Source organism: Excalfactoria chinensis, chromosome 1 (assembly GCF_039878825.1).
Source record: "Excalfactoria chinensis isolate bCotChi1 chromosome 1, bCotChi1.hap2, whole genome shotgun sequence".
Classification (NCBI taxonomy): domain Eukaryota; kingdom Metazoa; phylum Chordata; class Aves; order Galliformes; family Phasianidae; genus Excalfactoria; species Excalfactoria chinensis.
This window is the reverse complement of record NC_092825.1, coordinates 19,820,075-19,964,253: the sequence shown is the minus strand read 5'-3', so window position 1 is coordinate 19,964,253 and position 144,179 is coordinate 19,820,075. Positions and strand designations below refer to the sequence as shown.

General features: G+C 38.0%; 2 protein-coding genes across 3 annotated transcripts; both read right to left on the bottom strand.

Moving 5' to 3' along the window:
- Nucleotides 1–4,210: 4,210 nt before the first annotated feature.
- On the bottom strand, nt 4,211–18,595 carry GPR37 (G protein-coupled receptor 37). The gene is made up of 2 exons (XM_072345003.1): nt 17,589–18,595; nt 4,211–7,254 (listed from the first exon to the last, which is right to left on the bottom strand). The coding sequence occupies exons 1-2, from the start codon at nt 18,207–18,209 to the stop codon at nt 6,436–6,438; spliced, it is 1,440 nt and encodes a 479-aa protein (XP_072201104.1). The 5' UTR covers nt 18,210–18,595; the 3' UTR covers nt 4,211–6,435.
- A 37,103-nt stretch (nt 18,596–55,698) lies between these two features.
- POT1 (protection of telomeres 1) lies at nt 55,699–118,508 on the bottom strand. Of its 2 annotated transcripts, XM_072340940.1 has the most exons (21): nt 118,405–118,508; nt 117,568–117,643; nt 112,089–112,220; nt 107,997–108,069; nt 106,213–106,298; nt 102,432–102,542; nt 101,605–101,652; nt 100,312–100,426; nt 91,774–91,904; nt 85,912–86,202; nt 82,807–82,962; nt 74,391–74,554; nt 73,665–73,753; nt 72,625–72,669; nt 72,044–72,200; nt 67,658–67,863; nt 63,987–64,122; nt 61,522–61,616; nt 60,993–61,084; nt 58,392–58,497; nt 55,699–57,394 (listed from the first exon to the last, which is right to left on the bottom strand). In XM_072340940.1, exons 3-21 carry the CDS (start codon nt 112,209–112,211, stop codon nt 57,282–57,284), a joined length of 2,337 nt encoding a protein of 778 aa, XP_072197041.1. In that variant the 5' UTR covers nt 112,212–112,220; nt 117,568–117,643; nt 118,405–118,508; the 3' UTR covers nt 55,699–57,281. The 2 variants fall into 2 exon arrangements, with proteins under 2 accessions (XP_072197041.1, XP_072197047.1); XM_072340946.1 differs by lacking the exons at nt 106,213–106,298; nt 107,997–108,069.
- Between the last annotated feature and the right edge of the window lie 25,671 nt (nt 118,509–144,179).

The window sequence follows — 144,179 nt, the reverse complement described above, 5'->3', positions numbered from 1 at the left end:
ATTCACCTTCAAGTTTCCCAGTGGATAAGTTAAGTTGTGCAAAATGAATGAGACTTACAAGCTCAGTTTTAAAGAACTGATCATAAGGAAAACAAAAGACGATTTTCCTTTGCTCAAGGGAGAGTTAGTGAATGGAATAAGACATTGAGAGGAAAGATAAGAACAGTCAGCAGAAATTGTTTCAAAATAGGAAGGAAAGAGTTTAGGAGAAAAAATGTGGAGTGTATAAGCCAGCTACAGTTACAGATGGCTATCTATCTTCTTTCTTGTGTTATTGTGTCCCCTGTACTACATTTAAAATACCAAATATATTTTTCCTAGAGCACATATGCATATTAAATCAAATTGGATTTATGTCTCAGGAAAGAATGTAGTCCTCTAGTGTAATAGTTAACAGGCTAAAATCTATTTCTTTCTTCACATAAATAGTTGTACTGTCTTCAGTAAGGATTACCACAGATCCAGCTGCTATTAGATCATTTTATTCAGGCTATACACATTCTGGAATCCCTCATAGTTGTTATGAAAATTAGCCATAAACTGTTGTTGATATATACAAACCTTGCATCTCTTTAAAAAGATTGGGATGGCAAGCCTGCTTTACATCCCAGCCTTCGAAGATCATTTATATTAATTGTTTCAAGATTAAGTTAGTCATCAACATGATTATAATCTAAGTGTTTATTTCCTCTCTCAGAGGACAATGGGCTAAGTTCAATGGGGACATATAGGAAGATGTTTGACATAAGTCATGAAGGGAATTTCTTGAACCAGATAGAAGTTCTCATGGGTTTCTTGTATTTTGCTTCACACACAGATACACACACACACACACACACACATAAAGTTTACTTTTCTAATCCCAAAAATTAAAGATGAAAAATAAAAAGTTGAGAAGCAGAATAAAAGCCTTCCTTACAGCTATCTTAATTAATAAGGTTTACACTAGTGCTTTTGTTAAACACTCTAATTGAGAGCTCTGTCACTCTGACAGGCCAGATATCTGTAATAATACCTTCTACTTTTCAATAAAAATCTGAATTGGAACAAAAGTACACAAGGGCAGAAATCTGGCCTCAGCCTTGGAAGAGGCTGGGATAACTCCAAGCTAAAGGTGTGGATATTGGCATTCTACATGAGACAGTGTTGAGAGTGTATCACAAGCAGGAGACATGACACAGGCTCTCAGTATTGCTATGGACAATCATGATACTGCCACATTGAAAATGCCAGGGAGCCTTTCTTCTCATTTTGTGACAGCCGAACACTGATAATACTAAAATTTTTTCAGTGTAAGTAAATTGCCTGGATTGCAGGGGTTCAACATAAGACATGGTTCTATTTCTCTGCCTCATATGTTGGTGAACTTCTAGTCCTCTACATGGGTCAGTATTTCCATATATATATTGGAGCATCTCAGTCCATGTGTTTTTCATCCTTTCTTATTCACTACAAAATATACTAAGCTTTTGAAAGTTTGACATTTAGCACCTGCTAAACATAGGTGTTAAATGACTCCATCAAAACAGTAGTGAGATACTAAAGTTCCCGAAGCATGATAAAGTGCATGTAGGAGACAGTTTTAATTCACATCATCTGCTCATTGACTTTGGCTGAACTGAACTTCACAGGGAAAGAAAATGGTTGGAAATAAGAAAAGAAAAAATGAAAGAAAAGAGGTACTGTCACAGAAAATGCCTGTTAAAGCTTTCTTTCTTATCACTTTTTTCAAAGCTATTAAGGAAAATGGTCATTACTCATCACTTACTGGGTTTCCAGCCTGCAAAAGAAGGATATTCTCAAGGTGAAGACTTAAGCTTGTATTTAAAGGGAGTTCATAAGAATAAGGGAAATCAACTTTTTACATGGGTGATAAGACAAGAGGAAATACTTATAATTTAAAGGAGGGAAGACTTAGATTAGGTGTTAAGGGGAGGTTCTTCACAGAGAGAGTGGTGAGGTGCTGGAACAGGCTGCACGGAGAGTTTGTGGATGCCCCCCATTCTTGGAAGTGTTAAAGGCCAGGTTAGAAGGGGTCCTGAGAAACCTGATCTAGTACTTGATTTAGCAGCTGGCAGTCTTGCCTGTAGCATGGAGTTGGAACCTGATGATCTTTGAGGTGCCTTCCAGCCCAAGCTATTCTACAGTTCTGTGACATGGAAGTTCTACTGTAAGGTCCCAGTTTCCCTTTGTAATTTGGGCAGATCATTAGGTCTAGGTTCATAATGATCTGAGGTGAGCCAGCTTCCTACAGGCAGCTGGCCTCATAGCTTAATCCTCCAGAATAAAGGTAATACACAAACTCATCCATATTTGCTATAGTCTCTCCAAAACAGAATTGTAACCTAGAGCCTCAGAGACATGTATGCAGGCTTCTGGTCAGCACTGACTGACTTAACCTTCAAGCATGTTGCCACACAACCTAGAAAATACTCTTTTCTGATAAAAGGTCCCTTAGACATCAGTAAGTGGACAAAAAGAGCTGGGCAAGAGAGAAATGCATATGGCAAGTTACTGGACTTCCTTTTGCTAAGATAACCCATGGTGATTACTCCTACTAGTCCTGAAATGGACAATTCCATCACAGAGTCTAGTTTGCCTCTCAGGTCTATAAGATTAGTACGACAGTTGTACCATTTATCCTAACACTGTGAAGTATCTTATGAAGATATGTACGATAACACCCTTTGAACTTCCATACTGTCCTTTGGAGCCGTTTTCAGAGCTGCTGGCACAGCAACTGTGGAAGCTTACATGTGGGCTCCAGTGACACGACTGAAGCTGAAAAAGTCATACTTTGATGAAGGAGCTATTTCTGGATGGATGCAGGAATTTATCATGGAAGGAGTGAAATACAAGATTTCTTCTAACTGAGCGATATTTTTCAATAATACACGATCTCTATGGTTTTGGCCTGCACACAGATCACATTTTTGATGCATGTCATGAAAACTAAATTCACTGGAGATACTGGAGCTCTTATTAGGGTAGTACATTTCTTTATTTCTTTATGTGATCAGAGATGGGGTGATAGGTATTAACCCATCAATATCTGAGAAGTATAAGACTTTTTTAATCTCACAATCTAATTATTCATTCAATTGTGCTTCTTTTATGCTGGTCACCATCCCCGCATGCTTCTCTGTTTAAAGTAAAATAATCAAATTCTTGCTATAAAAAGTTCCAAACTTCCATTCATCAGTCTACCAGATGCTCCCATGTTAATAGACAAATGCTTTACAGATCTAGATTTGAAACAGACAGAAATGGCTCCTAAGAATATTAAAAGGTAGGAAAAGCAAACACCAGAGAAATGCAAATGTTCAGCACAACAGTGTCTCCAGAAGGAAAAAATAAAATAAAATAAAATAAAATAAAATAAAATAAAATAAAATAAAATAAAATAAAATAAAATAATAAAATAAAATAAAATAAAATAAAATAAAATAAAATAAAATAAAATAAAATAAAATAAAATAAAATAAGAGTGCAGTACTCCATCTTTTAAAAAAGGCCCATCTTTAACAAAAGCAATCTTTTATCATGACATTTAATGCATTAACAAGCCATGCCCCTGTCAGAACCACTGTCTCAGGCTGCAACAATGCAAACCTGCTAATGTGAGATTAGTTTAACAGATTTGGGAAACAAATAGCTGTCAGAAAGGTCTTTCAGAAGCAGAAGAGACAAGATTACACTGGATACAAAGAAGCCCCACTGAATATAAGGCTGCAGAACACTCCGCTACACTACCAGGAGGGTTTATTCCCAACCACAGCATTACTGATCTCCAAGTATTACATTCTGTGGTGACATTTAGAACCACATTTTTTTTTTTTTTCCCCCTGATTTTTCCCCCTCACATTGAGGAAATGTTTAAATGGAGAAGCACTGCAACACTAAGAGATACAGGTGGACAACACCAGTAGATATCACACACTGCAGGCTGGACAGAAGGAGGCAGGCACCTCGTGCCCAAGGTTGCTGGAGACTTCTGCTCCACTGTAGCCTTGCATTAAGCAAAACATTACAATGTAATATTCCAAAGAAATTTCTGTATCTATTTCTGTAGGGAAAAAAAAGGAAAAAAAAAAAAAAAAAAAAGAAAAAAAAAAAAAGTGTTTCTTCATATTTTGCTCTTCTTTTCTGAAATCCTTGAACCACAATGTTCATACTGTGACTGAAAAGAAACAACTGAGCGCAAGCAACATGACAGAGAAACAAAGAGGGAGTTTTATTCCCATTCTTTACAAATACTGGCACCTAAAAAAGAATAGTACAAATCAAATTGCAGAGATGGGAAAATGTATCTGAGGAGACAGGCACCACAGTGAAGAGATTTCAGTTTTTAACTTTTCTCTTTGATACATTTCACAGTGTATTGAATGTAACCAGCAAGGTGAGTCAATGGGAAGTTTAGAAAGAAGGGACTGTTCCCCTGTCCTAAAAAGTGATTGACATCCTTACAAAATAAGTTTGAAAACTTACATATCATAGCAAGTCCTAAACAGAATCATATATGTCAATTTAGGCCTCGCTCAAATCAAACTGCTTCTGCTAAAGCTTAATTCAAAAATGAGATACTCAAGTGCATTTATATTCAGGTTCAGAGGTTCCTGCTTCTTGCTTGAATGTTTTATAGGTTAAAACAGTGACGAAAAAGAGGCAATACTGCTTGCCAAGCAGATACAAAGACTGAACACATAAAATCCAGAATCTACAAAGAAAATAAAAGTAGACTCTTTTCCAAAAGTTACAAGTTCCTTAACAAAGAGGCAGGTGTCACAAAGACTGCATCTCTTTCTGTTAATTTCAGAGTACAAGTGCCTGTGAATTTACTACAACAAGCACTGTTGCAAGTGCATTATTTATTTAGTTAGTACTAAAATATAAGATAACGAATTCTGTTCCTTAGCATGTGCCTACACTTCAGCCCACTACCCAGGGTATATATGAGGCAACTTGCTTGCCCAGAGCAGTCTGCTTACTTCAGCCAAGAAGTGGGGTAAACAAATTATGTTGATATGGATGGGCTCTTTCCTGTCTCCAATCCAGCTTGCTCATAATGACCTCAGATTTTACTACACCATGCTGTTGCTTGCAGTATTGACATATACCCATTTTAATAAGCCTGTGGACAGCAAGATACCATCACAAAACATTCTGTGGATCTCAAGAACAGCTTCAGCACTGTGAGTTGCTGGTGAATGGCAGTCTCTGTGAGAACAACATGATTTATAACCCGTATACACAACCCGGCAATTAAAATTCATGCCCCATATCCCAGAGTAAATAGGAGATGCCACTCTGATCCAAAGCCCTCAGAAATGTTTGGAAAGCTTTGCACTGACTGCAATGGGCTCTGGGTCAATCCCCAAATGCCCAAGTGTGTTTGTATCTCTTTTTTTCCCTTTCTGTCTTTTGTATTCTTTCTTTCGTTTTTTATTTAAAGAAGAAATCCACTCTCCACATTTTTCAGTCCCTCACATTTATTGCCAGCAAACCTCTGGCAAAAGAATGCCTTCCTTCTGCAGCGGGACTCACTGCAACCAGCAGAAGGTATATACACAGGGACTGAGGACATCACCTCAATGTAAAACCAGTAACAAATCAGAAAGAAATTTGATTTTGAAACCACACAAGACAAAATTTAGCAAGAAAGGAGATCTTCCTTCTTATGAAGTACAAAATAACTCAGGTCCAGAAGGAAAGTGTCAATGAGGCACATTGGATCTTTATAATATGTGTTAAAAATCCACTCATGTAAATCTAATGCTGTTATAACCATCTTCCTTAAACACTCTAATTATAGTCTCCAAGCATAAGTACATGAATAGCAAATTAAATAAGACCATTTAAATTATTTTATGCAAAGTAAAGATACTGTACTTATTAAAGGAATTTAATACTAGAAGTGATCCTTGTTGAATGCAGATTGACAAGGAAGTTAAAGAATAAAACCTCATTTATTTTTATGCTACTTTATAAATTTTTCAAAGTCCAAGCTCTCTCACAATAGTGTACAGTAATTAGATTAAAACCACCTTCAAATACTCTCCACCACATCTTTTACATTAAACATCCTGCAAAACCCACAATGTCTATATAATCATTTTACAGTGATTATCAAAACAATTATGAAATTAAATAAAAGTGGACAGACACAGATCCTTCCCCCCAGATAATGAAATCCTAGCACCGTACAAAATATCATGATTTAAAACCAAGTACTAAGCTCTCCTTCACTCCCTTTCTTTCATTTTAATAACGAGACAAATTATATTGCAGAGCATGACTGTTACTATGCAGATTGGTTTCCAGAGTAGTTTTCAATAGTCCCTTCAGATAGAAAAATATGAAGTTTCAGGGAAGAAAAGAAAGAAGAAAGAAAAAAAAAAAAAAAAGATTAAAAAAGAAGTGAAGTCCTAAAGTTGATTAACAGTGAGTCCCCACAGAGGCAAAAGTAGACATTTCGCGGCGGATGGTGCTAAAAGGGGAGAGCTCCAGCTCTGTGGTGTACTCATTGTCGTTGTCATCGCTTGTCACTGTTGAAGATTTCTGAATGCATTCATCACAGCAGCAACAGCAACACTCCATAAAGGCCCGGCTAAAAGGTTTACAGAGACAGAAAAGGAGTACTGGTGTAACACAGGATTTAAAGAACAAGAGGAACTGGCTAATAAGATGGAGAAGATCCATAGTCTGGCGAGAGACCCCTGTGGCCATGTAGGCAGTCACGATGTTGCAGATGTTTTCAGGAATTATGCAAAACCCATATAAAATGGTCAAAGCTACCACTGTGCAGTTCATCTGACTTTCAAGCTGAATTTGTCGCTTGTTCCCTCTTGTGCAAGCCTTTTCTGCCCTCCTGATTTTCCTTGCTGTTACCAGGGAGCAAGTAATAGTGAAAAGAGTTGGCAAACAAAAATAGCAGCCAAAATACCACCAGAGCCTTGCCCCATCGTACGTCAGAGCCAGCACATAGATGGTGTCAGGCAGCGTGGTGGAAATCTTCACCACACAGCGCTCCCCGGGTGGGCTGCCGCTGTACTCGGGGTCCTCCTTGATCAGCTGACGCAACACTACCTCTGGCAGTGCCAGTAGCAGGGCCCCCACCCAAATGACAGCCAGTTTGGCTGTCGTCGAGGTGCAGTTCTCAATCATCTCATAGTACATCTGCACGTTGGTGGCAGCACGGAACCGGTCGATGCAGAGGGCACAAAGTGTGAATGTGGTAACTCCGAGGGAGGCCACCTGCAAAGGAAAAAAGGGAAATGCAGTTAAAACAAGTGCTGCCTGAAAAAGGAATAAAAAGAACAGCTACAAGGCTACAGTCCATCATTCTTTAGAGAGAGGGCAAACTTTGTCTCTTTCAGAATCCACCTGGTCCACTAACAATGACAGTCTTCTTGAAGATGGAAGATGAAGTCCTGAATTTGCTCAGGGGAAAATTGTACATTGTTTTTTTGTTTTTTTTTTTTACCACTTATGAGTGGTAAAAAAAGAGTGTGTATGCTTTCACAGTTAAACAGAGTTCAATATGCAACATGAAGCACCAATTAAGTCTAGTTCTTTGACTGACAAAAGCAAAGCAAAACTTAGTTTTGGGCTACTGATGTAGGAAACAGTTGAGCACTATTAAAAGAAGCACCACAGGTAGACCTTCGAACTTAGCTTCCAGCATTTGCTGAGCTACCATTCCACATGCTTTTCAAAGAGTACATCCTTCTGTTGTTCTGTCTACAGATAATTATTTCAGCTTCTTATTATGCTGTTCTGGAGGTCCATGCCAGCACTCATACAACTCAGTGACATGAACATCGCGGAATTCACCAATATAAAAAAAAAAACAAAACAAAACAAAAAAACAAAACAAAAAAAAAAAACAAGCAAAAAAACAGAAACCTTCCTTCCCCCATTTTCCTGACGAATAGTTTTCTGAAAGATCAGTTCCAATATAAGGATTGGAACTGAAGTCAAAAAGAGAAAGATGGGAGAGTCCTACTTCAGCAGAAATTCAGTTACACCCAGTAACACATTCAATGAGCAGGTGGGGGATCATAATGTCAAAATCTTAAAAATCTTTAAAATTAAGGAACACTGTGGAGTAAGCATCCACTGAATGGAGAAGAGCTCAACAACTGCTGTTGTGGACTTGGTTTTTAAGTGAAATTTTGATGGGATGTGGACTTATAAAGACATCCTGGGCTGCAAGTTCAAAAAGACTACATGGAAATCTTCAGACTTCCAAAGACTGTGAGGGAAAAAAAAAAATAATAATAATAAAAAAAAAAAATCTTGACTATAATAGTTAAGCTTTAATAATCTACATTCAATATTTAATGTAGAAAAAATGTCTCAGAAAAAACTAGGCATAATTTCATAGGAGACATCCTGTGCAACAGTATACTGCAAACCAGGAGAAATGGCACAAGTTCCATTGTGTGTATTATTTAAAGGTGAATTCAACGGAGGTCTCAATTATATAAGGAGCAAGTAGAGAGCAATGAGCATGCTCTAGCTTTAGTAACCATAATTCTATGTATAAATAGAAATTTGAACTATCATGAAATACAATTTCCTATCATTCTATCCTGTTTATAATTAAATTTCCTGAAAACAAATTTGCAAGAAGACTATATACATTTTGGCCTAATCCTGTTTTGAATAAATTCAACTTCAGTTCAAATTCAAAGCAGAACTCCCATTAACTTCAATCAGAGAAGGATTAGGTGCTCTGTTGCATTCTAATTCATTTATTTTCTTGGGTTTGTGTGCTTCTGTTCTGCTGGAAATGTGTTGTAGCAAAAGAAAAGAGACTGTTAAAATAATATTCCTAATAAATTTAAAGAACACTTATCTTTATCATGAGTAAGCCACATGTCTGTGCAATTAACTGGGAAATCTAGGGTAATATTAAGATGTTCACCATAATGTCTGCTTACTCAAATTTGATGTATAATGACATATTTAAATTTCATGTTGGGTTCAAAAGTACACTGACTTCTTGTCAGTGTCTTGTTTGCCATTGCATTCTTATTTATGCATCTCTTGCAAAAAGTTTTGCAGAGATAGGTAGTACAATTACATACAATTATATGAAGGCATTGTTAATTTCTAGAAGTGTAATATTTCTATAATTGAACACCAGTGAAAAATATTAGGAACTTGGGATCTGAACTGCCAAGCATTGCCTTAGTTGCATAATTCTTTGAAGCAGCTTCCTAGAAGATGAAATGAAGATATGATACCTTATTAACTAACCTTCAACATCAGGAATAATGGATAGTGACTAAACAGTACCGTAAATATTTTTAACGAGCAAATCTATTAATATAGGGAGTCAAACTGTTGGACAGTGTTCAAAGAAAGCTTGGTAAATACCAACAAAAATAAATAAATATAAACAGCTATAGAAAAATCACAGCTATAGGGAAATCTTTAAAAACAGTGCTAATGTTAGCTAATGAAAGATGATTTCCACATATCACTTCTGAAAGTCACATTTCCAAATCCGAGACTAGTGACTTTGTTTAGAAAACATTTGGGTGTGTGTGAAGTCTTCAATTTCCATAGAATGATAGCAAAGCCTTTCACCAGTACGTCCTGCTCAAATAACAGAAGGGTCTGGGACTGAGCACTCAACAATTATGGGAGACAGGGAAATATTTGAGACTCAGAAATGGAGATTGAAATAAATCATCAGAACAGAAGAAAAACTGCATTTTTGTACAGTAATGTTTTCCTTCTCCACTCTTGTTTTAATACAGCAATGTGAGCACCTCCCCCTCCCCTCACTCCCTAGCACACACACTTTCATTGTTTCAGCAATCCATTACAAACAGGCAGTTATACAGTAGCTAAGACATTAAACTCTGTAGCTGTTAGGCTGGCCTAATGAAAGAAGACATGTCTACCATGAACAAACATAACCTACGGGGCTCCTGTCACATTAATTGACCAGAAACTTGGAGGCTTAAAACAGAGAAATAGAGCAAGAGAAAACAACTAAGAACACTGGAAGTCAGCTTTGAAAATTCTCCCATGGATTTACTGATCAAGCAAGATTTTAAAAAAAGCTAGTGCATCCCTGGAATAGGCAATGCTTTCCTGTTTTCTGTAGATTAATGGAGTTAGAGATGACATGGGAAAGCCTACAAAAAAACAAACAGCCAAAGAAAAAAGCACTCCCAAGCAGATGAACAGGGATTCACTCCAGCTGACTTGGTTGAAAGGCAGTGCAGCATTGTAAGGGGGCTCTAATTGCTTATCCCCCTTCACTCTCTATGTATTGCAGTGTATGAATAATAGCCAGCAAAATCAATGGCTGCTGCTTTCCTACTATGTGGGCAAAAACTGGGGCACACATTCTACATGTTCATACAGTCTCACTTTATGGGTGTTTCTTCATAGCAGTCATACTAAAAATTATGTCTAAGCTGAAAATGTGAAAGAAGCCACAGAAGCCTCCCTTTTTTATCAGTTACTTTGCCTTGATATAATAGCAGAATAATGGTGATGAGGACAAATTAAAGGGACAAATTAACAAATTCTGAAACAGTGTAAAGTTGCATGGCACTTAATGGTGCTCTTCTTGTAACAGATGAGTGTCTGATACACAGTTGCAGCCTTAATTTCAACAACCTGGCAGGAAATGAAGCAAGGCAAGGTTGAGTAAGGCTCAGCAGCTTTGGATGGCAGATTAGCTGTCTGATTTATTTTCATGCAGTCCCTATGAAGATTCTCCTTCAGCCTCTCAATATTTGGGGTGACATCAGTTTACATTCTTCTCTTAATAGATTGTATCAAAAAGGTCCCCAGATATCTAACCGTGTATTTGCTCTTAGAAGGTGAGTGGGAAATAACCTCCACTGAGGTAGGCAGAGGACAGCTATGTAAGGGACCAGCCACAGCACACACACAAAAGAAGGCACTGTTGTTACAAGAGTCTCTTAATATTCTGGTTCCTTTGACAGTACTGACAGGGATGTTACTGGGCACAGCAGTGCTCTTTTGAGACACTGCATAAACCTTCAGTCATTAGCTCATCAGCTGTTAGTCAACTGTGTCAAAGCTCATTTGGGGAACTGAGGCTACAGAGAGCAACAGTAAACCCATGAAATGCTCATCATAATTGCATCAGTTCTCTCCATCCCTACAATATTCCTCTTTTGTGAGCTTTAACAATTACCAAAATGTTCCCAGGCCTTCCCTGGCCTGTCCTAGTTCTTCTCCTGGCTGTGGTCCCACAGTGTTTGGCCCCAGGAGCAGAGCCTCGGCTGCACAGGGGAGCAGCAAGAGTGTTGTAGGGTGAGCAATGCCAGTGCAAACAAGACTCTGAATTCTCTCTTAATAATACCTGTTTGACAAGATAAAGGTAACAAAAACAAGATCAGAAAAGATCCTGAGTACAAGACTTGAGTGAAAAAGTTGAAGAACCAATTCTGTGAGTTAATTAAAAAAAGGAAAAAAAAAAAAAAAGTCACTCAGTCTAACAAAGTGAAGTCCAAGAAGTGATATTGCTGTTATCTACTAATAAGTCTGCATAGAGATAGAAAAGTTGCTTAAGCTGAAGGACAAATTAATATATAGAAAGGAAATCAACTAATCATGAGCAGCTCAAGGAAATGAGAGTGACCGTGAATCAACCAAAGCATGATAATGTGGAACATGCTTTCTGATGGAGAACTGAGAGGAATAAGTGTGGGCTGAGTTTTACGGATCCACATAGTTATAGCCAGATAGCCACAGAGTTATGAGAAATGGCTGTTTTACCAGCTGAAGCTGAATTTTCTTTGCTACAAGGCAGAATGAGTAACCAAACATTCCCCCATTAAAAATACAGAAGCTAAACTGCAGAAAAGTTTGATAACCATGACGAGCTCAGCCGTTTCTCAGCTCTTGGTGACACTCCCTAAGCTCTTCCCACCTATTCCTGTTATATCACATAAACAATTTTTTTATTTCCTTTTTTTTTAATCTAAGTCACTACTGTCTATAGCCTTATTATGGCTGGTTCTACATCCTAACCAAATGTCACAGCTTTAGAGTACATTAATGCAGTACATCATGATGACTATTGGAAAGTTATCGGCTTTGCTTAAGATAAATAAACAAAGTTCGCACTGACAATATTTTTCTTGTGCTACTGTACACTTGCAGTAGAGAGTCCAATACTAAGACTGGACAGTTACATCATGAGCAAGAAACTGGAAACTGCTACTATGGAGATATTCCACACACATGGAAAAAGGGGTACAATATGGCTGTTTCCAGTACTTTTAACATTCATATCAGAAAGGTATTATATCAGAGTAATATTCAGAATTAACTTCAGTGAGCAGTTCTTGAATTCTGTTGAAAATAAAAGCCAACCAGATTGTCAGGGCACTGGAAATAGCTATTAGACTATGCCATATGCTGATCCAGAGGGCTGGAAAAATCACAGAACACATTGCTTTTGTCCATTTTCCTATTTGAAATCTACCCCGCTACCATACAAGCAAATTAAAATTGCTTTTTATTATTATTATTTTAAGAAAAGAGCACTGTTCTCCACTGAGGATCACATCCTCATCTCTCTACACAAGGGACATCTGTGCTAACTCCTAATATTAACAACATGGAGCTACTGCTAAAAATCTGCCTCCTCTTTGCAGGAAAAATCTGATCATATGGAGAAATGACAGCCCTATGCTCATCCTACAGGCAGTGGCGCTGGGATGGCAGACGCTGTTTTTTTCTCCCCACCCATATGTAACTTAAATATTACTGACCTAATTTAAAACCTAGTCTGACACAAATTCATTTCTATGCTGGAATGCCACATGCAAAATTTAAGACAAAAGCAAAATTTTATGGACAATTTATGACTCCCTAAGGACAAAGTTTGTAGAGGAGAGAAAGGCTGACTGAACAGCAGCTATCACAGTGCTGCTAATGCCTAAGGGGCAAAGATATACTAGCACTTCTGTCTTAAAAAAATATTTATTGTGTGATAAGTGCTGAAGGTATTCTGCTCAGTAAAAGACACATGCAGCCATTGCTCTGGAAAACCTCCAGTATGAAGCTTTGATACTGCAAATTTCCATGCAGATCTTCATCTATGACCTAGATGACTTTCTGGAGGATCAAGTGACTGAGTCCAAGGAAGTCAAAGAAGAGGCAAGGATACAGAACAGATGGCTTAGACCAAACAGATAATACATAGCTTTTCAAAACTCCCATTACAAATTGGAAACTTAAAACAAAGATGTCTTCTGACAGCTTTGGAACAGGCAAAGAATGGCCTCTTCCTCTGCGCTGCTCATTCACCTCTAGCAAATAAAAGAGAAAAAGGGGAAAAAGCCTTACCTCAAAACTGCCCTCAGAGGGTCAGCTCCAGGGAAGGGGGAAAAAAAATAAAAATAAAAATCAAATCAATCCTTAGACTTTCAACCAATTCAGAATACCAACAGTGATAGCTTTTCTGGAATGGAAGTTACCCACCAGAAACCAGAGATGCCACAAATTGATTGCCAGAACTGCACAGAGTTATAAAATACCCTCTGCAAACCTTTATTCTGGATTCTTCCCCTGTCCTAAATCACTACACTTCTATAAGTAGTTTGTCTCAGTCTGACAACACAGAGTGTGATGTCTGCTTCCAACTACTGCCCTCCAACTCACCAGGTTCTTCACAGAACCTCTGAGATCAGAATACACACCATTTGAAAAAGCTTCTTTTTAACACCTGAAAGACAGTTCCTAGTCCCAGTTGACACAATCCATTTGTCATCTTGGCAAGCTGCTTTGGGCTTTAGGAAAATTACTTAACCTCTTAACTATCAGCTTCCAGGATTAAAATAAAAAATAAAAATGCTGCTTTATAGAACTGTTACACTGAATAGATGTGAAATGTACAGAAGCACAGTAAAACTATTAATTTTGTTTACATCCACACTTCTGGGTTAATTTGGAGTCAAGAAAAACGTAAAGCATTAATCTGCATTAGGTAAAAAGAAACTATATTCCATACTTCTATTTTTTTCTACTTCAGTTGCTGAAATGACTGGGTATGCTTAAACAAGGACCAGCAAAGGGTTGCAGATTGGCAGGTGTTCTAGGAAGGGAATTAGCCAAAGTCACTGCTTTTGTATCATTGCTTACCCTATACCTCTTGATTCTGAATAACACTGATTAAAGCATATGGATGACAACTTACAAATAAACACTGTGTGGAAAATCACTTCAGACATGGCTACACAAAGCTAGACTTCAAACTATCTGCAAAGAAGTCACAAAACATGAAGAACTGCTTAAAAAACTAAAATTGTAAAGGAAAAGCACAACTCCACACATCCTTATGAGTAGAGTAGTTGCCAAAATTTAGAATCATAGAATCATTAAAACTGGAAAAAATAACTAAGATCAACTAGTGATCAACTAGTCCAACCATCAACCCATTACCACTGTGCTCACTAAACCATGTCCATCAGTGCCGTTTCTTGAACACATCCAGGGACAGTGACTCGACCACCTCCCTGGGCAGTCCCTGCCAATACCTCACCACTCTTTCAGAGAATAATTTTTTTCCTAATATCCAACCTGAACCTTCCCTGGTGCAACTTGAGGTCGTTACTCCTCGTCCTATCCACAGTTACCTGGGAGAAGAGGCTGACCCCCACCTAGCTGCAACCTCCTTTCAAGAAGTTGTAGAGTGCAATTAGATTTCCTCTCCTCCAGACTAAATAAGCCCACAATATTTGTGTTCCTGACCCTTCACCAGCTTCGCTGTTCTTTGGACACCCACTTGTTCTACCTCTCTTCTCAGTTAGTGCTTTCAAATTTACTCTACCAGAACAGTATCCGCAATCAGAGCCCAGTAAAGTTCTTGGTGGAGATAACTTCATCTACTTCAAACATCTTCGTTACCTAAAGACCACGAACAGAACAACTGACTCATTCAAGTTCCTCCTTGGTCATGTGTACATTATTCCTTATGCAACTAGATCCAGGACACAGTTTTAAAGAACAGTTACAAGTGACTAAACTGTGATAAAATATCATACAATGGCTTGTGTTGGAAGGGATCTCAAGGATACACAAGATCCAATCCCCCCTGCCACATGCAGGGTTGTCAGCCTCCATATCTAGGACTAGACCAGGCTGCCCAGGGCCCCATCTAACCTAGCCTTGAACACCTCCAGGCACAGGACATCCACAAGCTCTCTCGGCTTAAATCATGTGGCTTAAAGGTATTTGGCCACAGCAATTTTTTATTAAGCATGGGAAAACTGCCTTTAAAATTAAATGTTTTGAAGACTTCCACTTCTGGAAGCTCAACATTTATTTATTCAAATGTACTTGAAGGTGTTGTAAAACATTTTCCCCAGAGTTTGTACATATGTGTTATCACTGGCAACAGATGTTTTGTTGAAATTCTGTACGATACCCATTGAACAGCACAAATAAAGGAACAATTGGCCACAGGAGGCTAAGCACTCAAGAAGAACATTTCCTTATTTAATTGAAACTTCTGAGCATAATGCAAAGCAAGCTTGAGTTATGCTAAAATGCAGTGATCACCACACTGCTTCCTCTAAAAAAAAAAAAATCAGCTATCCCCTACTGCCCAGTTCTGTGCAGCTGTTAGAGTACAGGGTAGTACAAGAGGGTTTGGCTCAACAAGGCTCCTTGGTGTTTGAAAGGGAGATGATGCATCTGGATGTACAGCTCTGGGTGAGACGTGAGCATACGAGGAGAGCTGACATACGAAACAAGAGGTGCAGAAAATGAAACAGACACTAAAAAGAACAAAACACTGGGTTAACTAACAAGAAAAAACACTGACAACAGCTTGAAATGTGTCAATCTCAAGGACAATGCTAGTAGTACTTCACAAAGGTCTGGAAAGTTCCCCTGAAGGCAACCATCTACAACTTCCTTCTTGAGAAGCTGAAAATTCATTTCCCTCTCTTTGCTTGAGAACAGGATGAGCGTGCCCATGTATGTTACACTGGGGAAGTTAGTGTCTGACATTTGGCTGCTATGATGGCACTGTTGATGGAGCCAAGGCTGCCCAGAGGACAGGTCTGCTCCACATCTGTAGTGTTACCAGTGGTGTCAGCACTGATGGTAAAACCCATGAGGTCGGAACTGCACTCGGAAAGTGGCAGATATTGGCTCTAATTCCCACCTCTGTCTCTGCAGGGTCAAATCATAGAATCATAGAAATACATTAGTTGGAAGGGACCTTTAAAGGTCATCTAGTCCAACTCCCCTGCATGAGCAGCGTTTTCTTCTACTTACTGCTCCCAGGGTGACAAATATTCTTTACAAGTGTATTATACTTAATGACTAAGGAACAAAATATGTACAGTTCTGGGAGTGACATGGTACCTCAAGGCTCTCTCTATTCAGTTGTGTGCCTCAGATTCAACTTAATTAAATTTCCTCTGAAAAGAGGAGAATGACCCCAGTAATGACCAACCATTGGGCTGGTCCATCATCAGTGGATGGCTGACAGTTCTTGAACAAAAGTTCAGCTGTGGGCATCTGAGGAACTTTAAAGTGAAAACTAAGATGACATTAGAGAATAAAGGAGGGGTCAGCAGCTGCCTGATGCCTTCAGGATTACAGCTACATTTGACAGCTCCACTTCAGCTCAGGTAACTCAGAAGGGGGGAGAAAGGAGGGGAAAGTGCTGAAATACTAAACTTAGACCGCTACTTTAAATAAGTGGTTACACTTTAACTGAAGCAGGAACTACTCATCTACTGGATAACACAGCATCCCTCAAACAGAATTCAGAGCACTCAGAAGCTCCTGCCCAAAGCTCCTATCAGCATTCTCAACAAATGTGTATTTCACCCTTCATTTCTTCCCAAACACAGGTCAATGGAGCGTACCCTGAGCTTTCCAGATCACAGCAGCAGTATACTAACTGGCCTCAGTTCCTCCGAGTACATCACAGCTCCACTCTTTGTCCAGTACTGCAAGTAACAGAGTACATCACACAGAACAGAAGTGATGGCAGTGTAGTGGCTGCACACTCTATCTGAAGACCTCCATAAAAGTATCATTTGGCAGCTGATAGCGGAGACTGATATTCTATGTATTAATAACAGGGTTACTTTTTTTCTTCCCTTTTTCACACCTCTAGTATCGTATTTGTACTACAAGTGAATCAACAGTTTCTTCTCAGCTTCCAGTTTAGAGAATAACACTCAGCAGAAGGATTTGGGCAAAGAGCAGAGGCAGCCAGCATTTCGGGCTCCCATTCCATCTCACCCCTCAGCTCCAGCACAAGAATCCAACTCCCCTCCAAACCATCCCAACTCAATCCCTGAATCATTTCACTTTAAGAGGGGGAAAAAATATAGAAAGAGAGACTAAAACTTGTAATCAAACGTTGCGAGTACTCCTCGCCTTTTCAGCACCACGAGGAGCGATAAAAGTTTGGCAGAACTCGCACTAGAGGAAGCGCTCAGCCGGAGGTACGAGGATCCCGGCGCTGTCACCCTGACTGACCACGGGACGCCCCCCGGAGCACGGGACCCCACGCTACGACACGAGGGCTGCCCGGGATCCGCTCGCCCCGCCGTTACCTCGATGTAGGGGACGATTTTGCAGGAGAAGTCCTCTAGGAGCCACTTCTTGGTAAGCTCCTGGAAGATGACCAGAGGCAGGCAGAAGAAGACAATGAGGAAGTCCCAGAAGGCCAGGTTGGCCAGCAGGGAGTTGGAGATGCTCCGCATGTAGTAGTTGTGGCAGACGATGCACATCACTGCCATGTTGCCCATGATGCCGATGCCGAAGATCACCACGGAGAGGCACATGACGGCGTAGGCGCCGTACGACTCCTCGGTCAGCGGGTAGAAGGGGTTCCGGAGCCGGGCTCGGCGCCCCGTACCGTTGCCGCGGCCCCCGGCGGCGCTCTCGCCGCGGGCAGAGCCGTTCAGCGGCAGCCACCGGGGGCCGCTCCCCGCCGCCGCCCCGGCTCCGCTTTCGCTGCTCCGCGCCCGTCGCCGCCCGGGCTCCGCCTCGGCCCCGCGCCCGGGCACAGCGGCGGCGGCGCGGCGGCCCGGGGGGGCGAGAGGCGTCGGCGCTGAGCTGGAGCGCTGCGGGGAAGCCGGCAGCGCAGAGCCGGCGACGGGGAGCAGGGCGCAGGCGGCCCAGGCGCCCAGCACCGGGCAAAGCAGGGCGAGGGGAGCGCGGAGCGGCCGCATGGCCGGGAGGCGGCGGGGCTCAGCCGCTGCCCTTCGGCTCGACGGGGCTGGCGGCGGAGGACATACCCGCACGCAGAGCGGAGCTTCTCGCCGCCTCCCGGGGCAGTGCCCGAAAGTTGTGCCACCGCCTTCGCCGCGCGGAGTTAATGTAGCGCGTGCGGAGCCGGGAGGACCCCCCCCGGCGCTCCGCCCTTCCGCGGGAGCGCTGCCGCCCCGTCGCCTGCCGCCTATTTACATCCTCCAGCGGGCAGCGGGGCTCTCGGCTGGGAAAGGTCCCCCGGGAACGCCGCCCATACCCGGGTGACCGCGTCCACCGGCTCCTCCCGGAGAGAACAGGTTGTCGCTCAGAGCGCAGCGTGTTTGAGCGCTTTGCCAAACTCCGTCCGGCGGCAAGCAACGCGCTCGGGGTAGATGCAGTCCCGGGACTGACCCCTGCAGGATGCTCCCGCCTCCGGCTGCAGCGAGAGGGCGGTGACCGCAGCTCCGTGCGGGAGCTGAGGGGTGTTGGTCTGCGGGGCGCTCCCGGCTCAGCCCGGTGTCGCTCTCAGCCCGGTGCTGCTCAGTCCAGCTCTGCCCAGCCCGGCTCGGCGCAGCGGCGGCTGGGGGCGCGCCGGAGAGGCGGGCGAGCAGCGCGGCTGCCCCGCAGTGCGCAAGCGCCGCCCGGCGGTGCGGAGGGACCGCTCCGGCTCCGGCTCCGGCTCCGACTCCGGCCGCGGCGCCGCCCGGCGGGTCCGATTTTAGTCGGTGAGGGAAGATGGGGCCGAAAGCACCACCCTTATGACTGGACTGCGCCGAAGGCATCCCCGGATGGTTCTGGGACCCACGAAGGCTGCTCTGCTTTTTTGTTTGTTTGTTTTGTTAGTTTATTTTCCTGTTTTGAGCATTTTTTAATGTTTATGTTGTCCTTGTTCTGTTTGATAAACTTTATAGTTTTTCCTTCTTGCTTCCCTTATTTTTATGAAATTCAAACGATTTTTTAGCTAAACAAAATTGGATATGCCACATACTTATCATAGTATCATCATCATAGTATCATAGTATCGTGCAAGTTGGAAGGGACCTTAGAGATCATCGAGTCCAACTCCCGGGTTTCGAGCCCCCTGTGTAGTGAAGCAGCACTTCTACCCCTGCGCCACAGGGCACTTACTTCCCTGTAAGTAGCCTGAAGGTCTCTGTCTCTTGTTTCCATCCTTAAGAAGCTCTGTGCAGCTCCATCCCACCACCTTTAAAAGTTTTACACTCTTCTAAGAAGCACATTGAGAACCTTTCTTGTTCCCCCCTTGAGCTGAAGCCATTCTGTTAGATCAGTAAGCTGCTGGAGCTGTGCTTCATGGCTGTGCATCTAACAGAGCTGTGGGCTCTTGTGGACAAGTGTTGTGACCCCGGGCACAAGGAGTGTGTTTGCAGGCTTTTTGTCTTAATGATCAACAAAGGAAAATGTCAGTCTGCAGTGACAGAAAATACATGCTGCACACACACAGAGCCAACCTGCCAGATGCAATCAGGAACACATTGCTGTTGCTTTGTCTCTGCAGGGCAGAGGCAAGATGTAATGCCCGTAAGGTTCTTTGTATGGATTGTTTCTTAACAATTTATTTCACAGAATCCTTTGAGTTAGAAGGGATCCTTAAAGGTAATCTAGTCTAACTTCCTTGCAATGAACAGGGACACCTACAGCTAGGTCAATTTGCTTAGAGCCCCCTCCAGCCTGACCTTGAGTGTCTCCAAGGACAGGGCATCCACCGCCACTGGGCAACCTGTTCCAGAGCCTCACCACCCTTATTAAAAAACTCTTTCCTTATATACAGTCTAAATCTTACCCCTTTTAGTTTGTGATAATTTTCTCCCTGTCCCATCATATCAGACCCTGCTAAAGTCTGTCTTCTACTTTCTTAGAGCCCCCCTTTTAGGTACTGAAAGGCTGTTTTCAATCTCCCAGAGACTGCAGTCTCTTCTCCAGGCTGAACAGCCCCAGCTCTCTCAGCCTGTCCTGGTAGGGGAGTGTTCCAGGTGAAGTCTCACCAGCACAGAGCTGAGGGCAGGATCACCTCCCTCAATCTGCTGGCCACTTTTGATGTAGCCCAGAATCTGGTTGGCTTTCTGGACTGGACAAACAAGAACCCACCAAAGTGGCAGAAGGGAAGCATTGCAGCAAGGCACTCACTGGACTGACTTTGCCTTCAATGGACGGTGAAGTGCGTGGGATCAGGAACATCCAACATCATCTACACTGATGTAGATGAGTGTCTGGAGGTGCCCCAGTACACTACCTACACCAGAAGGATGACAAAATTGACCTTTGAGTGGCTAAAAGGAGTGAATCCTGTCCCACGCTAACTGAGGAGCAGTGCCTTTCCATGGCGGTCACACAGAAAGCTCTCAGGACCCAGGTGCCATCCTGCTCCTGACGCCATTCTCACACATGGAGTTGGAATGAATCTGTGGGCAGCCTGAAATGTTTCTAAGCAGGTGGAAACAGGTATAATAAATTTGGCAGTGCTGCACGGAATGCTCCTTAGTATAAGTTATGTTATCATTCTTCCTTAGCAATGTGTCATCTCATGGACTTAAATGACCAAGGTAGTAAATAATATTTTTTATCTAACAAGAGAGGCTTTGAATAGAAAAATAGTGGGAAAATGAGGGAATGGTAATTACATTTAACCTTTTATTTTATTTATTTATTTTTTTTCTTTCTTATTTTTTTCCCCCATTTGATTCTTTGGAGCTCAGCTGGTGTATAAAAGGAGTTAATGATGCTAATGAGCTTACATTTACTGCGCCTTTCTTCCTGAAGAGTCCCAAAGGGCATTACAAGCAGATATGATAAATTCACTGCTTGTTCTTAAAGGATACCGAGGAGTATTTTTACTGGCTTTGTATGGAGAAGCAGACAGCAGTCAGCAGTCAGCAGTCAGCAGGTGCACTGCCCTTCTTCATGCTCCTGGAAGAGCAATGCATCCGTAAGAAGAAGGTTAAGCAGCACTCAGTTTACATCAGTGATCCTTTAATGGTGAGATAAGAACTGAGTCCTGCATCGGTTTTCCAGTGTCAGCAGTCTGCCTGCTCATAACAGAGACAATTGATTTCTGAACACTAAAAAAAAGGTCCCATAAATTATTGTTCTCTGCTTACAGTTTTGTCATATTTCTCTTATTTCATTAACTATTTGGATCATTACGAAGAGAAGCATTGGACAAATATATGTATATCTATGTATATATAGTGTTTTGTGGCCATGCAGCCCTGCTTGGAATGGAGGAGCTTGTCTTATTTGTATGGAGTGATAAAAGAGCTCTTCTGCACTTCTGCCTTGCTGAAAGCTTTACATAAAGGGGTGCCAGAGGAATGATATTCCCCAGTGGTTTTCTGTCTCATTGGGTCACAGTTCTTTGTGGATTTAGGATTGGCAGGTGGCCTCTGCACCTCACTGCAATGACTTCATTCTGCTGTCTGCAAAGGTCCTCCTTCATTGCCTCTGCACAGAGTTACTTTGCTGCCAGAATGGTCCCCTGTTTGCTACTGCTACCCTGTTGGGTGCCGAAAATCAGCATCTGAAGGTTTGGCTTTCCCAGTTTCTTTCATCGCAAACATTCAATTACAAATTTGCTTCAATCTGTTTGTTTGTTTGTTTATCTGTGTTTTCATTTGTTTGTTTTGCATGTGTCTTTATTCCTTCAGATCAGTTGGCTATTCCCTGCAGTGGGATCATCCTTCAGGACAAAGCTCTGCTCTGTCATGTTGAGATACCGCCTCCGGTTCTGTCATCTTTCACAGCTCAGAGTGTGCTCTGCTGCTGAAGGAGCTGTGGAGCTGTGACAGCCTTCCCACCAATTCATGCATCAGCCTGAAAACGGCCTCGTGAGCCACCAGCAGACAATGAAATTCATAACACTTTGAAGGAAGCAACAACATTTTGTGCTATTTTTTTCCCGTTAGATGGAGAAATGAAAAGAAAAATTTGAGATGTTTTTGCAGCCAAAGTTGGTTATAGGAAAACCAATATGTGAGTTCCTACATTCAAGAGAAAAAAAACAAAACAAAACAAAACAAAACAAAACAAAACAAAAACAGAAAAAAAACAAAATTTGAAAAGTTTCCAAGTCTACATTCTTGTTGGTTTTCTATGACATTTTAACTATGATAAAGAAATCAATATGCTTTCAGTGCTTTAGTGTGATTTTTTGTTTGACATCTCCAATTGCCATTAACAGAATATGTGATACTGCGGTACTCCCAGCCTGAACACACTGTGGTGCTGCACAGGAAGGGATGAGTGCTGCCTTTTTTTAGTCCTCCTCAGGGCTGCCATGCAACAGTTCATTAATGAAGAAGAAAAAGAGCAAATAATAAAAAATAATTCCTGTTTTTGTTTGGTTTTAAATTACAGTATTCTTGGCTGCCTCACACTACAGTCTCTTTCAGTATTTAGGCAAATGTAGTAGGACAAATTTTCTCCTTGCATTCAATATACTGATATGTTGACGCCGTCTTCGTATAACTGACTGAGTTTTCATGTGTATCACCTTAACATAAAAAAATGAGTTCAAAGAGAACGTCATTTCTGTGATCCAGTACTATTTCAGACAGATCCAAATCCCCCAGTCAGTGGAAAGCTTTTACTGTTGAACTTGGTTGCTTATAGGACTGAACCGGGCTCAGTAAATGTTGGAAGAGTTGGAGATGAAATTCAAAAAGAAAGTCTAAGTTTGATGATAAAATGATAAAAGAGGGCTTTTTTTTTTTTTTTTCTTTTTTTTTTTTTTTTTTTTTTTTTTTTTGTAATTACTGTTGTGATTGTGCATTTATTGAGGTCCATTAGGAAAGCTTATGATGGCTCTTGAGTATAGATTGCTATTTCTGTCTAGCTTCACATTTAAAATTATAATACTTCGCCTTTTAACCTTCCTCTCCCTCTGAAGCTTGGGTTCTGCTTTCAAAGGTAAGCAGTGGATGCTCACATAGACCAAAGTGATTTGCTTTTAAGGTTATCCCTGTTTTGAAACGTAATTACCAGCAACCCTTCTGTTATTATTAGTGATAAAAAGACAAGTGATCTATATCACATGGAAAGCTAAAATGTGATTGATACTTGCATTACTGCTTTTCTGTTCTGTTTTATTCAAAAGGTAGAGCAATATATAGAATATCTAGCAACATTGATTGTTGGAGACAGAAGAAGTCAATATTTTTTTAAAGGTGAATTACTTGGAGAATAGGTTACATTTATACAGCATGAACCTGGGAGAAAGGAGTATCTATTATTAGTGAATATCCTTGAGATAAAGCCAGAGAGGACAAAACCACAAGTCATGTCCATCCACATCAAATTGTTCTATTTCAGGATCTCATGTTTGGCATCATCCCTATTATCTGTGATCATCTCCACAAGTTTCTATGTAGAAAGTATTCAAACAGATAAAAGGTCTCAGTAGTCAGTGATGCTAGAGGTAAGATATAAAGATATTTTTTCTTTGCCTGAAATTTGGGAAAATAATAAAAACTTTCCTATTTTAGAGTTTATTCAAGATTTTAATTGCTGTCGTCAAGAAATGTAATGGGACAATGAAGGTCTTACGAATGCTAAAGCTTTGCAGGCTTTTCAAATGCTAGCTGGCATCCGCTTTCACTATCACTGATTTTCTACAATATTCACCATGGTGAAATTATTTTGACCATTGTATTTCAGAAAACTCTTAGATGTTTTATGCTTGTTCTGCCACATGATTTATACAAAACATTTTTTTCCTATTCTTTCTGATCTTTTTATTTTGTAGTGTAGAAAAATAGCCATGGTGCTCCTCTTGTTCTTTGTTTCCATGTTTGAATATTTCATCTCATGTGGATTGGCATGTAAACCATGAAAACCATAGACTCATGTTCAGGGCTCCAAGTCACTCCACATTTTTGACACAGATAATTGTCAGGAACAGTACTCCAGTCATTGTTTGCACTAGTTTATTATTTAATCAAAACCCAAAGTTCAAAGGAAATTAGATGTTCTGAACAATATAGACTTCTAAGTACTGAAATGAGTTAAGAATGAATTCACTATGTGAGAAGCCATAGCAAGTGTTTCAGAGATGATATGGGAAACCCAATGGAAAACTAAAAGCTCCATTATTCCCAGTTCTGGGAAACTCCAAGTAATGGCAATAGTTCATTGGTTCAAAAGGTTTTGGAAGCACTGTTATGCTTAGGATGGCCCTGACTGCCTAATATATCTTCCCCAACACCTGCATCCCAGCCCAAAAGGAGACAGCAGTGGTCACCTCTTGCATTTCCCCATGAGGTAAAAAAAGAGATGGCATGTTGTTATCAAGAGATGGGTATCATTTTCTACATTTGATTGCCAGTTTTTTTTTCTTGTTTCAGGTTGGCAGAGTTGAATGACATCTCAGTTGTTGGCTTTTAACAGCCAGTACAGCTCTAAAGCAAAATGAAGACAATGAGGGAAAGAGGAACGGGAGACAAGAATGCTTTCAGGAAAAAAGAAAAAGAAAACAAAGGAAAAAAAGAAAAAAGAAAAGAAAAAGAAATAAGACTAAAAGAAAAAAAAAAAGAAAAAAGTCATCAGTGAGGAAGTGGTAATTCTGTGGAGAGAATAGGAGAAAAGGACAGCCTAAGGAACAAAATGATGTGAGAGCCTCTGGGGAAGGTGTAGATGCAGCCTCACACTTTTAGAGCAGAGAGGAGAAAATCTGTTGTTAGACTCTGTTGTTACCTTCCAGGCTGTGGTCTCCTTCACCTCACACCATGTGTGGCCCTTGGCTTATTCTCTAGTTTGAAATGCCAAAATGTATTTGCTTGTAAACACTTTAAACCTTGTGTTGGCTCCAAGTGCTGAGGATTTTTTCCCTCCCTGTTCCATATAAAATTACTAAACATGCTACCTAAACATACATCCACTTTTGTTCTAATGAAGCACGCTCCAAACCCTCATATGTATGCTGTTCTTCATTCCTATTGCTAAGTCTGGGTCACTGCTTTGCCAGTACAGGATATTTGTGTTTAGGCAGTGGGCTGTCCTTTCATTAACAAAGTAGCCTTATGCTGTCTTCTCATTCTATTTTTTTTCTTTTTTCTTTTTACTTTTCTTTTTTTTTTTTCTTTTTTTTTTTTTTTTTTTAATTAAACCCTAGTTTGTTGTTTTCTGCCTGCTTTTCTGTTCAGTTTAGAGTTTCTCCAACTGTAATTTCATCTACAGAACTCATTTACATGCTATTTACCTTTCCTTCCAGCTTATTAATGAAGTTATTACAACAAGAAACAACTTTATACCTTGCAGTAGACCCACTGCACACCGCCCAACAACACAGTGCAACCCACTGCCATTTCTCATCAGCCTGACTTTGTGATCCTTCAACCTGTTTTCAATTTACATGACAGTGCTTATGTCCAAAGCAATTTGAATTCATTTTGGGAGATTTAGTGAGACTGTATTAAATCCTTTATTAAAACCATGCTGTGTATCCTTCATCCAGGATTTCTGCAGTTCTATCAAAAAAGCAATCACGTTTCCTTGGCACGACATGTTCCTTATGAACCCATGCTGCTTATTGTTTATAGTTCCATTATCCTTTGAATGTTTACTAAAGTGTTCCATTCTTTGTTTTTTTTTTTTCTCCTTATTTCTTTTTCCCCTCAGCACTTGTTCTGTTCTTTCTCAAAACAAAGTATGCTTGGAATTAGACTCCTTGTTTAGTAAACCACTCTTCTTTTTTCTTATTGACGTCTGAGGCTATACTTGCTATGCTATGTAACTTTTCAGGAATAATTTTCAAGGGCTTTGTATTTTTATGTGCACTCAGGGATGCCTTTAACTTGGTCTGTTTGGATGGATGCTGCTGTTTTCTTTATTTCTGCACTATGAATAGCAAATTTCTACTGTTCATTTTCTACCAACCTTCTGCTTTCAGTAAGGACAAATAATAAATAAATATGTATGGAACTTATGAGTTTTGCTTGCCCCTCCCATACCAAATTAGCCCAACTTTGAAACAATGATTGCATTTACTTTATAGGTTTTAACAATCCTCTTAGGTATCATAAACTTCTTCTTGACTTTATTCTGAAAGCTGTTGAGCATTTTGACCTCAGTCTAACAAAACATACCAGAATATATTTACTTTTAATCACCACAGTCATAAGCTTTCCTTGGAAATCTTTATAGATTCAGGTTAAGCACAAGATTTTATGCTTTGCTCTTGCTCATACAAATCCTCTTCTACAGTTCATCTTCTCCCTGAATACTAGCCCACTCTGTATGTTTTGTTTGCTTTCTTCTTTATAAGTAAATACACTGCATTGGGGAGAAGAGTAATTTAGAAATATTTATTTCATACACATACTCCCTTTCGTGTCCTTTTTGTTCTAAGTTACCCTCCGATCCAGAGTGTGTTAAAATTGGTGAGAATATTCCCAATTGGTGCAATTGATTTGAATCAGTCTCTTAGCTGCCAAATTTCATATCTTGTTTTAACTTGTGGTCCTCTTTTCTATTCTCTCTCTCACTTTTTCCCTCTCTCTCTCTTGTTTTATATCCCACAGCAAATTGATAGCTTCTGAAGGTTTGCAATTACTCCTACTACAGAGCTACTAACTGCATCTCGGCAGCTGGAGTGTTACTTACAGAGCATTTTCATGTTACACCCTTATGAGGGCCATACCTATTACCTCTTTTAGAGGTAGCTTGATTATTTTTTGATTTTCTGTATTGGCACAGAAGTAAATTCTCTTCTTCCTTAGCACTCATAGAAGTCATCACTATCTCTTAATAAGGACATAGTGTAAAGTCTCTTGTAGTGTCAGGTCACTGAGGAAAAGAGGCAGCCAGGGATGCCATCTCTTCTGTCACAGGTCTTATGATTCACAGATGTCCTGGGCTACACAAGGCTTCTGAGAGTGCTGGCAGGTACTGCTTGTGGTCATTTTATATTAGGCTATGCTTTTTTTTGTCCGTTACCTAAATTGCATCAGCACTATTTCTGCACCTCAGCCTGCTGCATGAGCTGGTATATTCTTCCCTTTAAATTGCCTGTGAATACCCTACATGAAGCACACGTCCATCATTACCAGGATTTCTCTGTCAAATGATGTATAATCAGAAGATACTTGTTAGCTGTGTCCATTAACAGATTGCAGATACCTTTTACAAGACACATATCTCGACACTGAGAGTGCTATCATTCCCTGCACCAGAAATGCCTTCCCTGGAGCAGTGGGTAAATGGCCAGTACAATATCCAGATCTCTGGCTGCAGCTGTTCTTTGCTAATTAGGCCAGAAGAGGCACAGGGATGGAGTAAAAGCAAACTACATCTTAACTACCTTGATTCTAAAGCTTTTAAACACGTTTTTTTGGGTCAGGGCTGCTCACAGAGGCATGCTGTGGAGTAATGTCTGCAGCCCTTCCCTCCTGAGGGGCTCACAGAGCCTTCCTCCATGGCGTTTGGCAACAATTTTCCTAATTCAGGAAAATCTCACTTGTTTTGTTTTGTCTGCTTTTCAATGCGTACTTCATAGCATAAATGGATCAGGAGAAAAAGGCTGAGAATCTGGTTTGGTGGCTATAAAGAGCTTTAGAAATGCATTATTGACCTCCCAAAGAACTTAATTCTATGGAACCATGAAGAACAGAAGAAGCGATATGCCCTGCAGAAGGAGCATATATTACTGGGGTGTTTAAAATTGCTTTAAAAATAATAAGCCAAAATCCACTGGATAACCTTGAGTCCCTTCTTATATGACTATGAATGGAAAGAAAGCTAGTGGCTTTTTTCCCTGTTTTTACTTACAGGCTGTAATTTAAGAATTATGTTAGTCTAGTTTATGAAAGAAACGTTATCTGTTGTGATATGCTCATTTTTTGCTCTTAGCAGCCACTGTCAAACTGTATTTCATGCGGGTATTGTCAATAAGGGTGAGGGAGAGCTGGCTGGCTGCTGAGTGAGACATATGCGTGTGCATGCGTGTATCATTTAGCTTTACTGTGAGCAAAGATTTCTTCCATATCCCCTCCAACACTGCAACAGAAACAGTTTCTGTGAAGAGTTTTAAGAACATATTTAATGAATATTTTAGCCAGGCAAAGGCTGTGCTGTGATGTTTGTGAGGATCCTGATGCTATGCTGGCAGGGGAGGCGCCAGCTTGTTAGTGATGGGGCTCCTGCCTTCATTGAGGGCTTTGGATTAATGACTTCAGACAGACAGATGTGAGTCTCAGGCTGTGCAGGGGGGAAGGGCTCTCTCCTCAGAGAGCCATGCAGTGCTCTTGGTGATGGAGCAGTGCAAAGAAAGGCTGGCATGGCAAAACAAAGGGCAAAATATAAATATTACAGTTATTTTGTGTGGGGAAGTAATGCATGGCAGCTAGTTTAAGTCCATCCAAAACCCCGTGCTTTCTTTATGTTTGCTGTGTAAATCTTAAGCTAAAATAAGTTTTCAGCATATGCATGCAGCAGTGTTACCAACACATGGCTGTTAATGGAGCTGAGTTTCCCATGAGCTAACACTATGGGAGAACTGATTTCTTTGGGGTAGAATGTTTTATTATAAAACACCAGATCTGTCATAGTAGATCCATCAAGATTATCCCCTGCACGGTAGCTTTCCTGCTATGTTATCAAAAATAAATAATATCAAGTAGAATCTAAACATTTTCATCAAGCGCTTATAAATTAGGGGATTCCCTTCAGGGGACAAGTTGCACTATGTGCATTTTATCATAAAATATTCACGTGTTCTGTGACATCTGCATACTACAAGAGAGTATAATATTAAGCAGCGTTTGGAATGCAATTGCAAACATAGAACTGCAAATACAAATGTTACACAGTATCTCATACTGTGCACATAAAATTATTATGGGAATATAAAAGCTCATAACACTAACATCCTGAAATACAGTTATAGGCTTTTTTGGTGTGCAGATTGCATATTCCTATTTAATATCCATTAAGTTTGTATAATAAAGCATATTGTAAATACACATATGCAAACATGCTGTTCCACACAAGCGCATGCTATGCCATAGATAATTTGCTATGGTATAGTTATCACACTTTCTATTTTGTTTTGTACATTGGTATTAAAACCAAAAAGCAGAGGTACATTTTCACTCTAAATTCATAATGATTTGAATGGATAAACTGGAACAATGTGATGTAGAAGAAATTTTATTCTAGAACACTGTCAGGATTAAGCTTTCCGGCTGACTTCATATTCAAAAGCAAAACTTCAAACAGTGGGTGGTGTATGAGCACAGAGGCAAGCCAGCATATAGCTCAGCAAGTAGCTCTTAAATATAGCCCAAGTAAAGCCTGGTGAAGGATTTAGAAGAAATAAACAGCAGCTGAAGCAATAAGTAAGTAAGTAAATAAATAAATAAATTGCTGGTGGACATAATGTGTCACAATAGCCCATCACATTGATAAAATGTACAGCTGCAATGACGTCAGCTGCCCTGCCAAGAGTCCTGTGACGGGGCCTTAGAATAATGCAACTGAATAAAAACATAAGAAAGACTCCATTAGCACACACAGCATGGTGATAGACTGGGGACTTTTGAGCAACCTCTTGAGGCAGATGAGCACTGCTGAGAGCAAGGACCTTCTCAGGTTTTGGGAATAAATAGCTGCTGATTCATTCAGATAGCAGTATCTTTCAAAATTTCTTTAAAAGCAAGCCTCCCATTTACAAGGCCATAAATGCACAGCTTTCTTCATCAGCGTAATGGTGGCATTCCGTACTGTGTTTAGTAATGATCCCCCTAAGAGTCTTCGTATTTACAGCATGGGAAATGGGAAAGGAAGAAAGCCCTAAAAGGTACCACATTTCAAATTCTTTTACTCTGGTACACAATAACCCAGCAAAGCCAGTTATCCTCCCCTGTTCTTGGACAGCTAGAAATGAAAGGATAAAGGTAAAGCCTTGAGAGATACAGGCTCTGAGAGACCTCTTCTAGTGTGCCCTCAAGGAAATGCTTCAGCTGGCCACTCTTTAGTGCCCATTATTGACAGAAGAGGATTGCTCTTTCTGGTTTTATTGACTTGGTATTTCTAGGCTCTTAGGGCTGTGACTGATTTGCAGCAAAGCACCTATAAAATGTTGAATGCTTGATATCCCCATGCTGTCTGGGTCTGTGTGCACTGCCAAACTGCGAGTCAGACCATACGAGAACAGCTTTAGAAACATCAGCAATTTCCTTTGGTTGCTAAAATGAAATATTCCTGGTTAGAAATATAGCTTATTTTGAAAAGAAAATGAAATTGAAGCTAAATTTTCAGTTTAGGGCAGCACAAGTAAAAGCATCTATAATCAGTGTTGTCTTTAATTATCGTTATGGAGTTTTTCATTTTCCTAGAAATTGACCCACTGGGATTAATTGCATCAGGCTGAATTTTTAGGCTGTTTTCTTAGAAAATGTCTGGGCAGAATGTTAAGCAAACAACCTCTAGTTTTGATCACTATGAAGTGCTGACACCTGTTTCCTTTAGAAGCTTTCTTGTAGAAGCTAGAAATACCTTGAAGAAAAGTAAAGAAAGGTCTCTTTCTGCTGTTTTCCTGCAATGCTCTTCCATCTGCTCTGTGTTTTGTCTCTACAGGATGCACGTCCTGTTTCCACTGCAGATGCTCCAGCACTCTCACCAAGCTATACATAAGCCAGCACCACTGTCTGTGCTCTGAACCTGGGTGAAAAGGTTCAAGGAGAGAGTAGAGGAGTTCAGCAGGGAAAGCAGGAGTTGGGACTGAACAGAAAAGGAGTCAGGAGCTGAGGGACATTGGGTGGAAAACTGGGGTTTGACAAAAAGAAGAGGAGGTGGAGAAGACATGGATGGGTAGAAGAAGTCTGGGATGAGATGGGGCAAAAATCTCTGGAATCTGGAGAAGGGCTCAGGAATCCCAAATTTTGGCAGCCTTTTGCTGTCAAAAATATTGCTCTTCAACATCCTAAAAGCATTACAGAGGATAATGGCCTTCTACTGCTGCCTGCCCTTCCAGGCCAGAGAGCGGTGCCAGGAGCAATGATGTTTCCAGTCAAGGCTCTTTCAGGGGAATTCACCCTCTAAGCATTTTAGTCTTGGAAATACTGTTAATAATATTAAGAGAATTTAAAGTTGCATGCGCAGAAGATATCTGAATTAAGGCTACTTGCCCACTCTTAACCACATCCAGCCTACACATTATTGAGCTCCTTAATGGACTCACAGAGAAGCTAGCCTGGTTATTATGTCAACAACATTTCACATTTCTTGTGGAATTCCAACCTTGAGATTTGAAAAGACTCTTTTCAAACTGGTTGCACACTTAACTGTGCATTTCCAGAATGAACTACATAACTAAATAATGACTGCCCATCCCTGGGTTTGCCCAGCCGTTTGTTCCACCAGCCCATGTCTGATGGTAGGTCATTTCTGGAGCTTTGAGGAGGAATCTTGACCTTTCTAAAAGAGGTCCCACTTTGGATATGGGACCAATTAATAGCACTCACGGAGATTTGCTTTTGTTAAAAAGCAAAAGACATGTTAGGTGGTACATCTGAACAGAAGCTGCCTGTCACAGTGAACAAGAAAAATTGTTACAACATGCACAATGTGGCACAGCATAAATGTGGAGTGCACTAGAGGGTGCACACACCTATGTTGAATGGCCACATGTTCATGAGGAAGATGAGGTGGTGTAATTCATTACTTGTACTTTCAGATAGGGAAATTACCAGACAGTGGCAAAGAAGTGGGATCAGGTTGTCATTTCTCAGTCCACAACCTTGCAGATAAATGAGCTGGGACACCAAGCACAGAGGACAATTAAGAGAACAAAAGATCTGCTGCTGTCCTGTGTAAACCTTCTTCTGAGCTACAGAGGATAAAGAGGAACTCCTGATCCCTTTCCCATCACTGTTCCTCTGTGGTACTGCACCAGTACCCAGTTTTCCCCAGTCAGGTCTTAGAATTGCAAAAGAAAGGCCCAGTTATTTACATCTAAAATATTCACACAGAATACGCTGCATTTAGAAATATTTCAGTCAAAAATACTAGTACAGCTCTGTACAGACACAGAATTATCGCAGTGATGAACGTTATCTTATTTATCACAAAATCTAGTGACCATCTAGTTCCAACCTTGGTGTTGGACCCATCAGTGTGCCAGTGGCAGAAGCCTGTTCCAGGTTTTTACTGAACAATGGGGATGAGAGGAGCAGGAAGGGTTCTTGTCTGAGCAATTCTGGCCATGAATAACTGCTGCAAGAATCAACACCTTAAGGCAGCTGGTTGCTGCTGCAGAGCCCCACCTAACCCCAGAGGACCCCAGCAGTGCTAAGGGCCCAAACACACTCTGAACAGGCACAAGGGTGAGGCAGGGGTTGGCCTCTTCTCCCATATAACTAGCAATAGAACTAGAAGCTGTGACTTCAAGTCACACCACAGGAAGTTCAAGTTGGATGGTATGAAAACTTTATTCTCTGAAAGAGTGGTCAGTCACTGGAATGGGTTGCTCATGGAGGTGGTAGAGTCACTGTCCCTGGAGGTGCTCAAGAAACTTTTAGATGTTGTACTAAGGAACACGTTTAATGGATAAATATTGGTGGTTAGGTGTACAGTTGGACTAGATGATCTTGGAGGTCTTTTCCAACCTTGGTGATTTTATGATTTGACAATTCTATGATCAGGGCAGGACCTTGTGGCATAGTGATCTCCTGCCAGGAGGCATGACTGTGTTTGGAGTCCTCCCCTCACTCATGTGCATGCATTCAGACATAGACATGGCTGCTTTGAGTATTCTGCCCTGATGTATTCTGTCATGAAATTAAACTGAGCATCTGCTAGCAGCAACAGCAGAAATGCCCATCATTGAATTTAGGACAGGACTGCAAATGTCCAGTTAGCAGCAGAGTATTGACAGCAAGAAACAGGGACCTGGTAGCAATGAGAGCTGTTTAAAAATCCTTATGCTGACATCTCCTGCAGCCCTTCCCTCAAATTATATGCAGGATAACATAACGAGGGCTGGCTGTTATTTTAGAGACCAGCCTGCTAAATGAGTGACCACCCTATCAATCTAATTCATTATGGTGTCTGACTGCTGCTTTTTGATATATTTCTATCCACATATTCTGGAGTGCCCTTTATATCAGACTGACATAGACAAATAGCTTGGTAGATTATCAGGGCAAGCAGACAACAACTGAGAATATTACTGGGGCCTATTCATGTGAGAATGCTAACTATTAAGCTAATTGTATATTCACAAAAGAGGCAGGGGGCAATAACACAGTACCTGCACTTCACAAAATGTTTCAGCTCATGTTATTACTGATTCAACTTCAATTCACACTTTTCAGTGCACTTCTGATTTTTCACTTTAGTGACTGACAGCAAATTTCTGAAAATACATTTGATGATGCATCTTGGTGCCATCTGTGCAGGGTCTGCAGTAATTTGTTATCCTAGGGAGTAATTGTTGAGTTGGATGACCCGGCTCAGTATGTCATTTCATTAACATGTGCCCTAGTGTTTCATATTTTAAAGGCAATGCTGACCACACACAAATATGAATGCTGCATCGCCCCTGTAGAAATACACCTTTTGTATTTCTGCAGCTGGGACTTTTTGTGTCACTCATTGATGCTGGTACTTAACTAAGTGTGACTGAGATCCCAAGTTTTTAGTTTTTATTGCTGGCTTCCCTTGCTGCATATAATCACAAGAATAGAAGGAATGCCCATTTTTATCCTGTTGCCCAAATATTTCTGAAATCTTCACATTCAGATGTTGTAAGGGAGGATTTTGCAAAGCACTCTTGTCCTAAGCTGCTGTGGTGGGATACCACTATAGCGACTCTAGAGCTGAGGCCTGGAGAAAGACCTTCAGAAAACCTCTAATTTATTCTCCAGCAATGAGGCAGAATAAAAGATAGCTATCTCCACTAGACATCTGTGTCTAAAACTGTCCAGCAAACATCTCCCTTTCTGTGTGTTAGCAATTTCAGAAAGAACAGGATTTTTACTTTACATTAAGATGTCAAAGGAACCTGTGCTGGATAGCTTGAAGACAATGACTAAGCAAGGACACCAGTCCTGAAGCAATATAATATACCTGTAGAAAACTCTTTCCACTTCACACTTTTTTTTTTTTTTTTTTTTTTTTTTTTTTTTTTATGAAGCTGCAAAAGATGGAAGGAGATGATAACCTCTCCCTTAACAAGCAACCAAGGATGTTCAAAGGCTGCTAGAACATGCTCCCACTTGCTAGTCCTTCTGCTGAAGTTTCTACTTGACAAGATTGACTATGGTTGAAAAGAGAAGTAAATTAGAAGTCTGAAGTAAAACTAATACTGAGATGAGAAAGGTGTGTAACATGACCTTCTCTTTCCCTGAGATCAATGCAACAAATTCTGAAGGGTTTTATAAATCGCACAGCAGATAAGTCAGGACAAAAGTGAGTTCTTAGACATTTCTGCTGAGATGCACTTTTAAAAGACAAATTATGTTTCGTGTGATAATTTTTTCAGTTATATATTATATATGTATATATATATGTAATATAATATATATATATATATATTATATATTCACCCCATTGCAAGACTACTGAAGTTTGAGTACCATCAGCATAGCCATCTCTGAATATCCTCTAAGGATGCTACTGTTCTTACCTTTGAAAACTCAGCAATCCTACTGTAGCAAGAATAAAAATTAAACTGATGAGATGCAACTTAAGTATTTAACAATAAGATATCAACTGAAATCATCAAATATGCTGCAGTCTAGCGATTCATAGCAGTAACTAACAGAGAGTGCAACAACAAGTATTAGAGAGATTAGCAAGAAGCACACAGTGTGAATGCTGGGGAGGGCATAATGTGTAGCAGAAGAACTGAAGCAGCAAAGATAGATAATTACTGAAAGAGGAGGGGACTTTAGTGGCTCTGCAGCTGACAGGTAGTAAAGCATTAGATGTCTGATCCAAACCCATTGAAGTTGATGACGCTGTAGCAATAGCAGCCAAATTTTCAGTTATGTTCTAATATATATTCTATATTCTAAGGTGCTTGCCCAGAAAGATGACTGTACTCAGCCCAGTGCAGATCCTCCTTCATGTAGGCAAGAATGTAGGAGTAACAGGAACGAAGAGGAAAGAGGGGCTCCAGAATGGAGAGTGTAGCTACTCACTTTTTGCACAACAGATGAGGGAAATAAGAAACTGAGGAAACCAAGAAATAGCCACTCACCTTCAGCTTCCAGCATGTAGTCACTCAGACTTCTGTTCCCCTGTCTACCTTACCTCCTATGGCAATGGTTCACCTGGAAGTAAACAACCACTGATACCCCAGGGAAGTTTTTCATATAGCATTATCACTCAGAAGTAATCATGTGAAACCCTGACCAGTAGAAGCCTTCTGGGTACAAGCAGTGGTTGAGCAGATGCTGCCTATCTCCTTACTAGCAGGAAGGAGTGCCTTTTGAGCTTTATTCGCAATAGGAATCTTAGTGTGGGTCAGAATGGAAGCTTCTTTGCAATGGAGTATATGAAATGCTTTAGAAGCTGCACCCCATAATGGAGTGCTGTAGTTCTGGCAGTACAGGAACCCCTGGAACTACTAAGCTCTGCTGAGCTCCTGGTGGAACCCATAGCCCTGAAGGTGCCACTCTAAGAGCAAAGTATTTGGTTTAACTTGAACCCAATCCAGTACTTCTTCATTGTAAATGGGCCTTTCAGAGAGTCAGAAAAACAAACAGAAGCAAGAAAAGTATCTGGCTGATCAGATACTTGATCTGACACTTGTTGATATAATTCTTCATTGCCACAAGGCTATGTTCCTTATTTTCACTCAGACAAATAACTCTGAGTGAAATCAGATTCAAGCTGCTCAAATGTATCCAACCTGATGTTTTTTGTTTGCTGCTGTATTTAATTATTTTTCTACCTTCTGGAATCCCCAAATTGATGTATTGTTATTTATTAAATTGATGTTATTGATTTTATTGACAGAAGGGAATAAACAGAACTTCATATCCCGATCAAATAGCAAGGGCCCAGATAATTGTATCAGATTGCCTTGAAGCTACTGAAACTACTATCCCTCAATGCAGAAAAACCACAATGCAAATGTAAAAGAGTTTGTTCAAGTACATTTGTCATAAAACTGAGTGAATTGTTGCAAAGCTAAAGAGTAAAAAAGGTGCCAAGGATGGTACATAAATATATTTTTTTAAATGAAGATAATGATCATGAATCTGTCTTATAAGAATATAACAACCTCAGAAGACGATAAAGCCCTTCAAATGTAAGGCTCTATCAAAAGTAGTTGTACATAAGCGATAAATAATATTAGCAGATGATTAGCATTAGGTTCCAATAAAGAAGCAAGGGCAGCTACTTCTCTAGCCTGAAAACTCTCTCTGTGTAATAATGAGCAGAATTCTTATATTTTTCTCCAACATCAATGTGTTCACTACAGACATAAATTGAGCTTTAAAGAGGATTTTACAGACAATTTATACTGTAGCTGTTTTTGCAGAAAAGGAATTTGAACAGAAATAAGAAGTCTATTAACATCCATAAGTACAATTGCTGAAGAGTGAAAAAAGGACAAAAAAGAGGAAGATGCCATTCAAAATAATGACAATCATTGTAGAAAATTGTTCTTTCTCTGCTTTTCCATAACAACCAACAGTTGATATGTAAGAGAATTTATTCTTTATTACAACTATTTTGATCCATTTTGTGCCCATGTTGCCTTGTTGAGATTAACCAGTGGGCTTCTGGCACTTATATCTCTCATTTGGAAGAAAGGAGGAGAAAAAAAAAAGATTAATTCAAAAGTAAGAATTAAAACAAAGAATTTTAAAATGGAATGAGCATTGCAGAGAGAGAGGAAAAAAAAGAGAGAACTGGAGAAGATACCTTCCAGCCCTGCTAGTTTCAGCAGTGTCTTCCTAATCTGAAATTGCTGAGGTTTGATAAAATTGAGTGATGCTCAATTTTTTGCTTGACCTTTTGCATGAAGAGGCAGGTAGGTGTCATCTACCAACACGTTACATTAATGAATGCAATCTTGAGAAGGGAAGGGAAGGATAGGAGGGATGCTGCAAACCCAAGCATTTAATTTATATTCCCTTGCCTCCCATCCAGATAGCGTTCAGTGCTTTCATAGTGTTTAGCCAATGCAACCTATCCTATTGTGATTTTCAATTTAAGGTGCAAATGATTGACTGATGTATCTAGTTAATGTATGAATATGTTTCTGCATGTTTCATTTGTGTGATTTAGGCTGCATTGAAATCGCATCAGCTTGCAATGTTAACTGTTATGCAGCATAAATAGAACTCACATGGAAATTTGAATTGGAAACTAAATGAGAGGAGGCAGAGATAATTTCAGCTGCCAGCATCAATATTTCCATCTACTTATTTATTTATTTACTCTATATATTTATCTGTCTCCCTATTTATTTTGAAGCATAATTCTCCCATGTTACATACTAGTTTGAGGCCACATATGGATAAAACAGGAAGCCATTCTTGGTTCTAATATCCTTTTCCCCTAGGTACAACACAGGTGGATGGACTGATGGATACATTGCTCAGCCCACACTGCCCACTTTCAAACTCAATCAAAAGGCATATGCTGTCTGCCCTGCAAGAAACATCTGTAATTTTCCCAGTCATGTGCTACTGGTACTGCAGATAAAGACCCTACCAACATATGGATTATTCCTTCACTACTTTGTGACTCTAGCTCATATTTTAAGGATCTTTAGTACAATCTCCCTGAAGGAAATTCACCTCCTGGCAGGGCACAAGACTGGAATGAAAATCTTTCACCATATACCGACAAATAGCCAGGATTTTGTAGGATTTATTCTAACACTGTATTTCATTTGTATAGGTAGGAGAATATTGTGGCATTACCACCATCAAATGTATGCAGACATTTATCTAAAAACAGACCGAAAGGCTCAGCCTATAGTTCTGTCTCTATAGATACAGACGAATCGCAGAATGGCCTGGATTGAAAAGGATCACAGTGATCATTTTGTTTCAACCCCCTGCTATGTGCAGGGTTGCCAACCACCAGACCAGGCTGCCCAGAGCCACATCCAGCCTGGCCTCGAATGCCTCCAGGGATGGGGCATCCACAGCCTCCTTGGTCAACCTGTTCCAGTGCATCACCACCCTCTGTGTGAAAAACTTCCTCCTAATATCTAACCTAAACCTCCCCTGTCTCAATTTAAATCCATTCCCCTTGATGAAGTGGGGATGTACAGATAGAGAGAGTGATTGGAGCAGGTTGTTCAGCTGAAAATCTGCAGGAAAGAGCACTTTTGTTCTGGTTATCTCTATCTGCTTTAATCTTGGAGGCAGAACAATACCGAATGTGTTTCATTGGTATCCGTGGCTTATCCAGCATGGCTGCATTGCTGTGTAGTTCTCTTTAGCACACTAAATGACTTTCCACATCACATCCTAAAATATGTAGGGAATAGCTCCCTCCTCTGAAAAACAGAAGGTATTGCTGCAAGTCAGTAAGGAGCAATCCCACACTTATTCCTTAGGTGTTAAAGGGAAAATCAGGGACCTTTTTAACTGAGATACAGCAACAAATGGCACCTGCTGATCTATCTGTACAGTATTTCCTCTATTTAAAGAAATTATAGTCAGACATTTGGTTGGAACTTCATTTATAAATATAATAGGAGTATTTGAGACACTCAACAGAAACAGCTCATTAAGGAAATTCTTCCCTAAGAATAATAAATACCTTGCATCTCTTACACTAATCTTTTCTGTTTGGAGGGTTGAGATGTTCTCTCAGAAAAATTGTGATAAAAGAAGCACCTGTTTCACAGTCAGCATGCAGGGAGCACAATGGTATAAGAGTAAAAAGCTGCAAGAACTGCAGGTGTTCAGTCAGACTATCCATCACAGTATCTCGTCTCAAAAAGTATTTGATGCCCAGTGCTTCAAGAATAGCATAAGATCAGCATACACAGAGAACAATCTTTTCGTAACAGGTCCACTTTCTTCAAGATCAGGGCTTGATGCCTGAGAACCCATTTTGATCAGTTCTAATGCTACATGTGATTACAAGAATGAAGCAGTTTAACAGATTATGCACCTTGTGTAAGAGGTATATCCTGCAGTTTTTTATAAGAAACAACATAATTAATGGGATTACCACTGACGAGAAAAAAGTGTTTTAGAAACTGTGTTCTGCTTGCATTTTCTAAGCTGGTGTTTGGAAATAGCCAAGCTTCCCAGGTTCCCTGGATGCAACAGCAATGCAAATAATAAAAATGATGTGAGCATTAATCGAAGTCCTCCTCCTCCCCCAGTGCTAAGCTTATGTTATGAAGCTACAAGAAACACTGCGGTGCATTTCAAATTCAAATAACATCTACAATAATAAACTTTTCTGTTTTTATCCAGTAGATTTATAAATGCATTTTAATGCTCTGCTAAAGGTTCCAAGATAAACTCAGGCCAGCAGCTGAGAGGAGGTTTTTATCGGGGGTTTGATTTGTGTCATCCAGCAGATCTTTATTTCTCAATCCTACAAATCACAACATATTTCCACATTTGTTTTTTTTTAAAGTACATCTGAAATGGAACTGCAGCAGTTATTAATAAGCACGGCATGAAGAGCCCATTTCTCTTCCCATGTGCACTAATTACTCTTCAGTAGCCCATAGCTACATTCCAGTCCCCAACATGCTGTCCAAGGTTGCCAAGAACCAGCTTGTAAGACCTTACCTAAAACCATTCTGTTCCAGCTGTATTCTTCATCCAGGCTTGGTCTGTCATATCAAAGACCTTCCCAGATCAGGAATTTAAATGACATGACTATAATCTTGAGTGTACTCCAATAATATCTGTGGAAGTTTTGCCATTAACTTCAAAGAACAGCAGAATTAAGATCCTGAGCATCCAGAGCATAAAAATCCGCTCACTAGAGAACCTGAGAATCAACACGTGTCCCTTTGGGTAAAGTGGGGGTGGCAGGAGTGAGATGCTCGGATTTTAAAACTGAATCAAAACTTCACTTGTAAACTGCAGTTAAAAATTAGTAAAATTAGTATGACACTGTAAACTTGCCTGATCCTTTCTATCTTGCCAGCCCACAGCTGTAGAATATACTGTTAACCTTGGTACACAGCACTTACTGAAAAGTGCATTATTTCTATTCCCTCTAAAATATTTCTTTTGATACTGAAAGGGTGATGGCAAAGCAGCATTTCTTTACCTTTAGAAATTTTAATGCATGTTCTCACAACATCCTCCTCAATTACAAAAATGGGAGTTGCATCTGCTATACTCAAAAAACTCCCAAGGGGCAGGATGGCATCCAGAGGGACCTAAACAGGTTTGAACAGCGAGACTAGGAGAAGAACCTCATGAGGTTCAACAAAACAAAGTGCAAGGACTTGCACCTGAGTCACGTTAACCCCCACTACTAATACAAGCTGGGGGATGCAAGGATGGAGCACAGGCCTTCTCGAAAGGATGTGGGGGTGCTGATGCATGGCAAGCAGGACATGAGCCAGCAGCATGCCCTTGCAGCCCAGAAAGCCAACTGTATCCTGGGCTACATCAAAAGCAGTGTGGCCAGCAAGGTGAGGGAGGTGATCCTGCCCCTCTTCTCTTCACTGTGAGGCCTCACCTGGAATATTGCATCCAGATGTGGCGTCCTCGGTACAGGAGAGACATGGACCTGTTGGAGTGTGTCCAGAAAAGTGCCACAAAAATGATCCAGGAAATGGAACAACTTCCCTATGAGAACAGGCTGAGAGAGCTGGGGCTGTTCAGCCTGAAGAAGAGAAGGTTCCAGGGAGATCTGAGAGCATATGATCTTTAAGCATCTAAAAGAAGGGATGTAAGAAGGAAGGAAACAAACTCTTTAGTTGTCACAGGACAAGGAGAAATGATTTCAAACTAAAAGAGGGGAGATTTAGGCTGTATATAAGGAAAGAGTTTTTTAATAAAAGTGATGAAGCACTGGAACAGGTTGCCCAGAGAGGCGGTGAATGCCTTGTCCTTGGAAACACCCAAGGCCAGGCTGGAAGGGTCTCTGAGCAACCTGATCTAGATGCAGGTACCTCTGTTCATTGCAGGATGGTTGGACTAGATGACCTTTAAAGGTCTCTTCCAGCTCGGATTCTATGATTGTAGAACAGTTGTTAAATGTCAGTCTCAGATCCTGTTCCTTCATTTTCTGAAAAGAATCTTCACAGTGTTTAAACACATCGTTCTTAACATATGCTTAATATAAATAATGAGCAATCCATTAGTATTTAAAAAGTAAATCCAGACATATGTTGTTTTAATAAAAAGGTATTAAATATGTCTGTCAACAGTGAATGTCAATCATTTTTCAGCATCTGATCTGCAATATACCAAGGCATGTCTATGTATAAAGCATACTGCCAGGCTTCCTTCTTTTGACCGTGTTATATGGCGCAAGAGAGCAGTAAATAGGAAATCTTTTCACTTGCATATGAGTTTATGAAAAAACTGACAAGTCAAAATGAGTCTTCTAAAAGAGTCTCTAAAGTGATGATGACAAGCTAACTAAAGTTCCATTTCTGTTGTTGTTTCCCTGAGTACTGGGCACTAGGCTGAGCATAGGGCACAAAGCACTTAGGTCTCCATCTGTCACTGTAGTTATATAACCTTTGCCGATAGATTTCTTTGCTCCTTGGAGAACCTTTCCAGATGACAAAGGTACATCAGGACTTACGATCTGGCCACAAATTATCACTTCAATAAGAGAAATACATCTGGTGGAATTACTAACACTGAAATGTTGATGCACTTTTCATTCTACCCTTTTCTGCCTTCATACAGCAAATATTTTAAAACACAATTACTTTCTGGTGTCGGTGGTACTGTATTGATGGGTTGCACAATATATTTGTGGAGTCAGCCACAATAAGGGGCATAGCCTTACTGAGAATAATTGTGCTGTCTCAGGTTCTTACAAATGATAGACTGGCCCATAGCTGAGGAAACTATGTAAATACATACAGCTTCCAGTGATGCATATCTGATCTTTCAAATATACCCCTTTATCAAAGTCAAAATAATGAGGATAGTTATTAACACAATGAGCCAAATCCATCTTATTAAGACAAAGGCAAGATTTACCACAAAGACTGAGAAGACGGGGGGCCATTCAGGATATTAATTGCTGAATAATTACACTACAGTTCACTAAAACAAAAAGAACGTAATATACTTTTGTATTAGAAGATCCAATAGTAAGACACAATGGAGTATGCCGAGCCATTGTAATCAATGTGAGCTAAAGGAATATTTTTTTTCAGTCATCATAAATTTGCCATGAGAATTGTGAACCTTAAACTTTTTCACTTTTCCTCCAAATGTAACTGCAAGAGAGTTTCAAGACATTTAAGTGTAAGGGTCTGATACGATATAGCCCTACTTCTTTCATCTTTCGAAAGCCGAGGAGGAGAATAAGAAAAAGAGGTGGAGAAAAGTCTCCCTTGACACACCTTAGTGGTTTAGGGATGCCGTGTGCCAGAGAGTTCATATTTACAATTAATCAAGTACAGACTGTTGCATGTTTTCATCCTTAGCGTATCCACTGTGAAACTCACCTCTTAATTCATGATGGAAAGGTTGTGTGACTAGTGGATTTTTCAGTTCAGAGGAGTGAAATGCTAAAAGTTTAGCCAACAAAGCACGATTTGGTCCACCCAGTGCTTCCTGCAGTGAGGTGCAGTGATTGCAGTGGCATAGAACTGTTGGGTGCAAAGCAATCTTCAGTGCCTGTGGTCTTTGGAAATAAAAGAAGTCAAAATCAAATGGGACAGGTCCATCCCCTGATAAATCCTTGCTGGTGACAATGCAAAAACTGAGGACTCTGTTCTGGGAACAGGAGGACTTGTGGGCTTGTATCATGACCACATAGAACTAAAAGTTGCTGTGTTCTAGCTGTTTTGCTGATGGCAACAACCAGAAAATCTCTAAATGTTTAAAGGAAACTGTGTTATAGATTTGCAGCCTTTACACTAGAAAGAGTTATGTGCAACATTAAGCTTAAATTGATTTTCAGTATTGGAGCTCTAGCTTGGACAGTGGGCCTAATTAGTATCTGCAGTTATTTAAATAGCATTTGTATTGAATGCCTGGGTTGTAACAGTTCTTCTATTTGTTTATGTTTTGTTATGGAAACTCTTCTTACACTTCTGAGAGATGAAGTTACAAAAGTTATGTTTGTCATTTAAGCTGTGGTAGTTTTGCTGTAAATCCATATACCTAAAAGTTTATACATAAAGGGCTTAATGTTGTCAACATCCTTTGCTAATAAGCCTGGCTTCTGGCTGTCTCTTTAACCAGCTTTGCCCAAGGAAGTCTATTCTTTGGCCTGAGCATTGTCTATCAGGAAATGCAACCCCCCCGCAGCCTAAACCATTCCATCTTTCTCCATGCTTTGTATAGAAGGGGGACAAAAAACACCCTGCCAAGCTGGAATGGTTTGAATCCCTGATCTGTGTTCACCCATAAAACAGACCCATGGCATCTGGCACATATTAAAATAATTAGTCTAACCCAGTGTGTGTGTTACCCAGTCTCTCACTCCACAGCCATTACTTATATTTAGTGGGGAAAAAAAAGTGTGCATGACTATTATATGCTCACTTTCTTCCAGAGTGATGAAACAAAATGGACATAGCTTAGTCTGTATGGCAGACTTCTCACCTAATTCTTCAGCTTCTGAGTACTTTTAGTTCCCACTTAGAGCACATGAAACACAGGAGTGAAAGCTTCTCATACACGTAAGAAATTATTCAGGTATGTTCAACAGAAGCAGTGACAGAGTTTGGGTAAAGGCATGTCACTCATTTTTGTACATTTTTGTGTCACATTTATTTTCAGAATGTGTCATACATTTATTTTTTTCTCTCCCCCCTGAGCATTATGGAATAATAGTAGCAAAAAAGGATATAATTTCATCTTCTGTGCTTTAAGTGACATTCCTCTAATTTGTAAGTACTTAATTAAAGCCTGACACTGCTCAGCTATTCTTTACACTTACAGAGTTTGGCCATCTGGTCTTCACTAATAAACAAGCACTTTAATGGATGCATCACTTAATAAACTTTCAGTGAGAGAAGAGGGAAATTAAGTCAGTTCTCTCATTGTGAAAATATGCTGTGCCATCTAATTGTTCAGAAGCAGATGTCACTCAAATTCAATGAAGCTATTTAATGACCTGCATGCTTATTACTAACTTGACTACAGGTTTGACACAATTAAAGTAAATACAATCTTTTGGGGGGAAGATTTTAGCTGCTCGTGTTTCTCATTTTTGACACTTCCCAAAATATCCACTTCAATCTGCAGGGCTTTTTTATACAACAAATATACACTTTCTTGTCTGAAATCGGGGCTTATGCAGATTATGAACGAACATATTTTTCTTAATTTGACTTCCAAATGCGCAGTGGTAATCTCACAAATAATGTGTCAAATGATTGAAACGTGAGGCAATCACCGGTGTTGATGGCTAGATAGAAAGTTCCGCAAGCAAGATCTTTGTTTAGTGATTTAGTGCTTCCCACTAGAGACAGATTGGAAGAGATATTAAGGCTGCATTTGTTTCTGAACAATTTCTTGTAATAGACCAAATTTTAGAATATGTGAATGAAACCTACTTCATATATAAATTCCTCCAGATTAAGTAAGAACAAAAGACATATAAGACATGCAATATGCTATGCACTGATTACTGAAGAATTATTCAGCACTTCCATTTTTATAATCTGCTTCCATCTTTCTTTTTCTCTCATCCTCCTCACTTCTTTAATTAGCTAATTATTACTTAGCACTTAATGCTTACACAAAATTCATCATGGAATGTCTCCATTATAAACTTATGTTTGCAGTTTTCATGCACATACATGTGAGATGACTCATCCGATGTTCCCCAGCAGAAATATGAAGGTGTATTGATCAGGTGTATTGATATCCTGGCTATGCAGTACTACAACCATAAAGAAACTGTGAATGCTGTGCCTGCCACAACAACGTGTCCATGATAAATACTGCCATTCTGCATCACTTGACCTTGATTCACTATCCTAGTTCTTTTCTTTACTTTGCCATGAGAATTAAGGTCAGTTATAGCTGGTCAGAACAAATGTGTAGGAATGGCCTAGGCATAGCTAGCCTTGCATGGGGGAAGGAAAAGCACTAGATGGCCCTTTGAAATCCTGCTTTACACTGGATTCAAAGCAACAACCTGTTCATTATTAACAAATAAAAATTTCCAGATGCACAGAAAATTCCATATCAGTTATTTGAAACTAAAAAAACACATTGCATCCCTGTTGAAAATGCTGTGGATGGGGGGCTTCCTGCTCAGGAGTTGGAAGCCAACTCTTGAGATTTTCACCTTGGGTAAAGACTCTTGATTTCCAGATGCCACGGTAGGAAGCAGATAATCTGGGAGCCCTGGAGGCCCAGAGCCATCCACAGGGTTATGCAGCTCAAGAGAACAGACCCGGAATGCTGAGGCTCTTCAGCATCTGGTATTTCAGCCAACTGGCCAGTGTCCAGTTAAACACTGTCTACATTCTGGCAGAAGGGCTTGAATTGGATGAGTTTCTGAAAAATATTTGTGTTTAAATGTATTTGGCATTTTCCATTTTGTTGAGCAATTTTTAGCTTGCTCTTGTCACATCATAGCCCATGTTTTTACTGGGTCAACAGCAGCACTTCTGTGTGTTTTTATGTCCCAGTGGGGAAGCGGAGCTACCTGGTAGGCACTGCTCCAGCCTTTAATTGTCAGATGTATCTGGGGGCTTTGGAAAATAGCCAAAGCTGCTCTTTGAGTAAGGACTTTGCCACATGGGTTTTGAGACTACAGCAATTGGTTTTGGAACTGGTGGTAAACAGTCTGGACTAGAACTCAGCTCATCTGTACTTTACTATATTCAGAAGTCATCTATTGATGTTAGGATTTAGGCACATCTACTTGCCTGTCCATGAGTGCAACTACAAGCACAGTGCAAGAATATTTTCCTGTGTACTATCCTCCGAAGTTTAAATTCTTCCTGCTACAACCCCAATAAATAAGTAAACAAATCAGTAATAAAGAAAAGTACCTAATAAGCAGAAGCCAAGTTGATATTAACAAGCACAGGAATTGTTCTTCCAGTCTGCAGGGAGAAAACCTGAAAGAAGAGTCCCGAGACATAAAAGCTACACTCATCCTAGCTATGACCAGTTAATCAGAGCAATTTATAGTCATACTCTTAATTACTTTACTGTTGATCAAATTACATGAAAATGACAAATCATGTTGCCAAAATCAGCACAGACCACTGTGAATGGCAAATCTTTCTGGAAGGAAGTGGAGACAAATTTGATCTCTTTCTAGGAGCTCTGGAAAGAAAATCATAAGTATTTTTTCTCCTGGACTGACCTCTGGCTGGGTACAGATTTAATTGTCTTAATTGCTTAAGATCTTAAGACAGTGCTGTTGCTAAAACAGATGGTTTCTCCCTACATCAACACAGATCACATCTATGTTTTTCCTCCTTCCCTCTCTCTGCTAAGCTTGGCTTTGAGCTACATCAGGGCACTCATCAGCCAGATCATGAAAGAGAGTGTGGGAACTTATGATCAGAATTGATCTTTTGGGTTACAATATAGACTACCTTGGGCATAAATGATTTATGAAGTTGCATCTTTAGAAATAATTGTATCTATGCATAGCCTGATAATGCCTACAGCCTTCAGTGAGAAGGTTAGAGAAGGCACCAATTGTTTTTAGAATCCAGTGGTGACAATTCAGGCTGTCAGCAGTGATGGGTGAGAACTGAGGTCTAGCCTTTCGTCAATTAAATAAACTTCAAAGTTATTTTCCCTTTACTTCTATAATATCCTTAATTGTTTTCCCATGATAGTTTGGTAACTGTCACTCTAAAAAGATTAACATCATATTAATTAAAGCTTTTCTCTATGTTCACATGAAATTTTGTTGTTAAGGCCAAATGTCTAATCAGCAATCAGCTGGAATATTTTGAAGAAAACAGTAAATCTTTATTACTAAATACAATAGTTTTAAGCCTTCATTCATTATCTAGAAAGAGCCATACAGAGTGCATCTGATTCACATGAGTTGTCCAACCTATTTGTAGTCTAACTGCATTGAAACCACCACAATTATAGAATGAATAAGGCCTGTTGAGATTTAGGAAGCAACCAGAGGACACTTTACTATATTTCCAAAGACAAAATGTTAAAGACAATACTCATTCATTAGCATTCAAAGAAGGACCATGCCAATCTCAACTCATACCCTAAGATTTCTGGCATAAAAAATGTCTTTAACTTGCTTGAAAATGAAAATCAGCACTGGAAACATTAGGCAGACTTTCAAAAATTGATTCCTGCCTGACATGGATGTACACAAAGCACAGTCAAAAAGTTGTAAAGATTCAGGTTCTTAGCTCCTTTTCATACCTACACAATATCAAGACTATGTACTATAATCCCAGAAGGTCCAGGATCACCTTCAAGCTTTAAGTGAATCAGGATTCTGCAGATAGATGGTGAGTTTATGTCATTTTTCTCTGTTAGACATTAGGTGAAGGTTTCAGACAAATGCATTCATATTAGCATCTCAATTTGAAGGGAAATCACAAATAGCAGTTACCACCAATCCACTATTCATGATAGTCCAAATCAGTACTGAAATTCTTGAAAACAGTAGTTGCTTGCATGAATTTGAACCAGTTCTGACAGTAGCTTGATATATGTTATTTGTGTTCAGAAATCTGGATCTTGGTCTTTCCTTAAGTACAAATGTACAATTAATTGAATCAATGAATTGCATTAATACTGAAGATTCAAATAGATATACATACCCACCTCTTTTAAAAAAGACTGGCAGAAAGATCTGTCAGTGATTTATCTTCAGAAGGTGAAGTGCTGAGGTTAAATAGTGTTAACTCTACCATGCCACCTGGCATCTGAATTGATTTAGCCCATAATAAGATGCAAGGCAGTATAAATTCTTGTTATACCTGATCCCATACAAGGTAAACGAATAATGCTTTGGAGCTCTGAATGACAGGTCCTAACAATGTAATAGCGCAAGAAAATAGACAACTTTCTGGAAGACAAGTTGAACAGCTCTTCCGAAAGCACCTTTGAAAATGTATATACTTTCTCAAGTGAGAGATGAGCAATATTTGAAAAAATGATTACGTACCTTTAGCAAAGCTAAGAGAAGAAATCAAATCTCTTGTGTTCTGTAGACTTGAAATAGAATGATGCCCCTGCAGGGAATATGAACACAGTGAGCCGCTCTGTAGTTGCAATGCAAGTTTGTTAATTACACTGTTAACCTGATATCTGCTCTTTCACATCCTTTGCTTTCATTTATTTCATTTGTGTTTCACCTGATTGTAAATATACCCAATCTATGATAAGAACTACATCTATATATCTGTCTGTGAGGAACATAGCACAAATGATTCACTACTGGCTGTGGTCCCTGGATTGGCTGCCTCAAGAGTAATGTTTTTTAGATATTTTCTGTCCACGTCTACCACCAATATTTGTTCAGATGTTTGAAGCCCTTCCACTTACATGTTGCTTAGTAGTAGATGAGTTAGCATATAATAGTGCCATCACTTGAAGTACAGCTGGGTAGAAGTGGCAACAGATTGTCTAATTTCTAAGGGCTTGATTTAGCTTTTAAAATATCACTTTGGTTCTGAACTGCTGAAACCAGATGGGTTATTTGCACAATTAGGACTTAAGCGTTGAGTTCTTCTCTTGATTAAAATGTCCAAATCCTTTACTGCCAACTACAAGTTAAGTTACATGCATCTATTACAGGGAAGAATGCTGTAAGTATTTAATAATGTCTTTCTCAGATAGCTGAACAAAGTGTAGAACACTGCATATTTCTGTCCCACATAATTTCTGCTCTCAGTTTGAGAAATAAAGCCATCTATGGATCATGACCAAATGTATTTCTGTTTACCGAAACCATACTTCTCATTAACAGTCTGGCTCAGCTCCATCACTGAACAGGCTAAGACTGTCGAATTAACAGCTTTCTAACGTTATTTATTACACTGTCAATTTTCATGCTGTTCTCTTTAACTAAATCAGAATAACTGAGCCAGCAATAGCAAGATGTCAGTATCTTATCAGCCTGAGAGCCTGAATACTGCCAGAGGTACAAGAAGAAAATTGCGTCCATCAGCCTTTCGTACCCCTGGTCACCCTAAGGACGAGTAAATAGGCTTCACAGAGTGCCTGTGAGCATGCTTCTCTGTCTACAGAATTTAGACAGGGTGCTGTGTCCGTGCCCAAGTGCTGGCAGGGGATGCAGTGGCACGCTTGTGGTTGCAGTGGCATGCTTGTGGTAGCAATGGTATCGGGAAGACAGTTGGACTAGATGATCTTGTAGGTCTTTTCCAACCTTGTGATTCTACGATTCTATGATCTGTGAGGAGAGGGTGAGGCTGCCTTGTGCCAGGCACAGCCAGATCCAGCCAGCTCCAACAGCCTTGCAACAGGGCACAGCTGGACCCCACAGCCAACATGGCAGGGCCCTGTAGAAAATGTATCTAAATAAAGGCAAAGTGCCTTAGAGACATGAGGTACAGCCTTGTGAACATCAAGACCAGAGAAGAAGGAAATAAAGAGGTGCTGCAGGCTCTGAAGCAGAGATTCCCCTGAAGCCTGCAAAGGAGAGCAAGATAGAGTTAGTGGATGTTTTCTGAAAGCACAGTGGCCAGCAGACAGCCTGTACAGGATTAGGCTTCTGACAGCACTGCAACCTGTGGGAAGAAGCCAATCTGGAGTAGGGGATATTTATAAAATGGATGGAGCAGCAGAGATGTTGTGGTGGACATCCGCCAGCCAGCTCAGGCCAACCCACGTCCTTATCTCCACACTGGAGGGATGTGGACAACCTGATGGATAAGGAAGTGGTTGAAAGGCTGCAGACAGTGGGTGATCAATAGTTCTATGTCCAGGTGGAGGTTGGTAATGAGCAGCATCCCCCAGGGGTCTGTATTGAGACCAGTGCTCTTTAACACCTTTATCAGTGACATCGATGACAGAATTGAGTGCACCCTCATCAAGTTTGCTGATGACACCAAGCTGAGTGGTGCGGTTGACACGGAGGAAGGAAGGGATGCCATTCAGAGGGATCACAACAGACTTGAAAGGTGGGCCCATGTGAATCTAATGAGGTTCAACACAGGAAAGTGCAAGGTTTTGCACTTGGTCCAGAGGAATCCCAGGCATTTATACAGACTGGAAGGAGCAGTCCTTGAGAGCAGCCCTGCAGAGAAGGACCTGGGGGTCCTGGTGGATGAAGAACTTAACATGAGCCAGCAGTGAGCTCTTGCAGCTAGGAAAGTAAATGGTATCCTGGGCTCCATCAGAAGAGGGGTGGCCAGCAGGGACAGGGAAGTGATTGTCCATTCCTACTTTGACCTTGTGAGGCCCCATCTGGAGTACTGTGCCTAGGTCTGGAGCCCCTAATACAAGAAAAATAGAGAGCTGTTGGAGAGGGTCCAGAGGAGAGCCATAAAGATGATCAAAGGGCCATTTGATGATTCTGTAAACCCCAAGTTGAATAAACTTCTTTATTCCTGATTTGGTTTAAAAAAAGTCTCAGGTCTTCAGAGCAGGGAGGCTGGATCATCATGAAATTCACACTGATAAAATCTGTCTCAATCAGATATTTTGTCATTTTCACTGATGTCTCCCCTCTCCATTGAGCAGGAGTATCAGTCAAGACTTCACACTGTTTTGAGGCACCTTTGCATTTTCTGTCAGTCCTTTAGCTCTATGTCTCATGCATATCTTAGATCCACCAATCCAACTACAAAAATCTTGACAAGTTTCAATGCTTTTTCTTTAAAAGAAAAAAGTAGCAGTTAAAGTATGACAAGAGGACAGCGAGAAAGCACTCATTCTTACAGGTAGGACCTTCCTTTCCTGTGGAAGACTGGAAGCACGGCTCCATTCCTTGCTTGAGAGTAATTTGTGAAGACAGTATGACTATGTCATAACCTTGCTGAACTTGTCAGCAGTGACAATGCTGCATATATATTGCATATATATACATCCCATACTGGGTAGGTTTATTGAAAATACAACTATAACCATCAGTCCCATCTGTTACAGCTCCTACTTCTCTACTGTCCTCTAAAAGAACCCAACAGTGACAACTGTCAATTATTTTCCTCTACTCCTAGACCAAGATCAGAAATACCATTTTTTTTTTTTTAACAAAAAACTCAGTAGGTTTTATTTCTTTGTTATTTTTGTATTTATTTACGTTAATCTGAGGATAAATTTGTTTTACTACAACACAAACCCTGAAAGTAAGCACAAATTGAAAAGGAGGAATTAAGGAGCTGTACCAGCTGGCATTACATGTTACTCAAATGCACGTTTTGCAACTGTGCAGACACAGCTATTGTAATATAGATTTTAATATGCTTCTGTTATTTCGATCATGACCAACTGTTCCTGTAATTTATTTATTTATTTGTTTCTTTAAAATATTCAACCTTCCCGAATGGATTTGAGGAGAAACAGGTGTGTTCTAATTGGATTACTCTGTTGGTAAGCACTCAAAAGCTATTAAGAGTGCTCCTGTATATGTGGGAAGGCAGCAAGCATGCACATCAACTCATTCTACAATAGTCTTCCAGCAGCATCAATGCAGACAGTGAAAACTGCATGGAGGAGCTGTTATTGAACACTGGCGGTGCTTCTTATCACCTGAAGCGATCAGTGGCTTCTTTAGATCCCAAAGTAATCAGTGTCCAGGCAGTGGAGCTTCACTGCTGACAGAGACAGTTAAGACTTCAATTCCTGTAAAATACTTAGCTGACAGCCTTGCTGGATAGGCTAAACTGGAAAATCCAGAGGCTGTTTGGATTGGGAACTTAAAAGTACCATCAGAAAAAAGATAAAAGAATGAAACATTTAAGGAAAACAAGTTAATTTTCAAAAATAAAAACACATTCAGTATACTGTCTCTTGTGGCCTCTCTGAGTAAGCTTAATGAAGCTTTACATCACAGTGAATTTTTAGTTATTAGTTGGCTTAAGTTTCAGAATAGAGTTCTCTACCAAAGCTGAATCACAAAAAGCAGAATATAACAGTGTCACACTTCCCTCTGCTTTCGTTTTCATTGTGTCAGTTTCAATTGGAATTGATTTCCAATTCTGATTTGCTCTGCTGCCATGTGCTCTTGACAGTATTTGGTACAGCTCTATGCTTTCCTGACACGCATTAGCCAATGACCTCAATATGTAAAATGAGGCTATGAGTACCTTCACCACAGCCACTAAGAAATGAGTTAAGAATTCCCTGCCCCATCACATCAGATCAGCCATCTCTTTACCCAGATTGAAAAGTAGGCCAAAGGAATTCCCATTCTTTCCAGAGAAAAGAGGCTAAATGAGCTTTGAAAACTATTGCTAGTTCTACAGTGCTGCAAGCTTGCTGTGAAAAGAAATATTTGCAAGGTATCATTTTGTTGCTTGGATAAGTGCAAGAATGTATCCAATCAATAGAGGATATGGTATTTTTGCAAGGATTTTTATTTTTATTTCTCCTATTTTTTAATAGAAAAACAAACTGATCTCTCTCAGGTGTCACAGACTTATCTAGATCAATCTATGACTGTGACAAGGGGGGGCTGAGGTGGGGAGCAGGGGGCCCACAGGCCCCTGAAAAATGGGAAGGGAAAAGGGAAAGGGGCAGGGAGATGGGAGCTGGGCTCAAGGAAACAAACAGATCTAAGGAGGAAAACTTCTTTTACTAACTATGATATCGGGATGCAAGATAACACAATACAATACAATCTAATCAAAACCGAGGCTAATAAATCAAGTAAAATAAGAGAGAGAGAGAGGTTTCCGAAGATCGAGAAGCCTACTTTGAAATCGAATGTGCCATGGCTTGGAAGCACACCCACACCCACTGCCAGACAGTCAGAGAGAGAACCAGCATCACTTCCATGACGTATTTCCCTCTCTGACCATGAGGACCTCTGGGACATGCAGTTCTTCTCTGTGCTCCACATGGTGTTATGATGTGGAATACCAATAACAAAATTACAAAGCCATGACATCAGGTCAAACAGGATCAGCTTCCAGGAAACGGATCCAGAAGCATCGAACTAACTTGCAAACAAGTTAGTGAATTAGTAGTCTAGTGAACCACTTGCATACAGATAGGAATAACACAAAGTTAATAATGACCAAATCACACGGCTCATGGCAAGCAAGAGATTTGCATCAAAATTTTCAGACTACAGTATCTCGTTATTATTATTTTTAATTTATTTTTAGAAGTGCACTGTCAGATATTTAACAGGCACTCCTCATTCTGAACTACCCTTCAAGGGAGTTTTCATGTGAAGCTCCTGACCTTTCCCATGCTTTCAAACACAGCTCTTCAATCTTCATTTTCCTTCAAGAACCCAAAGCAGCAGCACACTGCTAATAAATGAATTCACTGACCTTTAGGGGAAGATCATTCCACACCTTTCTCCTTAATTTTACCACTACTTGCTTTGCTGGTTGCACACCTTAACAAAATAGCATATAGCAGAAAAGCAATCAAAGCCAATAATCTACCTTTAGGAAAACTGTAGCATTATGAGCAGTGAGATCTGAAAGACAACAGTAAATACATAAAGGTACCTGAGCACAGTACAGTGAGTATCTAAAGTGTGACATGCCAACATGATCTTTGACCTCCCTTTAAATTGTGGATTTATGTCAAACTCAATCACTGCTCCAACTTCTTATGGGATTTTGCATCTTTAACACTGTAAATGTTGACAGAAAAGAATATTTTTCAAGATGAAATATCATACAAAAGCATAGTTACGCCAAGATAATAGTATTAAACACTGCTGCCTGGTACAAGCCCCTTACCCCTTCACCAGTTAAGAACAATACCCCCAGTAATACTCATACCGCATGTGACTGATCACGTTTGGCATTGGAAACATTGCTTCAGAGGAGTTCTGAGTTGCTTAAGGAGTCATTTGTGTACAGAAGGAAGCAGCAGATTCCATTGTTCTGTTTTGTTGCTCTTTTAGTTAAAAAATTCAAGAAACATTTCGAACTTGTCATCATTAAAGTTGTATCAGAAAAGAAGGGACACATATTATGGCACTGCTCTGACCTTTGCTGAAAAAAACAACCAAACAAAAACAACCACCAAAAAAACCCCTCATTAATTGTAACACAATTTTTCTCTAAAATTTTAAAGCAACTCAGACCTAGTGGCACTTCATCAGGTGGGTGTTTCCACAAACCACAATACTTCATGGGTATTTAGCATGTAGGAAATTATCTGAGCAGGATTTGCAGCAGAGTCTCATTAAGCCTCTCTTAATGAGAGTCCATCTTGCCTTTGTTGCTGTCCTCTGAAACAGTTTCCTTCTCTCCTTTATCTTCTGTTGAATTTCCTTGTCTCCTATCTTTACACTCACTGTTCAGTACACTTGGAATAATGCTTATTTGAAACTAATTCTTACTTGATTTTTCCCCTTCCCTGAAGAAAGTTTTCTGTAGTTGCTGTGTCCCAGTTCATGCCAGTTTCACATATTTTAACATGAATAAATTCACTGCGATGTAAAACACTGTGGTATGAAGATAATGATAAGAACTCACCCCGACTAAAACAAACTCTCTTCCTTCTGTTGCAAACCTCAGCTTGTTAGATCCAACTCCACTGTGTTTTCAATCCCACTTCCTGCTGTTCAGTAGCCAAAGGATTAGTATTAAGCAAAGCATTTCAAAGTCTTGTCTGTAAATCTCTGGATCCTGTAACATCTAAAGCTGATGAGAAAGTTCAATCACCACTGAACAGCAGGTCACCCATCAGAAATGCCTTCTTGCATCTGCAATGTGTGTTATTATTGTACATTCTGATGTTTCCTTTGGAAACTTCAACAGGATTTCAGGCAACCAAGAGCTTAAATTCAACTGACTTTTGAAAGACATCCAATCTCAATTGTTTAATCCACCTTAAAACAAGGACTTCGGAAGCCCAAACATACAGGAATTCCTGAAAACAGTATTCCCACATATATTTTGCTTTTTTTGCCTGGCATTCACTGAAGACTCAATCCTTACTTCAGTTACATTTTTACCACTTCTATGCACTCAGCTGTGTAATTAGTAGGGTGGGAGAGGAACAGGAGTTCATGTTCATTTTCAACTCTGCACTAATTCTTTTCTATGCAATGATCTTTAGTACTATATATTGTTTTTTTCATTGCTAATTAAAATTATTTCTACAAATTACATTTGGAAAGAGAATTAAATACATACGTTCCAATCCAACAAACTGTGTAAGCATTCATTTGAAGCAAGACAACCAATAGCAAAGTTTTCATCACTGTCTTATGAACTAGAAACTGAAAGTCAAATACAAAACACCGCAGTCTTTGGAAAAGATTTTATTAAATATTTTAATAGTTACAACATTTGACAGCACAGAAGTGTCAAATCTTCTGGCAGGGATCTCAGACATCAGGTGTAATAAAAAGGCTTCTTTACATAAAACATATACTATCAATTACTGCTGTCAGTTGGTAAAATAAAATTAAAAAAATAAAAATAAAAAACTCTCCTTCCAATATTTTCATGCACTATATACAAGAAACGCTACAAAAGATTGTCTTCTGTTTAAATCTTTACTTCTGACATCATTTGGGTCCTGCAAGTGCCTCAGGTTTAATAATACGCATTTAATAACATTATATTTTTGCTTATGCAGTTATTCACAGATTCAGGCACTGTTTCATGAACCAGTTCTGCTCTTTAGTAAATGGCCAGCTCCATTCTGAAGTTCAGATTTTCCTTTAAAGGGAATATGCACCATTCACCTTTAGTAGAGGTTCCCCTTACACACTGATGGATAAAGCACATATTCTCTGGGGTCATGGCATATAAATTCACTACAAACTTTTAGAGTGTCAGAAAATTATCTGAAGACATTTGGTGAAATTTTAAATTGACAAATCATGTAACCAAATAACAAGCTCCAAAAAGATTTAAAAGAAGAAAGCATCACCTATTAGTAAAATAATTACCCGCTTACAAGTATTGTATCTTGATCCTGAACTCCTTTAAAAAACAGCTGCTGTAAATATTGTGAGATTTTTCTCTGACGGAAAGCATTTAATTTGACAGGGATTTCTACACTAATTATCAGTGGAGAAACATGCCCTGAATTTCTTGTGCGTACTTCTGAATGCAAAATAAAACCATCAAGTAATTTCTCCAGCAGTACTTTCAAGCCATGATATCACTAGATTAGTTTCGTATCTCTAAATTTAGTCAAACAATCTGATTATGTAAGATAGAAAAGGCAGATCTTGGCAGTTTAATCTGACAGTAAATTTAACCCAGATACGAGAGCCTTTGAAAACAGAAACCCAGGTAATAAACTCTGGTCCCCAACTGGGTCACTTTAAAAATCTTTACGTTTTACTGAACTTCAATATTCTTTTTACAATTTTAAACAATCTTGCTTTCATGACCTGACTTTAATTTTAGTGATAAGCATTACATGGTCAGATTTGTAACACCATCAAAATACTTGCAGAAAAGTCTCAAAGTTTACTGTAGAGCTTCTTCTCTCTATCTCTACTGACATCTTTTCTTTTAGCACAAAAATGAACAAAGCAGCATTAATTCTGATTGTACTCTCTGAGTAAAACCATCAGTTTATAACCTCATTGCTGCCTTTTTGAATGATAGTATCAGGGTATCTGGGGTATCAGATTTTTTCCATCAGCCTGAGCTGAGCAGCCTCCAGTGAAGCTCAGTCTCCTTCGGTTCACCCAGATCATTAGAATGCATGTAGAAATGTAGAAAATACATCAAAACACAATTTCCATTCACCTTAACAAGAACTAAAATGCCGTACATACAGGCTGAACTCATAAGAATGGAACATGGAATTTTTTTACGTAGTCTCTGATATATTAAAAAATAATTGGATTCTTACTGAATTAACACATTTCTATACAATATCTTCAGCAACTGTAGTGTCAAAAATTTGGTAATAAACTTGATGTTTCATTCCATCTGCAACATTATAGGACTTGATGAAGCATTCCAGCCACGGCAAGTCATCTACAAATCAAAAACAAATTATAATTTAAAGCTCATTTCTAATTTTTCTAGAAGAGAAGTACAAGTAGAGCAGAATCTTAACCAAGATATTTAAACATATAAAACATTTAAAGAGAAGAAAAATTAATTACTCATTTGAAATTAAAATCCGTAACTGGCATTCCAGTTTGTGTCTCAAAATTTCATGTACCACCAGAAATGCTGTTTAGTGACAAGCAGCCTCCCAGACCACCTCCACTATGAAAGCTCTTGATACCACTACTTCTACAGTACTACAGCATTTATAAAGACTTTCTAAAATCTCCGTGATATTAAGACTGATGAAGCTGGTCAAAAAGGGAATCCCCTACACCCTTCACAATAGGACCACTTCTGTAAAAAACAATGACTTTGGTGTGGTTGCCATTGATATTCATGTACTTTGTGGGAACATGCTCTTGAGGCTGGAGCAGTGGCAGAGACATACAGATACCTTGCATGGATGTGGTTTGGATACAGCTACTGTCTGTCACAACAAAAACACTACATAAAAACCTGGCTGGATCTAGACTAAAGCTTTCTGCTTAATTTCTGAGGGCTGTTTCCTGTAGCAAGGGATGGTATAAATCAGAATGTGCACTTGCAAATGTAGAATCTCACTCACTGCATGTGCCAGTTCCCTAATATACTGCAACACTCAGTACAGGGGTGTTCTCGTTCACCTCTATATGAACTGAAATGACACATTAGTGTCTATCTTTACATGATCGTATTCACACATCACTGCATTTCACATGAGAATTTACTCAATCAATATTACTATTTTTTTCCTCAACAGGGACTTCTATAATTAGAGAAAGGTATCAAAACAAATTGATCAGAACTCCCCTTATAGAGACCCACATTTCTTGTTTCTGATTTCTACCCAAGTGTAAGCTGAATTCTAAAACTCTGCATATGTAACAGCAGACCAAAAGATCCTTTCCATTTTCATCTCCCTCTAAAGCAGCAAACTGACCTAATTTTCTTCCTGGAGGAGAAAGTGTATTCATGGTCATCTCCATCTTTTGCTGAAGAAAACTATTAGTTAAGATTTCAGAGGCAGGGATTTGGAAAAACTTTTCCTGGAAGAGAACAGAAGAGAGTGAGGTGTTGGAAGAAAGGTATGAACTCATTAGCAAGAACTTTGACTGCCCGTCCTTTTAAAGAAATTAAAATCATCCAGACAGTTAATAAAATAGAAACAAAACAAAACAAAACAAAAAAAACTTTTACTGTCCAGATATAGGAAGAAAAACTGCCTGAAAAACCTGTTTTTCAGTACTCCTTAGTATTCAGAGACTACAGCCACCCAGAAAGCAGAGCATACTACTAAAACATCTGCACTGTAGGTGTGTACATATAACTGTCAAATATTCTTCATAAATCACCATCATCAAATAATGTAAAGGTGGGAGAGGATGGTCAGTCTTCAAGGACATTGTGTGCCCCCAGTGGCGCAGTGGTTTAAGCTGCTGCCTGCGGCACTGGAGGGCCCGGGTTCGAATCCCCCCTGTGGCGCAGGGGTAGAAGTGCCACTTCGCTACACAGAGGGCTCGAAACCCGGGAGTTGGACTCGATGATCTCTAAGGTCCCTTCCAACTCGCACGATACTATGATACTATGATACTATGATGATACATTCCTTCAACTGCAAAGAACAGAACACTTTCAGGGGAAAAAAGTCAGCTGAAAACAACAGGGCACCACTACTTGGCTTCATTCAAGTGGGACTCCCTTTGTTTGAGTTTCATTTTTTGACAGTTTTAGAAACTATGGCAAAGGGCTCATACTGCAGGATGCATTTCTGCATGGATGAGTGAAGTAAATAATGGAACAAGGAAATATTAGATAAAACGTTTCTTCAAATATTACATACAGTAACAACACTGACAAAACCCCGATTTTATAATTTCCATGCTTGTTGCCTAATTTTGTATCCCTCAGGGCTAATATCACTTTAGAGCTTCATATGGTGAACTCAAATTTTTGATGGCAATTTATCATTTTTTTAAAGTATAAAAATACTCAATAATCTATCCTTTGTGTAATTTTTGTATAAGATGCTTAAGGGACTGTAAGTCAGCAGATAATCCAGTGGCAAAACTAACACAGGTAACTACTTTTTCCCTTCCTCGAGTTCTTCTGACTACACAACTTCAAAATGTTTTCCTACAAAAATCAAATAATAAGAAAAGAACTGACAACATTCCAATAAAAGTGTGACTGGAAGGTAGTGTAAAGTTGTACTTCAAAGTAACACGGCTTCTTCTGAGGCGATGCCGAAGGACCGAAGTTTAGGCTAGGAAGGTAGGGCCTTTCCTTGAAGTTACCACCAGCAGAGATGCTAGCAACTGTTACTTCAGAAGAAACTCGTTTCTTTTTCCTTCAGCTGAGCTGTAAACAGTATCTGATGAGACTCCTGGCTACTGTAAACTATGGATTTCTGAATTTCTAAATTCAGAGACAGTTTAAAATCTTTTTCCCCACTTCCCTTCTGCATTTTAGTTTCCCCACATAAAAGGAAAACAAACTGTAGAAAGATGGCAAGTACTTTTCACTCGATACATGTACAAAGCACTGTGTTTTAAGCAAGCCAAATCAACTGCACAAGGAATGAGAAAACGTCTTAAAGCTGAGGTTCTGTTCAGACGTGAGGGGAATGTACCAAAGAAGAACCAATGAGCAAGAAATTTATTCATCTCTGTGTAATTATAATTACAGAAATAGAAGCACTGTATGGTAATGACTCATGCTACAGTCCTCATGGAAGATGTGAGCCAACTGAGAAGAACTCAGAACAAAAGTGAGAACATTCAGAGCTTATGGAAACCCACCTCTGATACTGATAAAAAACTCTTATATAGAAGAAGATGAAATTAACTGTGTTTTTACAGCCTTCAGAAGGAAAACTCATACAGTGTGTAGTATCAGGCAAAGTATGTATTCTTCAGTGTCTCAATGGTCTTAAGTTGTTTCAGAGGAGATTGTTAGATTAATTCTAAGGTAAATAAAGTAATGGTATTAAAGTGCTTCTGGAATCAAAGACATACTTTCATGACTATAACTACAACCTAGCATCAGGAAAAGAAAGGTCTCTTCTAGTTCACAGTCATATGAAACAAACAATCAGGAATTACTCAACAGACAACTTATATTAGATTCCATTTGAAGTTGAGAAAAAAAAAAAAGGAAGTAATGACATTTCAAACTGAGAAATTACTTGCATAAATCCTGAAATTGATTCAAACTGCATTCAGGATGCCTACAAAAGCAAAATTTAGCCACAGAAAAGTGTAAAAGTCTATGGAGATAAAAAAATTATCAACAAGCTTCAGCTTTGTCTTTATGCTTTGATATTCTACACTCTGATATTTTATTGAAAAATAACTAAATCTGAATCCTGAGTATCTTCACAGATGAGCAGCGTCAATAACATTATAACACTTCCAATGGACACCATAAAATGCTGCAAGTAACATAGAATGAATACTTCCATACATACATCTGCTATTCCAGTAACAAATAAAATCCAAATCCACATAATCCATATAGCTTACCTTTACCTAGGGTTACTTACATAATCAAAAAGATATGCATTTAATGCTCCTGTTCCATCAACCAGTGTGAACTTCATAACAAAAACATACTGCAGTGGTTCAATACCTAAAACTGAAGGAAAAGATGGATCTGCTTCATACAGTGAATATGCAAGATAAATTACAACAACACAAGCTGACACAATACCTCTCTTTCAGTGGTAACTTACTCTAAATATTCTAATTAAATCATAAATTGGTAGGCCAAAAAATAAAGGCTCTCAATGTCAAAGCGTGATTCATATTGTGAGAGTGCATTGCAACTTGCCGAGAAACACTTTAACAGGTAAGACTGTAAAAATATAGGAAGATTATAAGATATTCTTATCCTAGTAATAGAATAGCTAACCTTGGCTTAGATGTTAGATTCTACCTTACGGTAGGATCCTCCTACTCCTCTTATCCATACAAGATGAAAGAGATCTGGTCCAGTGAAAACAAAGGCATTTCATATACACACTTAAGAATCAAGGCACAAAATTGTTTCAGGACAGTATCGTGTCATCTAACCTTGTGCTATTTCAGTTGGTTCCCATGATGGTTCTCGTTTTTCAGCTAGGGAACTCAGATTCTCGATACTCTTTGGATTTGAACAGTTCTTGCACCTAGAATTTAAAACAAGAACAGTGAGACTAACTAAGCAGTGAAACGTTTATACCAGAGACATGATTCTGCACAGAAAGAAATAATTCAAATGTCCTTAATCAGTGGCAGCCTAAGCTATCTACTAATTTAAACAACTATTTTACTGAAAAAAAAACAAACAAACCAAGATTTAGGCCATATCAAAATCCTTAATGCTTCTTTTGAATCATTCCTGAGTAGAAATAAACTTGGTCTGCACATCTCTACATAGATATGGTTACCAGGTTGGACAGGGCTCTGGGCAACCTGATCTAGTAAAGGCGTATGTTTGGTGGCCCTGCTAGGCAGGGGGGTTGGAACTACATGATCCTTGAGGCCCCTTCCAACCCGGGTCATTCTGTGATTCTGTGATATACAGATACGTTCACATTCCACCACTTTGTTGTACAGCAATGCAGACAACATTTTATTTTATAAAAGATGGAATGAATCTGAACTAATAGCATGTTCTAAAAGCACAACAGGGTTAGAGTGTTAAATATTAAACTCATTAAATACGAGTTATTAACATTATCTGTTTCTTTTATTTTTTACTGACATTTACACTTGATTATGAATTTTACACAATGCAACACAATAAGTAAATGCTGAAGAACTTTTCAAAGTGTGTTTGTTTTTTTTTTTTAAATTTTCCTGAAGAAGCAAAATGACAGAACAGCTATTTTTTTTCCAAATTAAGTTTCTGTGCTAGTATATGGCCGTTAGTACTAAAATAAACATTTGTTATCTTTTAGAATTTCTTAGAAAACATGTCATAAAAATCAATACCCTTAATTCAGTGCAAGCAATACAGAGCCAAGCCCTGTGAAGCTAATCCTCTTTAACTTTATTTCAAAAAGTTGTGAACATTCATTTATGGAAAGGTCAAAACAATATGACAAATAGTTCTCTGTATTCATTTTGTTGGGCCCCTGTGGGAGACATTAGGGTTCATGTGTAATACGCAATATTTTTGTCATTGAATGTTCTATATATTTTTATTTATTGCCTACAGGACTGAATTTGTGCAACACAGAACACTTCTTGAACTTACAAGGTCTGCCAAGAGGGAGGACACAGTATCTTCCATAAAAGATACAGATATAAACATTTCTACAAAAGTAATACCTCCTATTTTATTATGTTGGCCTACAATGTCAGAGGTAGATGTTGATGGTATGGCAGTAGAAGCTGAACCTTTCCACCAATATTCTGTTACACTTTGTTGCTGTGTGACAGATGGCAGCAGAGGGGCAATCTGACAAAATGGCATCTGACAAAGAACTATGTATGAAGTGAAGGTGTCACTGTATTCTTCCATGCCAAAGAAACTGCACCCACTGACATTCATTAATGCTTGCTGAAAGTTCTATATTCATCAAACTGCGTGAGCACAGTGAGGGGTGGGTGGTGACAGCGGGTCATCTCTGCTGGTGCAGATTTTTGTGAGCATGGCATGCAGACTCTTGTTCATTGCTGGCAAAAATGTCTAAGTATTGACAGTGGCTATGTTGAGAAGTAGAGTCTTATAGCTGGGAAATTCAGGTTTCAAATAGTGTTATTGTAGTCTTTGTATCTCTTGTCGTTTCCAAGGACTTTCAAAGTGACCTACGCACTTACGAGTTTTCTGAACTATATGCTGTTGCACAGTAGTGGGAAAACATACTAGCTAGCAGTCACTGAAAAAGGAATACAGTACTAAAAGATACAGCACAAATACCAGACCTAGATTTGTGTATCACATTCCACATCTCTGTGAACTGTGGAATTCAGACACCCGTTAAAGCTTTCCTTGTAGAGATCAGCACCCATAAACTAACAACTTATTTTGCACTATTGTGAATTTCAATAAATGGCAATGGCAAAAGAAAGCTTCCCCAACACTGGGAATTATAAAGAAACTAAGACTTAAGATTGAAATAATCCCTGAGGGCCTCTATTTTTTATGTGTGTGAAAAAAAACCCACAGTTTACTGTTTTAAAGCAACATGTTTTCATGTGTTGATTTTTTTCTAACAAAGAAAATCAGAAAATGGCATTTGTCTATCTAGAAAATGGAAGATTTGGATATTCCATAGTCAGTAGAAACTCATACACATGTTTATGCCTCTGAAATTACTGCCCTAACCATAGACAACAGGCAAGACTGAAGCTGGGGTGCTGTGCACTTAGATATATAAGATTTATAGTGTAATTGAGCAAGATAAAATCCAAATGCAATTTAGCCAAAAGGATGCTTTGATATTTACTTTGCATCAAAGATTATTTCAATAAGTTATCCCTTGAGCACTGCAGTTTGAATTACTGGTCTGTATTACTGCAGTTCTTATCAATAAATACTTTTAACCTACCCATAATATTTTATGTTTCCTTGTAAAAGAAAAGGAGCTGAAAGATCTAATAATTCAAGATCATCATCCTTGGATTTCACAGGAATAACACATTTAAATCTTCTTGTAAGCTTCCAGATTTCTTTTAAGGTTCCACCTATTAAAAATGGAAAAAAAGTTTTCTTAAACTATAATAAAAAATAAACAGAACTTGAATTTCTTGGCTGATTAGATGCTCATTTGAGGATCTCCACAAAAAACTGAGACATACAATACAAAACTGAATAAAAGATTCATTATCTTCTCCATAACTCAACAAGTTCAATAAAGAATCAAAGATGGACAGAGCAGGGCAAAAGAATATATAACAGATAGTGATCTGTATTCACTTTATGAGGTCCTTATGGGGGACATAAGGGCTCATGGGACATATTTCTGCACATTTTTTTTACTGACTGTCTTAGTATCTTAATTAGAGTTATCACTGTAACAACAAAGTTTTACCTAGTTAGAATCACTTTCACATCACTTCTACTCTAAGTTTTACCACAAATTTTCCCAAAACAAATAAAAAAATAGGCAATGCAACTTATTCTTACTAGCTGTTTGCTACTAATGGTCAAAAATCTATTAACTTTAAATAACCAGTTTATGAAAAAGTACCTATTCAACCACATCACAACTGCCATGAGGTGGGAAATGCAGAAGTAGTAAATAATATGAATTTGAGTGCTATGTGCTTGGGGCCGTGTAACAGCAGAAATATAAACATATTATGACTGAAGCATTGAGATTTTTGAATTCTAGTGACAGAAAGGAGTTATTTCAAAGTTATAAATCATGAGATAACCTTTCTTCAGTCTCAGTAGTGCGGACAGTGGAACTGAATATGGAATCTTTATGACTATTCACCAGTTCAGTGGAAATGTGGTAAATATATTAAATATACAGACAAGAATATTCCAAAGGAAAGGGCCAATAAGGATCATTCAGTCCAACTCCTGACTCCATGTAAGACCATACAAAATTCAAGCCATATTTTCTAGAGCATTGTTGAAGCACTTCTTGAGTTTCAGCAGATTGGGAGAGTGCCCACTGCCCTGGGCAGCCTATTCCAGTATCTGAACACCCTCTTGTGAAGAACCTTTTCCTAACCCCCAGCTTCACATCCCCGGCACAGCTCCATGCCGTTCTGTTGGGCCCTGTTGGTGTAAAACAGAGCAGAGCTCAGTACTGTCCCTCTGCTTCCTTTGAGAAGCTGCAGCTGCCATGAGGCCTCCCCTCAGCTCCTCCGCTCTGGGATGAGCACACCCAGGGGTCTTAGCTGCTCCCCATTATGTCTTCTCCTCTAGACCCTTGACCATCTTCCTTCTCCTTTGGATACTCTCCAATATCTTTATATTCTTCTCATATTGTGGTGCCCCAAACTGTACCCAGCACAGGAGGTGAGGCTGCACAGCACAGAACAGAGCAGGACTAGCCCTCCTCAGGCCCGGTGGCAGTGCTGGGCCTGGTGCACCCCTGGGAATAGTTGGCCCTTGCTGACAAACAGAACCCCTCACACCCCTTTTCTGCAGGGCTGCTCTCCAGCCTCTCACCCTGAGTTTGTCCATAGATTTACGGTTGCCCCATACCAGATGTGGAATCAGGCACTAACTCACTGGATTTTATAAAGTGATTTCCCAGTCCTCTGATCTGTCAAGATCTCTCTTGAAGGCCTTCTTAGCCCTAAAGAAAGTCAATAGCTCCTCCTAATTTATTTGGAAATAGCACTCCAATCAATAAAAATATACAATTAATTAGATGATCTTAATGAACTAGATTACCTAGACAAAGTTGATGATCTTACTGGTCCCTTCCAACCCAAAGTATCCTATGATTCTATGATTCAATTTAATCAGCTATTTAACAACACATAATAAAGAAGTGAGGTAACAAGTGTTTTCTACAACTGACGTATATCACAAATAATAATCAAGACTTTATGGCACGTAATTATGGCACTGAGTTGTAAAATATTTATGGTATATATCTCTTACTTGTGTTGGTGAGATAATTATAGAAGAAATGCATAAAGGTGCACTATTACTAGTGATGTAAAATGCCCAATGTCATGGAGCCTCCACAATGCACTTCTCATTACAAAAATAAGTAAAACAGACAGATATTTGAAATTGCTTTTGAAAAGGTCTTCCAAGTCCAGTGACACAGTTTGTACCTTTCATAAGCACCTGAACTCTCATCCCAGAGATTAATACATAGAATACAGGGTAGTTTAAACTATGGCATTGCTAAAAGGCCTCCAGAGTTTTTGTAATATAATACTGCATTGACTGAATGTATTCTGGCTTGTAAGAGTCCAGTATATACAGAATTAGCAGGGGTTATCAGTGATTTGAATCACTCTGATTTCATGTAGAAAAATTGTGAGCATGCAAGGAAGGTTAAAGTAGTTGTTTGCTGTAACATTTCATCTAAAGTTCAACTAATCTGCAGCAGTAGTTATTGATTTCTCTCACACCCTTTGGAGGCTCACCTAAAAATTCTGTTTCCTCACTTCCAGCCAAATAAGTGCCAAGATCAAGGTGGGAAGTTTTTACTTCAACCTGAAGATTATGGGGAGGAATAGAGTCTTGTTTTGCACAAGAGCAATTTGCCTGTGTTTAACGAACACAAATAATTTTGCCTGTATCTGCCCAGAAAGTGACGTAATGTATTTGCCCTTTGAGCATAGTCAGTATCCAGAAAAGCATCAACAAGATTTCTAGGGAGACTTCAAAAACCTAACCTCCAAAAACTTAAAAAAATTAAAATCAATATGCTGGGGAAAAGAAGAGTCCAAACACTCATTCTGCTCCAATATCACAGAATCTCAGAATTGTAGGAGTTGGAAGGGACCTCCAGAGATCATCAAGTCCAATCCCTGTGCCAAAGCAGGTTCCCTACACCAGGTTGCACATGTAGGTGTCCAGGCAGGTCTTGAATATCTTACGCAAAGGACCCCCTGACTCACATTTACTTATTCACTTCTATACTTGGACACAGCTGAGGACTTTGTTCTGGAATTAGAATGACATTACATGCATAAATTTACTTTCTTCTTCTACTCAAAACATTCCTTATTTGTATTGCTAAATTGTTTTGTCTAAGGATTAGTGGGTATTTCTCTTCCCTGAGGCAAATCTGATTTTAAAACAAACAAAACAAAAGCAGAACTACAAAAACACGCTATAAGACGCCTTATTTGTCTGAAACAACACTGACATCCAGAGGCTGACAAAGCTAATTGTAGGCTTGTAGGCCTTCCAAACCTTTTCCTTTCAGCAGAAGTCTTCAAAACCTTTTCTATATCAAGACTAAAAGAAACCTTTAAGACAAGCCAACCAGATTTCAAATCTGAACTGAAAAATCAGTAAGCACAGATGGAAAATAACATATTCACATTTTAATTTCAGGAGTAGCTTGGAACAGACAGAAGTACCTGACCAACCTTAAGAACATTCACAAATTACTTTTTCCTGTGTGTACACAACTGTAACAAATTTCCAGCTTCCCATTTGTTATAAAATGCCTTAATGTTCATTGTTACTTTTACTGAATATAACTTCAGCACATGTAAACTTTATTTAGTTATTTGTAAATTCAGAGTGGACACTGTGACATAAAGTGATATATTTATATTTTAATCTTACCTTCTATCATAAGCAAGGTATTTTCAGGACGCTGAAGCATTTCATAATGCTTTACAAAATGAATAGTTATTTTCCTTCCTTTCTCTTCTTGTGTAGTCCACATTACAGACTCATACCAGGACATACTCTGTAATTCTGGGTTTGGGGCAGTAGCTGCACAGCCTTGCAAGATGGAGTCAAAGGCATCTCCATCTGGAACTTCTTGCCTAGAACCATTTCCAAAATTAATAAGTAAACATAACAACCATCTAGCAAAAAGGAATGTAGAACTCTAAGTAAATGTTACAATGTAGTCACAAAACTTAAAAATACATAAAGGAACTAATTTTGTTGTTATATCAGTTAAGGTATTTAGAGTTATATAACAAATTATATACAAAGATAATTAATTTCCATTTTAACAAGCATTAAGTAACATATGCTTACTTATGCACAGAGGCAGCATAGCAGCATTGTTCAAACATATGCAAATTCATGGAAAAACAAATAAGAAATTTAAGGGATTTCAGGTAGGCTTTAAAAAAAACCCACAAAATCGCATACCACTGTAGTATAACTGAATGAGCACACAGGCTCATATAACATCCAGTGATATGAACATCCATGTTCCAGCCTATTTTACTTTGTGTAGCTCGGAGAAAGAATTAAAAACTGCAGTTTAACTTCACACATGGACTGTGAATGGAAAATCTGCAACTCTGTGTCACAGTTTCTTTCCTATCAGGTTAAGATGCATCACTCATATATTTTGTTTCACCCACAGAGAACTAACACAAGAAATTCAAAATTTACCAGTATTGTCAAAAACAGGCAAAGAGACAGCAGTTGGTACGGACAGGAAAAAAAATACAAACATTAGAATGTTTTCTCCTCAGACCTGTCTGAGCTCTCTTAACAATGTTAGGACACGGACGATGTTAATCATGGACAGTGTTAGAAGTAAAAGCTTGGGCTATTTCATAAAACACTGAGGGAAAGTAGATAGCAAATTTCAGAGTAGAGTAAAAAAGAACATAACAACAACTCCTGAAGCTTATGTTGATGATTTCTCTTTCAAATCCAGGAGCATCTGCTTTCACCATTGAGTATAACAGTTCTTGTGTGTGAAATGTGAACTCTGATATTGTTCTGCTGTAACTGTAAAACTAGCAAACAGAAAGTATTGATGAATCCCAACTTTTACTTCAAGAAAACAGCACTGTTCACAGAAGTCTTTACCTGTGTTTTTGGATCACTATTTTAAATGGGAAAACAATGGGCCTAATATAATAGGTCATTACCCCAATATACCCACTAAATTCTCCTATTTTCTATAGACTGTAGATTTACTGCACAGGCAGGAATTGAATGGTTTATGAACTAAAGGAAACAGAGAAGTCATAACCTCTTTGGTGTGGATATGCGAATTTAACTAGTTCCATTTATATCAATAACAGAGGAAAGCAAATGTTACTCTTATCTCCTCCTCCACAAAAAAAAAAAAAAAAAAAAAAAAAAAGGGCAAGAAGTAGCCAGTGAACTAGAAGGTCGTCAATCTCACCTCAGCCCCCCCTAAAATGACTGAGCAGCTAAATCTGGAAAACATTTCCAGGCATATGAAAGACAACAAAAATGTTTGAGGTAGTCAGCAAAGATTTATTGAGAAGTCATGCTTCATCAACATAATAGGCTTCTACGATGAAAAGACCAGTCTAGTAGATGAAGGGAGAACAGCAGATATTGCCTACCTGACTTTGGTAAGGTTTTTAATAATATCACCCATAAAGATCCTCACAAACAAGTAATTGAAGAATGGGCAAACAGCGAGGTTGCTGAGAGCTGGCTGAACAGCTAAGCCCAGAGGATGGTGATCAGTGGCGCCAAGGGTGCAAAATCTTAAATTGGCAAAGTATGTCATGGGTCAATATAGAGTACAATTCTGTTAGCCTCTTCATTAATGACCTAGAAGATGGGGTAGAGTGCAAATTTGAGATTAGCATATTTGCTGATATCTCAAAAGAGTGGCAGATATATCAGAGTTGTGCTGCCATCCAAAAGGACTTTCACAGGCTGGGAAAATGGTCTAACAGGAACCTCATGAAATTCAAGAAGTGCTGCATTTAGTCAGAAAATAACTCCATACACCAATACATTCTGGGGTCCAGCCAGCTGGAAAGCAGCTCTGCAGAAAAGGACCTGGGGGTCCTGGCTGAACACCAACTTGAACACGAGCCAGCAGTGTGCCCTTACCACAAAGAAGGCTAATGGTACCCTGGGCTGCTACAAATTATCACCTACAGGTTGAGGTATGCGATCCTTCCCTTCTACACCACACTGATGAGGCCACACCTGGAGCGCTCTGTCCACTTCTCAGCACCCCAGTACAGGAGAGACATGGAGATACTGGAAAGAACCCAACAAAGGGCCAAAAGAAAATTAAGGGACTGAAGCATTTTTCCTATAAAAAAAGACTAAGAGAGCTGGAAACTTTCTGGAGAAGGTTCACATACGAATAATCTAAAAGCTGAAAGGAAGACAGAGTCAGGCTCTTTTCAGTTGTGCTCAAGGAGATGATGAAGACAAACTGAAACACAGCAGATTCTATCTGAATATCAGGAAACAGTTTACTGTGCAGGTAACTGAGTAACTGAACTGGCTGCCTAGAAGGACTGTGGAATATCCTTCCTTGGATATGCTTAAAAGCATATAACATAAAAAAATGCATATAATCCACATAGCCCTGCTTAAGCATGGGGCTTGGACCAGATGACCTCAAGAAGTCCCTTCCTGTTTCAACTATTTTGCTATTTAGAGGGAAGTCTTCAGTGAAAGTCTGAAAAACAAAAGTACATCACTCTGAAGGACTTTATGTATAATGAGTTGAATGCACCTTACTTCATAACATGTTAAAGGTTCAAACTCTCACTCAATTTTGTTCAGTCAAGCTCCTGCTAAATATGCTAAAACAACTCTTTGCCACAGCAAAACATGTAGGGAGAAGAGATGAACCCAAATCGTATTTTCTTCCCTGTCCTCTTAACTTACATATTCTCACGTATTTTCACCTAATGCATACAGTGGAGAAAAGAGAAACAAAATTTCTGGAAAATAATTGCAAGTAGTCCAATTATTGCAGCAGGATGGTAGTACGAGTAAGAAATATGCTAATTGAAGTCTTACAAAACTTTCTGGTTTAAAGTCTGTCCTATTTCTGTGGCAAAAAGAAGGCAGTAATTTGTAGAAGGAGTGGAAATTCAAATGGAAAATGTGACAAGTCAAGAATACATAAAAAGTCAAATAAAATAGTAAGATAGGTACATAGCTCATAAGGAAAAAAATCCTGTCTATTCTATAGGCTTATATAGAGTTGGCAAATGTATCCAAAGAAGTGACAGAAATGGCAGAGATAGTAATTACTTTCTCTTAATACACGGTAATAAAGATCAGTTACTTGAATGCTGTGAAGAAAATTTAGCAATTTTCACATTAGCAACCAAGACAACGCAATAACATCTGACAAAGAGAAATACTGTTAAAGCAGCAAACATGCTACTTTGCACCCAGAGCACTAAGAGAAGGCTAGCAGGGGCATTTTGTTGGCTCGGTAATTTGCATCTAATAAAACCTGATTATACAAAAAGATTTCAAATGGATAGGAGAATGCTAAAATGTCATCACCTAAAGAAGAAAATAGTTTACACTAGTAGCTATAAAACTGTTTCCCTAGAGCTTATGCGAGGCTAAGCCAGGCAAAATAGTGATTCTGGATTCAGATGATCATTAATAGCACTAAAATGCATATTATTCGATAAGTTAATCAAAATAAGGCTAAAACAAACTTTCCCTCACTATTAGCAGAAATTCTCAGGTGAAATTATTTAAGAAAGCATTATTTGTCACAACGAGAAACTACATCACCTGATAAAATGGGTAAGTGAACTTATTCAAGTTAGAAAAAAGACCAAAAAGCTAAAGTGAATGGTATTGTTCTTATATTTCTGGACCAGGATAAGGTATCTTCTCTGGAAGACTCACTTTAGTCAAAGATATTTTATTAATTAATGCAGATCATAATTTGGAGACTATCACAGCTTTTTTCATATCCTATTTTAAAACTGCACAACAGAAACAAGTACTTAATGCAGTGTTAGTCTGGGAAAAAATTCACTATCAAATTTGAAAATTAAGAGAAATTGCTTTGAAAGCACTCAAAGGATTCTGCAAATGCACACCAGCTGATGATTTCAAATTTTCTTATTACCATTAAGATCCAAACCTCTGCTTGAAATGAAATACATTTAAACGATTTAAATGCAGCTTGTTTTACACAAAAAGAGGATGAAAATACAGACAACCTAAAACATGTACAACAATTTATAGATTACTTTTATTACCTAGAATACTTACAAAGTATTGCATTTGGAACAGTGAAGTTTAACAGACTGATAAAGCTTCCGGGGTTTAAAGGATCTCAGCTTTGCTCTAATGCGATACTGTTGAGGAGCACTGCTGTTCAGAACAGTTTTCAGCATCGTGTTACTCATATCCTGATGATCCGTCAATACTGCAAAATAACGAAAAAGCCAAACATAACTATTAAATAATATCTGGAATATGGGGAATCATCAGCACAGATAAGCATTTTCCCTTAATTCCTGCTTTTTCTCCTCAGCTGCAGCCTCAGTTTTATTAATACAACATGCTACTTCAGCCTTTAAGTAAAATCATAAGAAGCTGTGGGATCATGGTACTTCAGGGTGTAGAAATTCAATGTATAGAAATAACCACATGTAAATAAAAATCGAAATATGCTTTATTCCTTTATAAATGAAAACAATCCATAAACTTGTAAGATTCTAATGTTATAATAGTTCTTATATAATAGGAGTAAGTAATGGATATTACTTCAACATTTGAGCTGATGTCTCAACAAGTAATTTTTATTCTAGTAAAAATAAAATTTACTGTGACAATAAAATATTTCCTACCTGTAGCAGATAATTGCTGACATCTCTGTAATGGTGATTCAAGATCTGAAATCAAGAAGGAATTATTTTCCTTCTTTGTGCCTTTATCATGTAGAAACACAAAACCAGATAAACAGACAGGCGCACACACAAAACAAAAAGCTGAACAACAGAGAATGGAAATCCTAATAACATATGGAAATAATACATAAAAGAAAAGCACGTAGGAGACAAATATCAGATGACAAGAGCTATTATGTTTTGGGTAGGAATTAGTGCATATATTAAATAGCAACACCCATGAAAATAAACACTTTTGGACTGTATACAGTGACTAACTGCTAATAGCAAGCGTACTTCTACAGACTTTCTGGACAATACAGATTTCATAAATAAATAAATAAATAAATAAATAAAAGGATTGCCTAGTCCCTTCTTTGAACAGCCTCTACTACACATATAGAGAACAGCAAATCTGTGCAAAAATCTCAAAATATTTTACTGATGCCTAAGTAATGCAGTATTTTAAAAGCCAGAAACAAAGGCACTGACTATATCCCAGCTTCAGATTTAAGATAAAAAATACCATTTAAAAAGCGATACTGAGCCTGGAGAACTGTCCCTGTGCTATTACACTTCCATGGTGTTTCACTGCGAAACTCTGCCCCTACCATAACTTTTCCATCCAATGGCTTTAGAATTGATCCTAAGCTGCTAGAAGCTGTTTAGGAGTACTTTCAGTGTCTGTCTTTGAGGAAACCTCCTTTAGAGTAAGGAAGTTATGACACTCCATGTTATGATCTGATACAGTACATTTAAGGACACTGTTTAATAATTTATTCACTCCCTCTCAGGAAAATATTTCTTGCTATATGCAAAATGCTTCTGCTGCAAGATAAATACAGTTATGTCAATGTCTGGTTTAATAATAAAAAACAATTCCCTAAAGTCTTGTCCAAGTAACATCACACACTTGTTTTGACCATATGTAAAGCTCGACTATATTATTCCTACATACATATATGTTAAAGAAGAGCAACTGAACTTTTAATTACTTTTACCTGTATAATTGTCAAAAGTGTCACCTAATTCCAGTGAAGACATGCTTTCCATATTCTGACTGTCTGTCAGGTCCACACATTCTAAGAACCTAAAAATAAACAGCAACACATTTTCATAGTCTAGTGAAGACTTTTATACACAGACAGAGATATGAAACTACATATAAATGAAACTTATGATTTATCAACACGCAGGTAAAGTGTCCAGACAAATTCTTCAGCAGGGACAAAAAATTCAACTGAATCAGAAGCTGCAAGAAGAACATATAGTAATGATGCAGGCAACAGTCTCCTTTCCAAAGCACTTCTGGAATTTCAAATACGATATAGTGCCAAAAGAAATCTGTACTGCTGGAAACAGAATTCACAACAAAGAAATACCTTTTCTTTGTGGATAAATTCAGCTTGACAAAGTAATTATATGCACATGCTTAAAACATCCTCTAATCATTTGTTTGATCATCTTCTAAAAGTTGTGTCACTACGAAAGAGTGTATTATTGTGCCCCGGATTTATTATTATAGCACTATAAAATAAAACCTTAATTTTCCATTTGAAATATTAGCTTTCATTTACTTATCCTCCCAAATACCTATTCTTCATCTTGACAGCGATAAAGGCATATTCTGTTCCAGAGTTCCCAGTTCTTATATCCATTTCCAATTCTGAACTACACAGTTATAACTGTTTTCCAGAATCATCTAGGAAAAAATATATAGAACTTACGTTTTTAGTTCCTCAACATCTGGGTTATTTTCTGGTAAGACTCCTATTCCTCGACCATAACAGGTGCCGCCATGAAGATGAAATTCTATATGTGATGATATATCTTCATTTGTAGCACTTGCTTGTTTCGTATGAATACTGTAAATTCTCAGAAAACTTCCTATCTTAAAGAGAAAACAAAGATTTGATAACACAAAGTTAGATACCTTCAAAATTCATAATGCTCTGTTTTCACAGAATTACAGAATAGCTGAGGTTGGTAGGGATTTCTGGACATTGTTTGGACCAAACTCACTGCTCAAAGCAGAGTTAACTTAAGCAGGTCACTAGAGGCCTCATCCAGCTGGACTTTGAATATTTTCTAACATGAAGACTCAGGATGACCTATGTATTCCGCTTTATCAGACAACATTAATGACAGCAAAGGCTGCATTCAGAACCAGTGTAAGTATTATTGCAAAATCTGATTCTCAAACAATCTTAGGAACATAGACTAAGGAAACCAATGTATCCCTTTTCTGAGGGCATAATTTGTCTACTAAATTCACTATTCAACCTTCAAGAGACTGATGTGCTGTAATATTCCCAGGTACGATGAACACTCAGCAATTTACCTCATGTCCATCATCATGCACAGCATTCTGCTTAGGTGCACATACACATCCGGGTACACACATTTATCAACCATCTCTCACTTTTACACTACAGGTAACATTTTTCAGTGTCAGAACAAAAGGATGTGTGCTGGAAATTTAGAGATTTTGACACTATCCACAACTCTCAGATGTACTTCTCAGGAACATGGAGTATATCCTTCCTGTTTTGCTTAGTTGTTTTGTGTTCTCTCTAAAAGTTTTGCCAAGTTACACAAAGGGACTTATGTTACCTTACACAAATACCTATTCAGAAGGAAATTAAGGAGTGGTGAACACTGAATATAACTTCACAATGTGCTTTTATTTCAAAATCTCACTCCCTTTGTCTCTCCAACTGCCATCCCCCCTCCAAAAATCCCCAAACCAATGTTCTAGAGGTAGATAATCAGGAGACTGAATTATATTGTTAATTTACCCCTTATGTGGTATAAAGGCCTTTGAAACAAATTTACTAGCACCCAAATAATTTTTTTAAAGCACAATCAAAGATTCAGCTGGTAGATGGCAAGTTATATTCAATAACCTGGATTTACTTTTGCTTTAAGTATCTTTTAAATAGCACTATATAAATGATAAATTATTTTAAATTGACTTCCATTAGCATTAATATTACAGCAACCAGTCTGTTAAGACTCATTTCAGATTCAGCTCTCTCTTTAGATACACTAACAGCCAGTGACAGAGCAACCTTAATCTGCAGTAACTGAAGAAGTGTGCTTATTGGACTGGATTGGCCAGGTCATAAAGATTACATGTAGACATGCACATGGATGCACAAAATCAGATAAAGCAGCATCTTGATTCTTGAATCCTCTCCTGTATCACAGAACAGCCTATGATTATATAATACTGGTATCAAACTACTTGTTCAAACAATAATTACATTTGAAAAAGGTAGCATATTTTGAAATTCAGGCACTTGGGTCATAGAAAGTGCACTTGGCTTTCAGCATGGAGTTTTAATTGATATGCACTAGTAAAGAGCTGCTCATTTTGTTCATTCAAAGCATCACACTCACTTCACACAACTTGTCCTTCGTATTTTCCACAACCACTTAAATTACTTGTGACAGACTGGTAGCATCAGTGTTCCACTAACAGGTTAGAAATGAGGTGCTCACGTCGTCTCCCACTCAACAGACAAAAAAAGCCTACTGTCACATTACAGAGCGTCACATCATTGACCTTTTATCAAATGTTCCCTTTTGATATATACTTAGAAAACTTATTTTGTTCCTCCTGTCTTAACCATGATATGAAACAATCCACTTTTCAGTTCTCTAACACATTACGTTATTAGAGTAGATACTACATGTCTACTCTAAACTCAATCAAGAAACTTAAAACACACAAACTTTCTGCAGGAAATAACGTAGTGGACTTAGCATGCATTTGACGCCATAACTGAACTGAAGCCATTTTGCAGTAACTGAATCCATATCCAGCATTATGTTCATTGTAACAAAAGGGCTTTTGACTATGACTCAGACATGCTACTGAATGCCATTATGTCATCTTAATTCATCCTGAAACACAAGCATTCCTTACAGTTGTATCAATACAGAAATGAACAACATTTCTGGCATTCCCTGTATTTTTTAAGCCCTCCTTTCCTTCTTATTGCTAACCTTCAACGGAAGCAAACAAGCATGTAAGAAGGCCTGCTGATATCAACAGGAAAACTTCAACATTTAGGCGGTGGTTATGAGACTTTTTAGACACTGAATACACAGAAATGTAAGGGATAGACAACATAACACGAAACAAATGACTATTACAAATGTTTTTGGATAAAGAGCCTTAGCTCCTAGCTAAGTTCTGTTTATAAAATAACCCTATGTCAAACTTCTTTCAGAAAGCAATTTAAGGGGTAGCCCAACAATAATGCCCCCCCTATTTTACTATACAGGTAGATGTTTGTGGAACGGCAGTAGAGGACAAACCATCCTGACAATATCCAGATACACTTTGTTGCCATGTGAAAGATGGCACCAGAGGGACAGCCTGACAAATAGTGTCTGACATGGAAGTACGTATGAAGCAAAGATGTGTCACTGAATTCCTCCATATGGAAAAAATTGCACCCAGTGACATTCATCAACACTTGTTGAATACTTATGGAGACTAAACAGTGGACATGAGCACAGTGAAGTGACTTTCAGCAGTGGCAACAGTGACAGTGGGCCACAAAACAGTGCTGTTGTGCTCTCTGTATCTGCTGCAATTTCCAAGGAAATAAACAGGAGGCAGCACTTTTGGAGTGACCTATGTATATGTGATTAGAAAAAAGGCTGCTATATTTGAAGATCATTTTCTTTCAGAAGCACCTTATGAAAAAATTAAGTATTTAATATTGGTGATTACATGCACAAACATAAAACATTACTTATGGCTGAGAAGATCCAAGAATTCAAAAAACATAAAATGCTGGGTTTGCCTTCTAAAATTGCATGCCGAAATGAATGCAAAAAGTAATGTTTCAGTACAACATTTAGCTTCCCAAGATGCACGATCAATACAGAAATATTACTTTCTCCATCCATATTTTATTAAATCACTTCTGAAGGCACTATTATTTTTATGTATTTTAATATCGCTCACAACTGTATTACAAAGATACATTATAGTCAGCACTGTCAAATACTGAAAAAGTCAGGAAGGTCTAAATGCAAACACCAAGGAATGGATCTGACAGACCCGTGTTTTCCATAAATTCCTAGAGGGGGCAGCATTGCTCACCTTTAACAGCAGCAAGCAACTGTTGAGGGTATTACAGATAAAACATTACTGCATATCTGTTGTTTACTGAATGCCTGCAGATCACAGAGTACACTGCATACTTGTCTGAGATCAAATTATAATCTAAATTAAAGCAAAATCTATGATTTACAGAGTCATCACTAAAATCTACTACAAAAGGAACTCAAATTATTTGACTTGACAGCAATTCTATTTATGAACTGCCTGCCTACTTCAGAGAAAATCTATTTCAAACGAAACCAAAACAGTAAGAAAAAAATATGGCAGTACCACAAAATATAGCAGTAATGATACCCTATTTGCAGGACAATTCAAAAGCAACTGCTTTAAAACTAGGTATCAAAGCTAGGGAAAATTAAAAAACAAGTTGCATACACAGTTCCCTGTAGCTATTCAGCTTAAAAAAACAAACAAACAAAAAAACAAAAACAAACAAACAAACTAACTAACTAACAAAAAAACTTTTTAGCATAGCAAATTCTCACTATTTCTTCAAAACAAAGGACTGCATTTACATTTAGCACTGGTGATTTCTGGAAAGCGTTTTGTCATGGCAGCTAAATGCTGATGCTTTGTTACAAGTGTCCATCCAGAGCTTGTCTTTATGCATAGGTATCACATAATTTCATCTGAACTGATTTTTATACATGTTTTATGGCAGATATTCAAGATGATTTCTTTGTGATCATTTCATCCTATCAGCAGTTCAATTTCACTAATTGTGCACTTCTTGCATACAACAGGAAGCACACAAACTGTAATCGGATGCAGCCCTTCACATCCAAGGAATACCATCAACTTAAATCCATGCAAAGGACTGTGAAATTTCTGGGGAATCTGGGTTGAATATTTTTTTTTTTTGTTGTTGTTCTTTTTGAGTACAAAGACAGAAGTAAAGAAAATACCACAGACAGGTCACAGAAATGCCACCCAGGCCTGAAAAATACAAGCTAGATATCACATGTATGAGAACTGCTGAATACGACCTGAACCACTGATTCATCACCTGAGGCAAGTACTGAGTCAGCCATGGGAACTCAGGTGAAGGCAATTCAGCTGTGTGACCTGAAGGGGTGGAGTCTGGCTGCACCTCTCCTAGACCCTATTTAATATCTGACTGCCAGTGAGGAAGGATATCTCTCTGGAGATTGCTCCTTTGTGAAGTTTTTTTCTGTGAGCCCAGGACACGGGTGAGTATTTTCATTTATTTTCAATTATTCCTTTCCAATGTGTTAACTAACGTGATTTCTAGCTGTACAATCTGTAGCTACCAGCCTAACCACACCACTCTCTATATTTGTTGATTATACATCACAGCTATGCACCTTTAAGGCACAGGTTAGAAACGGGACTCCGTTACTAGAAAAGAAAATAAGACTTCTTAGTCCAAAGCACCATCAAAAAAGACTCGAGACTCTATACAGCTGGAGGAACAGCAGAAAGTCTGCACCTGAACATATAGAACATTAAATACTGTCATGAAACTATAAAGACCAGGAACTTTAGGAATGCTCATTTATATTATGCTAACCAGAAAATGTGTGGTAAAACAAAATTAGCAATAGTAAAGCATGAGAGGAATGCTTAGTACCACATATTACTGAATGAATGACTGTGCATGAAGGAAATCTCTAACTAGACTCCTACTGCGCACTGATGGATGGGTCTCTGACACTCATTGTGACACTCAGTATCACAGAATCATAGAATGGTTTGGATGGAAAGGACCTTAAAGATTACCTAGCACCAACCCTCGAGCCACTGGCAGGGTTACCATCCACTAGATAAGATATCTAGCTAAATACCACCAGTGGAGAAGTACATATCACAGATGTAATTTTTAAGTAGTATATAGTAAAGTCTGCATGAATCCTGAGAATTTCTGGAAATACAGGAATAAAAAAGACAGAAGATTAACAAAGACCTACAGGGAGGATCCTAGAAAAATGGGAAAGCCTCATGCACTGAAAGTGCACAGGATAGGGTCTGGAAAAAGCAGCAAACACCATTATCTCTGCTTAGCTGTAGCTCTATTATTGCCTTTTTGGCCCAGGAAATAATCTACTTCAGAGAGATGAGATTTCTGAAATTTTCAGTTGTGTTTTGCTAAGGCAGCAAATGCTGAAAAGTCACAACTTTTATTAGCCTGAAGGGAGACCAGTAACAGGTGATAAAAAGTCTACTTGCAGTATCAACTGTAGCATACCTTTAAAGAGACTTTAACAAATGATTGCTTTCTGACACTGTGCTCTAGGATTTACTATCAACTGACTATAATATATAAACCAGTTTTCTACTCTGTGCATTGGTTATTTACAATGTTCTTGTCTGAGCATGTAACCTACAGATACAATTTTAATGTAAGAACAAATAATTCAGATTGATTGTTTTTTTTCCGCCCTTCTGCAGACTGAAAAACTGCATAAAGTGTATTGTTGCTACATAAAACTTCATTTCAGAAGTGCAACTGTCACTGCAAATGGTACAACATGGGAGTGTAACCTAACAGTTCCTCAACAACACACAATAAAAAGGCAATTCTAAGTTACATTCAAATGCAGAAGAGATGGCTTGAAAACAGAGCAATTTTATTGTTTCTGAAACAATAAACTGGCAAAACATTCAGTACGCAGTTCCTGTCCACACTATTCTTGTGTTCACACTCACAAGGTGGGCATGGATGCCGTAAATTCCTACCAGTTTAATATTGCACAAAAATGATTTTCTAAAAATCTTTGTATAACACAACTCTGACTGAAATAAAATAATACACAGTTAAAAGAGTACTTTAGTTATGCTTTCTTGCAACACCATATGATTTTCACTAGTATTTAAAAATAAACCTTTTACTATATTCAATTTTATGAGCCAGTTCAGCAATTTGTCTTTAGATTTTTTTTTTTTTCTGTGAAATAAGATGAATTGCCAAAATTGTAACCTGAACTCAGTAAATCTTTCTGAAGTTCAATGATTCCGGTATCATTTTTTTTTCTTCAATAACTCTATGAGGCCAATCCACTAACGAGTGGAAACAAACAAAAAACCCACATGAAAACATGAATATTTTAAGACTTTCACAGTTTATGTGAGTGAAAATACCACAGCTGTGGAGAAAAACAGAGCCTGTGCTGCTGAGTGGGTCAGGTAAGGTTCCTGAACAGTTTCCTTTCACATCAAAGCCTCAGCTATACTATGGAATATCCAACAGAAGCACGGATACTTCATAGTTAAGGAAGAACACGTAAGATTGGGGGGAAAAAATAAAAAAGAATTGATGAAAAACTCCCATGTTGCACATAATCAACAGGAATTCCTGAATATAATAATTAAAATTTGTAACGCTAAGTATTACCATTTTCCTCCTCCATTTTTGTAGAATGGTTTAGGTTGGAAGGGACCTTAGGGATCATCGAGCTCCAAACCCCAGCTAAAAGCAGAGTTAGAACCCATTAGATCAGGCTGCCCAATGCCTCGTTCAACCTGACCACGAACACACCTTTAGTGATGGGGCACCCACAGCTTCTCAGAGCAGGCTGTGCTGGTGCCTCTCTTTTAGTTTAAAACCACTCCTCCTTGTCCTATCGCTATCCGATGTGTAAAAAATTGGTCTCCCTCCTGTTTATAAGCTCTCAAGTACTGGAAAGCTACAATGAGGTCTCCCCAGAGCCTTCTCCAAGTCCACTGATGGCATCAATCCACCACAGAAGACCAAGAGATTGGTTAGGCTAGTGAAGTTATGTTGGCTATCATGGATCACTTCCTCACCTCTTGAGTACTTTAACATCACTTCCACGAGGATCTGCTCCATGCTTTTCCAGGCAGAGATGTGAGGCACACCAGCCCGTATTTCCTGGGGTCTTCCTTTCTCTTTCTTACAAGTGGGAGTGATGTTTCCCTTTTGCCAGTCATGAGGGACTTTGCCTGACAGCCATGACTTTTTAAGTATGATAGAGAGCGGTTTAGCAAACACAACAGCAAGTTCCTTCAGAACCCTGGAGATATATGCCATTCAGACCCAGACTTGTATACGTTCTGCCTCACGAGGGAGTCTCCAGCTGAGTCCTCAAAATCATGAATTCAGCCATGGCATGGTCACTACAGCTCAGACTCCCTCCAATCTTAACTTTTTAAATTATCTCCTCTGTGAAATACACTGCTTCACTAGAAAATCAGCATTTATACATAAAGTAAACGAAAGCAGTTAATAAAACAAAAATTCTGGAAGATGACCTGTACATAATGCACAGATTACAAATTACTTCCATGAGTAATTTTTGTTACTAATTTTTACACAAATGCAAGTTATTTTGCTGTCTGTTATTTACTTATGATTGGGCACTATATGTCAAATTGATTTCATGTTGATAGCCCCTGCCTAAGAAACGTCTACCAAGTACCTTTATTTTGCAGCAAATGCTGTTTTAAAAACTATGCTTGGGTACAGAAGACATAAAATTAAAGATGTATTTTTGGCTAATTTGCTGTATTTAGAAGCAAGATGGCAGTATTGCTGAAGATCAAATGTTTAATTATGTTGTTTTCTCTACCTAAGCATAATCAACATTACTGACCCACTAAATGAAGACAGCACTGCAAGTTGCGGAAGTTTATAGAACAAATAAAATCTTTTATTCAGAATTACAGGCCTTCAGTGGAACTGTAAGTTCAACCCTTGTTTATATCATTTAAACATAATTCTGAAGAACAGAATACATTTGCAGAATGCACTACATACAAAGTAAGTATGATATTACAATGTCTGGAGAGACCTGCTTAATTGGAAGAATTTCTTTCATGGCAATTTTAGGGTAATGAGTCTGTTTTACGCATGTTGAAGGAGTTCTATATTCCAATAAAAGGTATGAGAAATACACTGAACAATAAAGAGCAACATTTGAGACTAATTAAGAGCAGAACTGCATGGATCCATTCTCTGAAGTGAGTTCCAGGCAGAAAACAGACCACAAATTGAGAGCCATAAACAATGAATTGTAAATTACCTTAAGTGATTTTGCCAGTTGCACGTGGTTGTCATAGACTAAAACATCCACTGTTACATTTCGCAGATGATGAAGAAGAGCTTTGTCTCCTTCCAGTTCTTTTGCTTCCACAGGTACCTTCCATGTTGGGTAGGGGCACTTTGTGCCATCCCAAACCTGCAGTGAAAACCAACTATTACAAAACACTCAGAATATTAGTGCATAGGAATTTATACATATTAGTACAACAGAAAATAAGCTCACGATACCAATGAGTTATGCCCTTCAGGTGGGGTCGGAAGAGGGACAAGGATGGTCAATTTTTAAAGGGTTTCAACCCCTTTCTGAATGTTTAACTGCTGTGAATCAAAGAACACAAAGTGAAAGATCTAAGAAGCTGCAAAGCCATGTGTACATGCATGGAGAACAGCTTATGGCTGAAATGCTCATGCCAACTCAAGAGATAAAAGGGAAAATTATTTACAGTTAAAATGACCCGTAACGTCAAATTAATGTTCCTGAATAAGACCGTAGTGTATTCTGAAGGACTCAGATAATGAGCCTGCACATGCTCCCGCAGATTGAAACAAGCAAGCAAATAAAAAAAGGCCTGTTATGAAACATTTAAAACCACCTTTGAATGAAATGCTGCCCTTTGCTGGAATTAGCCAAGCTTTTCCAGAAGTGAGATAGAGAAACACAGATTTAGTGCTATAGGCATATGTTATGAAATTAGATGCTTAGTTTACTACTGTTTTTCAAAACTGGCTTTACTTGGGATACACTGGGAATTCCACACTTGTAAGATGAATCTTACAAACAGACTGAAATAATGTGCATGCGCTCTGTCAGGTTAAAGCTTATAATGTCCTTTGCAAGAGGCGGAACTAATGGAGCTGATGTCAGGCTGTATTTTGGAAGAATTTCTAAGCCAGTAAGCATTCTTTATAAGAAAAGAAAGTTCTTTGGAAAATTATGTGTTTTAACGTGTTTTTTTATTTACTATTTTAAATTTGTACAAGAGCACGGCTGCTTCAGGAGCTTACCAGCTTCACTCTACTTAAATTGTAGATGAAAATGCAGGAGCCGTGACATTCTATTAATTGCTCTCAATCTGCTAGTACCACAGTCATAAACAGCTATTCTCACGCCTCCATTCTTTCCAGCAATAATCACACAAACTCTGGATAAGAAACAACAAATAGTTTCATCACTAGTCATGAACAGGAATTATGGAATAGTCAGTGATGACGTGATCACCATGTTACAAGATGCTGAAACCAGAGAGAAATCACGTACCCTGCTTTCCTGACTCATTAAGCTCTGTTAGCAGAATATATTAATTGTATGACAAAACATAGGGAAGAATAGTAATAAAACCCTTATGAAATGGATAAATGACAGCAGTCCTTCCAGTGTGAAGTCTCCTCTGATTTGAAAATAAAACTCTCAGAAATAAATAACTGCCTCTTTACAATTCAAGCTTACCTTCACAAGACAAGCAACACAGTCTTCATGCCATGTCAGCTTAAGGATCCATGCATATACAGAATAATTTATTAAGTGTAATATTAAAGGTTACGCTATAGGTGATGTACAAAAATCACCAAAAATCATTTTAGTTATGTTTGAAGCAATCATACTAGTTACTTGAGATTAAAGTTGTCATTATAATTCCCTATATTAACAACCGTGAAAATAACTGTGTCGTGGAATGGCACAGTAAATTTACATCATTATACAACCTAGGAACAGAAAGTTAATAATCTACGATATTTAATGATTGATTGATTGATCTGATCTTGTTGTGCTTTGTTTCTTTGTTTAGTGAATCAACAAAATAATCAGACTTTGGCCTGTAATATTTATAAAAAGGCTTCTCTTAAAGCATTAACAATGTTTTATATGTATGGAAAGGATGTTGGCCTGTTTGAAATTAGCAAAAGCACATCAATGTTAATCTATCATTTTTTTTAGCTTGTTTGGTGTATTTTAATACAAATTTAAGTAGTTAATATTTTAAAGTGCTAAAAAAAAAAAAGGATAATGACAGAGGAATCAGTATGAGGAAAACTGATCTAGTACCAGTGGATTTGATTTAGACTTTACTATCTTGAATCCACACAGCCCCACCCTGACAAGTTCATCTCCTTACTATGCATAATTGGCAGAATAGATTTCAAAACTTATAATGCAAAAAAGAGGACATATAAATAATAGTTACTTAAGAAAGTGTTCGTGTTTCTCCTTGCAAAAGTCCTTTCAATGCTGAACACACACTAATGAATGAGAACTAGGCCAGAAAGTTCTCAAATTTTACTGCGAGCCATTTGATGATGATTTCGTAAGAAACAGTTAAATAGAGAAATTTGTAACAGTTGTAAAGCATGTTACATGATGATGCTCAAGGTTTGTTTCTGTGTAACACATCAGAAGAGTATTTCCTCCTTTAATAAGAGAAAACTGCAACTTGTTGTTTCTAAAAAGATTGCATCAGCATGGTTTAGTACAGAAGGTATATTTTTATTTTCCATTTTATAACTTTGTAGCATGCTCTTCAATGCTCACAGTTCAACCAATAACTTAAACTGAAAATACAGAGGTATTTCAGAATAACATCAAATAAATGCACAGGGAGCTAAACCAGGAAAAATAGGGAGAGCTAGTTTATATTTAGCTGATGTTAAGGATCAGTCCTCGGAAAGTACTTTCCTGTTGTGTAGCACTTTAAATTCTGTACTTTCATTAAGCAGTGATCCCCCAAAGTGCTTATGTGTAACTAAAAGAAGCTACCTAGAGCTCTAGAGAGTATGGCATACTGAATTAGTTACATTCTGTAATCTAGAAAAATGAGCAATAATTGCTACTGAGTACAAAACAAGGTTAAAACTCAAAACTGTTTCTCAATTTTAAGAAATCTTACAATATTTACCTAGAAATGTTTGTAGCACTTACCATCCATGCCAATGCCATCTTAAAATATTTTCAAAAGAAATACATTAGATAAAAAAGAATTGAGATTCCTGTTTTGTCTTAAAAAAATAGAAGTACAGAATCATACATTTCCTTAATCTCTACATATGAATCCACATAATATAACAAATTACTTAAAGAACATAAACCTACCTTTAGAAGAAAAGATGACCCATCCACTTTTGCCTTCCCTACCAGTTGACAAGTGAGATCAAAGAACATCATTGGCTTAACATCAGACAATTTTGCTTCTGGTCCAGAGACAGAAAGATTACTGGCTGCCCAAATACGTAACTCTTCTACTGTTTTCTGTTCTTCATCTATGAAAGTGTACACTTTGCTAGAGGCTCGAGGAACAACTGGAGCTCCTACAGTTCCATCAAATGTCAAGGATGCAAATCCTGCACTGGTAATTCCTTGCATTTGTCCATTGTATTCTCTAATCTACAAGAAAATGTGAACAAAAAATGGTAGTACTTCACTGAAGTATGCTTATGCTCATGAGCATAAATAATAGATCATTAAACATTTTCATTCCTGGTGCCAGCAGAAGAGAAAATAAAAAGAATGAGGTATATTAACACTAACAAGTAAGCAAAATATATAAAGAAGGAAGTTCTAACATAAAAATTATTTTAAGAGGCAGACTAAAATCAGCAGCAGTGCAGACTTTCACTCACAACTCTCAAAATCTTGTAGCATCCAGATATGTCAAACCTTGATTTTCAACCAGTTGTTTTAAGCAATTCTCATAAAATTAAAATTAGCTGATCAAAACAGCATTCAGGTTTTTGAACATATCATTTGCTAGATGAGCTGCTAACTTAAGGTACCCACAGACAAAACCAAAAAAACTAATGATATTTTAAAATTGTTACTGATTTAATAATATATTGCTAATAATATATTGCTTGGAAATACACTAGATATGCTAGAGTCTGCACCTTAACTTTCCATCAGATCCAGAGATAAATTCTATTGTAAAAGTCTGAAAGTTGTCACTAATTTTATTCAAATGAAAAACATGCCCTGACAGTGAAAGAGTCAAACAAATTTTCAGTATTTTCTTAATAATTTTTAAAGTTTTCTCACATCAAGTATTGTCATCACAGTCTAAACAAGTCTGGATAATATGGTACGCTGAATACATTTCCTTATATTTTAATACTGTACTCTTAGTATACATGTACCTTCAGCTGCACTAAGAGGCAGCAATGAACTAAGGAAGCAATTTGAAGTAAGACAATAAATAATCAGTGCTCTCGTATGAATTAATCTAGTTTCAACATGTTTAAATAAAACAACAAGAAAATGAGTTACAAAAACTGCAGACATCTTCCTACGAAAAGTTAAGAAGTCATATGGAATGAGAATAAATTTTAATGAAAGTATGAAGAATACAGAGATACCATCACCATTAATTATAACTTATCTTCTATTATTTGTGTGAACTTCTGTGCTCAAAATATAAGATGAATTTTCTGTAGTAATTAAACACAAATTAAAGGAAACAATCAACAATACATTGTGCACTCCATTTACCAATTCAAAAAACATGCTGTCCACAAAAACTGTATGTAAAAAGAATACACACCTAAACCAGATTAAAAACTTCTGCTTTGGTTATCATTTAAAAACCAGAAGGTATTATGATGCTGTTTTAGAAATATTCTACAGAGAATGTGGCACAATATATTTAAGAAATTTTGGATAAAGTAATAAATTACTGTATTTTGGAAAATTCCTTAGGTATTTAAGAAAAGATTGTTAACTTGATCCAGAACAGCTCCAAACAAAAATTTCAGAAAACATGCAAAATTCTACGAACTTCTAATTATGGAAGAAGACTATAATTGTATAGACTTAATACTTCTTGATGTTATTTATTATAGGACATGAACTTGTTTTCCTCTCTTGTTATGCTTTACACCTTGACAGCTATGGTCAGAGCTGCCTAGGAACAAAGAGTGAGCATATGTGATGGTCTCTCAGTACTTTCCATAGTGTACCAGGTAGGAAGAGAAGGAACCAGTGTTAATGAGAAAATCTTGACTAAACTGAAAGGGAGAACACATTGAGACAAGGAAATCACTAGCCAAGTGCAGAGGTGAGTGCTCCTGGAAATAATGGTGAGCAGAGAGGTAATCATACCTCTGTACTCAGCTCTGGTGAGGCCGCATCTCAAGTACTCTGTTCAGTTTTGGGCTTCTTACTACAAGAAAGACACTGAAGCTCTGGAACATGTCCAGAAAAGGGCAACAAAACTTGTGAGGGGTTTGGAGCACAAGTCTTATGAGGAACGGCTCAGGGAGCTGCGATTGTTTAGCCTGGAGGAGGCTCAGGGGAGACCTCATTGCACTCTACAACTTCCTGAAGGGAGGTTGTGATGAGGAGGGGCTTGGCCTCTTCTGCCAGGCAACAAACAGGACCCGAGGAAATGGCCACAAGTTGTATCAGATGAGGTTTAGACTGGACATAAGAAGGAACTTTTTCTCTCAAAGAGTGGTCAGGCATTGGAATGACCTGCCCAGGGAGGTGGTAGAATTGCCATCTCTGTCAGTGTTCAAAAGGCATCTGGATAAGGAGCTAGGAGATATGGTTCAGTGGTTTTCTGTAGTTATGGTAAAGGGAGGATGGTTGGACTACATGATCTTGTAAGTGCCTTCCAACCTTGTGATTCTGATTTAAAGACCAGGGTTAGTAATATAATGGAACAAATGTTTTCTTAAGTATTACTGGGCTTAAAGAAAGTGATGCTCAAGAACAGAGATAGGATTTAACTAGCAGGGGTATTAGAAAAGATTTGTGATTGATTCTGCTGTATTTATGGAGGCAAGCTTCTTATGTGTGATAATCAGATTGCCAAATATCACTCCACTCTTGACAAGCAAACAGCCTTGAAGCTCACTAGCAAAACATATCTTATTCTATTGAACTGACTGACCCATACAGATGGTATAGTCACATGTATCATGGCTATAAAGTACTTTTGCTCAAAGGAGCAGTGTGTTTACATTGTGAATCTGAACAGCTGGATATGCATTTGATTGAGAGGATTTTTTTATTTTTTTTTAATTGCTGCTTTCCTCCAACAAACTTTGAAGTTAGAACACTAAAACTGTAAACCAGAAGCATTCCAAAGCGCTGGAATGACACAGTTGCTGTCTATGTAAATACCGTTCAGCTCATGATGCACTCCATTCCACTACATATGTTTCTACAGAACATCTTCCTATGCAGTGCATGACTGATAAGCCAATGGTAATGTATAATGAAGAAGCTGTCATCTTTAAGACTCCCATTTCATTTGTTGCACTAACTGCAACGTAGGTACAAAAGTCAAAGAATGAGAAGATAATAATAACATTATGTAATAGGTCAGAGAGTTAAGATTTTCATCTTTTTAATCACAATTATTACTGGTTGTGTCATCTCATTATGTTCATCAGCGTTCACATTCCAAGAATTCAACTTGAGTTACAATTACATAGGGTCTGTGCAGTAGAAATATACAATCACCACTGTACTAGATGTCAATGAATACAGTGTTTCAGAAATGCAAAGTGCTCAATAAAGCTGTGCATCCTGGAAAAAAAGTCAACAGAAAATGTCCAGTGACTCAACTAAATAACTGAAGGAAAATAAGCTGAACAAGATGAACACCTAAGGTGAATTCTGCTTTATTTCAATCTCATTGCTCTCCAATCTCCAAAAACTGAAATAGAAATAAAACAGCAATTCACTTCAGAAGGAGTGTGGAAATAAATTCTGGTTCAAGAATCATTCAGAGATGATAAGGAATATGAGAGAAAAGTCGATGAGGAAATGAACAATTCTATCATCATAACAGGGTTTGTCTAATACTAAGAATGCAGAATACAAGCCAAAACTCAAAGTCAAGTAAGGATAAAATCATACAGATTTAGTTAGTAGCAGCTGGATGACCGTTCCCTCTATTTAGCAGCTCAAGTAGTAAGCATAAAGTCTAATTTATTAAGAGCATCCACAGTGAAGAAGAAAAAAAAACAGACTTGAAATAATTCCTTCTTTGCCAAAAGATAAAGAGGGACTAGAAAGACTGCAGGCCTAGCTATTATGGTAGGAGGCAAAAAAGATCCCCACACTGTCAGAGTACTGATTATTGCTGAGGGCCCAAATATGGTACTATAATTCACTAAGCATTATAATTCATGAAACATCATCATTAGTAATCATAAAAATGTATTTCAAGAAATATTAACAGAAATGTAATTAAAACTGGACAATCATTCAACGCAAGACAATTAAAATATTCATTCACTTAAACAAATACTGAACAAATAGAATTATTCTCATCCCTTAGTAACACCAACAGAATCTCCTCCAGGACTTTGCCAACACTTCTGATACTATGAAGTAGCCCAGAGTAGCCATTTTTAAAATGTGTTTGCTATCAACGTCAATTCCCTGGAAGTTTCTCAAAGCATTTCTGGGACACAGAAGTGTGGATAGACACTGTAAAGAATATGTATATCTGTCTTCACTGGTAAACATAGTTGTGACAGGCTAGAGACTCTGCTACCCTCAAAAGCTTTCCATTTGGCAAGCTTATGAGAGGGTGAAAAGGCCTGAAGACAAAATGAAAAGATAGTGAATGAGAAACTGCAGACATCATACTCAGAACTCTAATTAGAGTTTTTTGTTGTTGTTCACATTCTTTTATTGAAAACTCTGTTACAGAGCAATCATTGATCCTGAGCTGACTGTAGCTGAAAGGGAAAAAGAGGTCACCCTACTCCCCCATTTCCGAGCAGCTGTCAATAGGCTCCTACAGCAGCTTTTTACCTGCTCAGATTGGAGAACAAAGCTTGCAAAGTTACTGTTATCCCCAGATAGTCAAAACATGCCTGTCCAGAAAATTGTAACTATTTAAACTGACTCTATATCATTTAGGTTTGTATGTAATCAGACAGACTGTTAAGCTTGTGCATCTGAGGGGACTGTGAGCAGCTGGAAGTGTGTGGGCTGGAAACCACCTAAACCAGCTCAGCTGTGATCAAAAATGCACTGTGTAGGGAACATTAATAGACTTTGGAACATAATTGAAATACTGACACAGTCCTGAAGAATGATTAATCAGTTAAGAAGTATTTCAGATCAACACCCAAAAATCTGTTCCCAAATCAGGTGAACAATGATGTTTTCCTGTTCATGCTTTATCAGTAGTTGAGCTGAAACACTGTTAGACTTGCATAACAGCGATGCATACCTAACACCTCTATGAAAGTGGACTTTTTAACTTGTACTTCCCATGTCTCAAAAATAATCCTTTATTTAACTACTGCCCATGCAGTTTTTCAATTCTTTAGAGCAGCCTTTTCTACTTTCTCCTTTTTTTTTTTGCACATACACAAAAAGCACAGTTTCACTTCAGATGCAAGAAACATGTTTCTACCTCCACTGAATTTCAGAAACCAGTACGTTTGTAATGCTTATCCTACAGGATTCAGAGAGAATTTGAAATTAAGCATTAGACTTTCCTGTCTGAAAAAAAAATCAATGAACTTCCAAGACTGACAACACATCGGGTACTGATAAGCAACACAAGCATCAAAAGCTAATTATAGCTTAATTCTACTTTAATTATACATGAAGAAGCCTTTAAAGAAGCTTTACATTAAACAGGAACAGGTTAGCTAGTTTCTGTCTCTATTTAGCTATTTACAAGGTGCATGAACAAGTAAGTCTCAAAACTGAAGATGTTATTCAGGAGTTGACATAACCACCTGTAGAACACTGTGCTTTTTGTTGTTGTTGTTGCTGTTCTAAGAATTTGATGGTTCATTTTGTTTTGGCCCAAACCATAACCACAGATCAGTTTTATCAACTAACTGTTTTATCCTCTACCTCCATATGTGAATTTCAAGATATGAAGAACTAAATTCTTCCTACAGTCCTCTCACTGAAAAAAAACAGAACAAAAACAACAAAAAAACCCAAGCACATTAAAAACAGAACAAAATCCCCAGTACCTACCTTTACTCTATGAAATCTAACAATATCTCCGTTTTTGTAAATTTTTGGTAGAGAATCTAGATTTCCATTGAAAAGAGTGCATGTTAATTTCACATTTGATTGGTCCACAAGCGTTACAACTGAGCAATAATCTGTAAAATATGAAAGTGTTTGAATGAATAACAAGCATTATATAAGTTATCGGTACGCAGATGTTTTAGTTGCAATGAACAATCATATGGACAAATCTTTTCTGCTATCATCTCTGTAATTCTCCCAGAGTTAAAGAAGCAGAACAACTGGCACATGGCCCACAAAACATTTTCTAAAGTACTTGACAGGCATATCAAACTTCCAATGATTTTCTTTATAAAATGTGCAGGACGCGTGTACATCCACTTATCCAATTCTTTTCAAAGACTTTTGTTTTCACTATCTTCTGAAGATGCAATGAGATCTCCAAGTTCTAAAAGAATATTAAACTGTAAGTTATCTCGCTTTAACTTTGCCCAAAGTACACAAACAAGGTATTTTCTGCAAGGCCACACTCACAAGGTAATTATTAGAAAGTATAGCAAGAATGTGAAATGTGCCCTTTTAAGGGTAAATGTTCATATTTATCATCAATTTTATTTCTATTTATGACCCATAAAATCAAATTCAAAGCAAGACAAATGTGGCAGTACAAAACAGTCCAGTACAGGACAGTATTTACAGATGACATAAAACGAAACTCCAAATTTCATGTTAATTTTCCATTTCATGTTAAAGAAGAATGCGTATTGTTTTGTGTCATACATTGAGAGTGTAGTTACTCTGTCTTGGTATGGTAGCTGGTTAACTTTCCCGAGAACTTGTCAAACACGCTGTATTAACTAATCTATTTGTTCAGAACCTCAAACATTTGCAAATTTCATCCTAATCAGTTTTAATCAAGAAGATGGAGTGCTTTTCCTTTGGTTATTTATTATGCTGGCATTTACTGAAACTTACAGTTCAGGGCAAAATTACAGCTTTTTAAGCAGATAAATAGTTGTAGAACATTGCATCCTAACATATTATTTTGAACTATACATGTGTATAGTTAAAACAACACTTTGACTTTAATAAAGCTAGCAAAGATCCTTGTGCAGAAAGTACATTTTTTAGTCATTAAATTAACAGTAATAAGTCATTTATAGTTGAAAACTTCTGAAGTTCGATCTCTGAAGTTTGAACTGAAAGGACTTTGGAGACTTCCATAAGAATTCAAATGTTTGCCTTCTTTGTTTCTCAATATCTGAAGCAGTAATTAAATTTCCCCAGCTCTCAAAAAGTAAAAAAAAATTCCACCTTCCTCTTAGCTATAATTCTATGTGGTAGTCAGCAATAATGACACTAAACCTGTTTGCTAGTCTGGGAACTGAACAAAGATGCTGTAAGAATTAAAACAAAAACTGATACAATTCCCATCATTATTATTCTTTTTAAATAAAGATACAAATATAAATAAGTTGTTTCTAGACAGCTTTGAAAAAGAGAAGAATAGCAGCCTCCTAAAATTGACAGATTAGTATAATGTAAAAACTACAGAAATGCAGTCAAAAGGGGATGATTGTCATGTGTAAATTCACAGTGAAACATTCCACAAACTTGAAGACAACTGTTAGGCTGAATTAGAATCTATGCTTGTTTGTACACTTACTATGCCTTCAAAAGAAATACTCCACTGTATCAAGCATATACATCCCTAAATCTTGCTATCATTCAAACTAAACAGTTTAAATTCTCTATTCATTTGAATGACTGTTCAAAGAACAAAAATCACTGAAGGCTTGCTAGGAGAAAAAATAAAACTAGTTTTCCTACAGAAATAAAAATTGATGTATTTCCATGAACTGGATGCTCCTCTTCCTCTCAAACATTTTCTCGCACTAGCAAATTCTGATCTGTTGCACTTAAAGGTTGCTAAGCATCATTCTTTTGAACACTCCCACAAAAGACACAAGGTCAAGTATTATGTATCATCTAATCCAATATTCTGTGCTAGGATAAGCAGATACGAATAAAGCATAGCCAGTGGCTGATATGAAACTGCAAGTATTTATTACTGTAATCCAAATACTGATTATTTTATTTCTCTGTGTTAAGTTTAACAGGTCAGTAGCACAGAGACAAGGTCAAAAAGAGCTATAAAGAAGAAAAACTTACGGTTCACCGATTTACAATTCTGTAAAGATACATGATAACACATTACAGTGCAAGGATATAATTCAACACAAGAATCCAAAGTGAAATATCAAGCCCACACCACACTAAAATTGTTGCTACTGTTTGAAGCTGTGATTATCCACCCCAGTCAGTTTCATACACATACAGCTGCATTTAAGGGGGGGGAAGTGAACACACTTCCTCCATTTTCTAGCACACCCTGAACATCAGTATCCATCCTACTCAAAATAGTATAAAATACTGCACTTTAAACAGTCAGGAAAGACCTTCTATATAATTCAGGCTCTCTGCTTCTGTGATTATAGTCGTCCACTCTTAGGAATGACTCCAAAACATCAATTCTACAATAAGCCTAACTAAATTTCTTCAAGAACAAAGCATAAAGACTGATTTTCTTTTAAAGCCAGCAAGTCCTTTTTGAAGGTGAGCAAATAAAAAGTCATCTGTCTTTCCTTTTCCATATAGAACGTGAAAATTACTTTCTGCCTTCCAAAGCAGTATGAGAGTTCAGTGATTGAATTCACTTCTCTGTACAAATGGTAAGTCATATTCTAAATAGAACTGATGAATTTAAATAATGAAATAGTATCCTGGTGTCAGATGAAACAACATCATAAATGTAACTGTTCAAACTTCTGATTTTTTATTGTTTTTACAATGTACTTTCCAATGAAGAAAAACTCCTCAGTTACCAAGCCACTGAAAAAAAGGTTACATACTAGGGACAATTATTTTTTAGAAGATAAATTTACCCCATGATAACTTCTCTTACAGGAAGTTTTACCCTTGATAATTTACTTGTAACACTTTGGTTTAAAAATACAACACCAAAGTGAAGTGAAGAAAGTGAAAAGCATGAATGCCTTCTCCAGCCACAGATTCACAGACCTTCCTTCATTCAGATTCAGTCAGATTCAGACGCACAGCTGAGAATTCAAAGACTTAACAAAAATAAGAGGGCAAACTGCAGTATTCAGCTGTCAGGGCTCAGCCAGACAGGTGTACTGACCAGCCCTGTTTTACACGAGGCCCTTTTACACTCTTTTTTCTATCTATCTATTCCACATTCCTTGAGCTCCCATCCCCATGAGTTTACAGAGCTCTGTGGTTTGGGGTCCCCAATTCACAAATTTGGTTTGACTTGCTTGATATACACCCCCATATTTGGAGATACTCAAAAGCCATCCAGAAAGGGTCCTGGGCAAGCAGCTTCAGGTGGCCCTGCTTGGGAAAACATGTTGGATAAGATGACCTTTAGAAGTCCCTTCTCACCACAGCTGTTTTGTGATGGTTGAAGATTTCTGCTAAGCATTAAAGGGAATGTTGAACAATTCAGCTAATTTCTTCAATGTGATTAAGTGCTAATTGGCTTGGAGTTTTATTACACAAAAAAAAAACCTTCTGCTGTTTCTGACTGAAGACCTTAATGAAAAAAGCCACAGATGCATAAAATCTAAGCTGTTAAAAAGCTTAGATTGTTGCATATTGTACCACATCCACATCAAGAACATTTTAAACAGTGAAGGATTAAAACTGTTCTGAAAGTAAATCCAAAGTATTGACGACAGTTACTGGCTGAATTTTCCTAACAAAATGAATAACAAAATCATTCTTCAACAATGCAAACGAATTTAAAATTTCAACAGTTTAGGATCTGCATGTCAAAACCAGTTTTTTTTAAATGAATAAAATGTTAATGGAATGAGACTCTTAGCTATTAGAAGTATGACTGAATTTTTAAGAAAGTCTGAAATAAAAGCCAGTCACTTGTGGCATAACAGAGTTACTTTTCCAGGAAGAGAAACTGTCCTAAAGTGTAAAATCATGAGAAATATACGAGGGGCAAGCTTATTGTTTTACAGATCTGTAGTCTTACAAAATCAAAAAATTATAAGTAAAGAGGGAAAAGGGAAGAGAGGGAAGTACCATTATGGCAGCACGAACGCTGCTGCAATTCAAGCTATTGCTTTCAGTCTGAAAAATTACATTCTGTAATATGTGCTTTCAGTGAAAGACAAGGGCTTCAGAGTTGCATTGCATCTGCAAACATCCAGAGCAAAAATTAAACTCTGGACGTCTAAATAAGCAAGTTCCATACTGTTCAGTTCAGCTGGTCATCTGAAGCAACACCTCAGCTCAAGCAATATAAAAATGGGCATAGTACAGTCATCTCAATGATAGAAAATTATGAGATGTATTAAGTTTCAGTACTAGACTGAGTCAGCAAAAGACTGGTTTTATAATAACAGCACTCCAAACTCATCTTTTTTCCTTTTTTTTTTCCCTCTTTTAATACTTATTCTGAGGAGGTTAACAGCATGTGATGGACTACCAGGAATGGACAGTTAACCTACAAAGACGATTGTAACACCTCAGAATTGGCACTTACTAAAACAACAAGGAGAGAGAAGCCACATTTGGTTTAAATGGGAAATGCAGAGTGAATTGTCTGCTTTATATGTCCCCCACACTCTTTAGACTACTCCTTAACGCTCTTTCAAAATACATTTAGACTTGTTAAAGGAATTTTACAAGTTGAAGTCTTTCATTTCATCTTGTTAAAAAAACAAAACAAAACTAACTTAAAAATACATGAAACATAAATGCATTGTCTCTGTAATTTTAACAGTCACTGAAAAGCCAAAGTTTCCTCAACTGCTATGACAACTCAAGTTTGCTCTCTACATCATAGTTTTCATTTGGTAAAATGCATTATCATTCATACTCCTCTTTGGACCATTACAGTAGTCATTAGCATGCTCCAAAAGACAGCACTTGGCACAGAGTACCAATACCAGAAAAAAAATGTAGTTTGACTTTAAGTCATAAAAAGCAAAATCAGAACTGCAGCAAAGGCTTTGTAAAAAGGCAATTCAGTGCTTATTGATTAAATGCATTAACTTTGGTTTTATTTAGGACTTCAGCAGTTCATAACAAATATGCTCGTAAAATCAATTTTAAAGGTAGAAAGTGTTGATCAAATTATGAATCCCCCTTTGGTCAACTGCCTATGTATTCACAAACCTCTGAGTTTACAAAATTGACCATCCGGGATCAATAACTTCTTCCCACAGAAATGATAAAAAGGTTGCTGGCACAGAATGACTTCAGAGATTACCTTCTGCTTCTTATATGGCAAAAAAAGATTTTTCTATAGCAAACTATTCTCTCTTCAAAAATACACCATTCATGAATACTGTTTTCAAGCGTTACTGAGAACAGTCTAAATCGTAACAGCCGAACCAGCTAAGTTACTAAACAGGTGCAACAAAACGGGAAGTAAAATAATACATATAAACATATGGTGTGCTTATAAACATACATATACTATACACATATTTCCAATATACACACAGAAACACGCTGACACTGCTGAAGTCCAAACTAAATAATCAAATGGAAGACGTTTTAATGCAGCTTATTTGTAACGTGGCACTGCACTTAATAAATACTCAAATATTTAGCAACAAGTAGATGCATCTGGCTAAACGGATGCTTTATGCCAGCACTTGCAAGTAGTGTATCAAAGTGAATAGCTTGATATTCCTTTCTTTCTATTTAACTGTTATTTTTTCATTTCCTCTCAATAAAATTCAAAGAATTCTTTCAATATGAGATACATTTGCAGTAACAGTAATCTATACAGTGAACATTTGATTATAGTCTTATAAAACGACAAGACTAAATTGGGTACCAGTTGCTTTCAGTGGAAACAGGAAGCAAAACTTCAGCTTTAAGCTCTAATACATGTAAAGAGATATGAATCTTGACGTATTCGCCAATTAACCCAACTTATCCTGGGACCTCGACTGTCCGGGGGAGAGACACAAACATGGATGCCATGATGTCTTCTCTCACTTTATTGCTGCATCACATTCCTTATATACCATCCTAAATCCTGCACAGACGCGTACACCCGCTACACAAAACCCAATGCATGCGAGAGATCCTGCACACACACCTACCTAAACCCCTCGCCCACTAACTCTTAAGCTACAGGCCTAACTCAGCTATTCTAGAAAACTCCACCTACTCAGAACTCCTGTATGCACAGATAAATCCTTGCAAAGACAACTTAGTACCCCAACAGAATCTAGGGGAATATCCATGTAGTGAATAATGATCCAGACGGATGAAGCACGAGTGGCTCTACCACCCACACTGCAAGCAGGGACCAGCTTAAAGCTATATGATTCCATTAACACTGTGTCAGAAATAGAAGGTATAAGGGCACAACTGTGACAGACCTAATGTGACTATAGAATTTTCTGACAAGTGCTATTTCATGCCTTGGCAACTCACAGCAATCATCAAAGCATTCTGCACCTTCTCAAGCAGATACAACCCTGGATCGTGCAAAAATTGAAATATTTAACTGAGTAGAGAACATTGTTACACAAAAACCAAAATCAATTAAAACTGTTTCAGAGATTTTCATGATGAAGTATGAAATGCATCATAACTGCAACAGTAAGAAAACTCATAGTGAGAAAAGTGGTTTAGAAAACACTATGGAAGAACCTTCAAGAAAGAAGTTCATCCATTTCCATGTATCAAGTTTGTAGAGTCTTATGAGGATATAAAACTATCCAGGAAGAATATGAAAATTTACTAATTTTAAAAAACAGTCTCTCTATATAATCCATTTTTTCCTCATATTAATTAACTACCTCTAAAACAACAACAACAAGCTTTGTATGTAAATGCAACATATATTTGAAAAAAATGTTAAGAATGTGATATGTGCTGAAATGTGATATTTGAACTGCTATACTACGGTTCACTGAAGGTCATGAAAACAAACAACTAGGCATAATGAACAATTTCTGTTTTGTTTGGTGTTGTTTTTTTTTGAGTGAAGGCACAGAACACAAAACTTAGCTGTTCTATTACTATGCCATGATATATGCTTACAAACTGTGCTGACAGACTTAAATGTAACCAGATTTTTTCCTATATACAATATCACAAAATCAAATACTTCATTCATATACTGGAGTTGTTTCATCTCTCAGTCCTTGTTTCTTCATAAAAATGACATTAAATTATTCAAATTATTCTTTCCTTTAATCTCTCCCTAAATTACCTTCTTTTGTCTTTAGGCACTCTATTAGAGTAAGTAATATTAAGATGCTGCCTCAGGTTTCAATTAGTTTTTTCTCTTCCCTCCTCTCCTTCTTTGTTAAAAGAAAGCTGGAGAGAGAGCACCAGAATACAAACAAAAATCACATTTGTTAATATATATATATATATAATATATATATATAGATAGATAGATAGATTTATATATATAGATAGATTTATATATATATTATATATAAATATAATCTATATAAAATCAAAAAAGAAAAAAAGTACTTTCAAGCTAAACAAGAAAATTTACTTTTTTAATGGGCTGGTATAGAGTACCTTACACATCAGCACTTTGAAAACACCCTCACTTTTCAAGTGGTCTGCATCCATTGACCATTCAGAACATGAGAACTGCCTGCAAATCAGTAAATCTAAAAAAGTAATGACTAAATTAAAATGAATATTAAGATGTCTACACATAGTGCAGATTAAACAGATAATCCTGGCTTTTTTTCTAGATATGTAAAAGAATTCCATTCCCACAATTGACAGATTACTCTCCAAATGCTTCCCTCCCTCTCTACTACCCACCCCCACATACAATGTGTTGAAAAAGAAGAGTAACTAAAAGAGATTTTTCTTTCCCTCACAGGCAATAGAAGGGAAGTTTTTAGAACTGATAAAATAGCAAAATGTGAAACCGTTTACTTCTTACTACACAAATCAAAATCTGACTTCCATCTGAAACATTTGTACTGTATAATTTCCTTTAATAAGTTCTGTGTATAAATAACTATGTAAAATATAGTGATCATTTTTATTTATTCTTGATAGGATAAAAATGCATGCACTGTATTTGCTACAAATCAGATGGACCATCAATTGTCCCATTCCTAAATGAACATCTATTTTTAAATGCAAATGCTTAAAATTAGATTGCCTATGTTCCTCAGATTTGTTTCTTGTTTCACAGTTCTACTGAGAAATACTACTGCCTCATTAACATTTCATAAGAATGCAGGGAATAGTTTTCTAGGAGCAAATTTTGTCATCTGCCCGATAAATATTTACTTCACTTGCTATCTGCACCTATCTGCCTAAACTAGCTCTGATATCCATTACTTATTCTATTCTCTTGAGGTTATCTGAGAACCACGGTCAAAGGAACAGCAGATTTCTGTGGTCAATTTTAACAGAAATAACTATGAAATTACTTCAATGAGAACAGTTCTCTTTGTAGGAAGAGATTTTACATTCTTTGAAAGCAATACATACCTGTTCCTTTGCTTATGTAAGGAGGCTTGAAGAATTTCACAATGCCATACAAATTCACGACAGTTCCATCTTTAAGGCAATTCAAAGGAGTATAGACGTATTTTGGTGCCACAGCCTAGAAAGGTATAGTAAAATTAGTGGACGGAAGAAAAAAGTAAATTATGCAAACGTTTACCTAGAATTCTGTGTTTTTAACACCATTCAAACTCAGGTATGTTTTTAATTTGGCCTTAATAACTATAAGTTACCTATTCTTCTGGATTATTCACTTAAGATTTTCTAAATGTTATTTAGCAATTTATTCAATCAATTACAGACAAAAGAGCACAACTCATTTCATCTCTTCTACGAAATACTTCTTACAACAAACTAGTCATCCAGTAGGGGCAAATAAGATACAAAAGTGGAGACAGATGAATAAGAAAATGAAAGTAATTACAATAATATGGTTTTTTACTGGCTGGTATTAACACATCCATCCAAATGGCTTTTTAAAGCCACAAATAAGTTTTGAAATTATTATTGGCAGAGCCACTGCACACAATAACCACTTTAGGCACCTTACGTCTCACAGATATTGCACAAGTTTCTACTGTAATAGCACACTTGCCAGAGGATTAAAAGAAATCAAGGATTAATTTATACTGTCTAAGGGACAACTCTCTTCTCAACTTAAGATTACAGAACTTGACTCTCTTAAAGAACACAAGTTCTCCCTAACTGACTGAAAACTGTACTTTGCTGACTGAATCATGAAAAAAAACAGAACTCCCAAGCTGTGTTATCTTCAGTACTAAATCTTCAACCTGATGATAAAGAACAAGTAAATTTCATATATCAAATTTTAGACCTTTAATGTACTACATCCTGTAGAATTGCAATTTAGATAAGTAAAGGGTTGTTCTCTGCAGAAACCAAAAGAAATGTTAAAACACAAAGTCTGATTTTAATCAAAGGAAGATTAACTAAAAACAAAACAAAACAAAAAAACTCCTTTGGTAAGGAAGATCCTTTATTAATTCATATTTCCTAAGCCAATATGCAGCCTATTTTGAGAACTTGATGAAAACTATACCACAGAAATACTGCTTTCTTATATTTCATTCTGTTTTCTAGGTATGTCACTTGTAGAAATAAAAGCTAAACAAATGACTGTTGGAATAGGAGTGTGGATGTAAAATAGGAAAAAAAAAAATTCTACATAATCTGATTTACATGCAAATCGTCTCATATAAAAATATTCTGAATTTACAAAAATACCCTGGTTAAAAAATGCCCTGAAAATAAACTCACAGCAGATGTAGTTTCCGAAATAGGAGATATGCTTGGCTGAGTACAAATCTGGGGAGAAAAAAAAAACAAATACAAAGTTAATTGATTACAAAAATGCAGTACAAATATTATAACATTTGACACAGCTGCAGCAATAAATACCTTCGCTATTGGAATCACTTCTGAATCTACTAAAACTTTACACAATAAACCATATCTGTTCTGACTACATGTAGACAAAAACAACACAGTTCCTGAAGCAGAAACCCCTCATGCATCCTTTACATTATATGCATTATTTCCTTCCATTGTAAGCAAGAACAGTTCAGAAAGTCCTAAGGAGCTATCTCAAGCTAACTAATGCCAAATTCCTGCACTCAACAAGTAGAAATTTACTTTGGAGATAATTTGGATCTGGTGACACTTTGTACCACTTCTAAGTATACTTTGACACAGAATTTCACAGAGACACAGATAAACAGAGTGTTTATCATCCAAATGTTATTCTCTGCCATAAACTGTTCTGCACAGAGTATTACCATGAAGGATTTTCAAGCACACAAACCCCATCCAGACCTTACAGAGCCTTGGACAGAAAGCATAACATTCATTCTTATCCATCAGAGATAAATACAGATGTTTCTTTCAGCTACACTATGACAAAATGGAAGGATCAGGTATTACATAACTGTAGGCACACAGTAATGTGTCCAGACCATTTCCTCGTGGTCATGCTGTAATAATCTGCAGTACTTCAAATTCTAATCAATGTTTTTCTCTACTGTAAAAGTTTTAATGACAGAATTTGGAAAAAAGAGGTTAAAAAAATTATCTCGGCACCCACTTACATAAATGGCTGACCCAGCTTCTTCAGACACCTGCAGGTGACAGGCATGTCTACCATCTTCTCTTGCTGTAGTTGATTCTGCCACCTTAAATCCAGCAACCACGAAGGTGTCCTATGGAGACAGGTGATAAACAGATAAGTGCTGTGCATGGCATTATGTTTAAAAGAAGATTTAATGTCAAATTTCACTCTGAAGTCTCAACACATTCAATAAAAATTAAAAAAAAAAAAAAAATCCAAACATTGCCTTTCATTTCCTCTATGTAGCAATTCTATCCTAGTCCTAATTCAAAGAGAATCATTACCCTTTGAATATACTGACCACTGACTCTTTCCTGCATAAAATTAACTGAGCTAAAAAAAAAGCAGTCACACATCTGATTAATATTGAGAAAACATTTCTGTCTTAGTGGTTGTTTGTTACTGTATTACAGCCACACTTCAAAGAGAGTCTTCTTGTAGATACTTTCAATTTAGTTGGATCAATATCCTCCAGTTTATTCCTTAGGGGTCCAACAGTTACGTAAATGACTAGATTTCAGGTAGCAAGAGATACTACAAACTTCTGTGGTGACCCATTAATCTTCTGGCAAAAGAAGCGAATTCATTTGCTGCTGCATGTTCATTTTGGTATAAAATTCCTCACACGTCACAAAGCAAAGAGGAAAAAGAATTACTTCAGCAGTAAAAGATTTAAGTCCCTGCAGAAGCTCACCTTTTTCTAGCAACCTTACAAAAATGAATAAATAAATGAGAAGACAGATGAAGGAAAACACATTTACGAGACAGACATAAATAAGAAATTTATTTCTGACCAAAAGAAATACAATATTACAAGCTATGATACAAAACAAAGCTCATTTAGAGTCAACTGCTTTCTTGTCAGGACAGTACAATATAGTAGTATGTTCCAACATACCTACTCTTGCATAACCTTCCACACACATACAAACACACCTGAGAACTACCATATTAGATTTGGTGTCCTTTTTATCCAACCTTTTACCAAAAGTACTTTCTGAAGTTTTTAATGAATAATTAATGTGTATTTTGACTACAACATGCAAGTCATCTAACTGTAAGATGTACACAGAGCTAAACAAGTTTAAACTGGTGAAAACAATTAGATGGATTAATATTCTCTGCACCTGAAACAAACCATCCAGCTAAAATACATTGAAGTTGTGTCATTCTTTTCATATACAGACAGAAACAATACACAAGAAACACGAACTTCAGGAAAGTTAGTTTTTTTGGCAGAAAATATGTACAGCACATCTTTCCTTTCTCTGTTGCTGATGCTCTTTCATGGTGCTCTTTCAAGAGTGCAATTAACCTTCATGCATTATTCCTTTTTCAGCATTTTGTTAAGATTATAGGAAGCACAGGGCTCTGGGACTTGGCTGCTGAATCAGGACTGGAGCTCTGTAGAGCTGACTTGACTTGTTCTTTGTCAGGAGGAACTTTAGTGTTACATAGACTCAAGTGTGTACACAGATTGATAATAAATTGATTATTTTTTTGTGAACAGTGATAGATCATTGGTGGTTACAATTATTTGAAGGGTTTCTAAGAGTTGTTAGCCCATAGCACTCTCTGGGACCAATCTTTCTATTCTCTCATAGCTGTTCAGGGCCTTTTGCGCGTGTTTTAATCAGGACAATAAAAATGATCTGTTCCTCATATTTAAAAACGCTGCATGCTGTATATTTAGCAAATTAATTCAAAGACCTTCCTACCAGGAATTACTGCTGAAATTCTTGGAATCCGTATAATGACTGACAGTTGTTATTTCACCAACAAATATAAGATTTGCAAAAGAAAGATCTTCTGTCCCATAGTCACTGTTGATCACCAAGTTATGTTTCCTCTCTTCTGCATGTATAAGTAAACTGTTAGGTTAGGGTGATTAAGCACCTGGTGTAGGGGTGTGACTGTCCCAGGTAGCACAGGCAGACTGTTTGCACCTGTGCTCTTCATGTGACTGGAAGGCATGGACACAGGGCAGAGCCGCCCTGTGCTCACACGATGACCATCCACTGAAGAAAGAGCATCTCTTTGATCTAGGCTGCTTCCTGGTAAGGAGCACTGCATGGCCAGAGGTCCCTTTTACCAGTTGGGTGAATTCAGCTCTTCTTTCCCTATATGACTATTGGCCTACCTGCAAATACTTTGCCTGGTATTGCCAAGAACCTGTCAGAAACAATTTTGCTTCGTCATGAGCAGAACAGCACGGTATGAGACAAACATCAAAACCAGGCTTTGATTCACAGTAGAATCTAACCTCCTGTAAAACTTAATACCCCCTGACCTTCAGACGTTACCATCCAGAATAAAGCCCCTCTGTATTGTTTCCCGAAGTTCACACATATGGCTAAAATTAGCTGCACATCAATTTCAAGTTCCAATTAACAGGCTCTCCCCTCTGTTGAAATTTATGCCTTTTCAAATCAATAGAATTCAAGTGTGCTAGACCATACTGGGAAGTAGGAAAATGTTCCTTACTGAAAGAGTAGCCAGGAACTAGAACAGTCTCCCCGGGAGAAGTGATCACAATACCAAACCTACTGGAGTTCCATAAGCATTTGGACAATCATCTTAGAAAATATGGTTTGCGTTCTGGGTGATACTGTATGGAACCAAGAGTTGGATTTGATGATCGTCAGGGATATTTTCCAACTCAGGATATTCTGTGGTTCTACTACCTGAGCTGAAAAGCTTTGACAAAATTCTAACTTAATCGTTCTTATTTCCATGGTTGAGAAAACCTTACATTTCTGCTCATAAAAATATTTCTAGGAACCTGAAAACAAAGACCAGTTTTCTTTACTTAGTAACTTTCCATCTTTTCCCACTAACAGGAGCTCATAATGTACAGCATACTTTAAGTTGATATCTGGCTATCTGTCAGCAAACTGACAGGCAATCTAATCAAAATTATCAAGCTGAGGTAATTGTCTTCAGCTGGCAACACTCTCCCATCAAACTTACAGACTGATTTGCCAATGTCCTTTACCCTGGAGCTATCAAACCAAGCTTTCTTCTTGTATGGGAAACTGGTAATCACAGCCTGAACCTCTGATTAATCAGCTGAGGCAAGTGTTGGGTCAGCTGTGGGAGCACAGGTGAGGGTAATTCAGTTATGATCCCAGAAGGGGTGGAGCTTAACTCCACCTCTTCTAGACTTCATTTAAGGGCTGACCACCAGTAACACAGCATTTCTTTGAGATTGTTCCTCTGTAGAGATTGCCTCAGTGTTTTCCAGCCAAACTGAAGACTTCTATACTGGTGAGTTTTTCCTATAGATAATCTTTTGGATATTTATTACCATCTTTGTATTATTTTCACCTTATGCTTCTCTACTGAAGCAAGATGCCAGCACATAGGCAATTAAAAAACCTGTCCATGTAGTTTCAAATTATAAAAAAGAAAAGTTTTAGTGTAACTTAAATCAATTAAAATTTAAAATCTACCTTATCAAAGCATACCAAGATATGGTAAAAAAACAAATGGATGACCTCTCTGTCATCTGTATTCTCAATCCTTTGCTTGCTAGGTAAAGGAAACAGCACTGACAGACAAAAAGAACAGCTCTACTTCAGTGCTACTGTAAAAGAAAAAAAAATTACAAAAGCAAATACTTTCTTAGAGTTCATAATTATAAATTAGAAGAGACTGAATAGACTTTCTAACATTGCTATCAGCTATATGAAGACAAAATAAAAAGATACCACAGATCTGTGGAAAACAGCCCGTAATATGTGAAAGAGAATATAATTTACCCCATTACGTATAAGTTTTGCACAATCTTCTGCCATTTTTCCATATATTAGAACATTGATGCTGTTAATCCTTGAACATGTGTCATCTAGAAAAAAAACAAAAATGTATCCAATTATCATTCCTTCCTCAAAACAGCAATGGGAAAAGGTTTCCAAAATAAATTCTTCTACAGAACTTAACAGTTCTCAATCCAATTAATTTACAAGCAGAAAATTATATAAATAGATGTGCAATTGGGTTTGTGCGCTAACTATAGGTAAATCAATTACCTGGATGGTGGCCAGCAGGGTGAGAGGTAAAGAGAGAAGGCCCTAGGGGGAGACTTCTTTGTGGCCTTCCAGTACTTGGGGGAAATTTATCAGCAGAAGGAAGACCAATTTTTTACATGGACAGATAATGATGGGACAAGAGGGAACTGTTTTAAATTCAGAGTGGTGAGATTCGGATATATTAGGTGGAAATCATTTTACTCAGAGGGCTGTGAGGCATTGGCACACATTTCCCAGAAAAGTAATGGATGTCCTATCCCTGGAAGTATTCAAGGCCAGGATAGACATGGCCCTGGGCAGCCTGACCACAGCAGGAGGGGTGGAACTAGATGATCTTTAAGGTTCCTTCCAATTTGGAGACAGGACTAGGGGAAATGGGCTGAAACTTCAGCATAGGAAGTTCCGCATGAATGTGCGCAAGAGCTTCTTTACAGTGAGGGTGACGGAGCACTGGAACAGGCTGCCCAGGGAGGTGGTGGAGTCTCCTTCTCTGGAGATATTCAAGACCCGCCTGGACGCCTACCTGTGCAACGTGGTGTAGGGAGCCTGCTTTGGGAGGGGGGTTGGACTCGATGATCTCTAGAGGTCCCTTCCAACCCCTACAATTCTGTGATTCTGTGATCCATGACACTGCATGGTTCTATCAAGTAAGTAGTCCTCCAGGTGGATTGAAGCAGACATCAAGTTGTTATTTTAGAAGGTTATTCTAGTTGTTATCATTTCAGAAATAATACTAATGATTTAGATGTGTGAACCTATTTTTGAGACTGCGGAGAACATAAAAACACTCTTAACCATCCTGAAAAGCCTTGTGAAATTAGCAAGACTCAAGAAGTTTTGTTGCTGTCCTTGTGAACTCCAAGCCAGAAGATAAACAACTTTGGTCTCATCAACTTCATTCACCTCTAGTAATACTGATCACAAGCAGCACTTCCAGGTAGGACCTGGACTCCCTGGCCTACAGTTGGGTCACAGAATTTCTATAATCAAAAAGGCTCATAAGGAGCAAATGGTGATTCCCTAACAGAAAGAAGAAGCTGAGAAAGAAGTCCAAGGACATGGCAAGTTCCTCAAAACCATCTCAAAATCCCTTTATGAACTGCTTAGTGTAAAACAATGCAATACATGTACTGTTAATTACCTCATTGTTCTATATCAAATGTATACTGACATATAATGGCTGTTAACTGTGTATTTTTCTTAGACCTCTCTGATAAGAAGTTTAAAAATATGCTGTATTCATAACTTATGAATTTTCAGAAAAGTATTTCAAGAGATTCAGTAACAGGAAGTCAACTGAAAATCCAAAGTCCACATTGCTTCCAGCAACTTATATGTACCAGTTTAAAATAATCAATTTCTTATTTTGTGGGGAATGAACATATCTAGAGAATGTTTCAAGTATGAAAATTTTACTGAATGCTAAACAAAGCAAGTAGTAGTGGTGGAATAGTATGCAAAAAAAAAAGGGCTGAGAAGTCCAGCAAAACCATAAGTGTATTTACATGAAGTACCTTGAAGAACAATCTTGAAAAAGTCTGTACCATCTCCAAGCTTTGTTAGTGGGTAGGAAAGAATAACTATTCCCTAAAAAGGAAAAACAAAATTAAATATATATATATATATGTATAAATACAGGAACTGCTACCATACAACCTATAGGTTACAGAAACACTGATAACAGCTGAAAAGTCTATAAGCTTAAAAAAAAAAAAAGAACATTTTTCTTTAATTGGTGAAAAATGCACAAGGAAGCATAGATGAGCTTTTAGAGATAAGGAAGCTGTAAGCATAGAACAGTACAAGTCTAAATTACTTAGATGCTATGGTCTGGATAGTAAAGAGAAACTATAGCAGTAAAAAGGTATTTCCATTACATCACTAACACAAAGTTATACTTCTTGCACAAAGGATAAAAAGTTGCTAAAATAAATAGGACATTCAAAATCTTAGAAGATACAGCAATTCCTCAAATTATTGACAAAGGATTATAACATAAACCACAGTTAAGAGATAAAAGATGCAGAGATAAACAATATTCTGTAATATTTAAGAAGTTATAGTTGGGATGACAAAGAACGCATCACAAGACTTGGAAACTCAGCAATGTATTGGTTTATCAATAACACAAATGCTCTAAGAGATGCTAATGTATGTATGTGTGTGTACATACGTTATTACAGTGAAGTTCCAAGTTGCAATGAAGCAAACTGTAGCAATTTTTAACTTTCCTCTGGAACAAATGTATTGGATTTATATATAAATATAAATTTATTATGTTTTTATTTTTTATTTTTAGAAACACAGCATCTCATCAGTAAAGTTTCATCTTCAGCAGAAACAAAGATACCAGCCAAATGTATCTCCACACAGCATGGTAGATAAAGCACTTTATCTACCTCAAAGATAAAAGCATAGAGATTGGTTCAATGAAGAAAAATATAGAAATTTGAAAACTGAGTCTGTGAACATTCAAAAGAACTATAAAACAACACAGCAAATAAAATAAGATGGTTCTTGTAAAGAGACAGCAGATGCAGTCATCTATAAATGCATGAAGACAACACTAAGAGTCTAAGACACTAACAGTCAGGTAAATCATCGTGATCTTATAATGCACATATTCTGTGGGTAATGTGATTTAAACGTTAGTAAACACCTCATACCATATTAGGATAAAATACACAGCAGTGAATTTTTATTGATGAGGCTTTTCAGAGTAACGTTAACGCTTCAGTAACAAATTAACTGAGGAAGAATCCAAATAAGATTCAACATAACTTACTTGACTACGTTCTATAAAGAATTAAAATTCACAAATTCTCAATTTCCAAGCCAAAGCATATCAATTTTATTACACTAAAATAAACAAAGCATCCTATGTTGAATTTAATATTAATCATAGTGTTTTATTGCTTCTCAGACAGTAGGAATAATTTAGACCAAAATAAAGGTCAGAGATCTACAACTACGTGTCTTAAGCAGTTAAGACCTGCTTTTCACAGGGAACATGGCTGCATTTTGTAGAGGGACTGAAGTATCAAATATTTATTTTAACAATCAGCATCCACAGACCAATGTTTTGATATCTGTGTATGAATACTTAGTTTTTTCACTCATTCTCAAAATCACAACTTGCAATTACTAGGTACAATTGTTGTTGCTGCAATTATTTGTCTTGAACTGTACTCACCAGCAAAAGAAATTCTACAGATTTGTTCCTGTAATTATGTCTGCAATAAAACCAAATCATTTCAGGAACATTATGCTCTTTTAGTGAAGAATACTCAATCCACTAAAGAATAGCATACATTTATGAGAAAGGGACTCTGCTTTTTGACCATTTTTACTTTCCACTTTTTTCCTCCTACGTCCCAGTATCTTCAAATGATTTCTCAGATTCTGGGACCCCATTCTTACATAGAACTGCCTGCCCCCATCAGTTTTCTTTATATCCTGAACACCTACTCACTAATCCTTTTCCCCAGCAGAAATACTACCGACTGCTATCTTAATTCACCTAAAACTCCTGGGCTCCAAACTTATGTAAAATTTGCCCTGGAAAAACTTGCTCAAATTCAATCCTCCCCTGCAAATCTTGCATTGTACATCAAAACTCAACAAACTTCTTCCAAGTCCCTCCTCATTCCATATGCCACTAGACTCACCCTCACACTGCCTATGTGCATCGCCTCCAGTGAATCTGTCTCCCTCCTTGCCACAACCTAGTTTCTCAGTCTGGTCCAACAGCTGACTTGGCAGCTGTAGCAGTGCTCTAGGGACATGACAGCACATTCTCAACTTTGGGTTCAGCTGCCAGGGTGAAGTCCAAAGGATAATAAGTTAACAGGAGGTGGCATCAGGTTCAGTCAGGGCACAGCTCAACTGAGGAGGTAAGGACTTTACTTGTACCTTTTTCCCATAAATTCAGATTAAATTCTGTATTCTTCAGAAGGAAGCTAGAAACCAAAAATTTTCAGAGGAATGAAAGTACTGAGATACAGATGCCAGAGAGAAGCACTGGGGGTGATTTTTTTATATTTTACCAAGAACACGGTTCATAAAATCCTTCCTTACACTTCTTTCCTCTTCATATCAGAACCTGACTTTCTTGAAACTCTGGAGTAACAGCATGCTGTGCCATCACTAAGATAACCTGCCATCAGTGCATTCTCACACTTGCTTCAAGCTTGACTTGTAGAACTGGAATCTCCACCACATTTAACGGTGTATTAGCATGAGCTTTATCAGCCCTCCAGTTGCTGTGTTTTTATGCCAAGCTGTTTCAGTCACCTACTAATCCATGCAACATGAAGTTTTCTTCAAACAAAATTCTGAGAAAGATTCTATACGCTTTCAGCAACAGGCTACAACATCATCTGTATGCTTCGTCTGTTAACAATCATTCTGCTTACCTATTGGAAACATTTACTTTGGCAGAATCATTTTCTAATTCAGCATCCGTTTCTGTCTACTTCAGTATTTCCTCTGCAAACAAAAATCCCTGTCAGTGTCCAACTGTGCTTGCAGAAATAGCTTTTAAAAGTAGGAAAGCCTACATGCCCTGTAGGTGAATGAGGACAGAAAACTGTATCCTGAGGAATAGAAACCCTGCTTACAAGCAGCACCCTTTATTGATAATTCCACGTGTCCCTTTACAAGACCTAAGGGAGACTGGGTCACTTTTACTCATTTATGTCATCAAAACACCTCCTGTTACACTCTGCTGCTGTGCTTCCAAAAAAGGCAGTTTTGCTCCTTTCTCATTTATCTAATTGCAGCACTACTGGCATCTCTTTAACACCATAGTGAATCAGTCTAGAGAACAAGAATAGGTGAAAACTACCCTCTCTCTGTTAATATGATTAGTCTTGTGCCACTTATTTCCCTGAACTGACTCAGCCAGCACAAGATCAGAAAAGCACTAGGGCTAGTCCTGGGAACACACGGGTGGGGAAGCAAGATGCTCTTTTTACATACAAAATAAATAAATACCACACAATTGGTTCAGTTCATGTTCTTAAAATATTTGTGCCATTTTCTTTAAGATGCAAGCCACCTAAGGTTTTCTCCAGCATTTGTTTTCATTCTGGTCAGAAGGTAAGCTTGGGATAATGATGACTTCCAGCCTCTTAAGTACCAAAGACGATAAACAGGATTTTCAGTAGCATATGTGCAAAAAATTAAACAGGTTGAAAAAGAAAACTCTCAAGAACCAATGTTGCATTTTACACAGTATATTTATTTTAGGTATAAAAATACTACTTCTGCATTTCACCAGGACCGTACTTCAAATCTGAAATATATTTGGGACTCCCAGAGATATATAACACACAATTGATAATAATTAATAAATCTAATAGCATCTTGGTGCAGACAGCTGCTACAGAGATACCTTTTCAAAAAACTAGATACTGATTTACTTCACACAAGAAAAGAAAACTGCTTTAATGGTTATAACTAAGAAACATGTCATATAAGGAGGATAGCCGTGCTGAGAAACAGAGCACCAGTAAGTCACCAACACAGCTGAAATACAGAGACACTTTACAAATTACACAGGAGTTATTTGAAGGCAAAACAAAATTTGTTTGTTAGTAAGTTACCTGGAAATATTTGTTGGTGTGGTCAAGTCCCGTTTGCAATTGTTTTAAATCCTCCCTCTGCAAGTGGCTTGGTAGTTGAGTCTCAAGTTTTCCTTTAATGAACTTTAGTAATTGAACAGGCATAGTTGCGACCTAAACAATGAGAAACAGGCTCCTGAATTTACTCAAATACATCAAAATAAGAGTTACTAGAAGTTCCAGCATACGCAGAAGGGAGACATGAGACGTGTAACATGAGAGCTTTACTAAATGACTAAAAAACTTCAGAGGGATCAGTCTCATTGTTCAGTACCATCAACATCAGGAAGAGACAGAAGACATTTGATACAACTTGACAGACCTCCATCAATACATATTTTGAAAACATTCCATTGTGTTGAAAATGGCAACAAAATTTTACTTTACTCAGGATTAATAGCAGCTGGTGAATACGAAGGATAAAGAGTATGAATACTTCACATACAAAATACATACTAAAAAACAAGACTTTGAATGGCAAAAGAAGAATCACGTTGCCAATTGAGAAGTAAAGTACAACTGAAGCTCAATCAATACAATATTTCAGCAATTTAGAGAAGAGGGTGCACAAGTGACAAGTTATGTTTGTAGTGCTCTGATTTTCAAAATATTTTGTGCTCCAGTAAAGATTTCCTCAACTGTTCAAAACTAAAAACAGCTAAGTTACTGCATATTAACTGACTAGGCTTTCCACGCACTTTATACAAAGCAAAGACCACCAGAAGGCTGTAAAAGGTCCTTACAATAATGGGAAGCTGTTAGCGAGAATCAGTCACACAGCAGATCCCTGTGCAAAGGACCTGCATTCATGATGCTGCCCAAGTCACAGATGAACTGCCTCACCTGGCAGTTCTCATGCTGACCCCAAGGTGCAATGCAATAATCCCCAAAATTAATTGCAGCAGCCTTCTCTGAACTCAAGAGCCATAAAAGCAATTTAAAAACAAACTAAGCAGCCACTTGAACTCAGAAGTCAGTAACAAGGTCACAGTGCCACGCATCCTACCTGCTCACAACATACATTTCCCTACTTTAGGTCAGCAAGCAAGTTTTTTCTCTATAATTTCCTCCCCAGCACACACAAGACAAGGAAGCTCCATGAGTTACCCTTAAAAAGCTTTTGAGTTAGAAGTATCTACTTACAACTGTTTACAAAGGTGGATAGAAATAGGACAAGGGGGAACTGTTTTAAACTGAGACAGGGGAGGTTTAGGTTAGAGATTAGGAGGAAGTTTTTCCCCCAGAGGTTGCAGACACACTGGAACAGGTTGCCCAAGGAGGTTGTGGATGCCCCATCCCTGGAGGCATTCAAGGCCAGGCTGGATGTGGCTCCGAGCAGCCTGGTCTAGCAGTTGGCAACCCTGCTCATAGAAGGGGGTTTAAACTAAATGATCATTGTGATCCTCTTCAATCCAGGCCATTCTGTGATTCTACTTCAGACTACATTCTAGCAGGCTGACAAGCTGATCTATTTCATTCAGAAATAGCGAACTTCAGAATTAATCAGCAACATTACTTTTCATTCAGCAGCACTATAATGAACTACAAAGATGTACAACATAATGAATTAATGCTTCTTAAATTTCTCATAGTTACGGTAGTTGAGCAATTACAGAGATGTTTGTTTTTCCCAGAGATGTGTAACAGCAAGATGCATTTTGCTACAGTTCAAAGACGGCTGCTAAATCAAAACAAAGAAAGGAACTTGGGTATAAAAACCACCTTCAAATTTTGCAGCCCCCTTGCTTCCATTAAAAAAAAAAAAAAAAAAAAAAAGAGATTTTGCCATTTATGTCAATTGGACAAATACTCTGCATGTGTCTCTATGGTTAGAAAGGAAAATTTATGAAAAGGAGCCATATGTCAGTTGATGCAGTGGGAGGAAGCCATATTATTTCCACTCCCTACTTCACATTTACTCCTACAATTTAGGCAATTTATGTAAATAATATACAAGTTGAAAACAAGTGCAGTTTGTGAGAGCTTTTTTTTTTTTTTTTTCCCAGATCTTAAATTTCTGTACATGTAAAAATAAGTTCATGTATTTTAACTGACAATCACTGGCACTCACAGTCTTTTGCTCTCTGCAAGTGAAACACAAGGACATTAATGTGGACGTCTGCACATACGTATATGCTGTAGTTCCAACAGTGACAAGAATACATTTTCAACACCAAACTGATATAGCACGGGCATCCCAAATCTGGATGCAGATGTCTGTAGTGCTGTCCTTGGTGTTAACAGCAGCTCAGTGAAAATAAGTCTGCCAGGCGTCTCTTGCTCTCAAAAGGCTAACTGCATAGCACCAACAAGCATCCCTTCAAATCAGAGTCTGCTGCTGTAGAGTTCTCTAAGTGGCATGTACAGAGCTACATATATATGTATATATATATATATGTATATGCATATATAATATGTCAGGCTGTGATAGGCAGAAAGCATCATGGGGTACTCCCTGAACAGCAGAAATAGGAGATGGGTTCAAAACACACACAGCAGAAAGAAAGAGGCAGTGAACTAAAAACCTCTGTTGCCTTCCAAAAGCTAAAAGTGACAAAAACACAGAGCAGCCAAAAAGCTTAATAATTTTAACAATCAAAGAATTATGTAATTGATTTCACCTTGCATGTGAATTCAGAAGAGAGAGAAAAAGAGATCATTCATTACTTGCTTACTAAGTGAAACATAACTTTGAAGACAGCTGTGGGCCGAACTTTTTACATACTGCTCTTCCCCATAACAGTCTTTTTATCTCATGATTTTCTAGCTTTTATATTTCCGACAGTGGAACAGTCTACTATAACCCAATAGTTCTATCTTAATTGTCTAAGGGATATTAACATATGATCCAAAAGCATATAAAACATCCTCAACCACAGTAGATCGAAAAACAACTGCCTAGTAGAAAAAGCTTTAACGAAGGTTAACCTTCAACAAAAATAAGCAGTAATTTTAGAACTTGGTTTTTTGGATGCACTGCGACATATTCCACCGAGATATTGCAATCATAAGATGTCTGCGTCTCGAGGTTCAGAAAGAAAACACTATGCCAAAATAAAATAAGTTTTAATAAAAAGGATTCTACCTCATTCCTTTCTCTTGCAACTTCAGCAATCTCAGACCTGAATTAGGGAGCTAAGAAGCTGTCTGGGGTGCAGGTACAAGAAAAGCTGTCAGGCTCAGTGTTTTCATCAGCTCAAACAGAAGGCAAAATAACTACCTTTTTGTTTTACTTGCAACACACCTCAGAAACAAGCTTTGAGAGCCTGGTAACTTTAGTATTAAAGTATATAACCAAATCTTAGGCACTTACAGAATCAAGCAGCAGCAGCTTACATGTGGTTTAAAGACTGTAATTTTTGAACTGAACACTGCAAAACAGGGTGTTCGGCAGAGCCTGGGCATTTAAGTCCTTTTGTGAAAGTCATATATATATTTTTTTCCCCTTTTCCCCCCTGAAGGCTTTTTCAACTTTTGTTACAACTTAAAAGGAAAAGATCTTAAATGTGTTTGGGAAAAACAAAAAACACCAGAACTTGAACTCTCAGCTCAGCTCTACAATCCTTTAATGCACACTGCAGATCATTAAGACAACACAAGCTGCAGTTGCAAATGCAATTAATACCACACAGTCACAAACAAAACTGCTGATCTGAACTGAACCACAACATGAGTGAGAAACAGGATGAGCAGAATAAATCTTTTTCTTACTAAGGAAAACGCAAGAAGAAATGTACAGAAGAAATAGAAATTTGTTCTTATCGTCAAAAGAATTCATCAGTACTTTTAATCTTGCTCAGCAAATGTTAGACTTCAGCTAGGATAGTGAAGGGCTAAAAATTTTCTACAACATTTCAACACAGAAAACTGTATGTTGCAAGCTCGGTACACAAAAATGTTCTCGTCTATTGCTGATGTTAAATTAAAGATACCAACATGCCCTAATAGTCTGAAGACCCAGAGGACATTCTTATGGCTGAAAACAAATCAGCCATGAAAGACAGGTCAAGTCAACCTCCTGTTAGAATCAGGAACCATTTCACATACATCCTGGATATACAGGTTGCTGAATTACTTTGGAAAATGCTTATGAGAATCTCTAGGATGCAATGAAGATCAACTGAATTTTTACAATCATAGCAAATTATAAATAACTCAGTTCACCAGTAATAGAATTATCACTCAAATGACCTCACATCTCTGAGTAAATACCAGGAACCAGTAGCATAAAGAAAATAACATAATGACAATCACAGTTAATATCCTATTTTTTTCCTCACTCCAGATCAAGGGAAACAAGCATTTACTGGAAAAATATGACAAAGACATTACAAAGCAAGACTACATGCTGCATTTATCTGCTGAATGTGTCCAACACATTTTACTTCCACGTCCAGTTCTCTGAAACATACAATTCTGTATTCAGGAACTGTATTCCCTTCAAACACGGAGTCAAAAGACACTTTAAAACAAGCAAAATAAACAAGAACTCATAATACAAACCTAAAAGATGTAAGACAACCTTTACCACTTATTGTTCATACAAATAAAAAAGTCAGAACGTGAAATAAATACTACAGACTAAGAACTACCTTGCAAACACTGCAAATGTGAATAATTCAACCACCCTTCACAGAATCACAGAATGGCCCAGGTTGGAAGGGACTTTAGTCTCCAATCCCACCACCACAAGCAGGGTCACCAACCTCCACATTTACTGCTGAGCTGCCCAGGGCCCCATCCAATCTAGCCTTAAACACCTCCAGAGACAGGGCATCTACCTCTCTGGGCAGCCTGTTCCAGCACCTCACAACCCTCACAGTAAAGAACCTCCACCTGACATTCAACCTAAATCTAACCTTCTTCAACTATTTCCCCTTGTCCTGCTCTTGTTATCCACCCTTTCAAAGAGACGACTCCCCTCCTGTTTACTGGCTCCCTTTAGGTACTAAAAGGCTGCAATGAAGTCACCCCACAGCCTTCTTTTCTCCAGGCTGAACAAGCCCAGCTCCCTTAGCCTGTCTTTGAAGGGGAGGTGCTTCAGCCCTCTGATCATCTTTTTTGCCCTCCAACAGCTCCCTGTTTTTCTTGAATCAGGGATTCCAGACCTAGACACAGTACTCCAGATGGGGCCTTGCAAGGGCAGAGTATTAAATCCATTAATGTTTCCATTTTGACTCCAGAATTAAGTTCACGTGGGAGGTAACCAAAGTTGTATCCTTTTTTTAATTTTTTTTATTTTTATTTTTTCCCTAACAATACATTAATCCAGTGCACAGGATAGAAAGTGACAACATTTCTGCCTGGATTACACAGACCCATCCAACATTTTAGCCTTTGTTCAAGTCCTTGACAAGTTCCTTATCTATCAAAGCAGATGTTACTTGCAGAGAGATGCTTTAAGTCATTCTCCAAATGAGAGAATAAACCCATGATTATGTGGATTCGGAAGAAATCTCACCAAAGAATGAAGGAACAGCCAAAAACATCAGCATCTAACTGATGGGATGAGCCAAAACAGCAGATTTCCGAAGCCCCTGTAAACACATAAAGGAGTCAACACAGTATCACTTAGCAAGAACTAAAACAACTCTGAAGAAGGCAATGTATCACCTTTAACACAAACAGGGGCACGTGCATGGCAGTCAGAGCTGACCACTATCATACAATTAGAATTCTTAAAAATGAATTCAAATTCATTTCAAGTTGTAATTTGCTAATTGTACAGCTTAAAAGAGGCCAAAGCTATGCATTTGTGGTGCAAAATGTACTATTAAACTGCCATATATCTCAGCAACACTTCAGCCCTGAGAAGCAGCCACTGCACTACACAGGCATCTTGGGAAGAGAAGCTCAGTGCATGAACTGTGAGGACTAAAGTTAAGCCAACGACTACCAGAAACCAAATGCTTAAAACCAACAGCCTGGATGTGTTACTTCTGTACTAGTACTGGATTATTAGCACTGATAACATAAACTTTTTTCTTCTGTGTACTCAGGGCCAAACTGGCTTAAACGGGATTAGGAAAAAAGAAATAATAGCATATATATGAATACTTTTAACCCTTATAACACTGCCACAGCGAGGACTCGGCCTCCATAGAGAACGACCGGCTGCGGGGCAGTTCGAGAGGTGCAAGGGCTCACGCTGAACGCAGAGCCTAACCCAAGCAGCACAGGGCAGCAGAGCGGCAGGACATCCCTGAACTACAAAAAACCTTTATTCCACCGCCGGTCCACCCGCTGCACTCCTCCCCTCAGCCCTCAATGGGGACTGAGCCCCGCGCCCCGCCACTACCTGCTCCAGAGGGCGGCAAGCAACTGCCCAGCGCCGCACCGCCTGCCCGCTTCCGCCCAGCCCGCAGGGAGGACCCGCGCATGCGCACTGCCGGTGCCGATGGGCAGTAAGAGCATGCGCTGTGAGGAGGCGGGAAGGCGCTGCCCTCAGCCGCGGCCCGAGAGGGGGCGGGCTGCGCGGGAGGTTTGGAGGGGCGGGAAGGGAGGCGTGGCGGTGGGGCCGTGTGTTCGCTTATCTGTAGCTTCTTATTCCTGTAGCCCTGGGAGCTTGGCTGTAGTTTCGTTTGTTCGCTTCTTCTCTCTGTCAGTTCGTGTTCAGGAGATTTGTGGTGAGGGCTTTCACAACGAATTTATGTTCTGTACCTGTTTTCATTGCCTTTTCTGAGACAGGTTGCTGTTCTTTGAAACCACAGGGGCTGGAAAGCACCTCTGGAGATCATCAGTATAGTCCTCTGGTCTCATCAAGTTTGTGTGAAAATACTTCTTGCTGACTACATACAGAAAATTAGAGCTGACTGGATGAATCATTTCCATCAATTTTTTTATGTCCCGATTCAGATATGGAAGGCCAAAAATCCTGCTTTTTAACAAAAACTGTGGTAGCTCCCAAAGTAGATTCTCAGCTTCTTTGCTTGCTGAGCTGCAGCTAACTGATATCTTACAAATAACGGGGAATTTAAGCACATCTGATTGCCGGGAGGACAAATGATCTGGCCACCTGAAAATCCAGCCACAGCAGAGTAGATGGGCTGAGAAGATCGGTATCACTTGCCCACATCCTTTCTTTCTCTTAAAAGTTGTGGAGAAATCAACTTAATCTACTTAGACTATGAAATGCTGTGGAATTCTAGTAGAGTACCTTCTGTCCTCTCCAATGACTTCTGTTTTTAAATCTACAGCATCCCTCTGTCCAATTTGGAAAGATATGGATTTGATAGGCGGGTTGTTCGATGGATGAGGATCTGGTTGGAAGATTGTACATGGAGTGGTGATCAATGGATCAGTGTCCAGATGGAGATTAGTAGCGTTCCTCATAGTTAGTTCTGGGACTGATGTTCTTTAATATCTTCATCAATAATATGACAGTGGGATCGAGTGCTCCGTTAGCAAGTTGTTTGTCATGGTCAGCCTGGTTTCTGTGACAAGGGGGTGAAGGGACCCACAGATCGATGCCCCAGGGAGATGGGAGGAGAAGGCAAAAGGCAAGGACACAGGCCTACATGAGGAAACTATGACATTTGTCGATGACACCAAGCTCTGTGTTGTTGAAAGGCCTGAGTGATGAGATAACATCCAGAGAAGCTTAGACAAGCTTGAGGAGTGGACCATGTGAACCACATGAGGTCAAAAAAATCCAAATGCAAGGACTCGCACCTAGGTTATGGCTATCTCCACTATCAAATCAAGCTGGAGGGTGAAAGGATGGAGCACAGCCCTGCTAGAAGACCTGGTGGTGGATGGCAAGCTGGACCTGAGCCAGCAATATGCACTCTCAGCCCAGAAAGCCAACTGGATCCTGGGCTGCATCAAGAGATGAGTGGTCAGCAGGGTGGGGGAGGTGATTCTGCCCCTCTACTCTGCGCTGGTGGGACTTCACCTGAGATGTGGAGTCTTCAGTATAGGAGAGACAGAGACCTGTTGGAGCATGCCCAGAGGAGAGCCACAAAAATGATCCAAAAGGTAGAATACCACCGGTATGAGGACAGGCTGAAAGAGCTAGGACTGTTCAGCCTGTTGATGAGAAGGTTCCAGGGAGATTTTGAGAGCAATCTTTCAGTATCTAAAGGGAGGATGTAAGAAAGAAGGGGACAGACTCTTTTGCAGGGTCTGTTGTGACAGAACAAAGGGAAATAAATGTAGTTTGTGTGCAATGAATCAATAAGGAATCATACAGCTATATCATACTTCTGTCTACAAGGTGTTGTGCTTTAGTGGTTTTCCTTCTCTAAAGGTTACTCACGTCTGTAAGTTTTTGTTATCATTGCTGGCAAGTCTGAAATGCGAAGACAGGGATAAGAGAGTCTTTTGAAAGAGGTGTACAAGTACAAATAATTCTTCATTGTTTTCTAATACTGTTCTGTGTAATGTGAGCTCATTTATATTGTAGCTTATATGGATGTAAAAAAACCCCATACATTTAATGGGAATTTAATGGTTAAATTATGGTAATTTAAGAAACAATATTTGCAAAAAAGGGTGATGCCTTTTATTAGGCCAGATTGCATAGGGTAGGGATTGTGTATGCTATATGATAGCAATGAAACACTTTTACAGACTATGGCTGGTATTTCAATAGCTAGCTCACGTTGCAGAATCATAACTGGCCCTCTGGCCAGAAGAAGCCAGCTTCAGATGTCTCATGAATGAATTAATGGGTGAAGATGCAGGGCAGGAAACAATTTTCTCCTATTCCTACAAGATAAGGAAATGAAACAGGAGATGGTCTAGGAAAAAAGCAGGAGGCTGAATGTTGGAGGTGGTGTGAAGGAGGAAGGGCTCCACTGAAGTGATTCTGGACATAACTCTGCTTGTGGCAATTCTGTAGTTCAGCAGCTCTGAAAGAAAAGTCTGAAAATCTCCAAGGTATCCTGCAATGAGGATCTTATATGAAATGTGGAGTCTCTTGTGCCTGCTGGCTGCTTCAAAACTTACAGGGGTTTTGAACATTAAGAAGAAAGACATAAATAGCATATGAAGAGTTATTGTAGTTGGTGTAAAGTTTGCAACCTGACCCAAAGCTGTTGAAAGTCAATTTTAGTTTTTCCATTGTTTTCAAGCTTTCCTATCCATTGAATCATTAGAGATACTGCAAATTAGGCTTTTGTTTGCTATTATTAAATCTGCAACATTTTTCTTTTCTAAATTCAATACACTCATTAAATGATGCTTGCTTAGTGATTGTGTTCTTAGGTCATTTGCTTAGCAATAGGATTTTATTTTCTAGTGAGGCAGCCATCCAACAGCATTTTGTAGAAATGAGAAATAATGGATACTTGTAGCTGTTTTTCATTGAATTTCATTACATGAAATACTCCTTAGCTTTAAGAGTGTTGAAAGGTTGCATTTTACCTTAACACCTAACCTATATGACCAGCTGTAGAGGTTAGTACTTTCTTCACTGATGCTTATAGGTTTATAATGTCTAAGAAGGTTACTGAAGTATATATATATATAAATATATATAAAATTTCTATAGTACTTTCTCTCTGAGTTGACCTATGAGTGTTAGTAGATCTGTCTTGGGAGTAGGATAATGAAAGGAAACCCCGACATTTTTGATGTATTGATCTTTTCTTTCATTTCAAACACAGGAATAAAGCCAGGAATATCTGTTCAGCACAATAATAATAAAAAAAAAAATGCAGTGCTCATACATAGAAGGCAGTTAAAATGAATATAGTACCACTGAAGTGTTTGATTTTTTTATTCAAGTGCTTGTGCTTTGTGTAAGAGAGTTTGTTATGTCATTTAATGTGTGTGAATTTTGGTAGGTGTCTTTCAGGGGTGTACAATAGCAGACAGGAACCTAGGCTTATATTTTCAAGGAAGTCATTAAAGAGCTTATTAAAGGGTGCAATTGTGTGAGCACAGATAAATAGAATTATTTCTGCAAGAGCCATTCAAGTATTCCCTGCAAAATAATTGTTTCTTGCTTCCTCTGTTATTTTCATTAACTGATGCAATTGCTTTCCTATGATATGTACTAAAGCCAAGCCTGAGAATTATTATTGTTATTTTTCTTTATGAACCAGTTTGTTTGGAAAATACAAGTTTTTCACTTTTAGGAATGAGTGTCTAACTTTGGTTATTATCACAGGCATCATAGTCCTTGCTGTGGAATTCTATGAAGTAGAATCCCTTACTGTTTAAAAATCTAATAGAGAACAAAAAAGCCAGTCTCCACCCCACTAGGTTTGCAATCAAAGTACACTAAGACCATTAGAACTGGAGTTAATCTTTAATGCAGTTAGACACTTATGCTGAAATGAAAAAACTGAAACAAGAGGAAGTGTGGGAGGAGATATTGCTGGAGAGCCTATTTCTGTTGAATAAAAGTTGGTTTTCACTTGTATGCTGATGGTGCTGATTTTACAGACATTACTGCATTCTCCAACCTAAAGAAAACTTTAAAAAACAGTAATAATTTAAGAAAACTCAGGCCTTTTGGGAGTTTGTGTATCAGATATCCCCACAAATATTTGTTCCTTTTCTCCTAAAATCTTTAGCTCTTAGGGCTCAGTTCTCAAGTCTCTGATTTCTCTAACATTATGGACTGTACTGAGATTATTCAATAGATATATTTTTTTTCCTTTTCTGTTTTTTCTTTTTTTGTATAATTCTCGCTGTAACTTTGCACTTATGTATTTTAAAAATGGATGTTTTTTGCCTTTGAGATAAAAGTAAGAGGTAAAGTAAAATAAAAAGTAAGTAAGTAAAGGAGGAAGTTGATGTGCAGCTTAAACAAAATACTTTTATTTTTAGCCACGCTTTCTTCCTCTGCTGAGGAATCCGATTCCTTTCTAAAATATCCATAACACGAGTTTAAATTAAGTGGTTATGGGTATCTTGAAGCTCTAGCATCAGGCCTGCAGTGTTTTTAACCTCTTTGACTTCAGTGTTCTGAGAAAAGCTGAACAAAGGTTGCTCTGCGATGACTGAGTGACCTTCTTACTTTAATATTCTTACTTATAAATATGCTTGTCCCTAATCTTCTGATTATTTAATCAATATATTTTGTTAGGATAAGAGAAACAGCATTTTCCAAAACACGGTCAACAAAATATATGTATTTTTTTACATCCAAAATATTAAAGTTATTACCTTTGGTGTTTTGACCTCAGATGAAATGAATGTGTCCATCAACAACTGAATAAAGAGGAAAGACTTCTGATTGTTAAGATAACATCAGTTAAAATAGTTTAGTGATGATGCCCTCTTTATTTCTGGTGTTTGCTTAAGAGTCCTCCTTTTCCAATATGGACTCAGCTGGACTTAAATCCACCTGAAATTTTGTAAGAATGATGGTTCCTCAGCTGCATTAAGAGCTCATTTAATAAACTACTCAGCTTTAGTTGAGAGCTAATGGGCTCAGTTTCCATAATGGTGTCGAAACTGATATTCAGGACCTCCAGAATATACTCGTATGATCTGGCATCTTTGGCAACAGAGTTGTTGCTGTGGTTTCCAAAATACAGCACTCCTAGGAAGCATAGTAATCTGAAGAAAGGCTCTCAAAAAATGTCATGTACTGAGGATACTGATTCCTTGTTGTAATACAAAAGCATTTTGACAGATTGAAGAAAATGATTTAAAAAAACAATGTGCAGTCAACAGAGACAAGCAAAGCATACTACGCTTAAGCGAAAATGATCGACTGCATAAACATGTAGAGATAAACAGCCAGCTAAATGGCAAAACATTTAGAGAAAAAAAGGAATGAACCACAAGCTGAATGTGAGTCAGCCATGTCATTCTGTTCTGAAGAAGAACAAATGACATAAATAACCTGTAAGAGACATAAAGTAACCTTTCTGTCCAAGGCCTCTCATAAGCTGGAGTAATGTGTTCAATTTCTGTCATAAAACTTCAAGAAAAACATAGGTCAGTTGGAGAAAGTTGAGAAGATCCCAGTGAGAATGATGAGAGGTTTAGAAAACATGACCTCCAAGGATGGATGGAGAGACCTGGGGTTATTTAGTTTGGAGTCAAGCGTATTTTTTCTCATGTGGAGTTACGTAGGATACAACAAAAAATAGAACCAAAGAAGAAATGATTGTTTCTCCATGTTCATGGTACATAAAAAAAAGGAAGTTAATGAACTTAAATTCCAAAAGGAACGATTCACATTAGGTAGACATTTTGACCAAAAAAAGGTGTTGAGGCATGGAATGATTTTCCTCAAATTTACATTAATGTGTGGATTTTTTGGACGAGGTTAACAGAAGATTTAATTTAACTAGCTGATCTGTAGATGGATGGATAAGGTATGCTCTTAAGGTCAATTCAACTCTATTTTTTGATGATTCTTTCAGATTTTATATGAAACTTATATTTACTTCAAGTTTATTCACTTGTTAAATCTGAATTTTTCTCAGATAGTGTTATTCAAAGCTGTTTTCAGGAGCCCAAAGAAGCCAATAGTCTGGAACTGGCAAGGGAGTTATTTCCTGTGCAGATCATGAAATATTTAGAATATGTAGCTTCATGTGGCTTAGTGGTTCATTGCATATGATTGAATGTGGTAAATAAATGCTTGGAAACTATCACTTAGTTTAATTTTACACAATCTTGCATGATTATTCATTGTCACATTTTCATGCCACGTCAGTTCTTTGTTCTTTGATGGTGTCATTCAGTTTTGTGCATTGAGTGTTTTAGTGCTATTGGCTAAACTGTTGTCTTTTATATATCCCAGGAGGAAATACTAAATGGTTTAAAATAGTTCTTATTAATTTCTTTGATAATTTGATGAGTAGCATTAAGCAATAAATACTGTAAGCAGTGTTTTCTATGTCATAATTTCACCAGTGCTGACTAAAAGTAGGTGTTCAGCCAAGTGTCTCTTTTATTTGAAAAATTGCAGTTGGATGCTGAATTTGCGCTGAATATGGACAAGGGTTCCTGATTCTGATTTCAGTGACTGTAAGAAAGCAGTCAAGCCAAAAGGAGCAAAAAAGAACAAATTTGGAGCTTGCAACGCTAGCCAACACAGTCATTTCTTAGAAGATCAATTTGTTTGCATATTATTATTAATGTTGATATCACTTATAGCTTATAGAGATGGTGTTCGGGGGATCTTGGCATACTTTAAGAAAACAGGATATTTCTTCAGGAACACTCATGTAGTCGCATTTTTCTTTACCTCAGTGAATATGAGAATTTATTTGCTATTTTAGTATGACTCTTTTTTTTTTTTTTTTTTTTTTTTTTCCCTGTGATTCTGTTCACAGAACAACATCGTTATCGAATGTCAGGGTATTTCTAAAATACTTATAACTGTGAGGATAGTGTGAGTTTTTGCTACTCTGTGACTTACACAGGTAGATTCTTCAATGAAAGGTAATTTCATTTTAAGGGTAGGGACTGGTGAAGAGGTCAGTAATAGGAAAAACTAGTTACTGAAAAAACTGAGGTAGGATGGCCCTGGCTGGCAGCAGAGCACCCACCTTGCCTCATTAATTTTCCTCACTGTCAGCTAACTGGGTAGCACATAGAAGGAATGGGAATGAGATCCAAGTAGGTTGAGATAAAGATGAGGAGACAGATCACATAGCAATTACTATACTGGGAAAAACAGACTCAACTTGCAGAAATTTATTTTGTTGTTAATCATACTTTTATTTTATTGTCAATTAGTATAAATATTTTATTGCTGTTTCAGGTATTGTAAAACAAAAAAAACAATCCAAGATGTAAGCATTTATACATTTAGGAAAACCACTGCCCTCCTTTTCCCAGGGTTGGCTTCACAAGTGATCTTGTTCATGCTGCAAGTTATACTCAGTGTATGCACTGAGACCACAAAGGCCTCAGAGAGGGTGGCAGTCATGACACAGATGTGTTTTCACCCTTTCCTTCTTGCTTTTTTCTTCTGCTCTCTTATGGGTGTCCTGGGTGTCCCAGCCCTTCAGCAACATCAGCACAACCTCTGCCCCTCTGACCTTGGTGTTTTCTCACTGTTTCCATCTCTATTCTCTAATTCCCCCTCTGTTCTCTCCTTCTCTAGCCAGTATTTTCTTTTCTTTCTGAAATACATATTCCTAGAGGTACCAACAGGTTCACTGATGGGCTCAGCTTTGGCCTGTGGATTTTAAGTAAGTAATATATAAGAAATGTATCTTATAGGTCTGATCTATCTTATATTCAACAGACATTGCTGTGTACTAGGAAAGATAATTTATCATTTCTTTTGACATCCAGTTCTAAATTTCTCTCTGAGTGGACAAATTTGATTATTAAGTTTATTACAGTAGAAAATGAGAACTAAAACCAGGCTGTACCGAAGAGATTACCTGATATTCAACAGACATTGCTATGTAATAGAAAAGAAATAATTTATAATTTCTTTTGACATTCAGCTCTAAATCTCTCTCTGAGTGAACAAATTAGATCGTTATTTATTATTTTTATTACAGTAAAAAATAAGAACTAAGACGACATAATAGTGAAGGGAGCAACACCTACAGCAAGTGAGTTCTTTCAGCCAGAAGACAAGAGAAGAGCATAGGCAGAGGAAGAAGGGCAGTGAGATAATGTGGTAAGCCTGATGAGACATAACTTTAAAACAGCAGCAAATTGAGCAATGGCAGTGTCACTGGTCAAATTTCTAAGTGAGGTATCTGTCCATTTTCCTGTTAGTCTGACACAAACTAGTCTCCACATATGAGAAAAAAAATTAGGAGGGGAAAACAAGCCAGAAGGCATGAGCCATGGTGGACAAGATTAAAAAAAAGTAAATAGTATAGGTCATTAACTTCATTGGAGCAACATCCAGAAACCATTTCAGAGGATTCAAATACCCTGCAGCTAGTGTATTTGGTTAAATGATATTGGAAATCACAAAATGAGATCATTTCAGGAAAAGAAAAGAATGCAATAGTGATTAAGGATAATTACTTTGTGAGTGTCTTTAAACACTGAAAATACCATCTCTGCCTATTAATTCTATTAACTCACCTAGTCTTCACTGAAGTTTCATGAACTCTTGGTATCTGAAGAAGAACACAAGAAGGCAAGAGTTTCTGTAATCTGAGGGTCAGTGCTGTGGCCTCTATGGAGAAGTCTTTCTGCAGTTTTCTCAGGACATGGATACTGTGGAAGATGCAGAGATGACAACCATGAAGATCACAGGCAAGACAGTAGTAATACATTGATGAATTGGTAGGGTTAGACATTGATGAATTGGTAGTCTGTTTACTACCATTATTCTACTCATAACACAATAATCACTGAAACATAGAGTGATTTCCCCACACAGTGTACTTGCAAAAGAAAGTATCACACACTGCTTGGAATGTTAAAAGTCTTCATTTCTTATATGGATGTCAGAAAACAGATTGTTTTGGAAATGTTTAATTTAACAGTACCACTTAATATGATAACCTATGGTAGGTAGAGCACAGCTTCCACCAGCATCAGCAGGTGTTGCTTATTATCACCTGAGAGCTGATTTAGGACCTCTATACAAAGTGAGATATCAGAAATTTTTATCAGATTTTTATGGAAAGTCATAAACAGTCCTGATATGAATTATTTAACTGTCATAGGCATGTCTACATAGAAGTCAAGACAAAAGCAATGTGAAAAAATGAAATGGAAAGTGAGGTAAAAAGTGAGTAGGACAAGAAAAAGAAGACTATGAGAAACAGTAAAAAAGATATCTAACATTTTCCTCGCAAGCAGGATGTTTAGAAAATACAAATACAATATTCCTTATGTCATTAACTTAGATGATGAAGAACTTCAAGAAAGAGGAGACTAACAATTGGGTCTTAGGTTTATTGATTACTTAAGCAGAAGTGTACCCCCAGTATAATTTATTACTTTATAAGGCTCTCATAAAAACCCAAAGATGTTAAGTAAAGGTGGGTCTTGTGAGACATCAGAGCTCATCAGGTGTGGCCACTAGTCTGATTAACATAATGCTTTCCCTTTAAATCAATGAAACATAATGATACTTTTCATGATGAAAAAATGTTCATGATTTTTCATTAGGATTTTAAAGTGCAGGGATGTAACATGCACAACATGCTTGACATGTATGTGCATGCTTGTCTGTGTCCTAATTTCATATTTTTTTCAAGCAGACGTGGAAAGGAAGGAAAGGTCACATTTATCTCTGCACTTGTAAACTATTCATTCTCAGGGAGATTTCTAATGAAGGTTCTCAACCCCTAACTGTTCTTACTTATTTCCAGAAAGGTTGAATATTGAATTTGAACTTAAAAACTTGAATTGTGAATTTAGTGTTGACCTCAGTTCTGAACAACTTTTACTCCTGCCATGGCTGGAAGTTGGCCAAAATATTTCCTGGGAAATTTCCTGGAAGAGGAAGCCCTGTTGACCAATACAGGTCACAATATGTCATAGTTTGATGTTTCTCTTTGACAGTTCAATCCCTCTAAATAAAAATAGTTACTGAGAGGACAGCTAAAACCCACTTGTAATTGAACCTGATGTGAGAGGCAACCTCTGTGGATGTATCGGCAGCAGAAGGAAGACTAAGGAAAATACATGTTGCTGAATGGGACAAAAGGCACGATGGCAAAAGACGTGGTGACAACAGACACAGAGATGGCTGAGGTAGTCAACGCCCCTTTGCCTGTCTTTATTGGTAAGAGCTCCCTTTAGGAATTCCAGGTGCTAAGACCAGTGGGAAAATCTGGAGGAAGGAAGACTTGCCTTTAGTGAAAGAAAACTGCTGGACACATGCTCTGGTAGATGAACCTGTGCATGCTAAAGTAAGATGAAGATGGAGCAAATCCTCCTGGGTACCTTTTCCAAACATATAAAAGACAAAAAGATTGTAGAGAATGGTCAGCATGCATTTCTGCAGTGGGCAATCATACTTAACCAATGTGATAACTCTTTATGATGGGGTGATGAGCTTGATTGTGGAAATAGGTTTATTTTGACTTTAGTAGGGTTATCAACTCTATTTCTTTCATATTTCAGAGAGAATTGACAGCTGGAATAAAGACTGGCTGAGCACTTGGTCTAAAAGGATTATAATCAGCAGGACAAAATCCTGTGGGAGGATGGTTGATAGAGATGTAGAATGTACTGTCAGTTTGAATATAATACAAAACTGGGAGGAGTGGTTGTGTGGTTGTATGTTGTGTCTCCTTCAGAGGGATCTTGACAGACTAGAGAAATGGACCAACAAGAACCCAAGAGACGAGTGAGCTCGTGGAATTAATGACCTGTGTGTCTCATCATTGGTTGAGAAAGGAATCTGCATACTTCAGGCTCAAAATTTACACTCTGTGAATGTGCATCTTTGAAATGGTCAGCTTGTAGAGTTCTAGTACATAAAATCAATCTGACAGGAAGAATGATTTCTCTCCAATGACATCTGGTTCCCAAGAAATAGAGTACAGAGTCAAAATGACATGTTTCCTCACCGTTGTCACTGTCTCACTCCTGTGTAGTGCTACCCAACACTTGTCCATCCAATGTCTTGACAGCTTGTCAAATGTCTCCTTGGAAATGAATTTCACATGTTTTACTTCATAAAGAAATCTGTCTTTACGTTCCAATTCAAGTCTGAAAAATTCGTCAGTTTCTTCCATCTTTTCACAGTTCTTGAAGTCAACATTTCTGTGCAGCAAACAATACTGAGGGAACCTCTAGTGTTGGCTTGAAATGTGACTAATTCAGGAATAGCTCAAGCTATTTTTAAATCTCAACAAAAGAAAAGAATCTGGAAGGTAGTAGGAAGGCTTCATTAAAAATTATCTAACAACAGTTGCCATGCAGCAGACTTACCTCAGAAAATCTCACTGATCCAGGAAAAAAACAAAACAGTGCTTCAACAAACTTCCCTTGAGGAAGTATTTGGTCCATATCTGTAAGTTCTTGGCATGAATGTTCAAAAAATGAGAATACAGCCTTTAACTTCAAGCACTTCAACAGGCAATAAAAACAAAAGCATTTATTTGCTGAGTGGATAAACAGTTTGAGTCTTGCATTACTCAAATATTGTTATCCTTTTGAAGTTGTGTTTGCAAGGAAGTTTTCAACTTAATAGTTTTCATTATTTTCATTTCCCTCTTGCAGAGAAGAACAGGGTATTAAGCTATCGGTAAATATACAGTAGTAAATCAAAAAAGGTAGGTTTTCTCTCCTGCTTTCTATTTATATATGATTTGTGTGATTTTTTTTTTTTCCAAATTGATTTTTTTTTCTCTGTTTTAACATTTACCAAAAGCTATAAGAAGCAAAAATATCTAAGAAGAGTAAAGTGAAAAAACAAAACAAAAAACCAACAACAAAAATTTAAACCACAAGTCTGAATGCTTGGAGTTCCAAGGTAGAATTAAGTTTCATTGATATCGTTAAACTTCACCAAATGATATAGCCTATTGACAGCACATTGCATTGCATAGGATAATGTAGAAATCTGTAGGGATGCCAACTTTTTTTTCTTTCTTTTCTTTTTTTTTTTTTACTATTTTCCGTGTTGATTTGGTCTCTTGCATGACGTGGAAAGATTAGGTCAGTTTTTTGAGAACTGCACTGGCTTTTTTTTGACTAATAATAGCGGGCTCTGTACAGAGACAAAGCAAAATTGTTGTTTAGCAGAGCAACATACGCGGTGTTGCTTCAGAGGACAGTTAGTGGTCTTTCAGTGCTGACCAAATCAGCAGGGCTCTTTTCAGTTGTAAGCAGAAGCATGAGCTTGAGACTACTTGAACGTGTGGGCAGAGATCTGTAATTGATATTCACAAAGTCACAAAAGTCTTTGAAGAATTTATGGCACAAACAGGACTAGAAATGTGTCTTTCAATCTTTTATAGAATTGCTTTTGCCTTACAGCCTTGGCACTAACCAGTGTGCTTGGCTCTGCTCTGCCTGTTATGTGTCAGAGAGCCCAGGGTAATAACAAAATCCTTTTGTTCTTGCTACATGCATGCAAACATTACTGGAGGTAGTTTGATTTATGCTACTACACCTGACATTTCTCTGTCAGCAAAGAGAACTACCAAATTTGACAAATTGAACCGCTCTTCTCAAAACACTTTTCAGGAAATCAATTTGACTGTTTCACCTGGCAGGCCTGTAAATTCCCAAGGCCTGATGTAGTTTGAGATGAAAAATGCTGCATAATATAAAGATGATTTTTTTTTTATTTTCTTCGGGTCCCAGATACTTGTTCCAGCTTGCAGTTTGTGAAGCAGTTTGTTCACAAAGCCTTCAGTGTACCTGACTGCACTGTTTACTCTTCTCATCACCTGAAAACATCTATAAGAAATGATCACTGCTGGTTTTAGCCAACAAGAGTCATAGCATTCCCCTTTTTATTTTCTGTTACTAAGAAGAGTTAGGAAAAATCCAACATACTTTATCTGAACATAGTATTAGTGTTCTGGATTGTAGGAGATCAGAGGGAGTTTTACAAAGAACAGGTAAAAACCAGGGGAAGATGAGATACTTGAGAATTATACTAGTAAATTAAATCTGCTGAGAATTTTCCTGGATCCTGTTGCCAGCTGATAAAGAAAAACCTGCTCCTGATTGCTGCTGTCCTGGGAAATATGGTGGCTGCATGAAAACTACTTGTTGGAAGCCTACATTGGAATTCTGTAACTCCAGTAACACACCCAGGAAGTCTTTGGATGAGTTACAGATGGCACATGACAAGATCCTGCAGAGAATCCTCAAAACCCTTGCCAGTAAAGGCAGTTCCACAACTGAGGAAAATCACTCTCTGTTGCATAAAGAGCCAGCACTGCGTCTCTAGTATTAGAATTGCATGAAATATATTTACAAGGGCTGCTCCAAAATCAGTGTCTCCTATTGTATTATTTTGGCCCATGAAATGAGGCAGTTGGTGGTGGTATGGCAGTAGAGGTTGCACTGTCCTGCCAGCATTCCATTACTCTGTTGATATGTAAGAGATGGCAGCAGAGGTGCTGACTGACAAAATTATGTCTGACGTGAAAATGCATATGAAGCAAAGGTGTGTTCTTGAATTCTTCCATGCAGAAAAAATTGCACTAGCTGTGGTCTATCCGTAGGCATCCCTGTTCACTGCTGGGGAGCTGAACTAGATGACCTTTAATGGTTACTTCCAATTCAAACAATTATATGATTCTATGTATGATAGAATAGAATAGAATAGAATAGAATAGAATAGAATAGAATAGAATAGAATAGAATAGAATAGAATAGAATAGAATAGAATAGAATAGAATAGAATAGAATAGAATAATAGAATAGAATAGAATAATGCAATATGTATATATATATACAGAATATATATATATATACACAATGTATATATATATACAGAAATTGTATATGCAGTGTACATATAACACATAAAATTTTGCTTCTCTCTTCCAGTGGAAGTTTGTCTAAGAAAGAAAAGAGTTATCCCCTCAGAAATTTAACTTTGGGCTTAAAAAAATGCAATTTATGGTTTATAATGCTTTAAAAATGTGATTTCCCTCAAGGAAAGCATTATAATTTTATTAAGTAGATGAGGTAAGTTATTACAAGCCCTTATGACTAGCCTTGTGTTTTCTTCTTTTTGTCCTAGGTCAGATTTCCCACCTCAAAAGTAATTGGCAGTTGCTCACAAAGTTAAGAATCCAGCTCACAGCATTCAGAGTGGCAGCTGGCAATTGAAATGGAAGAAACTAGCATTTTTTTCTTGTCATGTTTACTTTTTATAAATTTCCTTGTAACTGTATTAAAAAATAATCAGACATTACGCAAGACTAATGAGTAGCTGTATTAGCCCAAACTATTTCCCTTGAAAAATGCTCAAAGGTACATTTATGTTTCTATGATCCTAGAAAGCCAGAGGCCAGTTTAGTTTCTCTTAAGAGCAAGGCTAGCTTGAGGTTATCCAAATTTGCACAGCAATCTATTACTCCAGCACTCAAACTGTTTTGCCAGTACTAATGCTGCTTCTAGTGACCATTCACTGTTGGTGTTGGGGGTGTAGCCACGGTAGCTTAAATATAAAATAAATATAATATAAACACAGCATGGCAAGCAGTTGAACTAACCGGTAGAACTGGAGGAAAGTAATGCTTCTAAATGTTAATTCATTTTGAGGCAACTCTTAGCATAGCTCTGCCCCAGTCTGGAGAAAAGTTGGGGGAGGACAGAGAGAGTGAAGCAAAACTGAAAACCAAAATAATCTCACTTAATAGCTTGTACTGTCTTGAATTTTTATCAGCTGAAGAGTACCTCTACCACAGTTATTTGCAACACATCGGTGCTATCTGGATATCAAATAAGGCTGTTAATCCTGGTCAGAACATTTATTTAACTTGTTTGATAAACACCATTAAGAGTGAATCAGTGATGCTTCTGAGAACACTGCAGTGATCCACCCTGCCCCACTGGATGTGACACTGTTTACTTATCAACTGTGTGATGTTCTATCCTTTTGCATTCACTGATTCAATGAAGCATAAGAATTGATCACTTCTTTATTTTTCATAGTTGTTACTGTCAGTCATATAATTAATCATTTCTTTTTTTAAATCCATTGAAAAGTTTTTACTCTTAGACCCACTAGTGCTGACACTTGCACATCCTGACTACAGGGTATGCAAAGAAGTAGCCTGGAGTACCCTACAAAACAAACAAACAGTGATGGCAAAAGAACCAATACTTCAAATGCCAAGCTTAGTAAATTATGAATTGAATAAGAGAATAGAAACCAAGAGTCTAGAATTGGTGAGCAGGAATATCTCTTTAGATCTGTATTTCTAGGTTTTTATTCTTTCTAAATTTAACTCTAATCATGGATGAAATGACCAGGATGGTATGTGTTTGTTTACTTTATATCTTTCCAGAAACCAGCTGGCATTGTAATCCGAGTACTATTTTTTACAATACCAGGATCAATACTGAAAATGGGAGAAGTAATAAGCACTTTCCCATAAAGTCAGAACACCATCTACCAAATAATAAATAGGCTGAACCATTGCTGTGTTTTCTGGAATGCTACTTATCCACAAGGACCTACTTAATTATTTCTTTGGTTTTATGGGTCTATCTACAGTCATTTACTTTTCCTTCACAGTCTGTTACCCAGGGTAATTCTAACTTTAATGAGACTGGGATGTTTTGCTACCGAAGTAGGGGGACAGCTTAGAGGCCCTGCTGAGAACATTTTCCTCTTACAAGCAGTGAAAATATCTTCTGCTGAGGCTCCTGAACTCCTCTAACTATGTGAAATAGCTGACAGGACCCTGAGGACAGAGAGACCTTAGTGCTTCACCTAGGTGTGCCATCCACCTGCCTTGTCCACAGTCATGAGCCCCCATTTCACCTAAATCCTGAACCCCTTGTCCTCATCCCTACTACACCTGCACAGCTACCTATTTCCAGTACTGTCCACTGCCATTCCTGAGCTGTTGTTTTGATTTTCTGGATGGCTGCTATGCCTGATTTGTTTCCTATGGTTTTTCTGGTTAACTGGACTCTGGTTAATAGACATCTCTGCTATGCTCACCCTGCTCAGATACCATGGGCCTGTGTGCTGATGGAGAATGTGATGCCTTTGCTTTGCTAACCTCAGCTGTGTCTTCCCCTCCTTGTGGAGTAGATTGCCCCTTTCTGCTCCACAGCAGTAGTTTTGATAAGGAATGGGGCTTAGTCTTGGGATCTTTTGTTAATCCAGTGGTTGTTTCCTTCTTGTAAAGTTCAGTTCAATAGAACACATGATCTACAGCGTCGTGGGAGATCTACTCTATCACCAGAGCAGCTGAGTCCATGGTGCACAGTTCAGCCACATCGTCAAGACTGATTTGGACTGGAATGCCACCCAAATCCCACTTTGGTCATTTCATTTTAAGATGAAAGCCTTAAAGAAAAGCTGAAATCTATCCCAACAGCCTACTATTCCTGTGATTTATCATTATCAAATTATTTATTCTAATCATTTAATGGCTCAGAAAAAAAAATGGCACATATATGAAGTTAGCACCCACTAATTTCAGTAATAAATCCCTATTGTTTCAATGCAAGTATAAGCTAAAGTTTTTTTATGCTTTTAAAGACTTCATCTGCAGTAGCAGTCATGTAATCTGTTAGCTTAAATAATCAACCAGATGGCAGTGGAAGCACAGAGGCTTTAAACAGAGCTTTCTCAATAATCTGCCCTGACTCTAAAGGAGAACTTTAATTTGGTTGGAATACGCGTGAGCTTGAATGAGCACACGTATTTTTTAACCAAACTGTCTATGTGCCACAATTTATGTAGCATGAGAAACAAAAAAGGACCATAGATGAAGGCAAAGCATGGAGTCATTCAACAGAGCTATTTTTAAAATACAAAGAGGCAAAGATAGTGAAAGGAGCAAACAGACTTTAAAACAGGTGTTTTATTGCATTTCTTTGTTGCAAAGCAAGAACAAAGATGTAAATTTTACACATTGTCCTTTTGCTTCTATTCTATTTTTGTGTTTCTGCCCTTTCTTTTTAAAGCACTTTGGCATCAGTTCCATCACAGCATCAGTCTAGTTTGCAATTAGCTTAAATGTACTCCTTTGAGACAATAACCTGAAAAGTTCTATAGGAAATCAGTGAACCCAGCCAGATTGAATGAGGTAAGAATTAATCATAAATAATAATTATAACTTGATAGTAGCAGCTCTCCTCAAACTAGGGGCTGGAAATGTTGCATAATGCTAATATTGTTTGATTGCTTTTTTATTTCTTAACTACCTCTGAAAAAGCAGGCAAATCTTTCTTGCTGTCAGGAAACTCTCACCATAAGCATATTGCACATACGGGCCCACTTCACACAAAGCATGAGAATACACAATTTGCATTTTAAACTACCTGTTTTAACCATTTTATTATAGTCTATGTCTATTAAACCTTAAAATGTTGCTTTTTGGAAATACAGAAGTAAAACATAGATAGAAAATATGTACAGCCTTAGAGCATATGGCTTATGAGGGCTAGCTAATGTTTAAAATGTGATTTAGACATATATTTTTATGATTTAATTTAATTTTTATTATATTTTACAGCATTGTCAGTAATGCTGTCAGTCATTTTTATACAAGTAAATGCTATAAGTTTTGTTTTCTTTATTGTTATGTGTTGCTTGTTTGTTTTTTTAATCTGTTTTTTGGGTTTTTTTTATGAACTTCAGCAATTGGCTTAAAATTGTCAGTCCAGTTTTTCACATGGATCTTCTTAAAACAAGGTTGTATAAAATTATTGGGTTTGTTTTCTGGTTTTGTTTGTTTGTTTGTTGCTTTTTTTCTCGAGGGTGATAAAAGCTCTGACTCAGAGCCCTGACATTGACTAGAAGCATCTTGAAAAAATCTTATAATTGAAGACCTTTTCTTTTTTCTTTTGTTTTTTGGAGAAGAATAAACAAATGCAAATGCACAAGAATTTCACTTTCTGAGGAGACAGAAAGTATATTCAAGGAAGAAGAACATCTCAGTTGTGCCTTACTCTAATTTCAGTTTCCTTGTTTCTGTTATTTGTTGAACGTCTGTCCCATTCCACCTCATCCCAGTGTTATGGAATTGAGAAGAAACACCAACGAGAAGGAATAGACAGTTTATGTTATTTTTGTTGTCTGTCTTATTAACCAAGTCTATACTTGGTTATCATACAACCATAGAATCACCAAGGCTGGAAAATACCTCCAAAGATCAGTCAGTCCAACTGTCCATCTACCACCAATATTTCCCACTAAACCATGTCCCTCAGTACATCTAAACGTTGCTTGAATGCTTCTAGGTGCCTCCACCACCTCCCTGGGCAGCCCATTCCAGTGCCTGACCACTCTCTCAGAGAAGAAACACTAACACCCAACATGAATTTCCCCTGATGTAATTGGAGGCCATTTTAGTTACACTGCTAGTTACGTGGAATAGGCCAACTCTCCACCACACCACAACCTTCCTTCAGGTAGTTGCAGAGAGCAAGTAGGTCTTTCCTGAGCCTCCTCATCTCCAAACTAAATAATCCCAGTTCCTGCAGCCAATCTTCATAAGGCCTGTGCTCCAGACACCTCACCAGCTTTGTTGCCCTTACAGAGGTTTCCTATTCCTGCTGGCAACACTATTTCTGATACAAGCCAGGATGCCATTGGCCTTCTTAGCCACCTGGGCACACTGTTGGCTTGTGTTCAATCATCAGTCAACATCCCCAGATCTTGGTCTTTATCACAATTTGTCTTCACAAAATTCTGTACCAGGGTTTTACAGCTGTGCCACATCATAACAAACTTTGACACAGACAGCAAATCCTTGGCAAAGAGGTTACATAAAATGTGAATTAGAGAGTGGTCAGGGCAATTGAACCCTGTTGATGTACTTAGGTAGCTGCCTGGTGGAAGTGAATGGACTAGATAATACCCAAAGATCCTTTTGAACCTGAATTATGATTACATTATTGGTGAGTCAAATCCTCTTTCTTTAAGTAGATTTGCTTATTTTTGTTTGAGTAAGTGCATTCACAGTCTGTCTTTGTTGAGGACAGTTTAATTGCTGGGAGATCAGAAGGTAGAGAATATTGAGACTTTTCTGAGTGGTAAATTCTCCTAGATTCTGGGAAGAATTTCAAGTCTAGCAAATGCCTAATAGATGATACACCTGAAAGGATCAGGGCCTTGTAATCCTTTTGCTACTATCTTCAACACAAGATAAACTAGAAGTAAATAATTTCTGATGAGGAATTGATTGACCAGTTAAAAACCTGTTGTGACAAAGACAACCTAGCTTACACTGGCAAAGTTTAATCATTTGATTTTATGAAATATTTCCCTACTGTCTACTGCCTAAATGTGTTTTGGCAAAACAGAAACACATTATTCCTATCCACTATAGAAGCTAAAATAATTTACTTCCTTTCTCAACAGCTTTATATATTTAAAGACTGCAAGTATGTCTACTAATGGAACTGCAGAAAGCTGTTCACTCAGGTTGAAGAGGTGTTCATGTGGTGAAAGTGTGTGCTTCCTAAAATAGGTATGCTTTCTATTTATTGCTTTCTTGTGCATGGATATGTACACAGACCACTCAATTCTACTGTATTTGGAGTTGGAATCCATCATATTCTCTTGGGATACATTTATGATTGAGACGTTCACGGCATATATCCCATACCATCAAAGGGAAAAGCAGTAATATTGGATCCAGTTTATTTTAAGGTAAGAACTCAATCATGATACTTACCACCATCCAGTGTCCTGGCTGTGCACCCTCTCAGCTTCTTATGTATCACAGCCCCTTTACTGGCAGGCAGACCAAAGAAGCTGGAAAGTCCTTGACTGTAAATATTGCTCGGCTGGTACTAAAACATGTGTGAAGGACAGATCTGGTTTTCTTTTGTTGTCTCAAAGCTTGCTTCGTGAGGTTTTTCTGATGATAAGACTCTGACTGGCGACTGCTAACTATCTAGGAGGGTGAATGGTGGTTGCTATTGTGCCATTTCTGCTTATGATTGCAAAGATAAGCAGAGACAGGACAAACAGTCTTTTTCAGGGGTGCTGCTTGAAGGAGCAGACCACTGCAGAAGGCGATAATGCTTGTGTCTGGTAAACAGAGGCACCACCAACCCCTGCTGGCTTATCTGTGGGCCAGGAATGTCACAAAAGCTGGTTTTAAACCATTTTACAGAGTGTTTGCCTTCAGAAGATGCTTGTTTAGACATTCAGTGTTTGTTTGAGTTATCCTCAAACTTCAAAGAAGAAGAAAAACAACCCCACCGAAATGGGGGATAAAAGGCCCTCGCTAAACTGGGGATTTGGGAGACGATTTTTGGAGACGGTCTGGGAGACGATCTATGGAGACGAACTTTGGAGACGATCTCCCAGAAACACCTTTGACGGAGAATTCCCTGAGGGGAAAACCTTTTCGGAAGGCCGGCTTGCTGCAGTGCTTCCTGACTTTCTCCCATCCCCCGCGGTGATCAGACGAGTTCCTGAAATCAACGGACCTAATGTGTACCTCGCTGGACCCACGGTGGTGACTATCTCTCTTGCTCTCTACAGACTCCTTGCTTATTTTTTCCTACTTTTCCTATCGCCCACCTTCCCTTCCCCATCTCCCTAAAAAGGCTAGGACTTTAATAAACTGGTTGGACCAACATTTGAACCGTTGCTTCTTAATCTCACGCCGGGTATATACACATATCAAAGAACCTTGCCTCCCTCCTACAAATTGGAGCGAGACAACATGAATGTGTTATCAGTATTGGTTTTCTCCTAAATCCAAAAGACAATACCGTACCAGTCCCTATGAAGATTGTCCTCTTTTACTTGGCAATGGTGAGGCCTCACATCTAGTACTGTATCTAGTACTGCATTGAGCTTTGGTCCCTCACTGCAAGAAAAATATGGAGTTGCTGAAGTATGTGCATAGAAGTAGTATGGAGTACTGCATTCAACACAGGAAATCATAGAATGGTTTGGGCTGGAAGGGACCTTTAAGATCATTTACTTCCAACTTAAATGGTTATACGGTACTATGACTCATAGGCCTTTTAGAAGCAGTGCTGCTGTGCTCTTACTAGATGCCATTTAGTTTGAATAATGTAAGTGAGGATTATTACCGCTCTCACAAGGTTCTCCATCACATCTGCATTCAAGAGATGTTTATGTGTATTGATTAGTTTTCTATTGACACTTCAGTATTTTTTTTATGCGTCCAAAAAACTGTCAAGTTCCCTTTAAATTCATATATTTCACAACGTTATTTAGTCTTAAGACTTTTCCATACAATGTAAATAAGCAGTACTAGGAAGATGAAACAGCATTCTGCTATAAATCCTTTCTCCTGGTGTTAGAAACATCTAGATAATTAGCAAAATCTATCTTTTTGTTGGACAAGAAGACATGTTCTGAAATGATAGGCAGTTTTTCTTTTCAGAATGCTGTGTCTGTCATTGCAATTCCAAAATGAAGAGGTTTATCATCAATAGCTTGCAGAATAGATGCTGATGGTTTGCCAGCTTTCTGCCCTTCTTACTAGTTTTGTCAATACCTTTCCTACCAAGTCAGCTGACAATTATCTCCAAACAGCATAAAGTCAGAGGAGTTAATTTTCTCCATTGCATTCAGCAGCATGTACCTTATCACCTAGTACAAAAGGAAGACATACAAACTGAAGTATAAAGCATGGGTTGTCAATAAAGTACTGTTCCTTTATACTAGCTACAGTTTGTAAAATAACAAGTTTCTGAAAACTCACTTTGCATGGAGATCTTTTTTTCAAATATAATATCATTTCTATCTTTTTAATTTAGTCCTCTTCAGCAACTACTGCATCTCACCTCAGAAATCGGATGCCTTAGGGCTTGACTTTATCATGCGCTAATAAAATGAAGAGAAACAGACCTTTAAAAATAATTGCCAAAATAGAGTCTGTCAGCAGGCATTAGACTCAGCTGTGGCACTGGCTTGAAAAGGTTATTTTCCCTTGGAATGCATTAAACATTTATTAGATTCACCTCAGGTAAACATGCAGTTGTTTACATATCAGCAAATTTGAATAGACACACTTGTAAATAAATTTAGAAGGAAAGACCACATTCATAAATGTATACCTTCCTGATCTCTGGCTTGAAAAATAATCAAAGAATTTCATCAGCAATTGGCCAGGGGTAAAAAGATGGTGTTTGGATTTTTTTTTTTTATTTTTTTTTTCTGAGAGCATGGCCCATTTTCTTAATCTGCCTTTCACTTTTCAAATAAAATGTGCTGCCATTCATTTGATTTGTTTTGTCTTGCTTCTGCCTCAAACACTTCTCCACAAGCAATACAGATGAGCTTAGGGGAACAAGTAAGAGTAGATGATCTAAACCCAAAATAAATGTTGATGCTATGATAAAAAAGAGTTTTGTGGACGTGAAGGTCTTAACAAACTCTGTCTTTTAAACCTTGCTGAGGATGGATGAGATTCAGATGGCTTTCTTTGGCAACCAATAATTTTATTATTTGGTAGAATATAGACATGTTGCTGGAATGTACAACATAAGAATTAAGAGAATTAAGTTTATTCCCTGAATAGTGAATGAGACAGAACTGAACACCAAAACACTACGTAAAAAGCACTGGCTCCAGTCTGAGTTCTCAGGATTATTTCAATCTTCTGCATAATGAAAACGAATGAATGGTCATAGGATTTCAGACAGTCTCTATATTTAAAGCTGATTTTGGATCTTGGTACAGATTCTGCAGTTATTTTTTCCAGAGCTTGACTCAGTTTTATTTGCTCTATCACTTCTCCCTGTACCATTATTTACTTAGTGTTTCCTCAGCACTTTTATTTCTAGCTATCTTTAATAATAGATATCTTTCAGAAGCTATGTTTTATTATTCTTGCCTGTCCACCACTTGTAAAATATATGTTTTTATGTTCTACGATGTAATTCAGATCCTTCTGTTTTGTTCCTCTCAACACTGCATGAGCTTTCTTAGCTTTTTACTGCACACACCAAATTTTTCCAAATAAATACATTAGGATTCCTTCTGTCAAAGACTGTGTTTCTACACTATGCCTTTTTTTCCTGTAGCTCTACCAGTTTTCCTCTTCTTGTAGTCTTTCTCTTCACTGTGTCTTCGACTGCCTAGTTTTCCATTTGCTTTGCACTCAGATCAGGAAGTGACACTAAATGATTTTTTATGAATGTATTCAGTAATTTAGTGATGGAAAGCTTACCTTATCTTTGTGTTTTTCCCAGATCATAGAACCAAAGAACAGGATTTTAAGTCAAAGACTGCGGGATTTTAGTCTGTTAAACTCTTTGCACTGATAATTTTGGCAAATTAATATTTTGGTATGTATTCAGAGCAAAACAGTAGTCTAAGCATTCACACATGCACTCCTTAGTGCATGGAGCAGGAATTAAAAGGGAAATAGCTGACTGAAGAAACTGCTTTCAGCTTCAACTATGTATAATGTCGGTCTGTATGCCATCTAGTATGCTCCCATTATCCCAAGACAACACATAAACATTTACTGTGTTCCTTTTCTGTGAGAAGGAAGAGTAAATGACAATGGTGCATGCCAGTTTTGCAGTATATAGTATTATATTGCTTTGACATGCTGCAGATGAACTAAATGGAAATTGCACTTCTGTAGCTCAAGGGAGATGCAATTTCATAAGATAGGAAGCACCTCTTGACAGCACTGGGCTTGAAATATGCATGACCATTCTTTAGAGAGTCTTCAGGCTTCACAAATGAACATAATGACTATTTTAGCAGGTACATCAGGTTAAAAGAAATGTTTTCCAGCTCCAGGCACAGTCTCTGACAGTAGCAGGTCTTTTACACATAGTGTGCAAGTAGGCACGGAAGGGGTAATAATGCCTAAACAGTGTTTTCCACATCTTCAAAACAATAGGGAAGAAAATAACCCAAACCCCTCTCCTTGCGAAATTCCATCCTAGCTCTTTCAAAGCCTCTGCTCTTGTTCTTCTTCCCCAGTACTGACAGAGACAGGATTCTGTGATGCACTAAACTAAACTGGATTTCTAGACTTGTGACCACGAATCAGAAAACTTGATCTTAACTTCAGCACTAGCAACTCCAAATATTATGTAGATCAGGCAAAGAAAGCAATATCTAGCATATGTAGCCCACTGGGTAACAAGAAAACATAATAGAAAAAGAAATTATTCATAGCCTGTGTCATCATCTTTGCAGAGCTGTGTTGACTGCTGTATTCGTGCCAATAACATGACAAACATTTCACATTTTGTAGGTAAGGAGCAGGTTTAGGACGTGGCTGTCATGTACAAAATAAGTATTGTATTCTGCTGCCTTCCTTTCTGACAGCACATCTCCTGGTGACAGCACAAATGATATGACAGAGGGGCTGGCGTAAAAATAGCATCACAGTGTCTCTGGTTTTGGAAAACACCGTCTGAGATAATTTAAAAAAATATTTTGGCTTACAAATTCCATCATTAATCTCCCAGTATAAATGTAAATATATGTCTCAGATAGTATTAGTTGTACTTAAGAGGATATTCTTTATAAAACCAGGTTAGAGAAAATGTAAGAAGCTTGCTCTGTATTTGGCAGTAAGAACAAAGTACCTTTCACTACCACTGCATGCTGCTTGCATACAGAAATCCATAACACTTGAAAAAGATGTCTGTAGATTGTCTTCACAGCCAGGAATTACAGCACGTTACTTGGAGGATTTAGTGGCAGCATGAAGAAGCTTAATGTACAGCCAACAGATTTGTGTTACACTTCAAACTTCTTCAAACGCTAAGGTGAAAGAAGGGGAAAATTAGGAGTTTAATTTTGCCCTGCTTACATTTCTAAAAGCTAGTATTTTAGCCTTTGTCCATAGTGCCTACACAAAAGGACTTCCAATAAGTTAATAAGGTCCACTTTTAACAACAAAATATCTCACCTACTTTATTGGGCTTATGCAGCAAGGTGTTGGTATCAGAGGCTGTGGGGTGGCCTTTGAGCAGAGCCCTGCAGTGCCCCATGTCAGGGAAGATCCGCTCCAACTGCTCCAACAGGGCCCCGCTGCTGCCAGAGAGCAACTGGCACAGGGAGCACTGCAGCCTCCATTCCTCTTTCTCCTCTGCTGCTCAAGGGGAGAATGTAGAAGGTGGAAGGGGGTGAAGGTGTTTTTAGTTTGCTTTAAGTTATGTCTGGTCTAGTCTTTTAGCTGTAGGCAATACATTACTTTAATCTTCCTACGCTGAGTCTATTTTACCTATGTCAGTAACTGGTGAGTGATCTTCCTGTCCTTATTTCAGCCCTTAATCCCCTTTGCATTCTATTTGCTCCCGCTCTCTGAGGAGGCGGAGTGAGGAGGCAGCTGCCCATTGATGTGAAAAAGCCACCTCTTCTCCTTCAAAGATTCAGATGTTGTTCAGTGAAACTCCTTACAACACAGGTCACATTATAAGAATCCAGACAAGTAAAGTTTACAGATTTACTCTGAGCACAAAGCAGCAGCCAGTGTTCACAGGGGACTCCAGACTTCCAAAATAGCTGCTTGTATGAAACTTGATACTTCCTTGAAAAACATCAAAAACATTGATTTAAAACATGCCATTCATTTCTAACACAGATTTGTGTGTGTGAAT

Coding starts and splice junctions, on each gene's coding strand:
- GPR37 (XM_072345003.1), bottom strand. CDS start 18,209: ATGCGGCCGCTCCGCGCTCCCCTCGCCCTGCTTTGCCCGGTGCTGGGC. Junction 7,255..17,588: donor AAATCGTCCCCTACATCGAG/GTAACGGCGGGG, acceptor TTTCCTTTGCAG/GTGGCCTCCCTCGGAGTTAC.
- POT1 (XM_072340940.1), bottom strand. CDS start 112,211: ATGCCTGTTCAATTACTAAAGTTCATTAAAGGAAAACTTGAGACTCAA. Junction 101,653..102,431: donor AAGCTGGGTCAGCCATTTAT/GTAAGTGGGTGC, acceptor TTTTCTCCCCAG/ATTTGTACTCAGCCAAGCAT. Junction 57,395..58,391: donor TCCTCCAGGAAGAAAATTAG/GTCAGTTTGCTG, acceptor TTTGATTTGTAG/ATGACTTGCCGTGGCTGGAA.